Source organism: Bos taurus, chromosome 28 (genome assembly GCF_002263795.3).
Source record: "Bos taurus isolate L1 Dominette 01449 registration number 42190680 breed Hereford chromosome 28, ARS-UCD2.0, whole genome shotgun sequence".
In the NCBI taxonomy this organism is placed as follows: Eukaryota; Metazoa; Chordata; class Mammalia; order Artiodactyla; family Bovidae; genus Bos; species Bos taurus.
In genome coordinates, this window is record NC_037355.1 from 1353503 (window position 1) to 1468053 (window position 114551).

General features: G+C 42.6%; 2 protein-coding genes and 1 pseudogene across 2 annotated transcripts; 1 reads left to right on the forward strand and 2 right to left on the reverse strand.

Moving 5' to 3' along the window:
- Positions 1–46943: 46943 nt before the first annotated feature.
- Positions 46944–49700, reverse strand: ACTA1 (actin alpha 1, skeletal muscle). Its single transcript, NM_174225.1, is given in 7 exon segments — positions 46944–47333; positions 47420–47601; positions 47697–47888; positions 47990–48151; positions 48255–48579; positions 48685–48825; positions 49608–49700. Coding segments are annotated over 6 exon segments (1134 nt in total). The 5' UTR covers positions 48814–48825; positions 49608–49700; the 3' UTR covers positions 46944–47189.
- Positions 49701–56644: 6944 nt separating this feature from the next.
- Positions 56645–111291, reverse strand: NUP133 (nucleoporin 133). Its single transcript, NM_001076872.2, is given in 26 exon segments — positions 56645–57389; positions 64726–64814; positions 66473–66537; positions 68340–68420; positions 69835–69953; positions 72901–73036; positions 73654–73812; positions 76069–76202; positions 76850–77101; positions 77972–78071; positions 78683–78805; positions 83230–83454; positions 85775–85869; positions 87237–87400; positions 90545–90636; positions 92211–92368; positions 93224–93371; positions 95325–95472; positions 98671–98741; positions 99052–99207; positions 100836–101006; positions 101882–102016; positions 103009–103116; positions 104248–104351; positions 108911–109029; positions 111034–111291. Coding segments are annotated over 26 exon segments (3471 nt in total). The 5' UTR covers positions 111216–111291; the 3' UTR covers positions 56645–57252.
- On the forward strand, positions 106761–107892 carry LOC100140514 (sodium/potassium-transporting ATPase subunit beta-3-like; annotated as a pseudogene).
- Positions 111292–114551: the final 3260 nt, after the last annotated feature.

The following is a 114551-nucleotide window of genomic DNA, read 5'->3' on the forward strand; positions in this document are numbered from 1 at the left end:
TATATATATATAGTAAAATTCAGAATAATCTAACATTGTAAATGTGGTGGATTAATCACTTACAAAGCCAGCTGCTGCTGCTGCTAAGTCGCTTCAGTCGTGTCCGACTCTGTGCGACCCCGTAGACGGCAGCCCACCAGGCTCTCCCCTCCCTGGGATTCTCCAGGCAAGAACACTGGAGTGGGTTGCCATTTCCTTCTCCAATGCATGAAAGTGAGAAGTGAAAGTGAAGTCGGTCAGTCGTGTCTGACTCTTCGCGACCCCATGGACTGCAGTCTACCAGACTCCTCCATCCATGGGATTTTCCAGGCAAGAGTACTGGAGTGGGGTGCCATCGCCTTCTCCGTACAAAGCTAGCTGGAAGGTTAAAAGATAAAAGTAGAAAAATAACTATAATTACAATGATTTGTTAAAGGATACATAAGCTAAAAATATGCAAATTGTGACATCAAAAATACATAACATGGTGGGAAAGTAAAAATGTATATCTATAGAATGAATTCAAGCTTAATTATTATCAACTTAAACTATTATAAATATAAATTGTTTTATGTAAGTCTCATGGTAATCATAAAGCAAAAAACCTATAGTAGATAAAAAAGATAAAGAGAAAGGAATCTAAGCATACTGCTACTGAAAATCATCAAATCACAAATGAAGAGCAAGAGAAGGAACAAAGGGATTACAAAATATCCAGAAAACAAGTAACAAAATGGCAGCAAGTAAATGCCCATCAATAATTACTTTAAATGTTAATGGACTAAATTCTCAAATTGGAGTGACTGAATGGAAAAAAAACCCTATATGCTCCCTTCAAGAGACTCACTTCAGATGTAAACACATACAGAAGGAACGTGAAAAGATAGGGAAAGATATCCCATGGAAAAGGAAATCAAAAGAAAGCTGGGTTAGCTACACTTTTATCAGACAAAATAGAGTTTAAGACAAAGACTGCAATAAGCAACAAAGAATGGGATTATATAATGATGAAGGTTTCAATCCAACTAAAGGATATAACATTTGCAAATATTTATGCACCCAATATAGGGGAGCCTATTTACATAAAGCAAATGTTAACAGACCTAAGGGAGAAACAGAAATGCAGTAATGAGGAGACTTTAATATTCTAGTTTCATCAGTGACTAGATCATCCAGATGTACAATCAATAAGGAAATATTGGCCTTAAACAACATGTTAGACCAGACGGACTTTGTCATTCAGTTGCTCAGTCGTGTCCGACTCTTGGCGACCCCATGGACTGCAGCATACCAGGCTTCCCTGTCCTTCACCATCTCTCAGAGCTTACTCAAACTCATGTCCATTGAGTTGATGGTGCCATCCAACCATCTTGTCCTCTGTCATCCCCTTTTCCTCCTGTCTTCAATCTTTCCCACCATCAGGGTCTTTTCTAATGTCACTTCTTCACATCAGGTGGCCAAATTATTGGAGCTTCAGCTTCAGTATCAGTCCTTCCAATGAATATTCAGGACTGATTTCCTTTAGGATGGACTGGTTGGATCTCCTTGCAGCCCAAGGGACTCTCAAGAGTCTTCTCCAACATCACAGTTCAAAAGCATCAATCCTTTGATGCTCAGCTTTCTTTATGGTCCAACTCTCACATCCATACATGACAACTGGAAAAACCATAGCTTTGACTAGACGGACTTTGTCAGCAAAGTAATATCTCTACTTTTTAATAATGTCTAGGTTTGTCATAGCTTTTCTTCCAAGAAGCAAGCATATTTTAATTTCATGGCTGCAGTTACCAACTGCAGTGATTTTGGAGCCCAAGAAAATAAAGTCTGTCTTTCCATTGTTTCCCCATCTATTTGCCATGAAGTAATGGGACCAGATGCCATGATCTTAATTTTTTGAATGTTGAGTTTTAAGTCAGCTTTTTCATTCTCCTCTTTCACCTTCATCAAGAGGGTCTTTAGCTCCTCTTTGCTTTCTGCCATAGGAGTTGTAGCATGTGTTACAACTCCTGATGTTATTGATATTTCTCCCTGCAATCTTGATTCCAGCCTGTGCTTCATCCAGCCTGGCATTTCAAATGATGTACTCTTCATATAAGTTAAATAATCAAGGTGACAATATACAGCCTTGAGGTACTCTTTCCCAGTATTGAACCAGTCAATTTCTCCATGTCTGGTTCCATACCCATGAACAGCATGAAAAGGCAAAAAGATATGACACTGAAAGATGAACTCCTCAGGTCGATAGGTGCCCCATATGCAACTGGAAAAGAGTGGAGAAATAGTTCCTGAAGGAATGAAGAGGCTGAGCCAAAGTGAAAACAATGCCCAGTTGTGGACGTGACTGGTGATGGAAGTAAAGTCTGATGCTGTAAAGAACAATATTGCAAAGGAACCTGGAATGTTAGGTCCATGAATCAAGGTAATTTGGAAGTGGTCAAACAGGAGATGGCAAGAGTGAACATCAACATTTTAGGAATCAGTGAACTAAAATGGACCGGAATGGTTGAATTTAATACAGATGACCATTATATCTACTACTGTGGACAAGAATCCCTTAGAAGAAATGGAGTAGCCCTCATAGTCAACAAAAGTGTCTGAAATGCAGTACTTGGGGGCAATCTCAAAAACGACAGAATAATCTATGTTCGTTTCCAAGGCAAACCATTCACTATCACAGTAATCCAAGTCTATGCCCCAACCACTAATGCCGAAGACAGATTTAGCAGACATTTATAAAATATTCCCTCCAAAAGAAACAGATTACAGATTATTCTCAACTGCACATGGAACATTCTCCACAACAGATCCTATGTTAGGCCATGAAACAAGTCTTAATAGTTTAAGGAGATTTAAATCATATAAAGCATCTTTTTAGACCACAGTGATATAAAACTACAATAATGGTATAAAGCTGTGTATAACTACAATTACACTAAGAAAAAGCTGAGAAAATCGAAATATGTGGAGAGTAAACACATGCTACTGAACAATCAATAGATCAAGGAAGAAATTTAAATGTTCCATGAGATAAATGAAAATTTACAAGATGCAGCAAAGGCAGTTCTAAGAGAGAAGCTCATAGTGGAAAATGCTTACATCAAGAAGCAAGAAAAATCTCAAACAAACAATCTAATATTAAAATTCAAGGAAGTAGAAAAAGAAGGAAAAATGAATTACAATAGCAGAAGAAAGGAAAAAAAAAAAAAGATCAGAGTAGAAATAAGTAAAATAAAGACTAAAAAGGAAATAGAAAAGATCAAGGAAACTAATAGTTGTGGTTTTTTTCTTTTTATGATTAAATGTGACAAATCTTTAGATCACAAAGAAAAAAATTAAAATAAATTTAGAAAGGAAAGACACTACAACAGATCACAAAACACTACTTATGAACAATCACACACCAACAAATTAGATAACTTAGAATAAACTGATAAATTCCTAGAAACAAACTACCAAGACTGAGTCATGAAGTAATAGAAAATCTAAACAGACTGATTACTAATAAGAAGACTGAATCAGTAAACAAAGCCTCCCAAAAAACAAAAGTCTAGTACCACATGGCTTCACTGATGAATTGTTCCAAATATTCAAAGAAGAATTAATACCAATCTGTCTCAAACTCTTCCAAAAAACAAAAGAGGAGAGAATTCTTCCAAACTCATTTTGTTAGGCCAGCATCACCATGCTACCAAAACCAGACAAGGATACTACAAGAAAAGAAAACTATAGGCAAGTATCCCTGATGCAAAAATCCTCAGCAAAATATTAGCAAACCAAATCCAACAATACATTTAAAAGAACAAAAACTGTTAGTAAAGTAGAACGTATTCCAGAAAGGCAAGGATGGCTCAATATCCACAAGTCAATCGATGTAAGGACTAAAAACCATATGAGCATCTGAATAGATGCAGAAAAAATTCACTTGACAAAATTCAGCATCTATTTATGATTTAGAAAACAAATTTTCAACAATATGATATACAAGGAGTGTACATCAGCGTAGTAAAGACCATATATATGACATCCCCACCACTAACATAACACTTAACAATGAGAGGCTGAAAGCATTTCCTTTAAGATCAGGAACAAACATGTAGAGAGTAAACACATGCTAGGATGCCCATTCTCACTACTTTATTCAACATATTGGGTTGGCCAAAACTATTTTTTGCATTTTTTTTGACCAACCCAATAGTCTTGGGAGTCCTAACCACAGTAATTAGACAAGAAGAAGAAACAGAAAGCATTCAAGTTAGAAAGAAAGAAGTAAAACTGTTACTATTTGCAGATGACATGACACTACTTATAGAAAACCCAAGAGACTCCACCAAAAAAAAAAAAAAAAAAGGTTGGTCTATAAACAAATTCAGTAAAATTCCAGGAAATATTATTTCTATACATATGAAATAATAAGGAATATTCATATATACTGTTCTTTGTCCCCATTTTCCAGCACAGAACTCCTAAAACCCTTATAAATTCCTAAGTGATAAGGAATCATCTAGGATCATCTCTTATTCCAATATTTCTCTTAGACTTCATCCCTGACACAGGGCCACAAATCTGTAAATTTCTGAGTGGTAAGAGCCCCAGGAGCATGTTTTGTTCTACTGAGATGACTCTGGGTGGACTCTTGCATGGGACCTGTGTGGGGGCTGGTAACCACAGAAAGATCAAACAATGATCAGAAGTTTGCAGCTTTCTGCCCCACTCTATTTTCCAGAGAACGGAGAGGGTCTAGAGACAGAGTTAATAATCGATCATGTCTATGTGAAGAAGCTTCCATAATATCCCAATATTATGAGGTTTAGAAAGCTTCCAGATTGGCAACACATCCACAATGGGAGAGTTATGCACCCCGACTTCATGAGGTCAGAAGCTCCTGCACTTAAGACATTGAGCAGTTAATACCCAAAATATATAAAGAAGTCAGGATAGTAAATATTTTGTAATAACCTACAATGGAAAATAATATCAAAAATAATATATGTGTCTATGTATGACTGAATCACCTTGTTGTGTACCTGAAACATTGTAAATCAACTATACTTCAGTGAAATACATAAAAAAGAAAAAAACAAGTCAGAGACTTCCTTGGTTGTCCAGTGGCTAAGACTTTGCACTTCCAGTGCATAGGGCCTGGGTTGAGACCTTGGTCAGGGAACTAGATCCCACATGCTGCAACAAAGAGTCTGCATGCTGCAACTAAAGATGCCCCATGTCAGGACTAAGACCTGAAGCAGCCAAATAAATAAGTATTTTTAAAACAACCCGCAGGAGGCTGTCCTAAGATGGCAGAGGAATAGGACAGGGAGACCACTTTCTCCCCCACAAATTCATCAAAAGAACATTTGAGCGCCAAGCAAATTCCACAGAACAACTTCTGAATGCTGGCAGAGGACATCAGGCACCCAGAAAAGCAGCCCATTGTCTTCGAAAGGAGGTAGGACAAAATATAAAAGATAAAAAGAGAGGCAAAAGAGGTAGGGATGGAGACTCCCTGGAAGGGAGTCTTTAAAAATAGAGATGTTTCCAAACACCAGGAAACAATCTCTCCCGCGGGTCTGTGGCGAGCCTTGGAATCTCAGAGGGCAAAATAACCTTGAGGAAAAATAAATAAATAATTAAAACCCACAGATTACGTGCCTAACAGCAACTCCCAGCGGTGCAACAGCCCAGACGCTCCCATCCCCCACTAGCAAGCGGGGGAGGGACAGGGAGGAGAGGGCGGCATTGCTTAGGATAAGGACTGGGCCTGAATGCCCTGAGGGCAATCTGAGGAAACTAGCTTGAGATAGCAACCCAGACTGTGGGATTAGCGATCACGCCGAAAAGCCCTAACTACCACCAGGCACACCCACAGAACAAACGACTGAGCAGAGCTAGCTGGCTGTGGACCAGCCCATTCCCCGCTGGAGACAGGCAGGTGAGGGCAGCTAGAGCCAGAAGTGGGCAATCGCAGCCCCAGACAGGCATCCTATACCAAACTGCAAGCAGACTTCGTTGCTAACCAAGATTTCTTGGGATTCTGGATGGTCGACATTCAATGGGAGGGTCGCAGCCAGAGATCAGCTTCCCAGAAGAGACACAGGGCACACCTGAGAAGGCATGCCCATTGTACACCCAGAAAACCGAGCGGCTGGGATGGGGGAGGGGATAAGTCGCAGCTTTCAACTGGGCGACTATGCACGCCAAGGACCTGGTCTCCTGAGCTGCTCGGACCTGGGACGGGTGCAAAACGCAGGCCCAACCAAGTCAGGTACCTGAGTACCTGAACCTGAGCGGCTTAGACCTGGGAAGTGTATGCAAACCAGCGCCTGCATCAGACTGTTCTTGGCAGAGCAACCTAAAGTCTGAGCAGTATAGACTGGGAAAGCACACACGCCGTGAGCGGGGGCAAACCCAGTGTGGCTGAATCATTGTGAACACACGCCAGTGATATTTGTTTGCAGTGTTCCTCCCTCTCCAAAGCACGACTGAACAAGCGAGCCTTAAAAAAAGTGACCACCACCGCGCCCCTTGTGTCGGGGCAGAAATCAGACACTGAAGAGACCAGCAAACAGAAGAAGCTAAAATAAAGAGGGAACTGCTTTGAAAGTGATAGGTGCAATAGATTAAAACCCTGTAGTTAGCACCGACTATATAGGAAGGGGCCTATAGACCGTGAGAAGTACAAGCTGGACCAAGGAACTATCTGAAAATTAACTGACCCCACACTGTCTGCAACAGCTCCAGAGAAAATCTTAGATATATTTTTACTATTATAATTTTTTCAATTAAAAAATTATTTTATTTTGTTATTTTTAAGTCCCCATTACTCCTTTAATTTTCATTTTTATAACCTATTACCTTGCAAAAAAAAAAAAAAAGACCCTATTTTTAAAGCAAACTTCATATATATATATATATATTTATAATTTCTGTGACTTTGTGTGTTTTGTTTTGTGCTTTTTTTGTTGTTGGTTTTTTTGGGTTTTTTTAATATTGTATTTTTGAGAATCTAACCTCTACTCAAGATTTTTAATCTTTGCTTTTTGGTATTTGTTATCAACTTTGTACCTTTAAGAACCCAATCTTCAGTACCCATTTTTACTTGGGAGTGAGATCACTGGCCTGATTGCTCTCTCCCCCTTTTGACTCTCCTTTCTCTCCACCATGTTGCCTCTATCTCCCCTCTCCCCCTTTTCTTCTCTACCCACTAGGTGAATCTCTTTGTGTGTTCCGGGCTGTGGAGAACACTTAGGGAACTGATTGCTGGCTGGATCTGTCACTCTATTTTTGATTCCCTCTTTTATCCTCCTGGCCACCTCTGTCTCCTTCCTCCCTCTTCTCTTCTCTGTGTAACTCCATGAACATCTCTAAGAGATCCAAACTGTGGAGAGCACATGCTCTCTCCCCTTTTGACTCCCCCTCTTCTCCTCCTGGTCACCTCTATCTCCCTCCTCCCTCTTCTCTTCTCCATGTAACTCTGTGTACCTCTCTGGGTGTCCCTCACTGTGGAGAAACTTCATCATTAACCTAGATGTTTTATCATTGGTGCTGTATAGATGGAGAAGTCTTGAGGCTACTGTAACAATAAGACTGAAAACCAGAGGCAGGAGGCTTAAGTCCAAAAAGAACTTAAGTTCTCTGAGAACACCAGAGAATTCCTAAATCCAGGCAACATTAATCAATAGGAGCTCATCAAACACCTCCATACATACACTGAAACCAAGCACCACCCAAGGGCCAATAAGCTCCAGAGCAAGACATACCATGCAAATTCACCAGAAACACAGGAACATAACCCTGAGCCTCAATATACAGGCTGACCAAAGTCACACCAAACCCACTGACATCTCAAAAATATTACTGGACACTTTGTTGCACTCCAGAAAGAAGAAATCCAGCTCTACCCACCAAAATACCAACACTAGCTTCCCTAACCAGAAAACCTTGACAAGCCACCCATCCAACCCCACCCACAGCGAGGAACCTCCACAATAAAGAGGAACCACCAACCGCCAGAATACAGAAAGGCCACCCCAAACACAGGAATATGAACAGATGAAAAGGCAGAGAAATACCCAGCAGGTAAAGGAACAGGATAAATGCCCACCAAACCAAACAAAAGAGGAGGAGATAGGGAATCTACCTGGTAAAGAATTCTGAATAATGATAGTGAAAATGATCCAAAATCTTGAAAACAAAATGGAGTTACAGATAAACAGCCTGGAGACAAGGATCGAGAAGATGCAAGAAATGTTTAACAAGGACCTAGAAGAAATAAAAAAAGAGTCAATATATAATGAGTAATGCAATAAATGAGATCAAAAACACTCTGGAGGAAACCAACAGTAGAATAACAGAGGCAGAAGATAGGATAAGTGAGGTAGAAGATAGAATGGTAGAAATAAATGAAACAGAGAGGAAAAAAGAAAAACAAATTAAAAGAAATGAGGACAATCTCAGAGACCTCTGGGACAATGTTAAACGCCCCGACATTCGAATCATAGGAGTCGCAGAAGAAGAAGACAAAAAGAAAGGCCATGAGAAAATACTTGAGAAGATAATAGTTGAAAACTTCCTTAAAATGGGGAAAGAAATAATCACCCAAGTCTGAGAAACCCAGAGAGTCCCAAACAGGATAAACCCAAGGCAAAACATCCCAAGACACATATTAATCAAATTAACAAAGGTCAAACACAAAGACCAAATATTAAAAGCAGCAAGGGAAAAACAACAAATAAACATACAAGGGGATTCCCATAAGGATAACAGCTGATCTTTCTTTTTTTTTTCTTTTTCATAGCATTTCTTTATGTTTTATTTATTTATTTATTTTAATTAGAGGCTAATTATGTTACAATATTGTATTGGTTTTGCCATACATTGGCATGAATCTGCCATGGATGTACATGTGTTCCCCATCTTGAAGCCCCCTCCCATCTCCCTCCCCACATCATCCATCTGGGTCATCCTAGTGCACCAGCCCCGAGCACCCTGTATCATGCATCAAACCTGGACTGGCAATTCATTTCACATATGATATTTTACATGTTTCAGTGCCATTTTCCCAAATCATCCCCACCTCGCCCTCTCCTGCAGAGTCCAAAAGACTGTTCTATACATTTGTGTCTCTTTTGCTGCCTGGCATACAGGGTTATCGTTACCATCTTTCTAAATTCCATATATGTGCGTTAGTATACTGTATTGGTGTTTTTCTTTCTGGCTTACTTCACTCTGTATAATAGGCTCCAGTTTCATCTACCTCATTAGAACTGATTCAAATGTATCCTTTTTAATGGCTGAGTAATACTCCATTGTGTGTATGTACCACTGCTTTCTTATCCATTCATCTCCTGTTGGACATCTAGGCTGCTTCCATGTCCTGGCTATTATAAACAGTGCTGCAATGAACATGTGTCTCTTTCATTTCTGGTTTCCTCAGTGTGTATGCCCAGAAGTGGGATTGCTAAGTCATAAGGCAGTTCTATTTCCAGTTTTTTAAGGAATCTCCACACTGTTCTCCATAGTGGCTGTACTAGTTTGCATTCCCACCAACAATGTAAGAGGGTTCCCTTTTCTCCACACCCTCTCCAGCATTTATTGCTTGTAGACTTTTGGATACCAGCCATTCTGACTGGCCTGAAATGGTACCTCATTGTGGTTTTGATTTGCATTTCTCTGATAATGAGTGATGTTGAGCATCTTTTCATGTGTTTGTTAGCCATCTGTATGTCTTCTTTGGAGAAATGTCTATTTAGTTCTTTGACCCACTTTTTGATTGGGTCGTTATTTTTCTGGAATTGAGCTGCAGGAGTTGCTTGTATGTTTTTGAGATTAATCCTTTGTCAGTTACTTCACTTGCTATTATTTTCTCCCATTCTGAAGGCTGTCTTTTCACCTTGCTTATAGTTTCCTTTGTCGTGCAGAAGCTTTCATTTTAATTAGGTCCCATTTGTTTATTTTTGCTTTTATTTCCAGTATTCTGGGAGGTGGGGCATATAGGATCCTGCCGTGATGTATGTCAGAGGGTGTTTTGCCTATGTTCTCCTCTAGCAGTTTTATAGTTTCTGGTCTTACGTTTAGATCTTTAATCCATTTTGAGTTTATTTTTGTGTATGGTGTCAGAAAGTGTTCTAGTTTCATTCTTTTACAAGTGGTTGACCAGTTTTCCCAGCACCACTTGTTAAAGAGATTGTCTTTTCTCCATTGTATATTCTTGCCTCCTTTGTCAAAGATAAGGTGTCCATAGGTGCGTGGATTTATCTCTGGGCTTTCTATTTTGTTCCATTGATCCATGTTTCTGTCTTTGTGCCAGTACCATACTGTCTTGATGACTGTGGCTTTGTAGTAGAGCCTGCAGTCAGGCAGGTTGATTCCTCCAGTTCCATTCTTCTTTCTCAAGATTGCTTTGGCTATTCAACATTTTTTGTATTTCCATACAAATTGTGAAGTTATTTGTTCTAGCTCTGTGAAAAATACCGTTGGTAGCTTGATAGGGATTGCATTGAATCTATAGATTGCTTTGGGTAGTATACACATTTTCACTATATTGATTCTTCGATCCATGAACACGGTGTATTTCTCCATCTATTAGTGTCCTCTTTGATATCTTTCACCAGTGTTTTATAGTTTTCTATATATAGGTCTTTAGTTTCTTTAGGTAGATATATTCCTAAGTATTTTCTTCTTTTCGTTGCAATGGTGAATGGAATTGTTTCCTTAATTTCTCTTTCTATTTTCTCATTATTAGTGTATAGGAATGCAAGGGATTTCTGTGTGTTGATTTTATATCCTGCAAGTTTATTGTATTCATTGATTAGCTCTAGTAATTTTCTGGTGGAGTCTTTAGGGTTTTCTATGTAGAGGATCCTGTCATCTGCAAACAGTGAGTGTTTTACTTCTTCTTTTCCAATTTGGATTCCTTTTATTTCTTTTTCTGCTCTAATTGCTGTGGCCAAAACTTCCAAAACTATGTTGAATAGTAGTGGTGAGAGTGGGCACCCTTGCCTTGTTCCTGACTTTAGGGGAAATGCTTTCAATTTTTCACCATTGAGGATAATGTTTGCTGTGGGCTTGTCATGTAATAGCTTTTATTATGTTGAGGTATGTTCCTTCTATTCCTGCTTTCTGGAGGGTTTTTATCATAATTGGATGTTGAATTTTGTCAAAAGTTTTCTCTGCATCTATTGAAATAATCATATGGCTTTTATTTTTCAAATTGTTAATGTGGTGTATCACATTGATTGATTTGTGGATATTGAAGAATCCTTGCATCCCTGGGATAGAGCCCACTTGGTCATGATGTATGATCTTTTTAATGTGATGTTGGATTCTGGTTGCTAGAATTTTGTTAAGGATTTTTGTATCTATGTTCATCAGTGACATTGGCCTGTAGTTTTCTTTCTTTCTTTCTTTCTTTTTTTTGTGGCATCTTTGTCAGGTTTTGGTATTAGGGTGATGGTGGCCTCATAGAATGAGTTTGGAAGTTTACCTCCCTCTGCAATTTTCTGGAAGAGTTTGAGTAGGATAGGTGTTAGCTCTTCTCTAAATTTTCGGTAGAATTCAGCTGTGAAGCCGTCTGGACCTGGGCTTTTGTTTGCTGGAAGATTTCTGATTACAGTTTTAATTTCCGTGCTTGTGATGGGTCTGATAAGATTTTCTGTTTCCTCCTGGTTCAATTTTGGAAAGTTGTACTTTTGTAAGAATTTGGCTATTTCTTCCAAGTTGTCCATTTTATTGGCATATAATTGCCGATGGTAGCCTCTTATGATCCTTTGTATTTCTGTGTTGTCTGTTGTGATCTCTCCATTTTCATTTCTAATTTTGTTGATCTGATTTTTCTCCCTTTGTATCTTGATGAACCTGGCTAGTGGTTTGTCAATTTTATGTATCCTCTCAAAGAACCAGCTTTTGGCTTTGTTTATGTTTGCTATGGTCTCTTTTGTTCCTTTGCATTTATTTCTGCTCTAATTTTTAAGATTTCTTTCCTTCTACTAACCCTGGGGTTCTTCATTTCTTCCTTTTCTAGTTGCCTCACGTGTTGAGTTCACTTTGGTTCACTCACTCAGTTGTGTCTGACTCTATGCGACCCCATGAATTGCAGCACGCCAGGCGTCCCTGTTCATCACCAACTCCCAGAGTTCACCCAAAATCATGTCCATCGAGTCGTGATGCCATCCAGCCATCTCATCTTCTGGCCTCCCCTTCTCCTCCTGCCCCCAATCCCTCCAAGCATCAGAGTCTTTTCCAATGAGTCAACTCTTCGCATGAGGTGGCCAAAGTACTGGAGTTTCAGCTTTAGCATCAGTCCTTCCAAAGAACACTCAGGACTGATCTCCTTCAGAATGGACTGGTTGGATCTCCTTGCAGTCCAAGAGACTCTCAAGAGTCTTCTCCAACACCACAGTTCAAAAATATCAATTCTTTGGCACTCAGCTTTCTTCACAGTCCAATTTTCACATGCATCGGACCTTGCTTCTATCACCAGTCACATCCACAACTGGGTATTGTTTTTGCTTTGGCTCCTTCCCTTCATTCTTTCTGGAGTTATTCCTCCACTGATCTCCAGTAGCATATTGGGCACCTATCGACCTAGGGAGTTCCTCTTTCAGTATCCTATCATTTTGCCTTTTCATACTGTTCATGGGGTTCTCAAGGCAGTAACACTGAAGTGCCTTGCCATTCCCTTCTCCAGTGGACCACATTTTCTCAGACCTCTCCACCATGACCCGCCTGTCTTGGGTGGCCCCAGACGGCATAGCTTACTTTCATTGAGTTAGACAAGGCTGTGGTCCATGTGATCAGATTGACTAGATTATGGTTTCAGTGTGTCTCCCTCTGATGCCCTCTAGCAACACCTACAGTCTTACTAGGGTTTCTTTTACCTTGGACGAGGGGTATCTCCTCATGGCCACCCCTCCTGACCTTGAACATGGAGTAGCTCCTCTTGGCCCTCCTGGGCCTGTGCAGCTGCCGCTCCCTGGACATGGGGTTACTCCACTCGGCTGCCACCCCTGACCTCAGGCATGGGGTAGCTCCTCTCGGCTGCCACCCCTGACCTCGGAAGTGCTTAAGGTGTAGAGTTAGGGTATTTATTTGACTTTTTTCTTGTTTCTTGAGGTAAGCCTGTATTGCTTTGAACTTTCCCCTTAGCACTGCTTTTACAGTGTCCCATAGGTTTTGGGTTGTTCTGTTTTAATTTTCATTCGTTTCTATGCATATTTTTATTTCTTTTTTTATTTCTTCTATGATTTGTTGGTTATTCAGCAGCGTGTTGTTCAGCCTCCATATATTGAAATTTTTAATAGGTTTTCTCCTGTAATTGACATCTAATCTTACTGCATTGTGGTCAGAAAAGACACTTGGAATGATTTCAATTTTTTTGAATTTACCAAGGCTAGATTTATGGCCAAGGATGTGATCTATCCTGGAGAAGGTTCTGTGTGCGCTTGAGAAAAAGGTGAAATTTATTTTTTGGGGGTGAAATGTCCTATAGATATCAATTAGGTCTAACTGGTCTATTGTATCATTTAAAGTTTGTGTTTCCTTGTTAATTTTCTGTTTAGTTGATCTATCCATAGATGTGAGTGGGGTATTAAAATCTCCTACTATTATTGTATTATTGTTAATTTCCCCTTTCATGCTTGTTAGCATTTGTCTTACATATTGTGGTGCTCCTTTGTTGGGTGCATATATATTTATGATTCTTATATCTTCTTCTTGGATTGATGGTTTGATCATTATGTAGTGTCCTTCTTTGTCTTTTTTCACAGCTTTTGTTTTAAAGTCTATTTTATCTGATATGAGTATTGCTACTCCTGTTTTCTTTTGGTCTCTATTTGTGTGCAATATCTTTTTCCAGCCCTTCACTTTCAGTCTGTATGTGTCCCTTGTTTCAAGGTGGGTCTCTTGTAGACAACATATATAGGGGTCTTGTTTTTGTATCCATTCAGCCAGTCTTTGTCTTTTGGTTGGCGCCTTCAACCCATTTACATTTAAGGTAATTATTGATAAGTATGATCCCTTTGCCATTTACTGTATTGTTTTGGGTTCGAGTTTATACATCCTTTCTGTGTTTCCTGTCTAGAGAAGATCCTTTAGCATTTGTTGGAGAGCCGGTTTGGTGGTGCTGCATTCTCTCAGGTTTTGCTTGTCTGTAAAGCTTGTGATTTCTCCTTCACATTTGAATGAGATCCTTGCTGGGTACAGTAATCTGGGCTGTAGGTTATTTTCTTTCATCACTTTAAGTATGTCCTGTCATTCCCTCCTGGCCTGAAGAGTTTCTATTGAAAGATCAGCTGTTATCCTTATGAGAATCCCCTTGTGTGTTATTTGTTGTTTTCCCCTTGCTGCTTTTAATATTTGTTCTTTGTGTTTGATCTTTGTTAATTTGATTAATATGTGTACTTTGACCAACTCATGCGAAGAGTTGACTCATTGGAAAAGACTGATGCTGGGAGGCACTGGGGGCAGGAGGAGAAGGGGACGAAAGAGGATGAGATGGCTGGATGGCATCACTGACTCAATGGTCGTGAGTCTGAGTGAACTCCAAGAGTTTGTGATGGACAGGGAGGGTTGGCATGCTGCGATTCATGGGGTTGCAAAGATTTGGACACGACTGAGCGACTGAACTGAACTGAACTGGAGTATTTTGCCTTCGGTTTATCCTATTTGGGACTCTCTGGGTTCCTTGGACTTGAGTGATTATTTCCTTCCATTTTAGGGAAGTTTTCAACTATTATCTCCTCAAGTATTTTCTCATGGCCTTTCTTTTTGTCTTCTTCTTCTGTGACTCCTATGATTCGAATGTCGGGGCGTTTAACATTGTCCCAGAGGTCTCTGAGATTGTCCTCATTTCTTTTAATTCATTTTTCTTTTTTCCTCTCTGTTTCATTTATTTCTACCATTCTATCTTCTACCTCACTTATCCTATCTTCTGCCTCTGTTATTCTACTGTTGGTTCCCTCCAGAGTGTTTTTGATCTCATTTATTGCATTATTCATTATATATTGACTCTTTTTTATTTCTTCTAGGTCCTTGTTAAACATTTCTTGAATCTTCTCGATCCTTGTCTCCAGGCTATTTATTTGTAACTCCATTTTGTTTTCAAGATTTTGGATCATTTTCAGTATCATTATTCGGAATTCTTTTTCAGATAGACTCCCTATCTCCTCCTCTTTTGTTTGGTTTGGTGGGCATTTATCCTGTTCCTTTACCTGCTGGGTATTTCTCTGCCTATTCCTCTTGTTTATATTGCTGTGTTTAGGGTGGCCTTTCCGTATTCTGGCAGTCTGTGGAGTTCTTTTTATTGTGGAGTTTCGTCACTGTGGGTGGGGTTGGACGGGTGGCTTGTCAAGGTTTTATGATTAGGGAAGCTTGTGTCAGTGTTCTGGTGGGTGGAGCTGGATTTCTTCTCTCTGTAGTGCAATGAAGTGTCCAATAATGAGTTATGAGATGTCATTGGGTTTGGAGTGACTTTGGGCAGCCTGTATATTGAAGCTCACGGCTATGTTCCTGTCTTGCTGGAGAATTTGCGTCGTATGTCTTGCTATGGAGCTTATTGGCCCTTGGGTGGTGCTTGGTTTCAGTGTAGGTATGGAGGCATTTAATGAGTTCCAGGGATTAATATTCCCTGGAGTCAGGAGTTCTCTGGTGTTCTCAGGATTTGGACTTAAGCCTCCTGCCTCTGGTTTTTAGTCTTATTCTTACAGTAGCCTCAAGGCTTCTCCATCTGTCACTTCCAAGGCAGTTCCCCCTGTTTTAGCTTCTTCTGTTTGCTGGTCTCTTCAGTGTCTAATTTCCACCCTGACACAAGGGGGCGGTGGTGGACACTCTTTTAGGCTCACTTGTTCAGTCGTGCTATGGGGAGGGAGGAACGCTGCAAACAAATAACACTGGTGTCTGTGGGGAGTGCTCACAGTGTCTCAGCCACGGCCACACTGGGTTTGCCCCTACTCCTGGTGTGTGTGCTTTCCCAGCCTACACTGCTCAGGCTCTAGGTTGCTCTGCCGGGAACTGTCTGAGGCTGTCCCTGGGTTGTATGCACTTCCCAGGTCTAAGCTGCTCAGGTTCAGGTACTAGGGTACTCCACAAAGGCACAGACTTGGTTGGGCCTGTGTTTTGTGCCCTTCCCAGGTCCGAGCAGCTCAGGTGACCAGGTGTTTGGTGAGCACTGTTGCTGCGACTTATCACCTCCCCCGTCCCTGCCGCTCGGTTTTCTGGGTGTACAACCGGCACACCTTCTCAGGAGGATGTCGACCATCCAGAATCCCAAAAAGTCTTGGTTAGCAATGAAGCCTGCTTGCAGTTTGGTAAATGATGCCTCTCTGGTGCCGCGATTGCCCTCTTCCAGCTCTGGCTGCCCTTGCCTGCCTGACTCTGGCGGGGATGGGCTGGTCCACAGTCGGCTAGCTCTAGTCAGTCCTTTGTTCTGTGAGCGGGTCTGTGGTGTCTTAGGTTAAGGCTTTTCGCCTTTTCATGGGGGAGCTATCCCAAAGTCTGCTTTCCTATCTCACGTTAGTTCCCTCAGATTGCCTTCAGGGCATTCAGGCCTGGTCCGTACTCTAAGCAATGCAGCCCGCGCCTCCCTGCCCAGACCCGCCTTGCTAGTGGGGGATGGGGGTGGCTGCACTGCTTTCCCACTGGGAGTTACCCTGGGGCACAAATTTGTGGGTTTTAATTACTTACTTATTTTTCCTCCATGTTATGTAGAAGATATTAAGAACAGGTGGCAAGAATACACAGAAGACTGTACAAAAAAGATCTTCACGACCAAGATAATCACGATGGTGTGATCACTCACCTAGAGCCAGACATCCTGGAATGTGAAGTCAAGTGGGCCTTAGGAAGCATCACTATGAACAAAGCTAGTGGAGGTAACGGGTTGAGCTATTTCAAATCCTCAAAGATGATACTGTGAAAGTGCTACACTCAATATGCCAGCAAATTTGGAAAACTCAGCAGTGGCCACAGGACTGGAAAAGGTCAGTTTTCATTCCAATCGCAAAGAAAGGCAATGTCAAAGAATGCTCAAACTACTGCACAATTGCACTCATTTCATATGCTTGTAAAGTCATGCTCAAAATTCTCCAAGCCAGGCTTCAGCAATACATGAACTTCCAGATGTTCAAGCTGGTTTTAGAAAAGGCAGAGGAACCAGAGATCAAATTGCCAACATCTGCTGGATCATGGAAAAAGCAAGAGAGTTCCAGAAAAACATCTATCTCTGCTTTATTGACTATGCCAAAGCCTTTGACTGTATGGATCACAATAAACTGTGGAAAATTCTGAAAGAGAAGGGAATTCCAGACCACCTGACCTGCCTCTTGAGAAACCTATATGCAGGTCAGGAAGCAACAGTTAGAACTGGACATGGAACAACAGACTGGTTCCAAATAGGAAAAGGAGTACATCAAGGCTGTATATTGTCACCCTGCTTATTTAACTTATATGCAGAGTACATCATGAGGAACGCTGGGCTGGAAGAAGCACGAGCTGGAATCAAGATTGCCGGGAGAAATATCAATAACCTCAGCTATGCAGATGACACCACCCTTATGGCAAAAAGTGAAGAGATACTAAAAAGCCTCTTGATGAAAGTGAAAGAGGAGAGTGAAAAAGTTGGCTTAAAGCTCAATATGCAGAAAACAAAGATCATGGCATCTGGTCCCATCACTTCATGGGAAATAAATGGGGAAACAGTGGAAATTGGGGGGCTCCAAAATCACTGCAGATGGTGATTGCAGCCATGAAATTAAAAGACACTTGCTCCTTGGAAGGAAAATTATGACCAACCTAGACAACATATTCAGAAGCAGAGACATTACTTTGCCAACAAAAGTCTGTCTAGTCAAGGTTATGGTTTTTCCAGTGGTCATGCATGGATGTGAAAGTTGGACTGCGAAGAAGGCTGAGCACCAAAGAATTGATGCTTTTGAACTGTGGTGTTGGAGAAGATTCTTGAGAGTCCCTTGGACTGCAAGGAGATCCAACCAGTCCATCCTAAAGGAGATCAGTCCTGAGTGTTCTTTGGAAGGACTGGTGCTAAAGCTGAAACCCCAGTACTTTGGCCACCTCATGTGAAAAGTTGACTGTTGGAAAAGGCTCTGATGCTGGGAGGGATTGGGGGCAGGAGAAGGGGATGACAGAGGATGAGATGGCTGGATGGCATCACCGACTCAATGGACATGAGTTTGGGTGAACTCTGGGAGTTGGTGATGGACAGGGAGGCCTGGCATGCTGCGATTCATGGAGTCGCAAAGAGTCGGACACAACTGAGCGACTGAACTGACCTAAACTGATATTGCCCTCTGATATTACAAGGCTCGCCACAGATTCACCAGTGAGAGTGTTTCTTGGTGTTTGGAAACTTCTCTTTTTTAAGCCTCCCTTCCTGGGACGGATCTCCGTTCCTACCTCTTTTGTCTCTCTTTTTATCTTTTATATTTTTTCCTACCTACTTTCGAAGACAATGGGCTGCTTTTCTGGGTGCCTGATGTCCTCTGCCAGCATTCAGAAGATGTTTTGTGGAATTTACTCAGCGTTCAAATGTTCTTTTGATGAATTTGTGGGGGAGAAAGTGGTCTCCCCATCCTATTCCTCTGCCATCTTAAGACCACCCCCTGATCGTTCAGTAGAAACTCTGCAGGCCAGGAGGGAATGGCAGGACATACTTAAAGTGATGAAAGAAAATAACCTACAGCCCAGATTACTGTACCCAGCAAGGATCTAATTCAAATATGAAGGAGAAATCACAAGCTTTACAGACAAGCAAAACCTGAGAGAATGCAGCACCACCAAACCGGCTCTCCAACAAATGCTAAAGGATCTTCTCTAGACAGGAAACACAGAAAGGATGTATAAACTCGAACCCAAAACAATACAGTAAATGGCAAAGGGATCATACTTATCAGTAATTACCTTAAATGTAAATGGGTTGAAGGCGCCAACCAAAAGACAAAGACTGGCTGAATGGATACAAAAACAAGACCCCTATATATGTTGTCTACAAGAGACCCACCTTGAAACAAGGGACACATACAGACTGAAAGTGAAGGGCTGGAAAAAGATATTGCACACAAATAGAGACTAAAAGAAAGAAGGAATAGCAATACTTATATCAGATAAAATAGACTTTAAAACAAAGGCTGTGAAAAGAGACAAAGAAGGACACTACATAATGATCAAATGATCAGTCCAAGAAGAAGATATAAGAATCATAAATATATATGCACCCAACAAAGGAGCACCACAATATGTAAGACAAATGCTAACAAGCATGAAAGGGGAAAATAAAAATAACACAATAATAGTGGGAGACTTTAATACCCCACTCACACCTATGGATAGATCAACTAAACAGAAAATTAACAAGGAAACACAAACTTTAAATGATACAATAGACCAGTTAGACTTAATTGATATCTATAGGATATTCACCCCAAAGCAATGAATTCCAACTTTTTCTCAAGCACACCGAACCTTCTCCAGGATAGATCACATCCTTGGCCATAAATCTAGCCTTGGTAAATTCAAAAAAATTGAAATCATTCCAAGTGTCTTTTCTGACCACAATGCAGTAAGATTTGATGTCAATTACAGGAGAAAACTTATTAAAAATTCCACCATATGGAGGCTGAACAACACGCTGCTGAATAACCAACAAATCATAGAAGAAATTTAAAAAAGAAATAAAAATATGCATAGAAACGAATGAAAATGAAAACACAACAACCCAAAACCTATGGGACACTGTAAAAGCAGTGCTAAGGGGAAGGTTCAAAGCAATACAGGCTTACCTCAAGAAACAAGAAAAAAGTCAAATAAATACCCTAACTCTACACCTAAAGCAACCTGAAAAGGAAGAAATGCAGAACCCCAGGGTTAGTAGAAGGAAAGAAATCTTAAAATAGGGCAGAACTAAATGCAAAAGAAACAAAAGAGACTATAGCAAAAATCAACAAAACCAAAAGCTGGTTCTTTGAAAAAATAAATAAAATTGACAAACCATTAGCCAGACTCATCAAGAAACAAAGGGAGAAAATCAAATCAATAAAATTAGAAATGAAAATGGAGAGATCACAACAGACAACACAGAAATACAAAGGATCATAAGAGACTATTATCAGCAACTATATGCAAATAAAATGGACAACTTGGAAGAAATAGCCAAATTCTTACAAAAGTACAACTTTCCAAAATTGAACCAGGAGGAAACAGAAAATCTTATCAGACCCATCACAAGCATGGAAATTGAAACTGTAATCAGAAATGTTCCAACAAACAAAAGCCCAGGACCAGATGGCTTCACAGCTGAATTCTACCAAAAATTTAGAGAAGAGCTAACACCTATCCTACTCAAACTCTTCCAGAAAATTGCAGAGGGAGGTAAACTTCCAAACTCATTCTATGACGCCACCATCACCTTAATACCAAAACCTGACAAAGATGCCACAAAAAAAGAAAACTACAGGCCAATATCACTGATGAACATAGATACAAAAATCCTTAACAAAATTCTAGCAACCAGAATCCAACATCACATTAAAAAGATCATACATCATGACCAAGTGGGCTTTATCCCAGGGATGCAAGGATTCTTCAATATCCACAAATCAATCAATGTGATACACCACATTAACAATTTGAAAAATAAAAGCCATATGATTATTTCAATAGATGCAGAGAAAACTTTTGACAAAATTCAATATCCAATTATGATAAAAACCCTCCAGAAAGCAGGAATAGAAGGAACATACCTCAACATAATAAAAGCTATATATGACAAACCCTCAGCAAACATTATCCTCAATGGTGAAAAATTGAAAGCATTTCCCCTAAAGTCAGGAACAAGGCAAGGGTGCCCACTCTCACCACTACTATTCAACATAGTTTTGGAAGTTTTGGCCACAGCAATTAGAGCAGAAAAAGAAATAAAAGGAATCCAAATTGGAAAAGAAGAAGTAAAATGCTCACTGTTTGCAGATGACAGGATCCTCTACATAGAAAACCCTAAAGACTCCACCAGAAAATTACTAGAGCTAATCAATGAATACAATAAACTTGCAGGATATAAAATCAACACACAGAAATCCCTTGCATTCCTATACACTAATAATGAGAAAATAGAAAGAGAAATTAAGGAAACAATTCCATTCACCATTGCAACGAAAAGAAGAAAATACTTAGGAATATATCTACCTAAAGAAACTAAAGACCTATATATAGAAAACTATAAAACACTGGTGAAAGATATCAAAGAGGACACTAATAGATGGAGAAATACACCGTGTTCATGGATCGAAGAATCAATATAGTGAAAATGTGTATACTACCCAAAGCAATCTATAGATTCAATGCAATCCCTATCAAGCTACCAACGGTATTTTTCACAGAGCTAGAACAAATAACTTCACAATTTGTATGGAAATACAAAAAATGTTGAATAGCCAAAGCAATCTTGAGAAAGAAGAATGGAACTGGAGGAATCAACCTGCCTGACTGCAGGCTCTACTACAAAGCCACAGTCATCAAGACAGTATGGTACTGGCACAAAGACAGAAACATGGATCAATGGAACAAAATAGAAAGCCCAGAGATAAATCCACGCACCTATGGACACCTTATCTTTGACAAAGGAGGCAAGAATATACAATGGAGAAAAGACAATCTCTTTAACAAGTGGTGCTGGGAAAACTGGTCAACCACTTGTAAAAGAATGAAACTAGAACACTTTCTGACACCATACACAAAAATAAACTCAAAATGGATTAAAGATCTAAACGTAAGACCAGAAACTATAAAACTGCTAGAGGAGAACATAGGCAAAACACCCTCTGACATACATCACGGCAGGATCCTATATGCCCCACCTCCCAGAATACTGGAAATAAAAGCAAAAATAAACAAATGGGACCTAATTAAAATGAAAGCTTCTGCACGACAAAGGAAACTATAAGCAAGGTGAAAAGACAGCCTTCAGAATGGGAGAAAATAATAGCAAGTGAAGTAACTGACAAAGGATTAATCTCAAAAACATACAAGCAACTCCTGCAGCTCAATTCCAGAAAAATAACGACCCAATCAAAAAGTGGGTCAAAGAACTAAATAGACATTTCTCCAAAGAAGACATACAGATGGCTAACAAACACATGAAAAGATGCTCAACATCACTCATTATCAGAGAAATGCAAATCAAAACCTCAGTGAGGTACCATTTCATGCCAGTCAGAATGGCTGCTATCCAAAAGTCTGCAAGCAATAAATGCTGGAGAGGGTGTGGAGAAAAGGGAGCCCTCTTACACTGTTGGTGGGAATGCAAACTAGTACAGCCATTATGGAGAACAGTGTGGAGTTTCCTTAAAAAACTGGAAATAGTACTGCCGTATGACCCAGCAATCCCACTTCTGGGCATACACACTGAGGAAACCAGAATCAAAAGAAACATGTGTACCCCAATGTTCATCGCAGCACTGTTTATAATAGCCAGGACATGGAAGCAACCTAGATGTCCATCAGCAGATGAATGGATAAGAAAGCTGTGGTGCATATACACAATGGAATATTACTCAGCCATTAAAAAGAATACACTTGAATCAGTTCTAATGAGGTGGATGAAACTGGAGCCTATTATACAGAGTGAAGTTAGCCAGAAAGAAAAACACCAATACAGTATACTAATGCATATATATGGAATTTAGAAAGATGGTAACAATAACCATGTATGCGAGACAGCAAAAGAGACACAGATGTATAGAACAGTCTTTTGGACTCTGTGGGAGAGGGTGAGGGCGGGATGATATGGGAGAATGGCATTGAAACATGTAAAATATCATATGTGAAATGAATTGCCAGTCCAGGTTTGATGTATGATACAGGGTGCTCGGGGCTGGTGCACTGGGATGACCCAGAGGGATGGGATGGGGAGGGAGGTGGGAGGGGGGTTCAGGATGGGGAACACATGTACACTCATGGTGGATTCAAGTCAATGTATCGAAAAACCAATACAATATTGTAAAGTAAAATAAATTAATTAAATAATTAAAAATAAATAAATAAAAATAAATAAAATGACATGCAAAACTCAATAGCAAACAAAATGGACAATCCAGTTTGAAAGATGGGCAGAGGATCTGAATAGACATGTTTCCAAAGAAAACATGTAAGTACATTAAAAGGCCAACAGGTACTTGAAAAGATGCTCAACATCACTAATCACCAGTAAAATGCAATTAAAACCACAATGAGATATCACCTCACACCTTTTGGAATGTTTATTATTCAAAAGACAAGAAAGAGATCCCTCGTGCACTGTTGATGGGAATATAAATTTTTGCAGCTACCATAGCAAATAGTATGGAGTTTCTTCAAAAAATTAAAAATAGAATTGCCATATGATCCAGCAACTCCTATTCTAGGTGTTTTTCCAAAAGGAAACAAAAACAGTAACTCAAAAAGATATATGGACCCCCATGTGCACTGCAACATTATTTACGGTAGGTAGCATGAAAGCCACCTAAGAGTCCATCAGTGGATAAAGAGAATGTGACTATTACAAAATTATGGAATACTATTCAGCCATAAGAATAGTCAATCCTGCCATTTATGACAACATAGATGATCTTTTGAGGGTATTGTGCTAAATAAAATAAGTCAGACAGAGAAATACAGATACTGTGTGACCTCACTTAAATGCGGAATGTAAAAAAAAAAATACAAAATAAAATCGAACTCATAGATACAGAGTACAGATTAGTGGTTGCCAGAGGCAGGGGTTGAGGGGTGAAAGGTGAAATGGATGAAGGTAGTCAAACAGTACAAACTTCTAGTTGTAAAATAAATAAGTCCTAGTGATGTAATGTACAGATGGTCATTATAGTTAATAATGCTCTATTGTATGTTGGCTAAGAAAGTAGATCTTAAAAGGTCTTGTTATAAGAAAAAAATTGTAAATATATGTAAGTCTATGTCCATTATATCTCAGTTAAAGAAAAAAGAAGACACAGAACTTGGAAAAAAGTTTTTCACTTTGATGAAGTCCAATTTACCTATTTCTTTTGTGGCTTGTGCCTTTGGTGTCATATCTAAGAATCCATCACCTATTCCATCACACAAAGATCTATTGCCATGTTTCTTTTAAAATTTTTATAATTTTAGCTTTTGCATTTAGATTTATGTCTGATTTTGTGTTGGTGTAAGGTAGGGGTCCAACTTTATTCTCTTGCATGCAGTAGTCTTGCAATTTTGTTGAAAATTAATGGAGCATCCCTCAGTCAAAAAGGATACAAGACACAGGTAATCCAGATTGAGTTATAGGCTCCAGGGTGAGGTGAGTGAGGCATCTGACAACCACCTGGCTTTCTACCAGAAACCTGCCTCACCACCACCTTAGACAAGGAGCCCAGTGCAGTCCCTGCCATATCTCTCAGAGATGAAGAAGCGGCTCTCAGTTGTGAACTGAGAATAGGTTTAAGATGCTGTATGATGTGCAGGGCTGCTGTCTGAGCACCATCATGAACGGCAGGCCATGGGGCATAGGCTCTGCTGGCTTCCTCACGGCACGTCCATGACATGCCCAGGGACCTCCATCTGTGGAAGGTTCTGCCTGCAGGGAGCCCTCCCCAAAGGGACGTAGCATAGTCCTCGTTAAGTGTGACATCAGCTAGAGTGCACAGAGAGTAGCGGGTTTGTTGTTTCAAGGCTTCCTCAAATCTCGTGGAAAATTCAGTCCACCTATTTCTGGAAAGGCAAGAGCATATGACACCCACACCCTCACATACACGTGCACACAGAAATGTCACCATTCTGCATGCCCGGCTCCACCGAGCTGCTTCTCCCTCAAGACACTTTGTTATTGAGAAGGGAAAAGCAATGTGTGAAAATAAACCCTCAGGCAGCAGAGGGTCTGCCTGCGGGGTATTGTTGTCATCCTGATATGCAGGAAATGAAGAGGCTCTAAATAGCAAAGGCAGATAATTACTACCTTCAAAAAGAGAACAGAAAGCAAGTCTGCTTCCATCTGAGTAAAGTGGATGTACATTATCAATGTGCTTTTGATGTGGAGGTGGTGGGAGCCCAGTGTCAATCCCTCACACAGACCCCAAAGAAATCAGTCCACTTCACAACACGGTTTCCATCATTTCTGTACAACCTGTGGTCTAGGCTGAGAAGGAAGTCAGCCCTAGAAAGGATCATTTTTCATAAAGCACTTGTGTTAGTTTCCTATCACCATTTGGCATTTCTGGAGGCCAGAAGTCTGAGAAGGCTGTTAGCAGGGCTGTGCTCCTCCTGGTGGGAGTGGCCGTTTCCTTGGAGGCTGCCTGTCTTCCTTGGGTCCTGGTCCCCTGCTGGAATTGCATCACTCCCATGATCACTTGTCTGACTCTGAATCCCTGCCTCCCTCCCATAAGGACTCCTATGACTACACTGGGCCCAGTCAGATAATCCAGGATAACTTTCCCTTCTCAAGGCCCTTTCCTTAGTCAAAACTGTGGTCTCCTTGGACATATATGGTACCAGCATCACAGGTCCTGGGGATTAGCACATGGACATCTTTGGGGACAATTGGTCCTCAGTGTCACCCCACTGTAGACTTTTCTGCTTCCAAGGGAACAGGTAAGGAGTCCCATTTGCCTGGCCTGCTGCTGTTTGAGGCAAAAGCAGAAGGGCCCAGCACAGGGCATGTGCTCCTCCCTTCATACCTCTTTGAAGATTCCCTGGGAGCTTGCAATAGGAGTGGCAGGCAGGGGACTTTGGACTCGGTCTCCAGGAGGTGGGCCCATGGAGGTATCCCTGGCCAGCACCCCTACTAACAGGGTGGTTTCCCATGCCTCTTTCTTTCAGAAACAGTGGGCTCCTTGGGCAGGAAGGATGTCTCTTCTTCCTTTGCCGTCTCCCCACTTGGTCACAGGATAGGTACACAGTGGGTACCCAATAAGTGTCTGCTACCTTGCCTTGCCTGCTTCTGATTCACATTCTGTTTCCCTCCCTGGGAGCACTGCTCCCTCTGGGATCAGCACTGATGCAGCCCCAGCCTGGAGTGCCCTCCACCAGCCCGACCTGCACCAGGTCTGAACAGAAGGGAGTTATAATTCATTTTTACAATAGTCACGTCTCTTGCTCTCCCTTCAGTCTTGAGGCTTCCAAGATCTCTGAGTCCCACGTATTGTTCAGATGTGCCTTCTGTCCCAACTTGCAGAGGGGGCCTCAGGCCCAGGCGGTGCAGCCCTTCTATGCCCATGCAGGGGCGGCGGGGGGGGGGGGGGGGCTGGCAGCAGACTGGCCATGTGGCTGGTGACTGGTCATTCCAATGTCCCGAGAGGTGAAGGCAAAGCTCCGCTACGACGGCAGAGATGGACAGGACTGTGCTGGGCGAGAGCCTGGGCTAGGCTTCTCCTACAGAAGTGAAGACCACATTTTTTAGGATCCTGGGGTCAAGACAGCACCTTGTGGGCCCCTCCCTGTGGGCTCTAATGACCCAGCCTCCTGGGCTTTATGAAAACTTCATCATAAGTCATGTGTGTGTGTGCTAAGTCGCTTCAGTCATGGCCGACTCTTTCTGACCCTGTGGACTATAGCCCACCAGGCTCCTCAGCCCATGGGATTCTCCAGGCAAGAACACTGGAGCAGGCTGCCATTTCTGATGGGTCATCAACTCCACTTTCAGCTCTTCTCAATGGGGGATGGGGCTGACAATTCCGGGATTCTCATCCTGCCTGGATCTTGCTGGTGACCCGGCCTTACTCAGAAGCACCCCTCAAAGTCACCTCACTAGGACAGAAGACACTCCTATCACTCAGGAGATCACAAGGATCTTAGGAGCTCTGTGCCAGGAACCTGTGGCAGGGACCAAAAATACATGTATTTCCTACTATCTTATCCAACCTGAAAGAGTTTCTATTGCCAAATCCAGAAGGATGTGAACACCAGAATAAATAATATAGTATTGGATAATAACGCAAAGTACAAAATAACTATATATACATAGTTTTATATATATACATATATAAAATCCATACTAATGAAAATCATGATTGAATAAGTATGTAAATGGGTGAGAAGGGGCCGCTGCTCTTTACAAAGGGTTTCTGACAGTATATGGATACAACGCCCACTCCAGGGGGCTGGCGCTTCACCCCCTTCCTTTACGCCTGGGAGCCAAAGAATATTGTGGGGACAGTGGGAATAGTCCCCCGGGGTGGAAAACACTGTTGGGCAGCCCTCAGCCATGTGCCATGCTCTTTCCAAAACCCATAACCCAAGCCTGATTGTGAGGAAAACACCGGCATAACCCAAACTGAAGCACCTTCTACCAAGTACTTGACCACAACTCCTCAAAACTGTTGCGGTCACAAGAAACAAGACTGAGAAACTGTCACAGACCAGAGGAAATGAATGTGACAACTCTGTGCAATGCACTGTCCGTCCTGGAGCAAAAAGAGGGCAGACCAGAGGAAATAAATGTGATAACCCTGTGCGATGTACTGTCCATCCTGGAGCAAAATGAGGGCAGCAAAGGGAGAACCGGAGAAAGCCAGAGAAAGCCTGGAGTGGGTGATAGCATCGCACTAAGGCTGGTTGCCAAGAATGACAAATGTTCCAGGAAACAGAAGCGTAACCGGAGGGAGGGGGAGACATGATGCACGGGAGTCTATGTCCTCCCAGGGAAACTTTCCTTCAAAGTCAAACTTTTTCCAAAATAGAAGTTCCTTTCTGAAAAACCTCTAATTGAAGTTTTTAATAATAAATCCCTAATGCATTCAACACCCATGTATGTTGCACTCACCCCCTCCAGGATGCTTTTCTCAGGGCGGCCCAAACATCACCTCTCCCTCTGACACGCTGGTGACCGTGGTGGCCCACGCTGGTAGGCAGAGGACAGAGGACACAAAAAAGCCCCTGGCCCTGGTGCTGTGAGCAGGGAGGAGGCAGATCTCCTCCCTAAGGGTGGAGGGTCCACCAGGACTGCCATAGTCGAGAGGGCCTTCAGGAGCCCACCAAATCCTGAGCTTGGAGTCGAAGGGCAGGCAGGATTTCAGGGCTGGGGCTGAGAGGCCCTGGGGAGTGACCACAGTGCCCCACATGCCCCTTCAGCCTCTCAGCTGAAGATAAGACTCAGGGGCACAAAGTCAGGAGGGACTGTCCCCAGGAGCAAGGGGAAGAGCCCACATGTGTGCCCAGTGCCCTCTGGGGCCAGTGCCCACATCTGCAGTAGAGGGTGCTTGGAGGAGGTGGGGCCTCCGGTGCCATGAGAGCCCAGGGGAGACTGGCCTCTGGGCTGCCTGCTGTGGGTGAGGTGCCCTCTGAAGAAAGGCTGCAGTTCTCACCCCGAGCCACCCCCTGGGAAGGGGTCTCACCACGGGCTCAGGCAAGGGATGAGCGTGAGGTGTACACCCTGAGGGCTGGTTCCTCCTGCAGCTCCCGCCTGAAGCCCGGCCTCCCCGGACCAGGTTCTCACCTGTGCTCAAACCCAGGTGAGGAGTGAAGATAAGGATCAGATCTCCTGGAGAATTCCAAGAGCCAATCAAACTGAACTGAGTCAACATCAGAAGGTGACAAAACCTGAGGATGTAACTGGGAGCTGCCATTCTGTTATGGCTGCTTTTAAAACTTTTGTTCATGAATCTGATAAAATCTAGATCTCCAGTAGTTTTAAGTGCAAGCCTCCTGGACACTGCAGTTCTTTTCACCCTTTGCTTAAACAATTCAGTCTCCACAGCTCACTAAGCTGAAGAAGCCTGGGAATAAACCTTGAAACAAATGTTAATGAAGTTATTTGCCTGTAAACAAAAGAATAATAATAATAATGATAATCAAATCAAACTAAACTTGCCCACTAGGCCTGGCCTTGGCTCTGACCCCCCAAGGCAGCAGGCAGTGAGCTTTCCTTGTTGAAGGCAGAGAGTGAAGGGCCTGTCACTCCATCCCCTTGATGGCAAAGCTGCTCAGCTTCTCCCCTCTCATAGTCATTGTGGAATAGTGTCCAGGCATCTGTCCCTTCCCAGGACTCAGCAGCCAGGCCAGGCCTGGGCACCGGGGTGCCTCTGTGCCCACCAGGGCAGTGCAGTCCCAATTTCAAAAACTAACTCTCCTTGTAGAGTCATGGCATTAATTGCCCCAGTAAACATAAACATGCCCTAGTGTTACCAGGGAAAGAAAGCAGTGAAGCCTCCATCAGCCATGAACTAGTTTATAGAACAGAAACCAGCTCCTGGGAGGCAGTGGGTGCGGGTGGGGATGGCTGAGCATCTGGAGCTCAGAGACAGGTGGCAGAACAGCAAGAAAAGGCGCTGATAGCTCCCGAGGCCCCTTCTCAATCTGCCAGCAGGAGCTGGTCAGCCTGTCCTCTCAAGTGGGCTGGAGGACCCCCGACAAAGTGCAAGTTCCGGGACACGTTCCCTTCACAGACAGGCTGGGCCCCACCCTCCGAGGATCGCCCAGGACTGCAGGAGTCCTGAGACCTAATAATACACACAAATCAGAACACGGGCTGCGGGCCCTGGCCATGCAAGGACAGAGGGAAAGCTGACGCCCAGCCTGGCCTGCTGGCCTTGCCCTAAAGCAGCAGGGCACCCGGCCTTGGAACCAGGCCCCCGGCTGTGCCAGCAGCCCCTATATCGAGAGAATGAGCCTGCTGGGGGGAATGGCAGGCATGCGGCCCAGCTGTCACTGAGGCGGCCCAGAAAGCCAGCTCCCCCCACACCCTCCTTCCTGTCCCCAAGCTGCAGCCCAGACTGAACGGTAATGAACTTGTGAAATGGCAAAGCAGGAGCACAGAGTGCAGAGAGGCCACTTAGAAGAGGGGAAAACAGCAAACCCATTAAAGGAAATGGTAGTTTTGTCCTCAAAGCCGACTCTGACTGAGGGGACGCAGGAGGGTCATGCCCCTTTAATCCTTCCTCATAAGGACCCTGACTGTTTCCAGGGCTGTCCCAGGCTTGTGCACCATCCTCACCACCACATTCCCCCATGCATCCCAGGAAAAATAACCAGCTTCTATACACAACAGCAGCCTGAGACTGTATCATCACCTCTCAACCTTGACTTTCCAATCTGCAAAATGGAAAACTTCTAGCTTTCCTCTGGGGCTGGCAGCTCCTTGACACAGGGGCAGGGGGCAGGGAAGACCTCCCAACCACAGGTCACTATGGGAAGCGACCCAGCGCTGGGCCAGCGGCCCCCAAGAGCCAGCCCCCTAGGAGGAGTGGCAGGGCTCTGGGGGCTCGGCCCCGACTCCCGTGGAGTGCCTGAGATTAACGAGACCGTGGCCAGGCACCTGAAGCCAAGGACAGCCTCCAAGGAGCTCAAGACCCGACTGCCTCTCCCTGGGGGCCATGCCTTGCCCACTGACTGGGGCCATGGGCAGAACAAGCTTTCCAGATGCCCAACAGGAAGGGGAGGACACACAGTGTCCAAGGAGAAAGGGGAAAAACTGGCCACTTGTCGCTGTCCCTCTGCTTCCTTCTAGGGTCAGGTGGAGTGTGTGAAGGGGAGGACAGCTGCCTGCCCCGGAGTCCCCAAAAGGAGAGGCTGTGCCAGTGGCCAGGTGCCTGCTCTGTGGCTGTGACCCTTAGGGCTTTGCGCTGCTCCGGGTCAGGGTCAGCCTGGCTAGCCCCAGCCTTAGGGTACAAGCAGGCCCAGGGCCTGGGCCACCAGGTTTGCGCTTGGAACATCAGAGGGGAGATCCGAGACTCATGGCTGTTCACCAGGCCTGGAAGCTTGGGAGCTGGTGGGGCTGGCGCCCAGACCACAGAGCATGCGAGAGGGAGCATTGTTCCCAGCCTACCCCTTCGCTGCCAATGAAAGTCAACCCTGACTCCGTCTTCCAAGGGCCTCTAGACCCCAGGCTAGCAATATTCATGCTTTGATTTGATGCAAACACCTAACTTCAGGAGCCAGGGACGAGTAGCAGCCTCTGACTGGATGCACCAAATAAACAAGAGATTGAAAGTACAGGACCTCAGAGAAGCTATGACCTCTAAGAGATGATCTTGTTCTACCTGAGTGCAGGCTGAACCCCTGCTGCTGCTGCTGCTAAGTCACTTCAGTCGTGTCCGACTCTGTGCAACCCCATAGACGGCAGCCCACCAGGCTCCCCCGTCCCTGGGATTCTCCAGGCAAGAACACTGGAGTGGGTTGCCATTTCCTTCTCCAATGCATGAAAGTGAAAAGTGAAAGTGAAGTTTCTCAGTTATGTCCAACTCTTAGCGACTCCATGGACTGCAGCCCACCAGGGACCTCCATCCATGGGATTTTCCAGGCAAGAGTACTGGAGCGGGGTTCCATTGCCTTCTCCGAGGCTGAGCCCCAGAGGGGCCCAAAGGGACATGGCAGAGCACCTCTAGCCCTTGACCCCTGCCAGTGACCTCAGGCTCTTGTACCCGTCACAGAGCTAGGCTAGTGCGCAGAGCTCTTCTCAAGACACAGGGAAGAGGAAGAACTAGTGATTTGCTGAGATCCTCCCACCCTGCAGGGCTGGGTTCGCTGCTCCCTCGCACAGACCAGAAGGGGGCTCACAGACGCCACGGGTTTGCAGGAGGTGGCACTGCCCAGCGGAGGGAGGCTCCTCGGGCATCTGACTGCCAACCCCAGGCTCCTGCCTGAGTTTCTGAGGGTTTCTTAGAGTCTGTTATCCACCACTGTTCACTGAGGCCGTCACGCCGCCGGGCGGCACAATTTCCACCCAGCCCCCCTGCAGCTGCCACCGTGCTGGATTCGTTCGCTGCCAAATCCAAGCTGGTGTCCGGGCTGACTCTCTGTTCTGTCCCCACAGCTCTGACGGCCTGGCAGGGGCACCGCAGACCAGGGAAAAGATGAATATCTTGCAAGAGAGAGGGATGGCTTCATAATTCCCCTCCACCACTGGGAGGCTGATTCAACCCACTAGATATGAACAAGCACTGATATAAAAATAGAGGCAGGTGGTGGGGGCTGACTCCTTGCGGCCGGCGGGCAGGACAGACAGCTGCCGTCCCTCCCCTCCCCCTCCTTCCCTCCTCCACCCCGCCCCCCAGGCCCCTCTGAACAAACCCTGGATAAAGCAGTGCTATTTGAGGCAGGTTTCTCCGAGGCTCATTTATCATTTACGGTTTCCTTGCTTCAGTGCCTGGAGACGGGAGGAAAACAGCACATATCCTCATTTTCCTGTGGTTTTTCTGAATTTTCTATAGAGAACGTTTCAGAATGGAATGAGAGAAAGTGAGAGGCTGCAGCCCATAGCACACTCCCGCCTCAGGACTCAGACTGTATACCCCCTTCTCAAGGTCCAGGCTGCAACCCCATCCTGGGACCTAGCGTGTACCCCTGTCTCAAGGCCAGGGCTGCACCTCCCCTCAGGGTCTAGGCTGCATCCCCTCAAGGCCAGGACCCCTCCTGCCTGGGACCACCAATCTACCTGGCTCCCACATGAGCCACAGCTCACAAACTCCAGGAGCCATTGCTTCAGTGGGCATCCACGGGTAAGTCAGAGGCCCAAGAGGCATCCTGGAACCCCTTTCTGCCCCAGCAATGCAGCTTCCCCGTCTCTCTCTGCTTGAAACAGTTTCATGGTTTTCCATCACTCTTAGAATAAAGAGAAAATATACACTCAGAGGTGGTGGATCTTCAGGCTGTGTCCACCTCCCTCTGCATCCTTGCTGCCCACCACTCTTCCCACCCCCACACCCAGCCACACCCACCTCTCTGCTGGTGGAGAACCTCCAGCCTCCCCAGTTCACCTGCTGGCTCCTCCTCATCTTCAAAGTACCTCAAAGATGCTTGCTCAGAAACCCATCCCCCTTGGCTTCTATATTGTCACCTGCCACGCCTCTTGTAGCCTGTGCCAAATGGACAGACTTACATCCATTTGTATCATAGTCTGATGAATTCTGACCTGGGAAATCAACCCTGAATATTCATTGGAAGGACTGATGCTGAAGCTGAAATTCCAATACTTTGGCCCCCTGATGCGAAGAGCCAACTCACTGGAAAAGACTCTGATGCTGGGAAAGATTGAAGGCAGGAGAAGGAAGCGACAGAGGATGAAATGGTTGGATGGCATCACCGACTCTATGGACATGAGTTTGAGCAAGCTCCAGAAGATATTAAAGGACAGGGAAGCCTGGTGTGCTGCAGTCCATGGGGTCGAAAAGAGTCAGACATGACTGAGCGACTGAACAACAACTGATAAATTTGGTCTCCTACACGACTCCCTGAAGCTAAGACCAAGACTGTCCAGTTGGCCTCCTTGTCTCCCAGCACAGTGCTTGCACATAGTAGAAGTTCAGTAAATGTTTACTGAGTAAATCAGCAAATTGATTGATAGCTGCAGGGTGTGCCAGAGTGGAGTGACAGAGTTCTGGGTGCTTTTGGAAAATGAGCTAAAGAATAATCAAGACTTGATGTTAGATGCCTTGGCTCCTCCAGCTGAGGGACCAACGGCCCCACGCCTTTGTCCTTGGGTAACCAGGAAGACAAGTGGAGAAAAAGGACACTTCCTTGGCTGTGAACGAATCATGACCCTGTGCTCTCTTGCGGCCGGGAACAAATCTGTTTGCCTCACGGTGCCTGGATTGCCCTTTGGAAAAAATAAGACCACCCAGTGCAGGTCTGGGACTAGGGAGCAGCCAGGGAGGTGCTGGGGAGGGGGCACAGAGACTTGAGGAGGCTCGGCTGTGAGGGCACCTCCAAGCCCCGCTGGAACACTGTGTATCTTCCCATGGAAGCGAGATATGCCCTATGGCTGCTACATCCCCAGCTTTTGAATTCCTGGCCTCCACAGCCAGGGCAGTATAGGAAGAAATAAATAGTTTCTCTGAAAGGAGGCAAGTTCTGGGTGCCCCTGGTGATCCCAGCACATGGGCTGCCTGGGGTCTAGCTTTCCACCTGCCTGCCCTGCACCCACACTAGAGGCCAGAAACAAAGCTCAGAGGAAAACCTAGACTACAGAGAACCTTTAAGAGCTGGGAAGCATCTAAGGCATCCTTTTAAAGCATTTACTGGAGAAGTTCAAGTGCAATGTACTTACCCCACACAGTACCTCTCAGTGCCTCAATAAAAGAGACATTCAATAAATATGTGTGGATGAATGGAGATAAGAGAGCAGAATTACGAGTGCTCTGGCTTAAGAAGGGCAAAGTGCAAATGGAGACTTTTCAGAACTTAATAGAGAACTTGGAGGTGGAGAAACTCTTTAGAGCACTGGAGTCTCATCTTCTTGGTTCATCCCCTTCTCCTTCATCCTGAGGGCTTCAGAACAGCCTTCCCTTCCTATCCTGGGGTCCCAGGCAGGAGGAGTTAGAGGGGAGCAGGATTGCAGGCTATCAGAGGAATGGGGACCACCTTGAGCAGAGCTCCCCACTGCTGTTACCCATGGAAACCAAAGTCAACCACTGAGCCAGGGCTGGAACTCAGAGATGCTTTTCCCAGTGCTATCTGCCCAGCTCACTCAGGAGCTCAGACTGAAGAAATGGAAGAAACAGGCTTAGTCCCTTTAGCAGAGGCTGCCTTGGGATCATGCTGGACACAGCCATCCTCTGACTGCTGGCCCAGCCCAAAGTCCTAAGCTCCTCTGTCGGGCTCAGTTTCCCTGCTTCCCACCACTCCTTTGGCTGCAAATGGATCTGCCCAAACCCATATCTGCTGCTGGAAATACCATTCAGGGCTGTGAGTATAGAAGGGGCTTTTCTCTACTAATTTTTTTTTTCATTTTTCACTTAAGTATTTTTAATATTAACATAGCACATGTATCTTGAAAAAAAGTTAAAAAAAATAATGAAGTATAAAAAGCCGAAAAAAATCACCTGTCATCCCCTCTACAGAAAGCATCATGGTGATTTATCACTTTGAGCAAGTTGCTTTGATCCTTTGCCCTTCATTTTCCCCCGGTCCAGTGGGTCCCTGCTGACACATGGCACATTAGTGCTGGGCTTCAGGGCTCCAGGCAGCTCTGCCTCCCAGTTGGTGCCCTGTCATCCTTGGCAGTTTTCATACCCAGTGCATTTTTAGGCCCTGGGGGAAAAAAATAACAGCTTTAAAATAAGGCAACAGAATTTGGGGCAGAATTTCTTAAGCCTGTGTGTGAGATTTGAGCTGCATTTCAGGGGTGGCCAAAGCCAGGCTTGTGCAGTGAGAGATGTTGAATTCTATTTTTAGGGAATATGACAGGCTGAGTTCTTGGAACAACACTCCTGTGGAAAACAACTAAAAAGTCAGATCAAGTATTTTGAACATCTTACAGGCACTGAAGAGCTGACAAGGAAGTAAAAAATTAGTCCAGAATCTGATGGGAGCCAGCAAGGCCAGTGATTCTAGAAAGAGCTCTTGCCCCAAGAATGTTTGCTTATCTCATTTACTTTGCATTTGAGGGCTAAAAGTTTTGCAAAACTTGGTCCCTCCCTCATAAAGCTGGGACCCTGAAGCCTACACCATGGGTAAGAATGATGGAGTAAGCCAGGAGTAAACCCTGCCCATATCGAACTCAAGGATCTGAAAAGCCAGGGGCCTTAGCGCTAAGTGCCTGCTAGTTGCATGGGGGTGCAGATTCCTGGGAAACTGTAAAATCAGGCTGAGCTGTCTCATATATTTGCAGCCCATGTCATCTACGGGGGCCAAGAGACCTATGGATTTAGTTTAACATCATCTCAGATTAGTAGTATCCTAGGCGATCCCTGGCAGAAGCAAACACAATCCTTTCCGAAGACAATCACCTTTGTTCTGGGTTTCTTCAGAGACATTGAACACAGCGCTGTCAAGTACACACAGGAAAGGGTAGTAAGAGTAAGAACCAAAACGGTAGGTAACAGACCCAGACTCCAAGACTTCAGCCACTAGGACTGGTAGATTCACACGCTTGCTCTGTTAAAGAAGTAAGAGGCAAGGTAACAAATATCCACAGGAAGCAGAAAACTATAAACATATGACTTAGTGAATTTGAAAAGTAGTAAAATAATTTTTAAAATTTTCTAAAAGTTCTATGGCTGATTCATGATGACGTATGGCAGAAGCCGACACAATATTATAAAGCAAGTGTCACTTAATCAAAAATATATACATTTAAAAATTTTTTTCTAAAAGTTAAAAATTCAATACTAGAAATTTAAAACTGAACAAAAGGATTTAACAATAGATTAAGTAAGTGAGAAGCAGATTGAAAGATCAATTAGAGGAAATTATCCTATGTAACTCAGATGTAATTCAGATATACATCCTAAAAAGAAAAATGCAAAAAAAAATTAATATAGAAAGTATCAGAATTTCTGACATTCTATATTTTGCTTGCAATTGTTCCTTTTGATTAAAATATACATAAAATGAAATGGACAGATCTTAGTCATACAGTCACTGTATTTGACCTTTGTAATCCCAACCTGTATCAAGATATAGAACATTTCCATTATTCCAAAAAATCCCCTCATACCACTTTTCAATGTCCATGCCACTCCCAGAGGCAACCATTGCTCTGATATTTTGCTAAACCATAGACTAGCTTTACCTATTCTAGAATATTATATGAATGGAATATCACTGTATATATTTGTTGTGCAGTTGCTAAGTTATGTTCAACAGTACATATGTTTCTGTGTAAATTTCTTTTGCACTTAGGGAAAAGAAACCCATTCATGTTGTTACATGCATCTATAGTCTGTTCCTCTTTATTGCCAAATAATATTCCATGATACAGCTGTACATGATTGTTTATCCATATGTCTATTGATGGACACCTGGTCTATTTCCAGATTGTATTACTATGAATAAGTTGCTATTAGCATTCTTGTGTAAGTCCTTTGGTGACTATATTTTTAATCTTACTGGGTAAATTCTTAGGAGTAGCACTATCAGGTATTAGAGCAGGTGTATGTTTAGTACTCTTGCCTGGCAAATCCCATGGACAGAGGAGCCTGGTGGGTCCATGGTGTCGCTGAGGGTCGGGCACAACTGAGCGACTTCACTTTCACTTTTCACTTTCATGTATTGGAGAAGGAAATAGCAACCCACTCCAGTGCTCTTGCCTGGAGAATCCCAGGGACAGGGAGCCTGGTGGGCTGCCGTCTATGGGGCTGCACAGAGTCGGACACAACTGACGTGACTTAGCAGCAGCAGCAGCAGCAGTATGTTTAGTTTTATAGGAAACTACCAAATGTTCCCCAAAATGGCTGCACCAGTTTACAATTCCCAGAGTATGAATTCCAGTTGCTCCACATACTTGACAAAATTTTAGTGCCAATCTTTTTCATTTTAACCACATGATGAGTATATAGTAGTATCTGATTGTTCTTTTATTTTGCATCTATCCGATGACTAAAAACATTGGGCACTTTTTCATATGCTTATCATTTTTTTCAATTGTGGTAAAAACATATAACATTAAATTTAGCATTTTAAATGTCTGTAAGTGTACAGTTCTGCACATTATGTACATTCACATTGTTGTCTAACCATCACCACCATCCATCCACAGAAACTTTTCATCTCCCCAAGCTGAAATTCTGTTTTTAAATGATAAATTCTATTAAATGATAATTCTCCATTCCCCTCTCCCCAGAACCTGACAGTCACCATTCTACAGTCTATGAGTTTGACTCCTCTAGGGGCATCCTATAAGCAGAATAGTACAATATTTGTTCTTTTGTGACTGGCTTACTTCTCTTAGCATAATGTCTTCAGGCTCATCCATGCTGTAGGGTCAGAATCTCCTTCCCTTTTAAGAGTAAATAATATTCCATTGTACATATACACCGCACTTCGTTCACCTAACCCTCTGTTAACGGACACGGGCCACTTCTACCTTTTGCCTATTGGGAATAATGCTGCAATGAATATGGGTGTGTGAATAGCTCTGAATCCCTGACTTTTATTTCTTTGGAGTATATATTCAGAAGTAGAATTGCCATGTCTGATGGTAATTCTAACATTAATTTTTTTAGAAATTGCCATAACATTTCCCATAGTGGCCATACCATTTTACATTATCATTAGCAATGCATGAGAATTCTAATTTCTCCATATTCTTGCCAGTACTTGTTATTTTGTTCTATTTGTTACAATAGCCATTGTAATGAGCATGATTATATGCTTATTTTATCCATTTATGTTCTCTTGTGAAGTGTCTGTTAAAAATATTTTGCCCACTTTATTGCATTTTAGTCTTTGTTATTGAATTTTAGATTTTTATATAGCCTGGACACCAATCCTTTGTCAGATACATGTTTTGCCAGTGTGTGGTTTGAATGTTTATTTTCTTAGTGGTGTTATTTGATGAATAACTATTTTAATTTTGGTGAAGCCCAATCTGTCAATTCTTCAGAATGAGAGGAGAGAAAAAATGGAATTGAGGCAATATTTGAAGAAACACAGGCTGATAATTTCCCAAACCTGTTGAAAGACAGGAATCCACATATTCAAAAGCTCAAGATAAGTAAAAAGAAACCTACCTTTAGGTACAACATAGAGAAACTGCAGAATATAAAAGACAAAGAGAAAAAAAAAATTAAGCTGGAATGTGGGGCAAGGGAAATGCAGATTCCCTCAAAGAAGGTCTAGACTAACTGCTGACTTTTCACCAAAATGATGGCACTTGGAGGGCAGAGAAATGTCATCTTCATTACAACAAAGAAACAACCATTATCCTGAAATTCTATATTAGGGAAAAAGTGTCTTTTAAAAATGAGGGAGAAATAAGAACATAAGTAAACAAGCAAACAAAAACTGAAAGATTTTGCAACCAACACTTTATCATGAAAGGAAATTCCAAAGCCTGTGCTTCAGTCATAAGCGAAATAATCTCCCTTGGGAGGGACCCATAGGAAGAAGAAATGAGTAGAAAAAATTAATGATATACAAGGGAACCTCAACTCTGTAAAACAATCGCAGTCTTTGAGAAGGTTAAAACCATGACTGATGTGTGATAAATAATCATACCTAGGGGTTTATAAAGATAGAATACAATGTGTGACAAATCGGAAGGAAAGCAAACAGATGAACTATCAGCCCTCAAAGTGTCCCTGTGTGGCTTCCCTGGTAGCTCAGCTGGTAAAGAATCCACCTTCAATCAAGGAGACTCTGGTTCGATTCCTAAGTTAGGAAGATCCCCTGGAAAAGGGATAGGCTATCCACTCCAGTATTCTTGGGCTTCCCTGGTGGCTCAGCTGGGAAAGAATCTGCCTGCAATACGGGACATCTTGGTCCAATCCCCAGGTTGGGAAGATCTGCTGGAGAAGGGAATGGCTACTCACTCCAGAATTCTGTCCTAGAAAATTCCATGGACTATTCCATGGGGTTGCAAAGAGTCATACATGACTGAGCAACTTTCCCACCATCACAAAGAGGGTAAAAATATTGATTAATTTTAGATTTTTAACAGGGCGGGCTAATGTAAAATGATAGCTTTAATCCTAAATATGCCAGTAATCACATTAAATAAAATGAACAAAGTGTCTCAATTAAAAGACAAAATTGTCAGGCTAGAAACACTATTCAACCTTATGCTATTTACAAGAAATATATACAAAATATAAGGGTAATAAAATAAAATATAAGGGTACATCAAAATTGAAAATGAATAGTTTAAAAAAAGAAAATAATAAAGTCAGAAGTTACTTTGACTAATCTATAAACTTAATTTATAAACTGTTTATAAACTTGGGCAAGTCACTGAGTCTTGAGACCTTACTGTTATCATTTATAAAAGCAGAATAATAATCCCTATCCTAGCTACCTTAAAAGATAAAATGAGCTAATGTGTTTTAAAGTTCTTCATGCAGCACCAGATACAATATTAACATAAGTGATGCATAGACTAATAGGATGAAATGTTAATGGTAACCTCTTCTATAGTGGGTTAAATTGTTGCCCTTATTGTGGGCTGAACTGTGTCATCACCACCCCAAATTCATATGCTGAAGTCCTAACTCCCAGGATCTCAGAATGTGACTGTATTTGGAGAAAGGGTATTTTATTTTTTTCAGAATGTTATATTATGAGGAAGTATGGACACCCCCATGGCGAGAGGGAAGAGGCTTCTGGAAGCCAAGGAGAGAGACCTCAAAAGGAGAAAACTCAGCTTAGATTTGGGGTTCTAGCACTCAGAACTCTGGGGAAAACATAATAATTCCTATTGTTTTAAGCCACCTAGTTTGTGGTAACTTGTTACAGGAACTTAGTACAGGTCTTGTAAAGGAAATTAGGAAGGATGGGGTGGACAAGGATCCAGGGGGTACTGTGGCCCCCTTGACTCATGATGTAGAGTGAAGACTACTCCCGAGGCCAGCTCCTTTGGTTCAGTGACCAGAACTCTCTACATGGGAATAATGCTTAGGAAACCCCAGTGACTGTCATGTGAAAGGCAATCCTGGTTCCACAGGCACCTCTGAGAACTACAACATCACTTTTGCACATTTCACAGTCTTTCTTTCATGTGGTCACCACCCCCAGAAACTGTTTAGTATCGGTGCTACTGAACTGCAGTCTGATGCTCATCATCGAAAGCTAATATTTCAGAGGCAAGTGTTAGTAGAAAGAAAAGCTTGCTTTATTCTGGAGGCCTGCGACCTGCAGAGAAAGCACACTCATATCCAAAGGCCAATCCCCCCGCCAATCAGATGGCAAGAGCTTTGAAAGGGAGCTTCAGGGATGCACAGGCAGAGGGAGAGGTTATTAGGTTGGTGCAAAAGCAATTGCAGCTTTGGACCTTGAAGTTTAAATCATTACAACTAGGCTCAAACACATCTTTATTAATGAAAACCATTATAATCAGCACATTTTTTCCAACAAGAAACGTTTGTTTATTCCTGTAGCATAAAAACCTGAGCCTTGGGATCCGATGCACTCTTGGAAAGCATTTTCTGCCTCCTTCTGGTTGTGGAAGTGTTTGCCCTGCAAAAAGGTTCTGAGCTGCTTGAAGACATAGTAGTTGGCTGGCGAGAAGTCAAGTGAATATGGCAGATGAGGCAGAACTTCGTAGCCCAATTTGTTCAACGTTTGAAGCATTGATTGTGGAATGTATGGTTGGGTGTTATTGTGGAAAAGAATTGGGCCCTTTCTGTTGAACAATGCTGGCTGCAGGCATTGCGGTTTTCAGTGCAGCTCATTGATTTCCTGAGCAAACTTCTCAGGTGTGATGGTTTCACCGGAATTCAGAAAGCTGTAGTGGGTCAGATCAGCAGTAGTGGGCCAGCTGATCCACCACGGATACTGGTCTGCTGATCCAGTGTCACAGTGGGTCAGCTCTAGTGGATCAGCAGATAACCGAATAGTGATTATGATTGCTTTTATGGTGCTAAAAGGGTCTGGCTTTGGGAAGTGCTTTGAAGCTTCTTCTCGGTCCAATCACTGAGCTAGTCATTGCCGGTTGTCATATAAAATCCACTTTTCATTGCACGTCACAATCCAATTGAGGAATGGTTCATTGTTGTTGTGCGGGATAAGAGAAGATGACACTTCAAAATGATGATTTTTTTGATTTATAGTCAGCTCATGAGGCATCCACTTATTGAACTTTTTCACCTTTCCAATTTGCTTCAAATGCCAAATGACCAAATGGTCAACATTGAGTTCTTCGGCACCTCCTCATGTAGTTGTAAGAGGATCAGCTTCAACAATGGCTCTCAACTGTTGTTTGTCAACTTCCAATGGCTGGCCATTGTGCTCATCTGCAAGGCTCTCATCTCCTTTGCAAAACTTCTTGAACCACCAATGCACTGTACATTTGTTAGCAGTTCCTGGGCCAAACACACTGCTGATGTTGCAAGTGGTCTCTCCTGCTTTATGATCCATTTTGAACTCAAATAAGAAAATCACTCAAATTTTTCTTTTTGTCTAACATCATTTCCATAGTCTAAAATACATATAAAATAAAAGAAAGTAGTAAGTCATTAGCAAAAAACATAGAGCAAGAAATGCACATTAAAATGGTATGTAACATAACTACATTTATTTAAGGATGTATTCCAATATTAGATAGCAAATTTCAACAATGCCAAACTGCAATTATTTTTGCACCAATCTAATACATGCAGAAACAGCACAACAGGGTCTGATGGTCATCTTGAAATCAGTCATGCAGTGGTCTGATCAATGTCATCTTGATTGTTTTCAGTACAGTTCATCTTTGGTTCCCGGGTCAATTTGTACCCATTACTTGGAATTGTGGCAGCTATGCCATGGCCACAGTCTGGTCATCATGTAGTTAACTTCTTCCACCTGCTGGGAGTTTCAGTATCTATAAGACAGCTCACAGAACATGGCTCAGACTATTACCTATAATCCTTAAGGAGGATCTAAAGTCTTTGACTTTGTTTAATGATTCCAGACAAACATCTATTTCTGCTTTATTGACTAAAGCCTTTGACTGTGAGGATCACAATAAACTGTGGAAAATTCTGAAAGAGATGAGAATACCAGACCACCTGATCTGCCTCTTGAGAAACCTATATGCAGGTCAGGAAGCAACAGTTCGAACTGGACATGGAACAACAGACTGGTTCCAAATAGGGAAAGGAGTATGTCAAGGCTGTATATTGTAACCCTGCTTATTTAACTTATATGCAGAGTACATCATGAGGAACGCTGGGCTGGAAGAAGCACAAGCTGGAATCAAGATTGCTGGGAGAAATATCAATAACCTCAGATATGCAGATGACACCACCCTTATGGGCACAAAGTGAAGAGGAACTAAGAAGCCTCTTGATGAAAGTGAAAGAGGAGAGTGAAAAAGTTGGCTTAAAGCTTAACATGCAGAAAACTGAGATCATGGCATCTGGTCCCATCACTTCATGGGAACTAGATGGGGAAACAGTGGAAACAGTGTCAGACTTTATTTTGGGGGGCTCCAAAATCACTGCAGATGGTGATTGCAGCTATGAAATTAAAAGACGCTTACTCCTTGGAAGGAAAGTTATGACCAACCTAGATAGCATATTCAAAAGCAGAGACATTACTTTGCCAACAAAGGTCCACCTAGTCAGGCTATGGTTTTTCCAGTGATCATATACGGATGTGAGAGTTGGACTGTGAAGAAAGCTGAGTGCTGAAGAACTGATGCTTTTGAACTGTGCTGTTGGATAAAACTCTTGAGAGTCCCTTGGACTGCAAGGAGATCCAACCAGTCCATTCTAAAGGAGATCAGTCCTGGGTGTTCTTTGGAAGGAACGATGCTAAAGGTGAAACTCCAGTACTTTGGCCACCTCATGCAAAGCGTTGACTCATTGGAAAAGACTCTGATGCTAGGAGAGATTGGGGGCAGGAGAAGAAAGGGATGACAGTGGATGAGATGGCTGGATGGCATCACTGACTCAATGGACATGAATTTGAATGAACTCCGGGAGTTGGTGATGGACAGGGAGGCCTGGCGTCCTGCAATTCATGGGGTCGCAAAGAGTCAGACATGACTGAGCGATTGAACTGAACTGAATGATTATCATTATACCATCCTGTTTGACTACCTTTTTGCTTCTGCAATTTCTCACTTCTCTTATTAAATTTGTTCTTTGGCTGAAGTTTTTTCTACAGACAAGAGGCAGGCAGATAACATGTGGTGGAGAGAGCGGTGTCTGTTCTAGGAAGACTCCATAGGGTCCTGCTGTGTTTCATCAGGATAAGCCATTAAGAAACTTACAAGCAGAGGCAGGGTCAAGCAAGAGGCTCAGGACTCTGCACCCAGCAACAGAGCCACCCTTAATGACGGGCCGTTGCTGCTCATCCATGTTGGCTAACCTCCAGCTGCTTTTGCCACCCTATGCCAATTCCAGAAGTTGCAGCCCTGGGTCTGCTTGGAGGAGTGGCTCTGATTGTAGGTGACAAGGATGCAAGTGGACCCAGAGCCCTGGGAATCACCATGCTGCCCACCTCACCAGAGTGCCAGCAAAGCAAATCTTTTCAGCTCCTCTCTGAGCTGCAGCCCAGACACAGAGCTTGTGGAAACTCCCCAAATGAACTGTGGCATATCAACAGTGCTAAAGGGGTTAACTTCCAAGGACAGTACCAGGCAGAGAGAAAGTAGAAATGACAAATGAGGCAAGACAGAAAAGGAGAAAAGCATGCAGGTGGGCTAGCCACATGAGTGCCCTCAGAGGCAGGGCTGGTCTATGGCCTGAGCCCTCTCTGCCTTCTGTCCTCAGGGCAGAGGTACTGCTGGATGAGAGGTGGCCGTACTCTATGTCCTTCTCCAGTACAATGAGGGATGTTTTCCCACAAGAATCTATATTTGGAACCATCCAGCCTGTCAGAGGACAATGCTGTGTGGGAGGGAAGCCAGCCTGGTGGTGGTGAGAGCAAAGCAGTCAGAAGTCCACAGCATCCAGTGGTCATGCTCCAGGGTAGCCTCCCTGTTTCCTGCCAGCTCCTCCAACAAGTCTTATGGTGATCCAAGTCAAGGCATCGGTGCCCGGTGATGGCGGGGTAGTGACAGCAAACTCCCAGGAGGGAATCACATCTTAGCAGGAGGGAACCACACCTTGCACATAGTAGATGGTCAATAAAATATTTCATGAATCCCCTTATGGGTTCTGTCATATCTGAGAACAATTCAGGAATTAATGCATCTAGGAGGTACCCTGACAGCCCATGGTCTACTTATATTAATAACTTCCAATGGTTTAAGTTATAAAGCCTAGGTGTACTCCAATCCCAGATTCTTCTATTTTTTCCCACTCAGTCTAATCCTTCTTTTTCAATCCTGACATATCCTCTCTTCTCATTTTCTTCTTTGTCTCTTGTTTGTTCAACTGAGCACCAGTAAACTAGATTTGGTGTGAATAAAAATTGTGGCAATTTATTTTGATAGAGGAAAATAACTGCAGTTAGATCCCTGATAAGACTTACCAAGTCTAAGGAGACACACCATAAGTGATCATCAGAAAGTTTTTTTGTTGTTTTCAATTCTCTCACAGGTCCAAAAATTGGAGCTCTGAGATGGCTTCTCAGTGGGAAATCAGCCATAACACTATTCCCTCTGGTGTGAGTACACTGTTGCCACACAGCGGCTTCTCACTTCTTCCTTCTGCAAACACACTTAGTGCTGCTGGAAATAGTTATTTCTCTCCTCTCCCAGCACAGAGATGTGTATGTGTTCTATACACAGTAGGCATGTGTATTTTATATGTATAGTGTTATACATATATATAGATGTTTAGTGGATAAGTTGTGTCTGACTCTTTCTGGGGCCCCACGGGACTGTAGCCTGCCAGCTGACTCTGTCCATAAGATTTTCCAGGCAAGAATATTGGAGTGGGTTATCATTTCCTTCTCCAGGGGATCTTTTTCTTGACCCAGGACTCTAACCTTTGCCTCCTGAATTACAGGCAAATTCTTTACTCCTGAGCCACAAGGGAAGCCTATTCCACCCAGGGAATATATATAAAGTATTTACTACACCACACCAAAAATCTTCTCTCAGGTCTAATATAAGTAACACAATTTACCGAATAACTACAATCACAAACTACTTGAGAGAAGGAAAGATACAGAACACTAATGAAATATGTGATGCTTATTTCTTTTTAAAGACGTCCCAGAAAAGGAAAGGTCATTTGGCACACTTCCAGTGAAACCACACAATTTCTAAATTTTGTACATGCTTTTAGGAGAAGAAAACTGTCAAAGATGAGGCAGGAGGAAAACTTCTGTCAGTCGCTTGATGATTATGATCACAGGAGAAATGTGTCATTACTGCCTTAAATTTCTTAGTAAAATTCTAATTAAGAGACCTGGGTTTTGGCTTTAAAAAAAAGACGTAAACTGCCAGTTAGCTTACTCATGTAATTCTGATATTTTTCAGTAACAGTTGGGTTCCTCTGAAAGACTAGAATTTAGACCATTTTTTTTAACCTTTGTCCACCCGGGGTAGACAGATAGTTTTCAATGGATTTGGTATCATATACTTGTTTTATTAAAATCCTAAGTTCTACTGAATGACTGGTTCTTTTGATATCTGGGTTTGGCAGTATTCCTACCTTAGAAGCTTCAGTGATTCCTGAAGCTTCTCAATGGGCCATAAAAGGAGAGAATGTGGCAAGGTGGCGTATCATATAGCTGTATTGTTGATTCTTATAAACATTTCTGAATGAGTGTATTACCTTCTTTGAGTCAGAATCTATTTCATTTAGGAAACACTTTTCCCAGGAATTTTGACTGCAGCCTACCAGGATCCTCCGTCCATGGGATTTTCCAGGGAAGAGTACTGGAGTGGGTTGCCATTGCCTTCTCCCAGAAAACATTAGACTACTTTAAAATGTATAGATGTCCTGCTCTCTCAGAAATACAAACTGTTCCTTTGTGTTGTGCCTTTCGGACTTTGCAGGAGTGGAGTAGGGTTGCTTCCTCTTCGTTGCTGACCCCTGCTCAGCACTGTCTCCGCTTCCTTCCCTGAAGGCATTTCCTCGCTGGCCCGCCCCCCGCGCCTGTCCCCGCTGAGGCCGCGCTGTCCTTTTGGAGCCTTCACTTGGTCCTTTCTCGCCTCCTCCCACCTCTGGGCGCGGCTCCTTCTCCTCCCCACTCTGGAAAGGGCGCTTCGTCACCCAGACGAAGCAAAGGCCTTCCCGAGAAGGGGTTATCTTCACTTAACAAAGGAGAACTGGTTCCTCAAATGCAGAACGCACACTTTTCAGTTTAGATCTCAGATTGAGGAGGGAACCGGGCTTCAGTAAGGCCACGCCCCCGCGGGTGGAGCGGGAGCGCGCTTTGCTCTCGGGACCCCAGGCCAGCACCACGGTCAGCGCCCTGCCCGAGGCGCGCCCTGGCCACCCGAGCGCCGCCCCGGCGCCTCCGGCAGATAGCCCTGCACAGGGGACACGCCAGAGGTCAAGTCGGGCCACGGCGCAGGTGCCAGTCTGAGGAATAGATCTGAGCCAGAGGCGAGGGCCGTGAGCTGCGGAAGACCTAACTCACGGCCTTGTAAGGCCTGCACTCATTTAGAGTATTGTGAAAAGTGACGGAGGAAGACGGAGTCCCTTTTACTCCCCTATCCGCACAGCTCCCCGCCCCCGCAAAGAAACACAGCAGACAACTTTACGCAGCAAAACAGAACGGCTGAGTTTAATGCTTCAAGTTTTCCATTTCCTTCCACAGGGCTTCGTTTTAAAAATAACAAAATGAGGTAAACAATGTATGTACACATTATAAACAGTGTGTCAGTTTGCGGCAGCGGCAACGCTGATGGTTGGAGAGCAGCTGCTGCGCGGTGGCTCGAGGTCAGCCGCCTGCGCCGCGAGCAGATTCGTCGTCCTGGGGAGAAGTCGCGGCTGTCGGAGAGGCGTCTAGAAGCATTTGCGGTGGACGATGGAGGGGCCGGCCTCGTCGTACTCCTGCTTGGTGATCCACATCTGCTGGAAGGTGGACAGCGAAGCCAGGATGGAGCCACCGATCCACACGGAATACTTGCGCTCAGGTGGGGCGATGATCTGTAAGACAGTAGGGACCTGTCAGGTGCGCGGTCGCGGCCGGGGAGCCCCTCACAGGAAGGGGCTTGGGGGAGGGCGCCACCCACCTTGATCTTCATGGTGCTGGGGGCCAGGGCGGTGATCTCCTTCTGCATGCGGTCGGCGATGCCCGGGTACATGGTGGTGCCCCCAGACATGACGTTGTTGGCGTACAGGTCCTTCCTGATGTCGATGTCGCACTTCATGATGCTGTTGTAGGTGGTCTCATGGATTCCCGCCGATTCCATGCCTGGGGGCCACGGAGGGGAGCGTGAGACAGAGGGCGGGAGGCCCGGGGGGCCCACGGGGCTGGCACGGGCCGGATGGCGGGTGCCCGGGGCTCACCGATGAACGAGGGCTGGAAGAGCGTCTCCGGGCAGCGGAAGCGCTCGTTGCCGATGGTGATGACCTGACCGTCGGGCAACTCGTAGCTCTTCTCCAGGGAGGAGGAGGAGGCGGCGGTGGCCATTTCGTTCTCAAAGTCCAAGGCCACGTAGCACAGCTTCTCTTTGATGTCGCGCACGATCTCGCGCTCGGCTGCGGGGAGCGGGGCGGGAGAGGAGCCCTCAGCGCGGGGTCCCGGGGACAGCGCACAGTCTGCCGGCCCGCCCGCCTGGGGAGCCCGGGGCGCCGCGCACCTGTGGTCACGAAGGAGTAGCCACGCTCGGTGAGGATCTTCATCAGGTAGTCGGTGAGATCGCGGCCAGCCAGGTCCAGACGCATGATGGCGTGTGGCAGCGCGTAGCCCTCATAGATGGGCACATTGTGGGTGACGCCGTCGCCGGAGTCGAGCACAATACCTGCGCGAGGGTAGGGTCGGGGATGAGCGGCTGGGCTCTGCTAGGCGCTCGGGGAAGGGGCAAGGCTCTCCGGAAGAGGGGGCGGGGGCTTCTGGGCTCTCACCGGTGGTACGGCCGGAGGCGTAGAGGGACAGCACGGCCTGGATGGCCACGTACATGGCCGGAACGTTGAAGGTCTCAAACATGATCTGGGTCATCTTCTCGCGGTTAGCCTTGGGGTTGAGGGGGGCCTCGGTGAGCAGGGTGGGGTGCTCCTCGGGGGCCACGCGGAGCTCGTTGTAGAAGGTGTGGTGCCAGATCTTCTCCATGTCGTCCCAGTTGGTGATGATGCCGTGCTCAATGGGGTACTTGAGAGTCAGGATACCCCTCTTGCTCTGCGCCTCGTCGCCCACGTAGGAATCTTTCTGCCCCATGCCCACCATGACGCCCTGCGGAGCGGATATACCAAGCTCTCATTACCGAGGTTCCCAGTGGAGCGGGGCTAGGCCGCGTAGGGACCCGGCCCGGCTCCCTCCGGGAACTGGCAGCCTGACCTGGTGACGAGGGCGGCCCACGATGGACGGGAACACGGCCCTAGGGGCGTCGTCGCCGGCGAAGCCGGCTTTCACCAGGCCAGAGCCATTGTCGCACACGAGGGCGGTGGTCTCGTCTTCGTCACACATGGTATCTGGTTTCTGCAAGGACAGGAATGCCATGGAGACGCTCAGTGTTTCACGCAAGAGGCCCCGCTGGCTGGAGCGCCCTCCCTCCCCGGGGACCTATGGACACCTCCAGCCTCCAGCCCGCAGCCCGGCGCCATCCTGCGGGGGAAGCAATCAAAGCCGCGCGGGCGGAGCTTCGCTGCTGCGAGCTCTACTGCGAGGAGACCACAGAGAGCGTTTCTCCATCTGGGAACTCAGGACACACAGACCCGAGAGTTGTCTGCCTTCGCTGCAGGCACCGCCCTCTCCGCCCCTCCCTGGCATCGCATGGGGGTCAAGGTCCGCGAACCCTGATTTCTGGGCCACTGTGAGGGTGGAAGGAGACGCCGTGGAAAGGGCTTGGGCACTCCACCAGGACACGAATGGCTTATTTTGGACCTCCATGGCACTTCAGACTCAGCCGAAGCGCCCTTGGAAGTGATGGCGAGCCAGGGGAAATTGTCCCTTCTACTGTCCTTTGGTTCTGCTGGGAAGGAACTGCCCTGGGGAGGACTAAAGCAAAACCTTTCATCTACCTCGGCACGCACGAAGTGTCAAGGAGAGCTGCCCCAAAGGGCTGGGAATAAATTTGGAGATCTTTCCAAAGGACCCGGCTTCCTGTCTCTTCTTTAAAGCACACGTGACTCTGGGGCCAGAGGCGCGGCTCACAGGACGCGGGGCTGGGGCTGATGCAGTGAGGGGCCGCGCTCTACCTGGAGTTCTCCAGGCTGCCGCGGTGGGACACGTCCTTCTGTCCCCACCCCGCCCCTGCCTACCTGGGCGGGTGGCTACACCTGCGGCTCTCCGGCTCCGGTCCCGGTCACCGTGGGAAGGAAGCGAGACTTCTCTCGGCGCTGTCCGCTGCGGTGGCCGCTCGTCCCCCTGCTCAGGTTTTATATAGCCCTCGGGCGCTCCCCTCGCGCCGCCCCGCAGGAATGTCGCTCCCCTTCTCGAGCCATATTTGGGTGTTGGGCACTAGAGCCCCCTCCCCCGACCAGTTCAAGGCCTGGGTCCCCGCCCGGGTCCCCTGCGCTGACCAAAGAAGGAGAGGCCTGGCCTGAGCCCAGGTAACACGGGCCGGGCCGTATATGGAGTGTCTGCCCGCTGGTCGGCCCCTCCCGACCCCGCCCGGTTGCCTGGCGGAGGGGCTGGGGTGCGGCGAGGGTCACCGAGTGTTCGGGGTGCACCAGTGAGCCTGCGCCCGGGCTGCACCTGTCCGCAGCCGCCCCGCCCCCGGCCATTCGGTGTTCTCCGAGCCTCGGGAAGGTGCGCCCACATTTCACCTCTTCTTCGGGTTCTTTACCCCTACCCCCCACCTCCAACTCCTTAAGTGTGACTCCACCGAGGAGGACTCTATATCCTAGTGGTGGGGCCAAGAGGACCGGAGATGGAGTCACTCCCGGAGTCCCGGGCAGGGAGGCAGGCGATCCCTCCCCCCAGACTCCCAGCGAACTCGGTCTCTCCCCCAACCCCGAGCTCCCCAATCCAGAGGGCTGACACCGTCGGCCCCCACCCCCACCGGAGAGGGTCACCGGCGGCCGGCGGGCGCGCAGCTGTCGCGAGGACAACTGTGGAGAGTCCGGGGAGGAGGCGCTGGGCTCCCGGCACAGGCCCCGCAGCGGCTCTCGCAGCCTCTGGCACTGAGCCAGGACACCCAGAGCTGCCCGTCTCGGGGACGTGTTGTGGGCTCGGGAGCTCATGAAGGGAGTGAAGTTGAGTGACTAACTGGCCGGCTCTGGAGTATGGCAGGCCGAGCTGAGCACCCTACTCCCGCATCCTTGGCGGGGCTCACCGACTTCCCAGTCCTGGGGAGGAAAGGCAAGTGTCATAGCCCTAGGGTGGGAACTGAGAGGTGCTCTTACTAGATGAAGCCTCAACCGTCTCTCCTCCCTGTAAGGAGGACAAGGGCATCGCGCTCTAGGATGGGCAAAACCTTTCCCTTCTGCAAAGGCTGAACAAACTCATCGTTATATTTAGAGGGTGATGCCCAGCCAAGGCCAGCTGATTCCCAATCCACCTTGGAGAGTCACCGTCCACCAGAGTCTGCAGAGCGGTTCTATTTATACCGCTGATACATGGGGATCTGTCTTTCTGATTTTCTAGAAGGATTTGGATCTACTTATGGTAAAGGTGGAGTAGGGGTCAGAGGAGGTTATTAAGTTGGTGCTTCTCACTGTTTTTTCCCCTGAGGGGAACAGTTCTAACCTTGCTGTGGAAGGTACAAGGAGGAACAATTTTCTGCAATGAACTCAGGGACATGCTTTAAGGGGTGCATCAGTGATGTGATGTGAGCCAGAATGGAACCACTCATTTTTCTGATGTGCTCAAGTGTTCCCAGAATAGGAACTCGGTGGTGGAACTCAGCAACTGGGACAGGTGTGGGTCCTCGAAGAGGGATATAAAAGCACATACGAAACCCTCCTCCCCAGCTGCACACTACTGCTGCTGCTGCTGCTGCCAAGTCGCTTCAGTCGTGTCCGACTCTATGCGACCCCATAGACCGCAGCCCACCAGGCTCTCCTGTCCCTGGGATTCTCCAGGCAAGAACACTGGAGTGGGTTGCTATTTCCTTCTCCAATGCATGAAAGTGAAAAGTGAAAGTGAAGTCGCTCAGTCGTGTCCAACTCTTAGCAACCCCATGGACTGCAGCCCACCAGGCTCCTCTGTCCATGGGATTCTCCAGGCAAGAGTACTGGAGCAGGTTGCCATTGCCTTCTCCGGCACACTACTGCAGACCTTCCTAAAAAATGACCAAAGTCAATTACAAACTAGGGAGTTAGTATGGGGCCTCTCTAATGTGTATAAAGCCACTGTGCCTTCATATTCAGCTTTTTAAATTAGAGAATGAATGAATACTGGACAGAACTACATTTCAACACCTTGTGTTCTGCTGTGGCAGTGTGACATGGAGACACTAGGGGAAAACAATGTGGCGAATGCACTCTGTATACAGTGTAAGGGGAATAGCTTCAATTTTGGTCTTGAAGGTAGACCAAATGTCATTTACTGAATACCTAAGAACTTGTTGACATCTTAAAGGGGGAGGAGGTTGTATTTTTCAAAACTCTTGCTCAGTGCAACTCTTCTCAGTGCAAGTTTTTGTAAGCTCAGGATCTATTAGATTCAAACACACATGCAAAGCTATGAATCAGGCTTTTGTAAGCTCAGGGTCTGTTAGATTTGAACACACATGAAAAGCTATGAATCAAGCACTCACAAGCTAGCAGAGACCTGATGGTACAGCAAACCCTGGGGAGGTGGGCCCTAAGAACACCAGTTGGCATGTCTGTTCTCTGCCCCGGGTCAGGCTGGTTGAAATAGTCCTGGAGGGCCACTCTGGGGTGGTTGAACTCTCATTGGCTCAGGAATGGTCCGAGGAGCAGGTGGAAGGCAGTCTCCATACATGTATGCTCTGGGGATCAACCCAGTGCCTTGCGTCTGAGTAAGCGGGTCACTGACTGCACAGCCTTTTGAGAGTGACCCTGGAAAGGTCAGCCATGCAAGCTATGCTCAGAGGAGAACTCCTGCTTCCAGGTTTGCAGGGGCAGCTGCAGCTCGATCATCTGACAGGCCCATCTGCCACAGCTCAGCCCATGTGCTCCCTCCCATCCCCTCAGCCACATCCCTCACCTCCTCCCGTCTGTGGATCCCAGCCTTGTGCTGTCGGTTTCTGACCTATTTAGACATGAACTTTTAAAATGCTTATGTTTCCATATTGTTCCGTTAATCCTGTTACTATCTGGAGGTACGTGAGACATGTACTAGTTACACTAGCTTTAAACATAAGAAAACCAAGGTCCAAAGAGCCAGACATGTCCTGGGTACCATACTGCTTGGGACACACAGGGGCTTGGAAGACTCTCCCTTCCCTAGGAGTGGTTGGGCTACCTTCTGTCTCCCTCTAAACTTGTCCAACACTTGGTATGTTCTGGAACTTAACAGATCCTCAAGGGATCTTCTCCAATGAAGGGCCAAAGACATCTTGAAGTCATGGCTTCACATGCGGCCATCCTCTGTCATCTCAAAAAAAAAAAAAAAAATAGTGAGGGCGGGCTGCCTGGCAACACAAAGTCAGAAACAGTCCAGTGACCAAGTGGGTAAAGGAAAAAACCCAAATTCGCTGTCCTCCTAAGCCACACATCTAAAAATGTGCAGTCAACTGTGGCAATCAGGAAGAGAGGACTTCGATCTTCTACTGGTTTTCTCAGCCTGAGACTTGCTCTGCTTTGTCATCTCTAAGGGACTAAAGACTCCACTGGAGCCATTCCTCCCCCTTCCCTCTACTGCATCTCCCCTTGCCATTTCCACACATCAGCTGTAGTAAATCAGTTAAAAGATTGCCCTTCAGTAAAGCTCATTTGAGTGTACCTGTCCCTCTGATAGGCTATGTGACCTGGGGCAGGTGGCTTCCAGAGGCAATCAGCCTTCTTAACTGAGGATGCCACCTACTCTTTAAGACTGAAGGTTGAAACTAGGTAAGTGCATGGAATACACACAAAAACAATGGTACACTATCTTCTAAAAGGGTTTGGAGGTGGTGAGAGGGATGAGGTGGTAAGGGTGAGCAAAAGACACTAACAACTATTACAACTGCTCACTGAGCACTTAGACAGGAAAAGTCAATGTGTTTTATGCACAAAGATTTTTGTAGAGATTTATTCCAGTATTTATTTAATGTGGTAAAAAATAAATAAACCAACCCAACCCAAGACTGATAACCCAAGTGTTTTAAGACTGTTGAGAAGAGAGACAGAATCTGTTAAATAAATTAATACAGCCATATGGTAAAGTGTCAGGCAGTCATTTAAAAAACACGTATCTTGAGGAATATTGAAGACATCCATTCTTGAAGGGGGAAAGGTTAGTTCTTAGGAGGTTAAAAGAATCTCAGACATTACAGTGATTTGTGGCTCCACAGGCTGTGGTCCATAAATAAGATACACAATATACTTGTGGCATGAGTTTTCATGGAGGTGGGGGCGAAGGGAACAGTGACTGAAGAAAATTGTCCTAAAAAGTCTCCTAAGGAGGAATGATAATGAAAAAGAAGGTTGAGAAATACTGGACTAAAGATACATACAAGTGCTCATAGTCAGTCAGTTTAGTCACTCAGTGTCTAAAAAGTGTCTGACTCTTTGCAACCCCATGGACCAAAGCACACCAGGCCTCCCTGTCCATCACCAACTCCCGGAGTTTACTCAAACTCATCTCCATGGAGTCGGTGATGGCATCCAACCATCTCATCCTCTGTCACCCCTTTCTTCTCCCGCCTTCAGTCTTTCCCAGCATCAGGGTCTTTCCAAATGAGTCAGCTCTTCGCAGGTGGCCAAAGTATTGGAGTTTCAGCTTCAGCATCAGTCCTTCCAGTGAATATTTAGGACTGATTTCCTTTAGGATGGACTGGTTGGATCTCCTTGCAGTCCAAGGGACTCTCAAGAGTTTTCTCCAGTACCACAGTTCAAAGGTATCAATTCTTTGGCGCTCTGCTTTCTTTACAGTCCAACTCTCACATCCATACATGACTACTGGAAAAACCATAGCCTTGATGAGATGGACCTTTGTTGGCAAAGTAATGTTTCTGCTTTTTAATATGCTGTCTAGGTTGCTCATAATACCTCACATCAAAATACATAGGTTATAAGATGTAATACATGCACAATTTAGGCTATATTTCAAAATGGTAACTGAAGTTATTTCTGGCTAGTGGGATTACAGGGGTTTATTTTCCTCCATATATTTTTGAGAGGTTTCACATTTCCTACAGTATTTTTTGACTTATAGAATTATATAAGATTCTGTGTGAAAAATACACTTTGGTATTCAATGAGTTAAGTTTACATAGGAATATAGACAGTTGTTTTCTCTAGGATTCCTTGAATAAACTGTCCAGGAAAAGGTAGGTGGACTGCACTGATACTTCTGTAGTTATCAAATATGCCCACGCATGGCGAGAGGCTAAGGTCATCAAGTGTGGCTCTCCTCCAGGTCTAGTTACGTGGAGGACTGTGCCACACACCCTGACTCCCCCAGAGAGTCCCCCAGTACTTGGGGGGTGATGGACGCTTCAAGAAAAGTAGGATTCAGACCTCAAAGATAAAAAGAAGCAAAATTCAATTTCTAAAAAGTTTTCTTCAAAAACAAGATGCCAAAACAAAGGGCATCAGTATCAGTCGCCTTCTACCTCACCAAGAATTCCAGCATGTCTCTTGCTGTGATTCTCAAATTCTGTCTTAATCCTTGACACATTCACAAATCCCTAAAACAGGAGAATACACAAGGCCCACTCCTCACAATCAAATCCACCACCTTATTGTTTGACTGGGGCCAAAAGCTGTGACTTTCTGAGTAGTGTTCAAAGACAGGAGCAAAGAAAACCTTTCCCAAGTCAGAACTGTTTCTGTCTCCTTAATAAACATGCTCACCTTTATAGTACCTTTATAATTTATCAACTACTCAGTTTGTAAAAGAATCAGTTATTTTTTGATGAAGACTATGTTGTGGAAATTTTTTAAATTTAGAAGAAAAGAAGTACTCAAAATCTTTAGGCTTTAATTATGCTATTATTGTTAAAATGTTCTTTTTTAAAAGCCCCAACCATCTTAGAGCTATGGCCATCCTTAACAGAGGTAGCAGAGCCTTTTTCTGTCAAAATGAGACAGTCAGCCATCACGCTGTGAGAGCAGCACTATACCCACTGTGGTCAGCGGGCCAGGGTCACCGTCACTGCCTCTCCTCACATGGGGTAACTGGGTTTGTAGCACTTAAGGAGGTGGCACGGTCCTGTGTCCCCAGAGCACAGTGTCACATGACAGGATCTTATGGATAAGAACTGCTGCTGCTGCTAAGTCGCTTCAGTCGTGTCCGACTCTGTGCCACCCCACAGACAGCAGCCCACTAGGCTCGCCCGTCCCTGGGATTCTCCAGGCAAGAACAATGGAGCGGGTTGCCATTTCCTTCTCCAGTGCATGAAAGTGAAAGGTCAAAGTGAAGTCGCTCAGTCATGTCCGACTCTTAGCGACCCCATGGACTGCGGCCTATCAGGCTCCTCCGTCCACGGGATTTTCCAGGCAAGAGTGCTGGAGTGGGGTGCCATTGCCTTCTCCAATGGATAAGAACTAAGTCCCTCTAAAACCAACATCCTTTAACACAAGAATCCAACCATTTCTTATGCCATCTGACAACTCTCTCTCCCTAACTCCCCTAGAGGCGTTAGGACACTCCTCACCCTGCTCCACCATGGCAATGCAGACAGAGGCCAGAGGCCGGGCTGCCCCTTCCTGCCCTCTGGTTACCACTGCGAGCAGCTCAGAGGCAGCATCTACAGCCTGCAGTGGAGCCGGCAGAAGGGCTGAGCTCTGTGAAGCCAGGAACCGGACTCTTCACCACATTTAACTCCTGACCTTTTCGGCTGCTGGAAGCAAGTTGTTTAGCGAGTATTCAACTGGGCCAAAGCCTGAATATGCCAGCAACTCCGTCTTTATTTAAAGACAGATAAAAACTGCACGATGACATTGGCCAGGACAAAGAAGCTTTGAGAACAACTACTTTTCAGTTAAATCAGTTGCCATACTAAGAAAATCCATAAAGGTTTCTATAAAGGTTTCACTCCTTACATTAGGTAGACAGACTGAGGAGAAGCTGGAATTCAGTGTAAATCGTTCTGAAATGCATGAAGCTGACTGAATAGGTTGTGGTGGTGGTGGTTTCATTGCTAAGCCATGTCAGACGCTTTGTGACCTTATGGACTGTAGCCCGCCAGGCTCCTCTGTCCATGGGATTTCCCAGGTAAGAATACTAGAAGGCCACATAAATATGCTTTATTCACCAAAATATTTTTATTAATATTCTATTATTTATGTAGAGAAATTTGACATTTTTCCCAATGAAGTAAACAGTTATCAAGCTCACACTGAATTGCCCCACTTTGTTGTGTCTATTTCATAAGTTAGCAAATTGTGACACTTATCCCACTAGATATTCTGCTCCCAGCCCTAATCAAAATCAAAACAAATATTCCAGACACTTTGCAGTACATAACATCTAAGAGTCACAGCAATTTCAGAGACAACTTAGTGTAACCTTGCTGTTTTTAGAGTTATAGAAGCTAAAGCCTAGAAGTGGTCTTTGCATACAAGAAGCTGGAACCAGGACCCTGGATGGAGTGAGATAAAAAGGAATGGTAGTAGGTATGAAAACAACTGACAAACTTCGACGGAAAAGAGGAAGAAAAAACAATATCATGTAACTGAAAACCAAAACTACAGTCATACAACTATTTTGTAGTAGCTTACAAATAAAGTATAAAAAACTCAGAAATATATGTTATAAAACTGTACAAACTTCTAGATGTTTAAGGTCTAAAGTTTTTATAAGGACACACTTATACAAATTTTCAGGAAAAACAACCATTTTTAGAAAAAGTCACATTTGTCCCTGGACATAGTATTCATAATTGGCTTTCAAAACAAACTCAAAGTAAGGGTTGGACTTCAAACTTCCCAGCTGGTCGGCCTGCAGCAGCTCCTTCACCTCGGGCAGGTACTCACTGAGCTGAATGCCTAAAAATACAAACACAGAAAGTTTTTTTTTTTTTTTTAATTTTCACATAATTCTCAAATGAATTAAGATGACGGATGATAGAAACACCTGTGCTTCTATTTAAAATATAACCTCACTGCTATTGGAAAATACTCTGTTCTAAATTCCTTCCATCTGCCAAGCATACTCACAGGCCTGACAATATGACATTCTTCACTTGGTAGGGGCTACATGACTGTTCTATATATTTGGGCTACATGTTTGACTCTAGTGGTCGAAAGAGCCATCAAAACAATCTGCAATATTTTCATTTTTCTCCACAGCTTAAGCCATTCCTTCAGTGTGGAAGTTTTAAGTTAATAATCACTTGAAAACAAGTATTTCAAGACCAAGCAAACAGCATTCCAAGTAGCTATACAGTAAAAGAAGCAGAAGGTATCGGTGAAAGATTGCTTATAAACCAGCTGTAAAATTTGTTAAGACAGGAATCCTGAGTTATCAAGGAAGACAAAGTTATACTATATCTTCTTAAAAGACTTTCAGACATTTATCTGTCCCCCAGATCAAAGACCCATTGTTTCACCTGGATGGGTGGTCTCCCCACACTCCAGAAATGCCTGACTGCAGAGGTGCTTATTTGAGAACTGGTTTTTAATGCTTTTTCCTAGGGTGACTGGTTCGCTTAATTTTTTTAAAATTAATTTCCAGAGTCAACTTTGGTAATATATATTTTCCTTGATTTTGATCAACTTTCTTTTGTATTTCAAGTTTATTTTTGAAAAGACATATAAAATTATTCAAAAATTAAAAAAAAAAAGAAAACAAGTATTTCCAACAATTCTATATTCTCCTATTCAGGAAATACTTTAGAACACTGCCATGAAAGCTATCTGCAGTATGTAACATACTGGCAGTTTCTCTCTGAGACCAGGAGGAGGGAAACCACGCCTTTGTCAGTCCTTTATGGACCTGGAAAGCCAATACGCATCTGTGTAGTTACAGAACAGCATATACAATTTTCTCATTTGATAATTTTAAATTAATAAGGTAATATTTTATAACCTGTCACATTACCACATGCTTCTCAAAATCAAATACTGTTTATTTTTAACATCATCTAAGTGATGATGTTAAAAATTTATTTTAACATCATCATCTAATAACTAAGCACCATTTTTGGTACTTGTTATTATACAATAAAAATCTTATAATAAATGTTATGGGACTTAATCTGCAATATTTACACATCATTCATTACAATCAACACACTTTCAATAAAGACTTTTTATCTCTGAAACAGTATTACACTTGTGAAAATATCAATTTCCTAAAGATCAATTTTCTTAAAAACTTACGACCCCATTCTAAGTGGGAAATATTCATTGGCTCTAGGTGATGGCCACCAGGTTAATATTTCAGTCTAGTGCAGCAAATCTTTCGATTTTTAAGAGAAGTCAGAAAACATTTTTTTTAATTTATTTATTTTAATTGGAGGTTAATTGGACTGTGAAGAAAGCTGAGCGCCAAAGAACTGATGCTTCTGAACTGTGGTGTAGGAGAAGACTCTTGAGAGTCTCCTGGACTGCAAGTAGATCTAACCAGTCCATTCTGAAGGAGATTAGCCCTGGGATTTATTTGGAAGGAATGATGCTAAAGCTGAAACTCCAGTACTTTGGCCACCTCATGCGAAGAGTTGACTCATTGGAAAAGACTCTGATGCTGGGAGGGATTGGGGGCAGGAGGAGAAGGGGACAACAGAGGATGAGATGGCTGGATGGCATCACTGACTCGATGGACGTGAGTTTGAGTGAACTCCGGGAGTTGGTGATGGACAGGGAGGCCTGGCGTGCTGCGATTCATGGGGTCGCAAAGAGTAGGACACGACTGAGCGACTGAACTGAACTGAATTACTTTACAATATTGTAGTGGTTTTTGCCATACATTGACATGAATCAGCCATGGGTGTACATGTGTATCCCCATCCTGAACCTCCCTCCCCATCCTATCCCTCAGGGTCATCCCAGTGCACCAGCCCTGAGCACCTTGTCTCATGCATCGAACTGGACTGGCGATCTATTTCACATATGATAATATACATGTTTCAATGTTATTCTCTCAAATCATCCCACCCTCACCTTCTCCCACAGAGTCCAAAACTCTGCTCTTTACATCTGTGTCTTTTTTGGCTGTCTTGCAATAGGGTCACTATTACCATCTCTCTAAATTCCATATATATGCATTAATACACCGTATTGGTGTTTTTCTTTCTGGCTTACTTCACTCTGTATAATAGGCTCCAGTTTCATCCACCTCATTTGAACTGATTCAAATGTATTCTTTTTAATGGCTGAGTAATACTCCATCGTGTATATGTACCACAGCTTTCTTATCCATTCGTCTGCTGATGAACATCTAGGTTGCTTCCATGTCCTGGCTATTATAAACAGTGCTGCAATGAACATTGGGGTACACATGTCTCTTTCAATTCTGGTTTCCTCGGTGTGTATGCCCAGCAGTGGGATTGCTGGGCTGTATGGCAGTTCTATTTCCAGTTTTTTAAGGAATTTCCACACTGTTCTCCATAGTGGCTGTACTAGTTTGCATTCCCACCAACAGTGTAAGAGGGTTCCCTTTTCTCCACACCCTTTCCAGCATTTATTGCTTGCAGACTTTTGGATAGCAGCCATTCTGACTGGCGTGAAATGGTACCTCATTGTGGTTTTGATTTGCATTTCTCTAATAATGAGTGATGTTGAGCATCTTTTCATGTGTTTGTTAAACATGTCTTTGGAGAAATGTCTGTGTAGTTCTTTGGCTCATTTTTTGATTGGGTCATTTATTTTTCTGGTATTGAGCTGCAGGAGTTGCTTGTATATTTTTGAGATTAATTCTTAGTCAGTTGCTTCATTTGCTACTATTTTCTCCCATTCTGAAGGCTGTCTTTTCACCTTGCTTATAGTTTTCTTCATTGTGCAGAAGCTTTTAATTTTAATTAGGTCCCATTTGTTTATTTTTGCTTTTATTTCCATTCCTCTGGGAGGTGGAACATAGAGGATCCTGCTGTGATTTATGTCAGATAGTGTTTTGCCTATGTTCTCCTCTAGGAGTTTTACAGTTTCTGGTCTTACATTTAGATCTTTAATCCATTTAGAGTTTATTTTTGTGTATGGTGTTAGAAAGTGTTCTAGTTTCATTCTTTTACAAGTGGTTGATCAGTTTTCCCAGCACCACTTGTTAAAGAGATTGTCTTTTCTCCATTGTATATTCTTGCCTCCTTTGTCAAAGATAAAGTGTCCAGAGGTGCATGGTTTTATCTCTGGGCTTTCTATTTTGTTCCATTGATCTATGTTTCTGTCTTTGTGTCAGTACCATACTGTCTTGATGACTGTGGCTTTGTAGTATAGCCTGCAGTCAGGCAGGTTGATTCCTCCAGTTCCACTCCTCTTTCTCAAGATTGCTTTGGCTATTCAAGGTTTTTTTGTATTTCTATACAAATTGTGAAATTATTTATTCCAGTTCTCTGAAAAATACTGTTGGTAGCTTGATAGGGATTGCATTGAATGTATAGATTGCTTTGGGTAGTATACTCACTTTTACTATATTGATTCTTCTAATCCATGAAATGGTATATTTCTCCATCTATTTGTATCATCTTTGATTTCTTTCATCAGTGTTTTATAGTTTTCTATATATAGGTCTTTTGTTTCTTTAAGTAGATTTATTCTTAAGTGTTTTATTCTTTTCGTTGCAATGATGAATGGAATTGTTTCCTTAATTTCTCTTTCTGTTCTCTCATAGAAAATAAGACTTTTATAAGAGCTCTTCTCAATATTAAATGCCAGAGACTAATTAGGAAAAATGTTAAATTCCATGCAATGACACATTTTTTTTCTCCTCTATGGCAACCTACTCCAGTACTCTTGCCTGGAAAATCCCATGGATGGAGCAGCCTGGCAGGGTCCATGGGGTGGTAAAGAGTCAGACATGACTGAGTGACTTCACTCATTATAATATACTTTAAAACTGAAAAGCATATTAAGGAAGCATATAAATATTAAAAACAAAACATAAAAACTGAAAAGCTCCAGGTGGGTAACTTAAATATATCTACAGGCTAAATTTATCCCATAAGCTGAAGTAATTGTTAGGTTGCCCAAGTCTACAAAATACAATGGAAGCTATCTATATTTACCTCCAGAATCTGCCCTTTAAAAACATTTACTCTTGTAAATGTAAATAATATGGAAGTCATATTATTAAAAAGATTCCAAAGATAAATGCCTTCAGCTTGGTATTGTTTTATATATATATATACCATTATAAATATATATTACTTATATTATATCATTATATAATAAATATAGTAGCTTCCACTTGTTTTTGTCCTTCGGTCAAAACTTAATAATCCTTTTTGTAAAATTATAGGTTTCTATTTGTTTTCCATCTACAATATATAATCTAAAGATAGCAAAAACTGCCAGGTGAACTTTAAATAGTATCATATACTTAATTAGCCACAATTCAGTTCAGCGGCACCTTTACAAGAACTAACTTCATGGAAAACATCAGATGTGGACCCAAATGAATCTCTTCAACAGCACAAAGAAATCAACCATATCCAGTTATTTCTTCAATTCCAAATATAGAAAAGAGAAAGCCTAGGAGATATATTTTAACTGTCTGAATTTCAAGTATTTTTAAGCAAAAGATATTTTCTTTTGTTATCTCCATTATTTAATTTAAAATTTTTATTTTTTGACAATGAAATGGCTTAACTGCCTTTGTGTTCTTTATTCATCTTTGAAAATAAAAGTGTTCATTAAACCTACTGTCAATGTGGGGTAGTCAATAGTCTATTTTTCATAAACAAACCTCCAGGTCAGTACTGAGGTCAACAGTTCTATCCAGAGTGAAACTTGTGGCATGTAAGCACCAAGAGGTCGCTGCTCTTTCACCTCACTCACATGTTGGCTGGTGTGGTGAGCTCCATGGTTCTCCTCTGAGGCCCTCGTCATTTCAGTTAAACCAGGGAGTCTCAAGCAGAGGACTGCAGAGTGCAATCTACTACAGAAGAACTATGAATGTGAATCTGTAAAATAATTCTAGCCTTTTAAAGAAAAAAAGTTTAATGAGTGACTACTATCTACCAGGCACTGGGCTGGGCATGTCTTATACAGATCAAATAATGTGTCCTGCAGACGTAGGTATGGAACATTTGCATAACATGTATGCAAATGTCAGCATCGTGAATAAAATTCATATCCATCTAGAAGGGCTGCTGAGTTTACAACAGTTTCTGTCATTGTGTACTTTATTCCAGGTGGTTTTAAACAGAGTGTCCTTGTATCTTAAAAGATTGGTAAATACAGGTTAGCCTATTTTGCACATTGCCTGGATTTAACATCATCTTTTTGATTTAATAATTCTATAATAAATGAGTTATACTTGTCTTCGTGTATTCAGTTCAGTTCAGTCACTCGGTCGTGTCCGACTCTTTGTGACCCCATGAACTGCAGCACGCCAGGCCTCCCTGTCCATCACCAACTCCTGGAGTCCACCCAAACCCATGTCCATTGAGTCAGTGATGCCATTTAACCATCTCATCCTCTGTCGTCCCCTTCTCCTCCTGCCCTCAATCTTTCCCAGCATCAGGGTCTTTTCAAATGAGTCAGCTCTAAGCATCAGGTGGCCAAAGTATTGGAGTTTCAGCTTCAGCATAAGTCCCTCCAATGAACACCCAGGACTGATCTCCTTTAGGATGGACTGGTTGGATCTCCTTGCAGTCCAAGGGACTCTCAAGAGTCTTCTCCAACACCACAGTTCAAAAGCATCAATTCTTCTGTATTCAGCTTTCTTTACAGTCCAACTCTCACATCCATACATGACTACTGGAAAAACCATAGCCTTGACTAGACAGACCTTTCTTGACAAAGTAATGTCTCTACTTTTTAATATACTGTAAGGTTGGTCATAATTTTCCTTCCAAGGCGCAAGCATCTTTTAATTTCATGGCTGCAATCACCATCTGCAGTGATTTTGGAGCCCCCCAAAAATAAAGTCTGACACTGTTTCCACTGTTTCCCCATCTATTTGCTATGAAGTGATGGGACCGGATGCCATGATCTTAGTTTTCTGAATGTTGAGCTTTAAGCCAACTTTTTCACTCCCCTCTTTCACTTTCATCAAGAGGCTCTTAGTTCTTCTTCACTTTCTGCCATAAGGGTGGTGTCATCTGCGTATCTGAGGTTATTGATATTTCTCCCAACCATCTTGATTCCAGCTTGTGCTTCTTCCAGCCCAGCATTTCTCATGATGTACTCTGCATAGAAGTTAAATAAACGGGGTGACAATACACAGCCTTGATGTACTCCTTTTCCTATTTGAAACCAGTCTGTCGTTCCATGTCCAGTTCTAACTGTTGCTTCCTCACCTGTATACAGGTTTCTCAAGAGGCAGGTCAGGTGGTCTGGTTATTGCTGAAGCCTAGCTTGGAGAATTTTGAGCATTACTTTACTAGCGTGTGAGATGAGTGCAACTGTGCAGTAGTGTGAACAATCTTTGGCATTATCTTTCTTTGGGATTGGAATGAAAACTGACCTTTTCTAGTCTTATGTCCACTGCTGAGTTTGCCAAATTTGCTGACATATTGAGTGCAGCACTTTCACAGCATCATCTTTTAGGATATGAAATAGCTCAACTGGAATTCCATCACCTCCACTAGCTTTGTTTGTAGTGATGCTTCCTAAGGCCCACCTGACTTCACATTCCAGGATGTCCAACTCTAGGTGAGTGTGAGTGATTACACCTTCGTGTATAAAATGCACAAAATCTCTCATCTCTAGTCTAACATTCTCCATATATTAGTTATATGAAAGGAAGTAAAAGTTAAGTGTCCTCTACCTCATCTCCCTTCATAACAAACATTTAACTATAAAAGCCTCTTTACTTATTTGGATCTTGATCAGGAAATAGAAGTTTGTTCTCTGTCTCAGGAACAAAACATACACAAAACATACTCCCTTGTTTCCTTTTATTTTGTCCTTAAAACTAATTTTAATATCCAAAATGAACTGGTAGAATATTTTGTGGTTTGTTCTCAAGCATGGTATGGCCAGTTTAGTATAGGACACACCACAAAAATTGCATTTCAGATTTTCAACCTTCACAAGAGTTAACTGGCCAAGCAGATGGCAACTCCGCCATGACACAGCTCCCTCTCTTTATTTTAAACAAATCTAAGTACAATACCATTTAATTTTAACCTTCTGGTATTTGATACCTAGGCAAATCTCCATTATTCTAAGAGTTCAAACCAAGGAGTGACACTGTAATTTCCAATATTAACCAATCACTTACCATCTTTTAAAAGTTTCTGTAAGATTTTCACAAATATACTGTCTTTAGATACTTCAATTGGATCATCTTTACCATCCGAACTGGACCAGCTAAAAAACAAAACCACTGTGAGGAGAAAATGAAACCATGGCCATAATCTGAAATAAATGACTTGTTTTCTGTTGTGGATTTGTTTTGGTATTTGTAGTGGGCTTCCCTGGTGGCTTAGAGGTAAAGAATCTGCCTCTAGTGCAGGATACTTTGGTTCAGTCCCTGGGTTGATAAGATGCCGTGGAGAAGGAGATGGCTACCCACTCTAGTATTCTTGCCTGGGAAATCCCATGGACAGAGGAGCTTGGTGAGCTACAGTTCATGGGGTTGCAAAAGAGTCAGACACAACTTAGTGACTAAACAACAGCAGCAACAACAGGGGGTAAAGAATCTTGAATTTTGTGACACTATTAAAAATTGCTTAAATAAAGGAGCTTCAAATCAGATATACCCAGAGTCTCTAGATATACCCAGAGTCTCTATATTAGATATAAGATGCTACAGCCAGGTAGTATGCATTTAATGTTCAAACCAAGTAGTAAGGTATTTTTCCCAAGAAAATTTTGTAAGTAAGTAACAAACCTAGTAATGACCCCAAAGTATGACCTTTCAGAGCACAGGCAATAGTTTAAACGTAGTTTAAATATATTATAATATATTCTGTTTTTCATAAAATGGCAACCAGTGTCTGATGTAACCAAATTTTCTTTATCTGGTTGAGATTATCTGCTACTGAAATACAAACCCACAGAACCATGCTCTGTAGTAATCAGTGGCCACATCCCTCATACTCTGAAGCCAAGACAAGGAATTCCAGTCAAATGACATAGTATGCTTCTTACAACTGGGAAGCAGAACCCAACAGGCAGAGCTAGATGCTTCAGAGAATGACCTCCAAGACCATATCTGACAACAATTTAAACTATCTATGAGTGATCACCGGAAGAAATGCTTTAGTAAAAATAGTCCCACTGCAACTTCTCAAAGCCACGTTAAGGAAAATTGAGTAGAGAAGGCCTTTAGCACTCAAGTCATGCTCTCTTTAAAACTATTTTCTGGCCCCCAATTTTTTTTTTTAAAAAAGTATGGACTTCCCCTGGCGGTCCAATAGTTAAAATTCCGCACTTTCACTGCAGGGAGCGTGGGTTCACGTCCTGCTTGGGGAACTAACATGCTGTATCCTATGCAGTGTGGCCAAAATTTTTTAAGAAATTCTTTCCCTGGGAAAAATCCATCTCTACAACTGATATTCTCAGACTCTCTTTGCCAATGAATCTTAACACCACCATTCCAGTGGACAGAAATCCTTCTCTGCAAGGAGATTACAGTTAAAAAGAGATCTCAGTAACTTAGGAGACAATAATGATTCTCAACCTGTACTAATCTCTTATTAAAAAAAAAAAGTAGCCTCAAGTCTTCCTATGAAGAACTAGCCCAACTTCTGAGAAAATAAGGAACATATATATTTCTGTGCAAATTGACAATGCAAAATTTAAAATCAAAAGTAGAGAATCATTACTCCAGTGGTCCTAAATCCTTAAGCAATTCCTTAATTACTGAATAAAAAAAATTAGGATTGCTAATGAAACTATTAATATTTTCATAATACATATTACAATACAATTAGGTTATAAAATGAATTGATGCATGATCTCATAATCTTCCTAAAGAGTCCTATCCCAAAATCATGTCTTAGATTCACACTATGGGAACTTACTTATCTCTCTGAAGAGCTTTGCAAAGGATTTCCAGTTTTAGATCATTTATATTTACATCTTCCTCCTTCACAGCAAAACAAAAAAAAATCTTCATTAAGTCCTGATTTTAAAAAATATATGTTTAAATTTTAGTTATGTCAGCTCGTAATACTATATAAATATTGTTAAGCTTTACTTTATAATTTTAAGAGTTTCCCTGGTAGATCAGCTGGTAAAGAATTGCCTGCAATTCAGGAGACCCCAGTTCGATTCCTGGGTCAGGAAGATCCCTGGGAGAAGGGAACGGCTACTCACTCCACTATTCTTGCCTGAAGAATTCCATTGACAGAGGAGCCTGGCAAATTTCCCTTTCTGTAAGATGTTAAAGTTGACTCAGGAGAGTAAGACTATCAATAACTTTATGTGAAATTGTATCCGATTATTCCAAGATAACCTGATTTTATCAGGAAGCACGAGAGAGTCAAGATTTTAAACAGAGAAACGCTGGGCTGGAAGAAGCACAAGCTGGAATCAAGATTGCCAGGAGAAATATCAATAACCTCAGATATGCAGATGACACCACCCTTATGGCAGAAAGTGAAGAGGAACTAAAAAGCCTCTTGATGAAAGTGAAAAAGGGGAGTGAAAAAGTTGGCTTAAAGTTCAACATGCAGAAAGCTAAGATCATGGCATCTGGTCCCATCACTTCATGGCAAATGGATGGGGGAACAGTGGAAACAGTGGCAGACTTTATTTTTTTGGGCTCCAAAATCACAGGCGGTGATTGCAGTCATGAAATTAAAAGACGCTTACTCCTTGGAAGAAAAGTTATGACCAACCTAGATAGCATATTCAAAAGCAGAGATGTTACTTTGCCAACAAAGGTCCATCTAGTCAAGGCTATGGTTTTTCCAGTGGTCATGTATGGATGTGAGAGTTGGACTGTGAAGAAAGCTGAGCACCGAAGAATTGATGCTTTTGAACTGTGGTGTTGGAGAAGACTCTTGAGAGTCCCGTGGACTGCAAGGAGATCCAACCAGTCCATTCTGAAGGAGATCAACCCTTGGTGTTCTTTGGAAAGACTGATGCTAAAGCTGAAACTCTAATACTCTGGCCACCTCATGCGAAGAGTTGACTCATTGGAAAAGACTAATGCTGGGAGGGATTGGGGGCAGGAGGAGAAGGGGACGACAGAGGATGAGATGGCTGGATGGCATCGCCAACTTGATGGACATGAGTTTGGGTGAACTCCGGGAGTTGGTGATGGACAGGGAGGCCTGGCATGGTGCAATTCATGGGGTTGCGAAGAGTCGGACACGACTGAGTGACTGAACTGAACTGAACATAAAAACCAACATATTATGTCTTTATAATCTACCAAACTACTCTCAGTTGCAGGGTTGACTATTTGCCCTACAAAATTATCATTACAATCTTTTTTTTCAAAGCAGGCTGAGAAACAGCTTCTCTTGGGGTGAGTACTATGAAGAATAAATTGACAAAGCAGCCTATCAGTTTGAGAAACTAACAATGACTCATTAAATAAAAGAGAAAAACTATGTCAGGACCTTTAAAAGCAATTTTTATTTTTGCAGAGAAAAAGATACTTGGAAATGTGTGAGAATTATCAGGAGGTGAGCTTTTCTAAAGACTTTTATGTACTCCAAGAGTTACAGGTTGTAAAGTAATCAGCCTCTAATTAAAATAAATAAATTAAAAAAAAAAAAAAAGCAAGAGAGTTCCAGGAAAAAAAAAAAAAAAAGAGTTACTGGTAGCTGAACCAGGTAGTCTTTTAAAATTAAGACATTTTCAAGATGTACTCAGTTCTTCAGAAAACTATACACAAATTGTGATCCTTACCTGAGATTATTAAGTGACTTTACATACCTCATCAATATATTCCAGCAAGTCCAAAGCCTTCTTGAAATCATACTCATTAGCTCTTCTGTTTTCTTCACAGATATACAGCTGTAGCAAGTTAAAACAACAGGAGAATTATTCTAAGTCATCCTATAAACAAGACTAGAGAGATTTACAGAGAAGTTACCACATTTACAGGTATCTTTATAGCAAAGAACAGTGGCACATTTGGAAATTAAACTCCATCTACCTCACAACAAACTGTCTTTTAAAATACACCTATGTTCATTTAGTAATTAACTTGTATAAGTTGGTGTATATATAGCTTTAGAATATCAGTAAATTGCTCTTGCATTTTTAAAGTTGGCTATAATGCTTTTGAAATGCTTTCATTCAATAGTTTTTTAAACATTGAGACTGATGAGAAAGCATGCAGTTGGTCTACAGTTTACTTGAAAGACAAGAAAACACACCAGTATGTTACCAACGGTTATCCCTGGTTGGTTAGATCACAGCTAACTATATAATCATAAATGTCCTGTAACACGTCATAAATGTCCTATTAATAACACTGCTTTTTAAAATACTGCATAAAATCCTTTAACAGCAAAGACAATATTCAAACCATTTCAGAAAAAAAGCTATCCACTTGTTGTCATTGTGTTACAACATTTGAAAACAATATTTTATTTGTTTCTGAACCTCCTTTCTTCCCCAATGTCAACATATTTGAAATTGGAATGCAGTATTAAAATTGATAATGTATCAGAGTAAAGTTGGTAAAACTTTTTCCATCTTACCAGTATATAAAACAATGGTCTTACAGGCAACAGTTCCTCAGGTTTTTAAATTAGATATGCTCTATTAGGAGAAGCTGCTGTGAGCTCAATGTGAGCTCAATAGGAAATCTGTTATTAATACTAATAATGGCTAAAATACCAAAGTTTTTGAATTGCTTGCTTTCTTAGTAACATAATTAGGGTAAATTCAAGGTGACTGTAAGACATTGCTCTTACATTTGCAATACTTTCTTGAAAGGAAAAGAGAGAAGCAGAATTAAGGGTGTAACTGTACACAATAAAACTGCCTTATTCTGGGCTGCAGCTCCTAATCTAGCTATGTCCTCAGGAACCTGCTATGTTGCAGAGGAATGATGAGGATGGCACTTACAGGCTGTGCAAATCCAGTTCCTAAAACCATCTTTCTTTTTAAAGAACCTGAACTATATCTCTTCATACATATCTGTCTTGTACTAGAAAAGCACAATGGAAGTAATTTCTTCTGGCCACCTGGATAAGCATCTTGAGGAACAGACAGAGAGCTACTAGGGGCAGAGGCTGATCCTCCGCTTTCTGCTAACTGGCATCCTGCTCCTAAGCAGCTCTGATACCTGACTCCCGAGGACCGTGACCAGGAAAACAGGAAAAGGAAAGATGTCTACTCTGAGAAACTGTACTAAGGGGCCAAGGAAACACAGGTTGTTCTGAGACTAAGACGGCATAGGGATGTGAAAAGCACATACGCCAATGAGTTGCGATGCGGTCAGTACAGGCATGGCACTGAGACTCAGCCGTTTCTCAGCTAGCAGCTGTTCAGGCAGGGTCTCCTGGTGCAGCAGAAAGCGCTCTTGCTCAGCCATTTCTAGAAGACAACACAGGGGGCAGTGTGAACATTCACTTTTACTCTGTCATCAACAAATATAAATTTAAAAAGAAAAAGGAACAGCTCTGAAGGTAATCCCATCACTATTCAGTGATCTGAGAATGTTATTAATTCTGCTTATTCTTGATTCCTAACTATGTTACAAATACTCATGGTCTTATCCAGGTCATATGGACTGTCCCAGCAACCAGAAATATCAAAGAGAGAAGAGCCAAGAAAACAAACCTGATGGAAGTGACTGAAGAGCAGATGGCAATTTCAGAGACAGAAGTCCCCCAAATCTGAAGTGTCTCAGTCTGTTTTAAGGTTACTCTGTAAAGTACTTCTTTTTACCTTATGGGAGTGTCTCGTATAATCTTGTTCACTAAAGGACATGATGGGAACTTTCCAGGAGAACAACACCCAGAGGACTGTGCACCAATCCTATTACCTAGCAATGGTTATTTATCTCCATATGATGAGCTGACAGAGGCTCTGGGTCTGCATAAACCATCATGACCTGGCTTCACCCATGAGAACAAGCTGGGTTGCAGGGGAAAAGGGCTGAGAACTGTTTGCTAACAGCAGTTACAGCAAAATGGAATGACTAAAGCACAGATATGCTCATTTAAATACTGGCATCATTCCACATGATCCCAATCTTGTAAAAACTAAATGGAATTGTTTTGTGCAATTTCCATACCTAAGAAAACACACTGGAAGGATAGAGAAAAAAGTAACAGTAGTCATCTCTAGTACTCTTGGCCTGGAAAAATCCCATGGATGCAGGAGCCTGGTAGGCTGCAGTCCATGGGGTCACTAAGAGTCGGACATGACTGAGCAACTTCCCTTTCACTTTTCACTTTCATGCATTGGAGAAAGAAATGGCAACCCACTCCAGTGTTCTTGCCTGGAGAATCCCAGGGACGGGGGAGCCTGGTGGGCTTCCGTCTATGGGGTCGCACAGTCGGACACGACTGAAGTGACTTGGCAGCAGCAGCAGCAGCAGTCACCTTAGGGTAGTGGGATTATATTATTATATTATTTTCTTGTTGTTATTTTTTTATACTTTACAAATTTCCACAAGGAAATTTTTATATAAGCAATATAAAGTTACCTTTTAAATATCTATTCCCTTCAATTAGACATAATGTGGTAATAGTCTGCAGGAAATTACTGAGGCCTGAAAATATTCTCATTGTACTAAGAAAGCGAAAGCTAAGAAGAAGTGATCGAATGCAAAACAATAACCAGATGTAAGGGGGAAAACCAGAAGCAAAACCTCTTGTTAAAATGTTTTGACTGGGGACTTCCCTGCGTCCAAGGGTTGGGAGTCCACCTGTTAATGCAGGGGACATGGGTTTGGTCCTTGGTCCAGGATTCCACATGCTGCAGGGCAGCTGGGCCCGTGCACCATGACTGCTAGAACCTGCATACCCTAGAGTCTGTGCTCCACAACAAAAGAAGCTTCCATAATGAAGAGCCTGGGCACCGCAATTAGAGAGTAGCTCCCACTCACTGCAACTAGAGGAAGCTTGCATGCAGCAACAAAGACCCAGCACAGCCAAAAATAATAAAAATAAATTAAAAAAAATTTTTAATAGTTTTATTAATATGCTCTCTCTCTGATGGCCAGGTTAAAACACGGCTCCCCCTGCGGACTACCAACCAGCCTTGCAAAACATATATACACTTCTCTAGAACAACAGGCACCATTAGCATTTAAAAATAAAAGACAGTGAAAAATAATTTCTTCCCACAGTGAAAAATAATTTCAATAATAAAAGTTAAATACTAATCCTATGATTTCAGTACTCAATTTTACAAAAAGTAAAACATTTTTCTCAAGGAACACCCACTGTCTCTGACTGTTAGAACTACGCATTTTGTAGTGTACCCTGGGTCACTACTATAGCTCAGTTGGTAAAGAATCTGCCTGCAATGCGGGAGACCTGGCTTCAATCCCTGGGTTGGGAAGATCCCCTGGAGAAGGGGACAGCTACCCACTCCAGTATTCTGGCCTGGTGAATTCCATGCACTGTATAGTCCATGGGGTTGCAAAGAGTCGACACAACTGAGCAACTTTCACTTTCACTTTCTTTCTGGGTCACAAAGCTAGTCAGCTGGAAAAAACATGTGAAACAAGTGTGGTCTAATTTCTGTCCAGATTCCTTCCGCTACATCTACTCCTTGGAGGAAGAAAGTGACAGCAGTGGAATGTGAATCTAGACCCCAGACAGACCACTGCTGCCGCCAGTACCCTATTTACATACACTTCACCCTGAGCCACAGGGTGAGACACCTCCCCAAAGCATGGGATTAGGTATACTCATGCTATCAGGGGTGATACTGCTCTTAGGACTTTTCAGGAAGACAGCCAAGAAATACATTTAAGAAAACAACCATGATTCCATGTGATACACGCAATTCAAATGCAATAATATAGGGTTATTTCTCACCTTCCTTCTATATTTATACCTCCATTCCCTTTGGTTCTCAAAAATAATATTCTCAATCATTTTCTCAGTCTACAATACACAGAATGTGAAACAGAATAGTTTCACTACTATGACATCAACAATTTTTGAATTCTGAAATCAAGAGCTTCAGAATTACCACCACCTACCGCAAACCCACTGAATAAACGTCATGTTTCTTGGCATGGCAGTTTGTTCTTAGCGTATGATTTGCTAAGGGTGTAATCAGAGTACTCTGTCCAAATCATTTGAATTTATTCTTTAGGAATTCTTATTTAAAGCACAAATTACTTTTCTATAAAAAGAGAACCCTAATTATGTAACTGAGTAATTGTCTAAGAACACTGACTAGAAAGGGGATGGCTCCTGTCTCTAAAGGATCCCATTAACTGGTAACAGGAATGCATTCTAAGGTCACACTGACAGCATGACTGACTTGTACATCTTCTTGTTCAAATATGGCCTTTTACCTTCAATTTTTTCTTGCAGTGTATCTTCTGAAAAGTCTGATGCTAATGCAGCCAATTTACTCAAGCCAAGAAGGGTTTTCTTCTTTGCAAAGTAACGAGTTTCCCTATTTGCCAAACCCAGAAGTGTTGCATGAGCCTACAATAACAAAATATGAAAACTGTGGTAAAATTCTCAGTATTAAGTCAAGTTAAAATAATGATTATGAAAAACCCAAACTTGGTTTCCCCACCTCAAACTATATCAGTGAAAGATCAAGTCACTATTAGGAAAACTTAAAACAGATCAGCAGCATACTTTGAGAGTAATCACACAATAAAATATCAGCCACTCACACTGGTCACTGGGAAAAGAGACATGTATAAAACGTTTGCTCTATAATAATTATATATTCACTACAACACCTTGTCAAGGAGAAACGTGAATTTATTTAATGTTTTTACTGATAATTTGAACATTTCTATTATAAGAAAATACTCATTACAAAAAATGGCCAATGACTGCTATTTATCTGTTGAAGTTTTTGTGCTTTATTTTATTGTAAATACAGTCAAATTACAATAGGCTTCATTTCTTTTAACTGAGATATAACAAGTAATGGCAATACCATTATAAATGAAAAATACTTTTATCAAATTATGTGAGAGAAAGATAGACATTTTTTAAAAATCTGTAATATTTAACTATAAAAAATAAACTAGCTAAAAACTAAATTAAAAATTACCTAAATCTGATCCATATAGCTGAAACCTTACCTTTTCTAATTCTTGGCTGTTAATTTCATGTAACCAGCTGAGATGTTCATGAGCTTGTAAAAAATTCGCCAACTGTCCATGCTGAGAAATGGGCTGAGATAATAATTTGCCTCGCTTTCCTTTCTCCAGATACCAACGGAAGAGAAAGTCTGAAAAATTCTGTAAAGAACAAAGCAAGAATCCAATAATATTTAGTAATACAGTTTCAAAAAATACATTTCTGATGAAAAAGTTTTTTCCCCAAAGGTCTTAGACTTCAGCATGGAAATCCTGTTTTTAAACACCACGTTCCTAATTGTAGGGTCCTCAAATGACTTCATTTGACAAAGGAGGACATCAGATTCAGAATGGGGATCTTGCTCAACGTTACCCAGAATCTAGATGTGCTCTGTCCAATACGGTAGTCACTGCTCACATGTAGCTGTTTAAACTTAATCTAAAATGTAAAAATCAATTCCTCAAAGACATCAATCACATTTCAAGTACTCAAAAGGCCATCTGTGGCCGGAGACTCCCATTCTGGACAGCACATATGAGCAAGATCTCATTACAGGAAGGTCTACTGGACACTACTGGGACTCCATCCTTCCAGGGTGAAAGATTCCAGGGTGGAACCGTGTGCCACGCATTCATGTGGCTGGCATGATAAATCAGAATTTAGCGAGGCTCCAAATGCCCAGGACATTTGCTGGATCCTGCAGTAGAGTAAGAGGTTGGGCTGGAAAGGAAGACAAGTGTCCTGCAGGCTCACACATTACTTATGAGATGTTTCCACAAAATGGGGAATTCTGCAAGGAATCACAGTCCCATTAGATATTTGAAACCAATTAATTCATTGGAATGAATGAATGTAACAGAAGCAGCAATCAAGCCCTGGCCTACCTCTATTCTTGATGAATTGAGTGATCTGCCTTTCATTTTATCTGCCTTCCAGGGGAGAAAAACCACTGCTGATTTCCATCTTTATGGTTAACACACATAAAGACCAAAATACAACTTAGGAAGCAGAAAACTATGAATATGTAGATAACAGAAGCAGACTTAAGAACAATCATTTTGGAATTAGCACAAAAGAATTTTAACTAGTAAACAAATTTTTTTTTTTTTTAAAAGTAAAAGAAACAAAGTAGAATGCATGGAAAATGTCAACAGAGAATAAGAATCCTTAAAAAGAATAAAAATTACAATAAGCACAAAGTACTTACTTTAGCACTATTATGAAATACAAGATAAGCCAGGTCCAGAAATCAGGTACTGATCAAATAAGCTATATCCAGTCCATGAAATACCATAACACCATTAAAAATGTGGTTGTGTGATATTCAATGATATGGACAAATGTCTGTTATGTATTAAGTGAAATAAGCAGTTAATAAAACATGCTTCATAGATTAAAAAGACTAAACCAAATGTTTAAAAAAGAGTTCTCTCTGGTGGTAGAATTATGAATGATTTTTTATCTTCTTTTTTCTTTATGGTGGTTTCCTGAATTTTATACAATGTTATGTTTTATAAACATAAACATTTTGATTTTTTATAAAATTTGATTTTTTATAAACATCTTGATTTTTTATAAAAATCAGATTTTATATAAAGATCAACTGGCTAAATAAAATGGCTTTAAGGAACAACTTAAATTTACATAGATAGTGTCATAATGGGAACTTAAAAAAAAAATTAGGTATTAAAAAAAAAAGGAAGCATGATGTCAAAGAAGGAAAACAAGAGTCTTAGGTAAATGGGAATCTGAGCTTTCTTAACATTAGCATTCTATGCTCCCAAGATCTTCCATTCAAACTGTGGAACTCTACCAATATTACTAACCTAAGTACTTTGAAAATACAAAAATAGAAATAAAAAGTCTTGACATATTTTTCAAACATCAAAGAATCCTTCTGTAATATTTATATATAAAAAACTGTCTGACAATTTACAAAGAAACATAATGTACAAATTAGTATCCAGTAAACTGCAAAAAGACTGCATCGTCTTCCAAAAACTCCAATTAAGAACTTCCCTGGTGGTTCTATGGATGAGAATCTGCCTGTCAATGCAGGGGATATGGGTTCGATCCATCATTTGTGAGGATTCCACGTGCCATGAATCAACTAAGCCCAAGCATCACAACTGAGCCTGTGCTCTAGGGCCCAAACCTGCAACTCCTGAAGCCCACGTGCCTAGGCTCTGTGCTCTGCAACAAGAGAAGCCACTGCAAGGAGACACCACAGGCTGCAACCAAGAGTAGCTCCCACTCACCGCAGCTGGAGAAAGCCTGCGTGCAGCAATGAAGACCCAGTGCAACCAAAAATAAATAAAATGACACACATTAAAAAAAAAAAAAACCACAACCTAAATAAGACGTAAATGGTAGCGCCTTCTTACAGGATCCACCGCCTGCACCGCTGTGTTCGTTACCTGATCAGCAAACTGGGTCATGTAGCGCTGTAGCCTGGTCTGGTTGTCAGTCTGCTCACACATTTGTACCAAGATATCAAAGTCACAGTATTTTTCTGCCAATGAAGCAGCCCATGGGTACTGGCCTAGTGTGACTGTGGGAATGAGAACAGATGGGAAGAAAATCCTGTTAGTGAAAACTTAATATGTAATAAAAAATAATATTCCTTGAAATTTTGCCTTTATTCCTATTACTTACTAAAAGTACTTAATGGAAACCTTTCTAGTTACTGGCAGTTAGTTTCATAATCCATATAAACTCATTAAAGATGTATATTCAGCCCTTCCTTCATCACTGCCCACCTAAGATGCTACTCCCCTCCTTCACATAGCAAGGCAAGCTCGTCCTCGGAATCTTGGCTGTGACAGTCTGGCTATGTCCTCTGCTGCAGTCTCATCACCCATCCACACCCTCTAATGGCCCTTATCTGCTCTGCCCTATGGTCTAGCCATTCCTATGAAGGTCTCAGACGGTAACAAGTTCTTTGAGAGCCGTCTCCACACGCTGATAATTTATTCCTTTGTAAATCATCTTCAGCATTGTCTAGGAAACCAGGTAAGTAATGACAATAAGGCCGAACAGATGAACACAGAAAGACATACATACGAAGTGTTGCTTAAGTTCTCAGCTACAACTGGGTTAACAATGTTGTACTGAATACCACTGCCTGAATGATCTGACTCCTCCATTTGTTCTGTAGACTCAAAGACCCACAGCCCTCACTATTAAATATGCACTTACGAAGTGGAGATAAGAGATCTGATCTTTTCTGTAGGTATTCCATTTCCAGACTGCTATATCTTTCTTGATCACTGGATTTGTCCACAGACTTGAGCTGAGAAACATAACCATCCAAGAAGCCATCAATCAGTGCTACTAACTGCTCTGTTAGAACGTTTCGGAGGTTGCTGTCTGCCTGAGGATAAACCATCTTCAGGACAGTCCTATGCTGGCGCATTATTGCTGTTCGGATGCCAGCAGGACCGCTGGTTGCTGTGAAATCACACAAAATAATAGGACAAGTAAGGGTTCCATAATGGCTACAGGGAAGACCAACTGCCTAAAAATTACATCCTGTCACCTTTGATGGAAAAAGAAATCAAACAGGGGGTCAGTAGACACTTGTCTATGTACTGCTCAAAACCATCTTCTCTATGGAGATGGCCTCAGCAGAATCAAGTAAACCGGACTCTTCTTCCTTCTAAATTCCTTTAATGCTACTCCACTTACTTCTGTGTGTTAAATCAACATAAAATATAGTCACTACTTTCAGGGCCTGCTTCTATGAATAACTATACATACTAAAACCTAGTAGATGCACAAGTATCAGTTAAAAAATTAAGCTATAGAGACAGCTGCAAATTATTTCAAGGGAATAAAGTGATTTTTCATAAGATCTGCTCATTTTGGAGATGTCACTTATGTTATTTTTTATTTCATTTACAAACTTGTACTAGGAGAATAATATGACTTCCAAAAATAACTGACCATTAGAAATATATTTTGGGACATCCTAGTGGTTAAGAATTCACCTGCTAATGGAGGGACACAGGTTCAATCCCTGGTCTAGGAAGATTCCACATGCCACAGAGCGACAGCCCATGTACCACAACTACTAAGCCCACATGCTGCACCTACAGAAGCTTGTGTGCCTAGAGCCTGTGCTCCACGACAAGAGAAGCCACTGCAACGAGCAGCCAGTAAATGGCAACGGAGAGTGGCCCCTGCAGCCACAACCAGAGAAAAGCCCGTGTGTCCTTGTGTGCAACAAAGAACCGGCACAACCCCCAAAAAAGAAAAAAATATATAATTTGAGCAACTGCTAATGAATCTGAAAATTGGGATCAATGCTTGCAATCTCACCTGTCCATGGAATATACTCAGGTTCTTTTCCTCCTGACTCTTCTCTTCTATACAAGGAGTTTCTATTTTGTCGATAGTGACTAGCAGCTTGGAGCATGTCCTGGAAAACGAAATGTGTTATCACATGCCGGAAATGAGGGATCCCAGGATCCCTGAGATTATCTGAAACATCAAGTTCTATTATTACAAAAAATTACTCAGCACAGGCCTGTAGGATTACTTTTTGATTCTTTCTGCATTTGAAATTTGTTTTACTCCATAATCTAACTTCAATTTTAGAAAATTATGGTAACCGAAGTAGGAAAATCATCACTATAATATCCATGAGGTAAAATTAAGTGGAATGTTTTAACTGAGCTTTTGAGTAATTAAAAAAGAGAAACTTATTTGTTGTTTCTCAGTTGCTAAGTGGTGTCTGACAATTGTTTAGAAAATTACAATAAAATTAATACATTTACAATGATATATATGTCCTTCTCCAAAATAAAAGGTTTATTCTACCAAACAGAAACTTTTAATATGCATAAGGCACACACTCAAAATGTCTGCTAATTGACTGATAAAATTACTGATGTTTTCCTAACTTTTTGGAATTAACAAATGGCTAACCCATTATGGATTGCTGGTGATGCACAGTAGGAATATGGAAACCACTTTCTCCTCTGTCCACGGTCTGGGCTTTGATTTGCTAGAATCTTCATGTGTTTGTACCTTGAGAATACTGTTCACATTGATCACCACCTCCGCCCATTCAACTGATTCCATGGACGTGTCCTTCAAGACTTGTTCCTCGTGCTCCAGTAAACACTCACAGATGGTATCTACCTGGGACGCCTGCGGAGGACAGAGACAGCACCCACTAGTAAGAGGAACCATGCTGACAGTTGACCATCACAACTGCCTAGACTCGACCCAGCAGGCTTTTCTCACTAAGTTACATCCTCTGCTTAGTAGTCAGAGGGATGGTCAGTGACAAAAACAAATTTAAAAACCAAGGAAAGCTAGAATCTCCTAACTTTTAAAAGGCAGCGAGCCCAAATAACAGTCTGCTAAATAAGCAAATTCTGAACTGTTAGCAGGTAGACTTTTTATTTAAATATCAAGTCACTGAAATATTTATTAGAGTTATGAAGGCTCAATGCCACCTTTAAATAGTATTAGGTTACAAATAATGTCACATTACACTGTAAGACCCTAAACTAATGAATTAAACAAATGAACCAATGGATAAAAATAGTGATTCAACTGGCTAATGAACAGGCTAATTTCTTTCTTTGAAGAATTTATTTTCTTTAGACATAATAGAAATGTTTATAGAATAGTAGTAGCCACATTGGAGAGGGTGGTGGCACCCCACTCCAGTACTCTTGCCTGGAAAATCCCATGAACAGAGGAGCCTGGTGGGCTGCAGTCCATGGGGTCGCTAAGAGTCGGACATGAGTGAGCAAATTCCCTTTCACTCTTCACTTTCCTGCATTGGAGAAGGACATGGCAACCCACTCCAGTGTTCTTGCCTGGAGAATCCCAGGGACGGGGGAGCCTGGTGGGCTGCCGTCTCTGGGGTCGCACAGAGTCAGACACGACTGAAGCGACTTAGCAGCAGCAGCAATAGATACATAGAAACTAAATATATAACTTATAACTGTTCTTTTCTTTTTTATCATTAATTATTAACACATAAAGGTAACTGAGGAAAAATGTTAAGCACTGAAACATTTGCTTCCAGTTTTAGCTCACAGTTAAGCTTTCACCCTCCTTTATTTATCAAGTGGATATTTACTTGGTAGTTAGCATTGGGCACGCAAAGATAAGAAGAAATGGAAATCAGATTTGTTGCCCTCAAGGAGTTTACAAACCAGGTGAAGGAACAAGACATAAACACATGCACAATGCAGCCCAAATAAAATCACTGTCTTGCAAATCTTGTTCTTCCTTTAGTATTTCTGATGTCACTCAAAGTCATCCTAACAGCCCGAGCAATAAACCTCTGGCACAGTGAATTTGTAAGAGTTTTTTACACTGTTAATGTGAAAAAGATAATGAAAGTAAATGTGACATAGAGGCAGAAAATAACATAAAAGCAAATAAAATGCCAAAACATTTGCTAAATACCCTTATCACATATGTTACGTGTTCAGTGGTTTCAAACATTGCTCATAAGCTGTACCAACACAGTTGGAAGCCCTGTTCTGAAGCTGTGAACTCGCTTTTTAAAGCCCCAGGAGGTGTGGGGCTGCTTCCCAGACTGGAGGCAAGGTGGAGGCTGCACCTTCAAGCAGAGTCTGATCTTTTACCTGGACTGCAAGATCACCTTGCCCACCAATCAGAGCCTAACGTGGGTTAACCAGTTCATCTCTTAAAATGCTAACACCTGTCTGTAATGTAATTTACCACTTCCAAGTGGATGGACAGGTAAAAAGAAAAAAAATTGATACATATTAAACTTATGTGTTCCTTCTTCAGTTCTCTTGAATTCTCTTTTTTCTTGAATTCTCTGTTTTTATTATGATTATGCCATGTGGAAGGACCTTTAGAACTTTACCCAAAGACCAGTAAATGTAAAGAGAAGTGAAGATAAATGGTGATGTAAACAATCTTAAACATTATCATTTTCTATATGGAGTATTCTTTTGAGGACCCAATCATATTTAAAATTTTTTTCTCCTGTCATATCCTACGGTACTACTCATCAATTATGTATCCATCTAACTGATAAGTTTCAGACTCTTCTTTTTTTCCCCAGTTAACTGGAAAATGTACACATACTCGATTAACCAGTATGCTTAGTACTTTGATCTAAAAGTTGAAAAAGGAATCAGGCTCTTGCTCAATTCAATCTGTCATTAATAATTAAAAAAAAAAAAACCTTTATCATGTAAAATTATGTATGAATAAAGACAAAAAGGTGGAGAAGGAAATGGCAACCCACTCCAGTATTCTTGCCTGGAGAATCCCATGGACAGAGGAACCTGGTGGGCTACAGTGGGTGGGTCGGACATGACTGAAGCAACCTAACACGTAGCACATCCTAGATGCTAGCACTGATTACCAAAACTTAATTTCCATTTTCCATAGCTCAAAATCTTAAAATCCAGGGGATGAGCAATTAAATTATTTTGCTTCTGTTTACTTTCTCTGGTGACAATTCCATCATGCCTTCAATAGGAAAATGTCCAATTCTGGCTAATTTAGCACTGTTATGCTTATCTTATCCAAGTCCACCTAAGTAGTGCTGTCCCTTCAGAATATTATGAACATAAGTGATTTGATAATTTGTTAAATTACTGAGTGCACCTTCCCAATAAAAAAGAAACTGGTCAGGAGCACTGTTTCTGACTGACCTGAACTGAACTGTGCTCACGAGCCACTCTCCCTCCACTACAACTGAAGATCTGTGCAAATGCACCAACCCTGCCATGTGGCTGAGGCAGGAAAGGACAATTAAGACATTGTATCTGGAGGACAAATCAACCTTCTCCTGTCCCATCCTCAGTGGGGCATGAAGAACAGTTACGGGACATGTGATGTCCTGTGATGCCACAGGACCTGGAACTACCCTTCTCTTTACGGTGACTGTAATTTAAAAAATGACCCTGTTTTGTGTATTTTTTTCTACAACATATTTTTAGTGCATCTTTTTCCTTATTAAATCCAATATTCAAATAAAAAGGTGAACATGGGGGAAAAAAGACAAAAAGGGAAACAAAAAATGACAGTAGTTTGGTTAGATAATAAAATCTGAGGTGAATTGTCTTGGTTTGTTTTAATTCAGATTTCAGGCATACTTCCTTGATTAAAAAACAAAACAAAACAGAAAAGTGTTTTGCCTTACATTCCCTAGAAAACAAGCCCAAACGTATAAAAATGATGTCTTCTTCAAACTAGATACATTTATGGAGTCAACAGATCTGAACATAGTTCAGTGTCAAATTATTTTCAGGTTACAGTACATCAAATATTCAGAATAAAAAAGACTCTTGGCAGAGGCTACTAGTTGCTAGATTATAGCTAAATTGTAGGAGGAAGGAAACAAAATTAGAGGCACCAAACAGAGAAGTTTCCCAAAAGCAAAAAACAATTCCACATTCCATAGAGTTGGGGGAAGGCTAGCACTGTCTCTAAACTCAGATAATGCCACAAAGGTAGGAGGGAGTTCCAGGAAGGACTATGAAGTCCAGAAGCAGCCTATCAGCATGCCCAAAACATTGCTGCAGGTGGCGCAGAGCAGGGCCTGTGGTCCCCACTGAGACAGCCGGCCCCGGGCCGTGGTATCAGTGTTCACTCATGGAGACGGGAGGCAGCCCTGTCCTTCACAAGGCTGGGAGCGCTCACTCAGGTACCAGAGCTGTGGGCTGACTTCCAGCACCTTCATCTCTTCTCCCTCCCAAGTTTACAGGAGGTTTTCTTTTTCTCTGAAAATAAATCTGAACCTCCAATTAAAATAAATAAATTTATATTAAAAAAAAATAAAAATGAAGTGGAGGGACTTCCCAGGTGGCCCAGTGGTTAAGAATTCGCCTGCCAATGGAAGAGACAAAGTGGATCCCTGGTCCGGAAGGATTCCACATACCACAGGGCAACTACTGAAGCCCTCGCATCCAGCGCCTGTGCTCCACAACAAGAAAAGCTCACACACAGCAATGAAGACTCAGCACAGTCAAAAAAAAGATGCAGAGCAGGATCCTAGCAGGCGGCTGAGAAGAGTTTAGAGAAGGGACTATCTACAAAGCAATGGGCAGGAGTAAGGCCACCCAGACAGGACAGCCACGACTCGCTCCAGGCCTGAAGGGGCACTGGGATGGAGCAGTTGCTGGACACACACAGAGGGCAGTCAAAGAGGAGGCTGGTCCAACAGCAGGCACAACAAACAGGCAGAAGCAGCAAGGAAGGAAGGTGGGGACGGTGCTCCAGGCTCTGACCCGACGGTGCTGCCGCTCCATCAGAGCCAACAGGAATGGAGGGGCAGGGGAGCCCACTGTGGAGACGCCCTCCAGGGCAGAGTCAAGAGGGGTGTGGAGAAGCACAAAGACAACATCAGACATGACAGAGAGGACTTTGTCATCAGCTTCCCAAGCTCTCATTTACAGGGAAAGTGATCAATGAGTGATGCTTCTGAGTGATAATTTAACCAGAAAACATGGAGTTCAATTCAAAACTCCACGAGATCTTCTGTCCTCAACCCTCTCCTTGCTGGGGGTCCATTCAGTAAATGGCAGTGCTCCAGAGTCACGCTAAGGGGAGGAGGGGGCTCATCTCACCTCTCTAAAGAAGACATCTGCAGGGGTCAGGTTGGACGGGACGTCACAGTCCCTCTTGTTCAAAGCCATCAGGATCACTGTGTTCATGAGGTCAGGAAGCCTCGAGTGGTGGTTCTTGAGGATGATGGCGGCAGCCAGCTTCTCGGCATGCTCACAGAGCAGTAGCCGCGTGGCCATCGGCATCCCTCTCACTGGAAAAGTGCTGAGACGTCTAAAGAGGCCGACCTTGTGGAAAGACGAACATGTGTTCTCAGAGAGCATTCAAAGTAAAACAGAGGAGGATGCAGTCGTATTTCCACCAGAAGCACAGTGGGCACAGAGAGGCTGGCCCCAGTCTCCCCCAGAAAAATCTCCTGCTGTCTGTCTTTGGGGCTGTTACACACACACACACACACGCACACGCACACACACGCAACCAGCCAGGGCAATTTACACCTATAAGAAAGTACAGGTGTTTCTTTTCTAAGATTACAGTGACCCCAGAGATTCTGTCAACTACTGTTGTCTCTGCCTACCTTACTCCTCAAATGATTGCTTATGGTTATCAAAGAATTATAAAATTGTTCTTTTCTACCTACATTAATCAACTCCCCTCAACTCCAGACCTTTGGAACTAGAAACTCAGCAGTCTTCATGTTCCAGAACCCTAAAGCCAGGGGGAGGATGGGGTCTCTAACCCTCTGCATCCGCTGTCTCTTTACTTGATGCCTATTTCTGCCTCAAGAAGGAGAGTTTATATTTAAAACTATTTCCGTAGACACAAGTATGTAGTTGTACATTTTCCCTGATTATTAATGCAAATCTTTCAATGAAATAAGCTCTCAATATTTAAGGAAATATAAAGGCGTAGGCAGAGTGGGATTTTTAGATCTGGACAGACATTCCTTTGCAACAGACACTACTGCCAGCAGCTGTGCGACTCCACAAGGGTCTGAGCCCAGGGAGGCTGTGACAAGGGCGGCCGCACCAGCTCCAGCTCCACTGTCCCCGCCCTCCAAGAACTAGGCGCTCCCTTAGTGTAGCGTGTTAGGGCCACGGACTCCTCCCATGCCAACAAGCCCACTCTTCGGCAACATGACCTTGCCACTTCTCCCATCTACAAGCAGAATCAATTTCCCAATCCCTTTCATCTGGCCTAGCTTTGTGACTTATTTTGACCAATGACACTTTGGTGGAAACGACAATATGTGATGCCTGAAGCCTTAAGTTCACCTCCTCAGAGTGCTCCCTGAAGGAGAGCACTGGCATAGGAGGCCAGTCCAGCCTAGAGGAGGATGAGACTAGGTAGGAGGGAACCAAGAGGCCCCAGCAGATTGAACAGCACTGCCTGCCAGTCAGGCAAGACACCTGGGGACGTGCCAGATCAGTCAACCCCAAATGTGGTTCAAGGAAGGGGCCCATGGAAGTCAGCAGGACTACCTGTCAAACCCACTGAGTTGTTTCAACTTAGTACATCCTGGGGTGTTTGTTATGTATTAATAGTTAACTGATATACTTGACAATTACATCAGGAGAAAACGTTTTTTTTCCCATTGATCTGTAGCCCACCTAAAATACTAAGAAAAGGAAGAACTCAATGACTAAATAAAGTTGTCTTGTCACGACAGTAAGAGCAGACAGGAGCCAAACCGTGCATTAAAAGTGAAGCGGTATGCAGGATTAGAAACAACCAAGACATTTCTGGAATCCTCTAGAACCACACTGTCCAATAAGGTAGCCATTATTCAACCATTATTCAGTCAAAGTGGTGACTGAAATGTTAGTCAATTAAAAAAAACCTTCAGTTCCTCAGCTGCAGCAGCAATTTCAATTACTCAGCAGTTGCTGGGGACTGAGGCTGCCACCACTACAGAGTGCTCTGTTACGGAGCTGACTGCAGTCTTTTTAGCAGAGGCGTTTCTAATGTGGGAGAAAAACACAGAAAAATGGGAATAATCTAACTTTTCTGGATTATGCCTTGGAGACACAATTGATCAACAAGGCAAGGATGGGTGATTTTATGTAACAACTCTGTCTAGCAACAAAAACATTGTCTAATTTTGGGCACAATATAAATGGGAATTTCCCTCTCCCTTAAAAAAGAGGAATACTTTAAATGAGTACTTGATGCTAATGGCACCTCGAAATTAAACATCTACATATTAGAAAAACCTGTCATCGCCTTCAGATTCTTCACTAACGATACAAAATCAACTCAGGAAAACCTAAACTTTACATAAAAGTACACAGTACAACTGAAGGAAAAGCAGGGTGTCATAAAATGTAATAAGAAAAGTTAAAATAACATTTTTGCTGAAGTATACTATTTTTCTCCTTTTCATCTTATTTCAATGCAGCTTTGATTCTTGCAGTAACAGGTCCCTACCAGCCCTGGAATTATTTACTTAAGTCAGCAAAGAAAATGGACAACAGCAGTCATGTCCCACCCAATGAAACACCTCAGAATTAGCAAGAAAGGGTCTCCTGCTGTCATGAGAGAGCCACAGAAGGCACAGCAAAGTCAGGAGTCCAGCCATTCAGGGTTCACAGCAACTGGGATGCTTACTTGGTGGATGAAGTCCATAAGGAAAGAGTGGGCTTTCATCTTGTCTTCTAGCTGGTGGAGAATAATCAAGGATGTGTTGCTAAACCCAGGTGCTTCTGGTGAAACAATAACAAGACAAACACGTGACACAACGTGGCTTGACACAAGTGGCTTGACAACAACTACTGCTACTAAAAGTGAGAAAAATCTGTACAAAAGGAAAGAACTGACCTTTCAATGCGATTATTAATTACATTACCCAAGAGGTTCAAAATCTATAGGAAACCTTTGGGGCTTTGATAAAATTCATACCACAGTTATTCAAAAAGAAATATATTACTATTGGCTTCATCACTTTGTATTATTCTAAGCCTGACAGTTCAAAACAGTCAAAGAAGGTAAGCACTGCTGTTTCCTTCCCAAGTCTCCAAGGAGCCTATTGCTACTTACTAGGTAGGAAATTAGGGAGAGAAAGGATTCTTGAGACAGTTCCATGGTCCTTGGGAACCAACGGGTAGCCCAATGCTGCCTGGAGGGTAAGAGGAACAATCTGGAGAAGACCCAGGGCAGAACATTGCCCATTTCTACAGGCCAAGGTTTGATCACTGCTGCTGTTAGAAAAACATATAATTTCTATTGGCCAAATTCAGGAGTTACACTAAAATTATCATTTAATTTGGGGCTGCTGCTGCTGCTGCTAAGTCGCTTCAGTCGTGTCTGACCCTGTGCAACCCCATAGACGGCAGCCCAACAGGCTCCCCCATCCCTGGGATTCTCCAGGCAAGAATACTGGAGTGGGCTGCCATCTCCTTCTCCAATGCATGAAAGTGGAAAGTGAAAGTGAAGTCGCTCAGTCGTGTCCGACTTAGCGACCCCATGGACTGCAGCCTACCAGGCCCCTCCATCCATCGGATTTTCCAGGCAACAGTACTTGAGTGGGGTGCCATTGCCTTCTCCGGTAACTGCCAAATGTTTACCTATGCCACCAATTTCCTTTTAGAAATAAAATGCTGACAAAGCTAAGTAGAGCTAATTAATCTACTTCAGACAACATGTAGGATTTGCTCCAATGTTTCCTCCGTTTCTGTTCTACTATGCAGATCTGTTCTGAGCCCTTTCTGTGTGTATGTGTGTGTTTATGTAAGTAAAATAGATGAGGTAGGGTTTTTGTTGTTGCTGTTCCTTATTTTGGGTGTGCTGCATGGCTGGCAGGATCTCAGTTCCCTTACCAGGGACTGAATGAGGCCATGGCAGTGAACACTCTTGAATCCTAACCACTAGACCACCAGGGAACTACCTGCACTGAGTCCTTTTTAAAATCTGCTATAAGTAAAGTTACAACCTTTTACAAAATACTGAATTAATACTAAATTGTTTCATAAAATAAAAAAAAAATATGCACCAAGAAATGCCTGAACAAAAAAAGCAGAATATTCTTCTCGAAACAAACCTCCCTGCAACATTACACTTCAGATGCTCCTACCCTCAGGCACAGACTCAGCCCATCGCGGATCGGAAGCTGGGTAGTCATCCAGCAGGTCCACGCTGATTTGGGTGACAGCTTTGTCTAGCTCACAATCGGAGTCCAAATCAGAGTGAGAGCAAAACAGCTCATCAACTATCATTTGTGCATGACCTAAATCTTTTCTGAAATAAAATTAGGAAACAAAAGTATTACAACTCAAAGTACTAAATTCACCATGAAAGTTAATTGTGAAGTTAAAATCCCATATGTTAGCCCAAAGTTTATCACTTTTAGTAACATTTATTTAAAAGGGAGACAACAATTATCCATTCCTTAATTCAACAAATATATGCTGAACATTTACAATATGCAGGCTCCGGAGACAGAACAATAAACAAAACATCAGAATACCATCCCAAGACTTCACAAAGTCTACAGTGGCAGGAGGAGTAAGACAAGCAGGCAGTGACACACACATAGTCGGAAACTAACAGAGGGCCACAGAGCACACGGAGGAGAAACACAAACCACCGAGGGGCAGGGAGCCTTCTTGCAGGAGAAGGTGCAGGAAGGCTGGGGTGACTGCAGGAGGGAGACACAGCGGCAGAGACAGGACCCGGCACGCCTGCGTCAAGAGAAGTGAAGGCCTGGGGAATGGCAATCACCCAGAGAGGAGAGAGGGAAGAAGGGTCCAGCGCAGACCTCTCAGGAACACCAGTAACTGAAGGACAGTGTACAGGTCTCAGAAAACATGTGACAGAGTGTGAGCTTAGAAGGAAATGTGATTTGTTCCAGTTTTAAAAGATCATTCTAACTATGCTATGGAGATGGGAGATCAGACATGAGGGATAAAAATACAGTGAGGAAGTTACTGCAGAAATTTATCCAGGCAAGAGAGGACAGTAGTTTCCACTAGCCATAGCTGCAGCAGAGAAGGAGGTAGACAGCTAGACAGCTTTGAGAAAGAGATACAAGAGGGAAATTCTGGCCACTGGTTAGATCTGATATGTAAAGATGAGTCTAAACAACTGAATGTGGCTGGAACATAGGCTAGGAAAGAAAGAGTAATATTTGGAGAAGACATGGAAATAATCCTGGTTGTCAGACTGGGGGGAAAGCATGCTACCAGCATCAAAAGGGAAGAGGCCAGAGATGCTGCTAAACACTCTACAATTCACAGGACAGCCCCACAACAAAAATTATCTGGCCTCAAAGGTCAATAGTGAGAAGACTGAGAAATGCTGCTTTAAAGGTATCATAATTTCATTTGTGAAAAGTCTTAATTTTTTAAAGACTATTGGCTGATACCATCCCAGAAATGATTACTTGTTAACCTCATGGTACTTCATGCTAAACAGTGTAAGTAGAAGGCACAGTTGTGTTAGAAGCCCAATAACACCAGTCCTAAGGTTACTACACTTATCAGCACTTCAGGTCAGGGACCCCTTTGTACTTAATCATCTTCTCCAGTAAAACATTTAGAAATGACTATGCTGGGTTGAATGGTGTTTCCCCAAATCCAAGTACACTCAGAAACTCAGCATGTAACCTTATTGGATACGAGGTTTCTGAAGATATGATCAGCTGAGTTACGATGAGGTCATCCTGGATTGGGGTGGCCCTAAATCCAATGACTGGTGTCATTACCAGGACGCGTGAGGACAGGTGCTCAGGGAAGACAGCCACGGGTGACAGTGGAGACAAGTGAGGGGTGCAGACGTGGCCCAGAGAGCCAGTGGCCAGCAGCCCCGAGGAGCCAGGGAAGGGCAAACAATGGTCCTGGCCCAGAGTCTCAGAGGGAGCTGGCCCTGCTGGTACCTTCATCTTGGACACCAGGCCTCCAAACCTGTGACAGAATAAATTTCTATTGCTTTAAGCCACCCAGTTTGTGCCAATTTATTACAGCAGGCACAGGAAACTAGTACAATGACTCTATTACCATATACATGTTGAGATGAGACAAGACTGTCAGAGCTGTTAATTAAAGGATAAAATTATACAAGATAAAATCATAGTATTATCCAAATCTTGGTAGTCAGATTGAACACTATGCAATAAAACAAGATTAAAAGAATATTATATAAAAACAGAAATCAAAAACTGACCTAATGGTGCCCTCCTCTGGACAAGAAACTAAGCTTAGCAGACCGTCACTACAACGGCCCAGATCTTTCCAGACATGAGCGCACCGCCCCTTTCAAGCTGACGCCCCTGTGTGAGAGGGCGCCTCCGTGCATCAGACACCACTAGGAGTGGAGTTACGGGACCATGAGCTGAGAGTGAGGGGAATGGAGGCAGTACAGTATGAATGTCTCTTAAAAACAAAGATTTGCTGAACCATAATCCCAGAAACGATAAGCGGTCTGTCCAGTCTCACACAGCTAACTAGGGGCAGAGCAACGGCTGGATCACAATTTTCCTGAGTGTTACTTCCAACATAAATGGAATGCACAACATTTAAGGAAGGTACCAGACACATACTATGCAGAATGTGTGTGGGGGACAAGCAGAGATGACTGTACCCAGTCAGCAAGTGTGACGGAGCGAGTGCAGTTGTCTGCTCTACCCTGTGCATACCCTCTTGTGAGCGCCCTCCCCTGGGGGGCTCCCCCGGACCTCGCCAGGGCCCCTGGGATATTAGTAAACATGACCAGATAGAGACCTGAGGAGCACTTATGTAGCAATGCTTGCTCCCTCCTGCTCCCGGAACCCTGAGGCTTGAGAGAGGCCAGGGCAGCCTGCTAGATGAAGAGACACCATGTGAGGCAGATGGAGCTGACCAGTCAGGGCCCCCAAAATGTGGGCAAGTGTAGCCAGACAGCTGGCTACTGACCTCAGACCATGCATGAGCTCAGGCAGGACCAAGAAAACTGCCACCCGCAGCGTAACCCCGAACAGCCGAACTGCAGGACCAGAAGCTATATTAAGTAAGCCAGAGAGTTCTGTGGTGATTGCAACAGTACAAAACTCGACCACCAGGCCAACACTTCACAACAGCTAGGATGACCTTTTGTATGAAACTTCACTGCCTTCACATCCTACATAAAAGACGCTCACAAGCTACCTTTGCAACTCCCACTTCTGGTGCTACACTGCTGCAACACGCGCGAGGGCTGTGTTACGTCACGCTCTTCCCAGCCGGGCTGGAACCCTCCCCTGGCTACCAAAATCAGAGCCAGAGGTTGTTCAAGCACCAAGCTCAGAAAAACATCTAGGTGACGGCATCATTCCTTCAACTCACTCCCACTAGTCAACAAGTAAGTAGCAAATGTCAGTAAAGTGTCCTTGGACATCAAAAGAGCCATAATTTTAAAAACTTGTTATACCTGCAGAATTGCAGAAAAGCAGCTTTGAGCAATTTGGTTTTATCTTCCTGGGCAATAGTTTCATTCTTGGTAGAAGTATCAAAAACCACACTCTGTAAAATAATAAACTATAGTTTAGAGTTGAAGGTATAAGAATATTCTTAGTTACTACAAAAAAAATTAGACCAAGCTATGAGGAAAACAACACAGACACACAAGCTGTTTGCCACACTCTCTGTATCAATGACTTATATACTTAAGACATTTATGGGAACATCAAATGATTAATTAAAGTCCTACAGAAAATGTACATATAATTCAGGAATTATATTGTGAGTAAAATTATTTGAGGATTTCATCACAACACAACCTTTGGATAGGCTTACCCTTACATCACAGAGTATATTTGTAATCATAATGGTTGATTTCAAGCTTAAAGAAAAACTTACAGAAATTTAAAAGAAATGGAATACTGTTAAGATAGCTTCAGAACATATCGCAGGATTGTGAAAACTACATGATTACAAAATAATGAAAGTTTTTCAAAAAGTTACTTTCTGTGGAAACTGTTACTAAATCATTTTCATTTTGAATTACACAAAAAGTCTATATACTTTATGTATTCTTCAAACAGAAATTACTCAAAACGGTATTAATGCTTAAAAGAAGGATAAAAATCTCACAGATTATGAGCTTCAAGATGACAGCGAAAAAAATGACAGTTTTTACCCCACCCTCCCCTCAAAAATCATCCCAGAATACCAAGAAGAAAAACCCCCCATACATCTGTGGTTCCAGCTACACAAAGATGGAAAGCAGAGGGAAGAGCCCCAAGTGAGAGTGGGGAGGAGACCAGGCAAACTCGAGCGGTGTGGCAACAGATCCCAAGGACAAGTAACAGACAGCAGGCACAGGGTTTCTACATGTGACTGGGCAAAGCTAGAGAGAAAGACATCTACAGAGCTGCTGGAACATGCTGGGAGATTAAACCTGATACCAGGCAAAAGTAAGCAAATATACAATTAGTCCACTCTAAGCATCACATGAAGTTGTACACTAAATAAATATAATCAGCATACTACACTCTGGACTGTAAAACAACATTCACACTGCCATTAGAATGGAACAAATGTATACTGGAATGATAAAGGCAAGGCAGAGGAGTGTAAGTTACCCCAAGTCCTCATCTTCAATAACAGGAGGTCTACAGATGATGAAAAATAATGAATGAGAGACAGTGATATACACATATTACTTAGAAATATGGAGGAAAACATCAAAAAAATTAAAACACCTAAGAGACTTAAAAGTAGTTGCTTCTGAATAAGAGGACAAAGGAAATGAGAGAGAGAAAAGAACTAACGTCTTCATCATAACTCTTAAAACTGTATGACTTTCAAACATTTGTGGGAAATAGTCCAATAAAAATGTTTAAATCCTTTGTAACAGGCTTCCTTGGTAGCTCAGTGGTAAAGTGAGAGACGTGGGTTTGATCCCTGGGTGGAGAAGATCCTCTGGAGAAGGAAATGGCAACCCACTCCAGTATTCTTGCCTAGGAAATCCCATGGACAGAGGAGCCTGGAAGGTTACAGTTCATAGGGTCCCCAAGAGTCTGACATGACTTAGCAACTACACAACTACAGCAAAATCAACTATATTTAAAAAAAAAATTATGAAACCATGTTACCTCATTGCCTGGTCCAGCAACTGAAGATGCTAGGGAATCTTCAAGATCTTCTGCTAATATGGACACATTTTCCCTTGAAGTAATAGACACCAATCCACTGTTTCTAGAAAAAAGGATAGGTATACCCCCGCAGGAACCAGCTCCTAAAATACTGTCTCCTAAGAGAAAGGAAAATACGCAATCAAATACATATTACCAAACAATACCCTCCTAAATCTACTTCCCTAAGCAGAAGATCCTGCTGACAGCCCTTTACTGTGTTACTCCTACTCTGAACCCAGTTATAACCCTGCATCAAGTCAAGGCTCCTCGCTATCTGCAGAGGCAGGCTGAGTCCTCCATGGTGCTGTGCAAAAGCAGTGAGTACAGTGAGCCAAACAAGAAAATCGTCCCGTCTGCAAGACACAGAGCAACAGCTCGTCAGTCCTACTCTGACTTACTGAGTAAGCCAACAGCGGGGCAAGGAAAAGGTCTAAGTTTGCCTGCAGCCTTAACAGCATCCCACCCAACCAGTCAAGGCTCTGGGGCTGGGACCAGACAATCAAGGTGCCATGCTGCTGCTCACCTGGATTTTGTCCTTTGGCCCTTCAGATAAATACTATCTGCTTGTTTTTCCTACTCCTGGTTGGCTTCCCCCAACACCTCCCTCCCCCGCCACCCACCACAGCCCCCTTGCATGAGTCCAGTGCCTGGGACTCTTCTCACCCAGGGGTCTGAACAAACTTGTTTAAAGAATATCAACTCAGAATAAGTCACTCTTACTGACCAGGAACAACCAATTACTTCTCTGAGCATAAGTTCTTTCCTTCTTGGCCTCTTCTGGGGAAAATGTTACTATTTTCTGTCTATAGTAAAACTGGGCTCTACCACCCTGCCAGTTTCTCAGCTACTATAGGTATGCTACTGAATCATCACAGGTATCACGCTTGAAGCAAAGCTTATGCGAAGAGAACAAAAACTTCTCAGAATGACTAATGAGTTCCTAATCCTACTTTCTAAAACTGATTACCCACCTTGTGTATTAAAAACAATTTTCTCCTGAGGAAGAGAAAACTTCCCAGTTCCTGTGGAGCACATGTAGACAGCATTTTCAGTATATAGACAGGCAGTCTGGTTTGAAAAGTTTGGGACCATCAACCGACATATAGTCAAGTCTTCAGACTGAAAATTAAAGATTGTATTTAATAAGAATTGAAACAAAAAATACTTTTGTATGACTTCATAATTCATACTTTTGTACACTATCTCATAAAAATGATAAAATAATTCACTGATTTTCCTTGTTAAAATTACCTGAGATGATTTACAAAACATGACAGAAATAAGTTTATAAACATCAATCAGAGAAATCATTTGCTGAGTTGCAAATAACTAGCAAAGTTTGAAAATGTTTCCATGGTGGTAAGATTTCAACTAAAAAGCCTATTAACAAACATGAGAAAAAATAAAATTAGTTCATTATTTTAGAATTTAGAGATACTTTTAAAACAATCCCTGATAAATACTGTTTCTTTCTTCACTGTCCAGATATCAAGCACAAGAAAACTGAGATAATTTGTTCATATATGAAATTAGAGAAATAGAAATAAGACTTAGTAAGTCATAAAATTAGCAAAAGCTCAAAAGGATACTTTGTTTATTAAAAGAATTTTACAAACATAAAAGTGGAATCCCATGATGTTTTAATTCTCAAACTGTCTTCTTTATCCCTTTCGCATTGTCTGTGAAAAATTTTAACACTGAGTGTGTTTTTGTTGTATAATCAGAACACATAAGATTTATTTCTATTTGAAATAAAAGATCAAATTAAGATTTCCTTACAGTAGTCAGTTATGCAAATTGTATTAAGAATAAGTTCAATAGAATTAGATGCTACACAAGGTTAAATGAAGTTAACCTTGTGTAGGCCTCTCCTAAATAACAGCAGTTATTAAACAATGTTAAATTGCCATCAAGAAGCTTAAAATTAGACAGCTTGTCTTTTTAAAAAATTTACTTATTTTTAATTGGAGGATAAATGCTTTACAATATTGTATCGGATTCTGCCATATATCATCATGAATCAGCCACAGGTATACATATGCCCCCTCCCTCCTGAACCTCCCTTCCACCTCTCAGCCAATCCCACCCCTCTAGGCTGTCTCAAGCATTTGTATTTTCTGTGTCATACAGCAAATTCCCACTGACTACCTGATTTTACATATGGTAATGTATATGCTTTAATGGTATTCTTTCAATTCGTTACTGCCCCCCGCCCGCCCCATCCCCTCATGTCCACAACTCTTTCCTTTTAACTATTCACATGAATTTTAATAAATATATAATGCAGTTACCTACAAATATGATCCTATATGAGCAAAAAGAGGATTTTTCTGTAATATACAGCACATAAAACCAAAGTCCAATTCCCATCAAGTTTCTTCCTATTTTTCACTCTGCAGTTCATCATCAATGTTTTCTTTCTACTCAGTAATACAGAAATGAAAATCCCTTCAGAGCTACAGCAGGAGAAACATGCTGCTGCTGCTCACTGTCAAGGGCTCCCACTCTCACTTCTCTTTAGCTAAGGCTGAACAGAGGATGAGTACGAGATGGTAAACAGAATGCACTGCCTAAACACTAGTTGTTTAAAACGTATTTCTGGGAATTCCCTGGTGGCCCAGTGTGGACTAGGACTCTGCTTTAACTGCTGAGGGCCCAAGTTCAATCTATGGTCAGGGGACTAAAACCCTGCAAGCTGCACGGCGTGGCTAATAACAATAAATAAACAAAGGGATTTTACTTTAAAAAATGTATTTACATTTGACTGCACCAGGTTTTAGTTGGGGCGTGTGGGATCATTTATTACAGCATGCAAACTCTTAGTTGTGGGATGAGGGATCTAGTTCCCTGACCAGGGATTGAACCTGGGTCCCCTGCATTGGGAGCACAGAGTCTTAGCCACTGAACCACCAGGAAAGTCCCCCAATAAAGAGATTTTTAAAAATTAAATTAAACATATTTCTAAGCCCTACAGGTGAATATCTCAAAGAATCTGACCTTGCAACAGTTAGGGAGAAAAAACTCAGCAAGTTACTGTCACTTGGTCATTTAGCTTGTAAACAGAAATCTTACCTGAAAAGGTGGGTTATACTGAGTGACTTCCACAGTCACTGCATCTGACATTTGGTAGCCATTATCTTCTACTGTTATCAGAGAGTAATAGACAAGGCAGGGGCTGTCTGCCAGGTGCCATGCTGCTGCCAAAATTAGGAGCCCATCGCTAATCAATGAAAAAGAAAGATATACTGTCTCTTTGGAAAACAGTTTGGCAATTTCTTAAAGAGAAAAACATGCATTTCTATATGACCTAGCAAGCCCAGTCCTAGATATTTACCTAAGAGAAATAAAAACTTATCTTCACACAAAAACCTGTGTACAAATGTTTATAGTGATTTTACTCATAACTGCCTAAAAATGGAAACAACTCAATATCCTTCAACTGCTGAATAAACAAATCCTGGTAAAGCTACTCAGCAGTAAAAAGGAAGGAACCACTGAATGAATATCAAATTCATTATGCTAAGTGAAAGAAACCAGACTCCATAGGCTTTATACTGTATGATGCCATCTACACTATAGGGACAGAAAAGATGTCAATGGTTGCCAGGAGCTGGAAGTGAAGGAAGGGGTTGAAAAAGGAGTGTGTGCGTGCATACTCACTCCTGTTTGACTCTGTGACTCTACAGACAATAGCCCATCAGGTTTCTCTGTTCATGGGATTTTCCAGGCAAGAATACTGCAGTGGGTTGCCATTTCCTCCTCTAGGGGATCTTCCCAACTCAGGGATTAAACTCGTGCCTCCTGCATCTCCTGCACTGGCAGGCAGATTTTTTTTTAACCCCTAAGCCACCCAGAAAGCCCCTGACAAAGGAGTTCAAAGTAATTTTTGGAGTGATAGAATTGTTCTGTATCTTGATTGTGGTTGTAGTTAACTGACTATGCACTCATCAAAACTCACCAAATTATACACTAAAAAGGGTACAAAATATTTACCCTATGTAAAATATAACTCAATAAATCTGACGTAAAAAGACCAACAAATCATCAAACACAGGGATTAGCAAAGTGCAGCTCTCAGGTCAAATTGGCCACAGATGAGTTTCTGTAAATAAATCTGTCCTGCAAGACGGCCATGCCCCCTTGTCTGTGTGCTGTCTATGGATGCTTTAATACTACCACTGGTAGAGTAAAATAGCTAAAACGAAGACCACATGGTCCCTAAAGCCTAAAAATATAGTTTTGGACCCTTTATAGAAAAGGTTGCTAACCCCTGATCTAATCTGCTTTTTAAAGTTTACTTTTGTACAGAAGAAAAACATTTTGGTTTTACCTTTAATAACCATAGAACTGCTACTGTATATTCAAGCTGCTGTATAGGTGAAAACAAACTTTTTTCCATCTTAAAAATGTATGTGGTCCTCTTAAGTCTATCAAAGTTGTTGCCCCGAACATAAAAAAAAATTAAATGGTCTCTAATCTCAACTCCTGAAATATTTAGTAGCATTTTTAACAACTTTCATTCAAGTTTCAGAAAAATTAACAGGATGGCAAGCACTCTCTACCGACAACTAAAAATAATAAAGCAAGCTACTGAATAGATGACATGCACTTCACATCAAGCAGTCCTGATACAGCTCTCATTTTCCTTCTCCACTGTTTCCTTTTCCCAGCTCCCCAACTCTTACCATTTCTACCTGAATTTCCTCGAAAACTTCAAGGACACTGGTCCAAATTGGAACATACTGGCAGTGACCTAAACAGCTCGCGGATGACAGCTAAGAGGGCAGTGAGCAAAGCCACAGAGAACTCAGTCCTGAGAGCCCTCCTCTGCACTAGGTAGGGAGGTAGAGATGGTCATGCTGTTGTGAGTCAACTGAAGTTACTCCACAGACTGGATTGCTGTGCGGTAAGAGGTGCCAATGAGGCCCAGAGACATAGCTAATAAAGAATTCCTCAGGAAGGGCTGCTTAGATCAGCTTCATTTGACATCTCTATCAACAAAAAAACTTCATGATTAAAATAACATGAAGCTATTTTGGGTAGTAAAGATGATAGAAAGATAATTAATTTGCAAATCAGTAAAAATTTCAACAATTGATCAAGGAAGAGCAAAAAGCATGAGGGAGACACATGCTTCTTAAACAGAAGACACCTGTCCAGACGTGGAACAGTCTACAAGGGTCAGTGGAACTTGAGGATACGGAGAGTGATGACTGGATCATTGGGAGCAATGGTGGCAGGGGGCCAAGAAGGCGAATGAGAACTGCATCTCACAGGCCCCACAAGAATCAAGTCATGCTGGCACGACAGCATTCTGTGTCTGCCTCAGCACAGCAAGTCCTATGCATGCTTCTCTGTGCTCAACCTATGTCTCCATTCCGAAAATTACATGTGAAAAATGTCCACATCCTCTTCCCCACAGTTGGCTGCATCCTGGCACCAGTTCTAAACTTATGATGGAGGTCCAGTAAAGATAAATTAAAACAAGATAAACTGTATTTAATTAAAATATTTTTGGAAATTAAGCATATACATTATTTTTACTTCTTTGATAGTTTACATAGAAGTTTTTCAGAAATTACAAAGAAGGATCCTGACAAGTCTCAACAGCCCACGACAGAAAAATTAAACAGCAGAACTGTAAGCCAAGAAACAAGTAGAATTTGTTCCACTAAACTAAATTACTCTAAAACACATAAAAATTATCCTTAAAAAAAAAAAAAATTATCCTAACTTCCAGTAAGCTGTGTTTTAAAGAATTACAAATCATATGTTGGCATTCATTATAAACGATATCACAGAAGCTGTATTATAAATGGCTTTTCAGTTCTATATGACCATAATATTAAAGCTAAACAATAACATGGGATTAAGTAGCTTTATCAGACTAACTTGAGATCTTAAGCACCACTAAGAGCATTGGTTCTAAGAGGAAATTCACTCTGAGTGACTCAGTCATAAACAATGACTGAGTTCTAACTTGTACCGCCAGGACAAAACCTCATCCATCCTTCCTTTATTCAATACAGCCACAAACTCAGGCTAAAGCTTCAGCAACAAAAAAAGGACTGGAGAAGAGCCCCCAGAATCTCCACTGAGTCAGCAAAGACGACAGCATGGAACACACCCAGCAGCGGGGCAAGCAGCTCTCAGAAGCTCCAGCTATGCGAGCAGAACAGATGATCCCTAATAAGGGCAGACAGCTAATGGGACACTCAGTGGAAGGCCGAAAACTGCCGACACTTGTGAAATGCATTAGCACTGCCAGACAAAGTGATTCGATAAGGCAGAATAATATAAGATTAGGGTTAGACACATCAGAAGAAGAGATAGCAAGGGTGCTTATTATTCTATAACAAACATCAATCTGTTTTTCCAAACGACTACCTATGTTCTGCATGACAAATGAATTGCTTACCAGTTTTGCTTCAAATCCAAATATCGAATGTTGACCCCTTCTTTAATAGCTTCATAGTTACTTTCAGATCCCTACATGAAAATATCAACAATGTAAGCTCCTTCAGTATAAGAATCATTTCTTTTCACCTTTATATCCCCAGCACCTACGAAACTGCCTCATCCACAGTAAGTCAAACTTATTGAATGAGTAATGTATGCATTTTAAAAATTAAGTAAACCAGTGAGTCCCAATACTTCTAAAGATTGAATACTCCATCTCAGCTTATCTGATGACTAAAACTTGGTGTATTACACTGAAATGTGTTCTAATAAATACAACTAAAGAACTAGCAATCTTATATAAATAAAAATGACAGAGATGAATGTTACTGTTCCTTACCCAGATAGCATCAATAATGTTTTCCTTCAGGACTCTATTTATATCCCAACTGTGTGCTTGTTTTTCTGAAGAATCATCTAATTCCCATTTACTGATGTTTGAACTTGTCAGGCTATAAAAGCTCGCTCGCTCTCTATCCCAAAGGACACTTGAAAGCTGTATGGAGAGGAGAAAAAAAGTTTATAGATTATTAAATTCTAATGTCGATGATTTTCCTGAAATTAAAAAATTGTATATTTTATAGCTATTTGATTAGTAATCCTAGCAGAATTCTCCATTTAGGATTCAAGGGAAGAAGTGATCCTGAAATAGACCTTGAGAGTAAGGAGGATTTTCACAGGCAGAAGGCCCAGGAAGAGCCTGGGAGAGTAGGGAGGCAGGAAAGTCAGAGACTCTTTAAAGAACAAAACACAGTCCTGCTAAACTGGAATGTGGATTATAGCTAGGAAAGAAGCAAAACTAAGGTTCACACACAGCACAGTCTTGAATGTCAGTTTGTAAACCAAGTAAGCTAAGGAGATAATACCCATAGCTTGTGAGCACGAGAGCTGTGTTACAGGAGAAGGAATCTGGAGGGGTGTGTGTAGTTCCACATGGTTATATCACTTCATTTTCCTTGCTTCTGAAGAACACATCTACCCCAACTTAGAAATTGCGTATACATGACTGCTGAACTAAAACCCTAATTGCCTCCACACACACACACACCGCCCACCTCCCCCCCTCCCCACCAGGATTTCATACCTGGGTCTCTGAAAAAAGGTGACAGTGCCATTAGAAATAGGTCAAAAGAAAAATGAGTTTTGTAAGTCAATAGGAGAGAAGAGAACATGAGCAATTTTTTTCTAGATATGTTAAGGCTTAGGTTCAAAGACCATTTAAAGAAGCAGATAATGATAGCAATCTGAAATCAGAGGGAAAAGCACAGTTTAATAAAGGATGTGGTACCACAGTATTTAACAGGGCTAATGCAAAGGGACCTGCTGCATAGCACAGGGAACTCTGCTCAGTGTTACGTGGCAGCCTGGTTGCAGGGGGAGTCTAGGGGAGAACGGATACATGTGTATGTATGGCTGAGTCCCTTTACTGTCCACCTGAAATTGCCATAGCACTGTTACTCAGCTATACTCCTATAAAATAAAATGTTTAAAAAAAGCTGGGGTCAGGGGAATGTGCTCTTAGTTCACACAGATGTGTGGGCATGCATCTGTCGCTGAGCAGCTTTGAACTTTGGGCAATTTTGGTAACCTCACTGAGGCCATTTCCTCAATTATTTAACACAAATGCGACATGAAGCTCTATACATTACAGATCACAATAATTACAGGAGATCACACACACAGGGCACCTGGCAGAGCAGATGCCCCCACATGTTAGTTCCCAGCATCGTCACTCACTACTCCAGAGTCTGAGGCAGAGCCCAGCAGACATCATCCACACACACAGCTGGAGGCTCGGGGGTGGAAACACACTTTTGGTTACGTCTAGAAAGCAAAACTAATCCTTAAACACATGCATAACTTTACATCATAGTTTTAATTCAAAAAATGAACTTATGAGATAATCTATAAAACTTAAGAATAATTAATGTTACAGAGGATGCAAGAGGGTCAGTATGAACTGATCTAATCATCATAATAAGAATGCTTCACTGAAAGATCAAAGTTTTCATCTCACGGACACCACTGCTCATACAGTGGCAACGCTAACTTCATAGGAGACTGCCAACTTACTGATTTCACTAAGAAACAAGCTAGTAAAACAAGGTTATTTTATCAACTTACAATGAGATCACTACTAGGAGATAAAATTCCCAGAAGAGAAGAAACCTTCCGACCAATTCCTGAAAGCACACCTTGTCCTTGAGGCAGGATATGCTGATGAATTTTTCCTATACTTTCGGGTATCAGGCGGATTAGTTGGCCCCCCGATGAGGATAAAATAAAACTTCCTCCCTGTGAACAAATGTGAAATTAGTTCAGTTAAGCATTTAAGACTAAGAAAAGAAAATGAACACAAATCACTTTGATATGCTTTGAGGGAAATCATCGGTACCTCCACATAAATCTAAAAGAATAAAAAAAGAACAGTGCAATCCTAAAAAAATCATTTATTTATGAATCCATTCACTTAATACTGCACAGAAAAACTTCATAGCCATTTTTTTAATTGCATTTTTTTTTAATTCTGATTTTTAAGTTATAGGTTCACATTATGTAGGTTCAACAAATCAAGAATCAGATTTTACTTCTTTGGTAAACTAGCAGAATATGTATTAGCAAACCATTCTTCCTCTAAGAGTTTCTGAATCACTCTCTAAAGATGGTTCTGACAGAAACGAATACCACTGGCTACTATGCTCCACTGATAGGTCAGAGTCCTATAAGAAGGGCTTCCCTCGGTTTAAGTGCTCAAATCCTGCTGCTGCTGCTGCTGCTAAGTCGCTTCAGTCGTGTCCGACTCTGTGAGACCCCATAGACGGCAGCCCACCAGGCTCCCCCGTCCCTGGGATTCTCCAGGCAAGAACACTGGAGTGGGTTGCCATTTCCTTCTCCAATGCATGAAAGTGAGAAGTGAAAGTGAAGTCGCTCAGTCGTGTCCGACTCTTAGCGACCCCATGGACTGCAGCCCACCAGGCTCCTCCATCCATGGGATTCTCCAGGCAAGAGTACTGGAGTGGGGTGCCATTCTTTCCTTGCCTCTTTTTTGATCTCCTCCCACCCCTACCTGTATGATCTGCTCAAAATCACAAATTTTTAAGTCATCCAAACCTGATTTCCAAGCCAAATGACAGTTTCCCAATAAATATAAAAGAATATCCATCGTATACCTGTACTGCTGTTAGGAAACTGTAGGTCTTATCACCTCCCAGATCTATGAACGTCTCTGTGTAGGTGTCTTCACTCGCAAGGCTTGGCCAATAGCGGATGGATCCTTCTCTGGTGGCAACCATGACAGTAACAGCCTGAAACAAGATCATAACACTCAACAAACACAAGATAAGGAGCCCAAAGCGGTAGTCTGATGACACTGACATAAAGAAACCAGGGCAATGCACTACTAATGAACAGAAATCAGGGGAAAAAATTCTTTTTTTCCATATTTAAAAAATTATCATACAGTAAAATTGACATTTTCTCCTGTTTTATAATTCTATGAATTTTTATACCCTGGTTTCTCTTCAGATCATACAAAATGTTTCACTTTTTACAGTCCTATGAATTTTAAAACACATGGTGGGTCAGATGGTAAAGGATCTACCTGCAGTGTGGGAGACCCAAGTTCAATCCCTGGGTTGGGAAGATCCTCTGGAGAAGGGAATGGCAACCCACTGCAGTATTCTTGCTTGGAGAATTCCATGGACAGAGGAGCCTGGTGGCTACAGTCCATGGGGTCGCAAAGAGTCAGACATGACTAAGTAACTAAAACTTTCACTTTTAGACTCCTGTAAGTCCATTGCTGGACTCCGAAACCCCATGGACTGCAGCCCCCCAGGCTCCTCGGTCCATGGAATTTTCCAGGCAAGAAAACTGGAGTGGGTTGCCATTTCCTTCTCCAGGGGATCATCCTGACCCAGGGATTGAACCCAGGTCTCCTGCATTGTAGGCAGACGCTTTACCGTCTGAGCCACCAGGGAAGTCCATGAGGTTCAGGAGGAATTTTTTCTTCTTCCTAAAGATGGTCGATGGTTCCAACACCCTTTAATGAGAAGACCATCCCCACGTCACTGAATTTCTTCTGCACCCCTGTCAAAGACCAGTGCACCGTCTCTGCGTGGGTCTGTATGTCTACACTGTTCTGTTCCAGTGCCCCGTGTGTCTACCTCTGTCACAACCATTCTGTCTTGATTTCTGCAGCTTTACAGCTATGTTTCAAAACCCAACTGGGTGATCCCCCCAACTTTACAACTCCCTTATCTTAAAAAAATGTACTTCAGTAAGCGTTTAAGTCACCCACCTGGGTAGAATGTGCTTCGCCTGAGGTAGCAGAGTAAGAGAGAGCCACCAAGTCAGCACTCCAGTGGAAATCACTAGGTGGCAGCTGAAGTTCTTTGCAAACAGATAACTATAAAACAAATCCAAACAAAAAATTTTTCATTTCAAATCCAATTTTTGAACATGCACCTGACTTCACTTTCTCTGCATACTTTAGATTCTAATTCACTGCTAGAAATACTATTCTAGAAATACTTTCTTCTCACAACTTTTTGATCAGGCTTCCATCGTCATTTTCACTAATTTTAAAAACAAAATATTTTAAGAGATACAGAATCAGGAAAACTTAACAGCTAGACCAGACCCTTAACAGAAACTACTCCAATCTCTTCCCAGACGAAAAAAAAGTCCATTGTTGAAAGAACTGTGTGGAATTCCTATGGAATTTTCCCAGTCTAATCTTGATTTGTTGAGTTGACATTTAAAATTGGCATGACTAGAGTAAGTATTCAAAGTCGCCTAGAAAATATTTCCGAGACTCGGCCAGTACCAGGCTTCCTCTGCTAACTCAGGATGCCACTGCAGGACCTCTCCTTCACCTACGCCCCTAACTACAGACGTGGTTTTCCAGACAGCAGGTGTACAGAGACCAGTACACTCGAAGAGTTTAGGTAAGGTGGAGCCTGAGTCCCAGTGGAACAAAGGCCCAGCGAGCATGAGTACTGCAAGAGAGTATGCCTGATCTGGAGTGCACAGAAAGAGGCTGCTGAGAGCACAGCAGTGAACACACAAATGAAAGCCCCCGTGTGAAAAGCTGACAATGAAGAGTTCAGTTAGCATTCTAAAAATTGGTATAATTCTTTCCTATTTTCTTACACATGATTCAGTAGATTCAGTGCAACACATTCCTATCCTCTTCAAAACTCAGTTCATTAGTTTATGTGGATGGCATTTAGTCTTAGACTTCACTGCACAGAGTGACTAGCATGACATTCATTAAAAATGTCAATGTCTTTAACTTTATTAAATGTAAATAAAATATATCTTGTTTAAAATCATGATAAGGAGAGAAACTTTTTTCCCAATACACAAAAGTGTATGCATGCTTGGTATTTCATATTACTATAAAAATGCAAATCTATAATGCTTGAGTCGATTCAAATTACAGATTTCCAACAACTCTAAAAAGTTAGGGTAAAAATTCAGAGCCAATTAGGAATTTTCTCCTCTCTCTCCCTCCAGCTCTTTAAAGAATCATTACCTTAGTGATAGGTGACAGAGCAATCTTCCAAATAATGAGTTTCTCTTTGCAGACCAGACAAGCCCATCCACCTTCATCTATGTGAACAGTCAGCTGATCATCAACTAAAAAAAAACAAGGTACGTAATTAATCTTACAGTATGAATTAAAACTGCGAAAATTTCTCACACCAAAATCTTCCTTACTGCCATACTCTTCACCCAAAAAAGTAACCACCACACACACAAGATTAACTCACAACAAAAATACTCTTGAATAATTCAAGAGTTATTAATATCCAAAATAAGAGATCCATTTAACTTTGACAACCACTCATAACTATATTGAAAGGTAAAAACTATGTTCTGGTCTTAGGTTTAATATTTCTTATTTTTTGTTACAAATTTATCTCACTTTTTATAATATTTAGTAAAATTCATGATTTTATTTTGATAAAGCAACACAAATAATAAACCCCTCATTAAATACATAAAACATTTCAAGGAAAAATCATGTTCCTGCAAAAGAACAGGATTTTCAAAATAAGAGCTCTTTGAATGTATGATAGATTATTACATGCTAACCTAAAGGGGTTAGATTTCCTCGGTTTCACCTGTTGTTTCAGTTATTTGCAGTCAACTGGGGCCTGAGATATTAAATAGAAAATTCTAGAAATAACACTTTAGTGACGAAATCTGGCAGTGTCCCGCTGTCCTGACGGGGACGTGACTCACTCCTTTGTCCAGTGTATGGACGCTGTGCCCGCCACCCAGCCATGAGCCACTCAGCAGCAGTCTAAGTTATCAGAGTCACCGTCTTAGTGCTGCAGGTGTATGGACGCTGTGCCCGCCACCCAGCCATGAGCCACTCGGTCTAAGTTATCAGAGTCACCGTCTTAGTGCTGCAGCCCTTGTGTTCAAGTAACTTTGTTTTACTAAAACGTGGCCACAAAGCACAGAGAAGTGATGTGGCAATGTGGATATTCTCTTACTGTGCCTAATTGATACACTAAACTTAACCATAGGCATGTATATATAGGAAAAACAGTATATACAGGGTTCAGTGCTATTCTCTTTCAGGCAACCCCTGGGGGTCTTGGAACTTATGCCTGTGGCTAAGGGAAGACTATTCTATTGCTGCTGTAAGTTTTGGTGCTAAACCTGTGTAAATGCATTAACAGTCCTAGAAATTTAATCAATATGAGCTTTGCTCTTCATTTGAAGACAGGATAGAGGGGCAAAATAAAAGGCACCAATAAGGCACAAGCTAAAATATAAATATCAAATCATACCTAGGTTGAGTGTGGGCTTTTTGCTGAAATGGAATACCTGATTGGTGTTTTCTTTCCCTAAAAGCACCGTGGCAGCTCCAAATCCTCCACTGGTGAACACTTGAGGACCTTGACTCAGTACACCAACTGACTAGGGCTTGGAAATTTCCATGTGAGGATGAGATCTTCTCAAGTTTACATAGTCTTCAGTTTTCACATCCTGATTTCTAGAAACTCTCTCCTCTGAGCCTGTGTACTATTTGTTATTAACATGATCTGATGGCATGAACCAGGAGTGTGTCAAAGGCTTAAATGCAATTTAAGCTTAAATGTTTAGAAGGGAAAAGAAAATATATATTTAAACCAGGAACAATGCATGACAGAGGTTAGAAGTTCAGCTGTCTGAAAATAATTGTACCTGAAGCTCCCATGGACTCATTGGTAAGATGTGCTAGTTCAAGTTGATAAGAAATGTTCCCTTTTATGGAATGGAGTACTTTAAACTGTTTTGACTGTCATTCCAAGTATGAAATACATTTCACAGCACGATGTAGTCATACACAATTTAAATAAAACGAGATACACTCTGACACTGTGCAATCTACTTTACTTCATTTTTTAAAAAAATGTTGGTCATGAGCCACTAAAGTGATTTCAGTCACTACCTGCAGTTTGAAAAACACTGTTCCAGGAAATCAAAGGATGCTCTGAACTTTGCTCTTAGAGTCACCCCAACTTCTCAGCCTTAAGAGCATCTTTCTGAAGCTCGTGCTGACCACATCTTCCACACTTCCACTCTAATTCTCTACCAGTCGGGTGTCCCTGGTGGTCCACTGGTTAAGAAACCGCCTTGCAATGCAAGGACACAGGTTCCACCCCTGGTTCTGCTGCAGGGTAACTGAGCCCATGGGTCACCTCTTTGGCTGCACTCTGGAGCCCATACCCCACAACTACTGAAGCTAGCGTGCCCTAGAGCTTGTGCTGTGCAATGAGAGAGGCCACTGCAATGAGAAGCCCACGCACTTCAACTAGAGAGTAGCCTCTGCTCGCTGCTAAAGCAAGCCTGGGAGCAGCAATGAAGACCCAGCACAGCCAAAAATAAACAAATATTTAAAAATAAATAAAAATAATAATTTTCTGCCAAGAGAATCTTCTAATGGTGCACAAAACTGATAACATGAATTTGGCCAGAGCAGCAGCCCAGCCTGGCATGGTGCAGAGCAGTCGGCTTGCGTGCTCACCACAGCGAGGAGGGTCCCTTGGACATACTGCCTTCTGCTGCTGCTCAAACCAGGACAAGCCTCTGCCCTTCTCGCCTGTTCTACCACCGTGCCACCACTCCCCGTGCGGTCAGCACACACCATGACAAAGAAAGACAAGAAGTCCTTCAAACAGAGCCTGGCCAAGTGGAAGCTCTTCATCTAAAACCTGACCATGCGAGTTCCTGGGGTGCATTGCTAAGACCTGGGGTTTGATCTTGCTCTTCCACCTACTCTTTTATGGGAGCCTGGCTGCACTCTTTTCATGCACAATGTGGGCTATACTTCACTCTGAACAATGAGATTCCAAAATATCATGACCAGGTTCCAAGTTCAGGACTTACATGGTTTTTCCAAAACTAGTGATGGTACTGGATTTTTCATCTGGCATGCCTAATCCAGAGTCCTCTAGAAGGTACACTATGAGCTTAAGAAATTTCTAAAGCCATATGGCTTAGAAGAACAGAATCTCACAGAATATAACAATGGAAACTCTTCTGAGCAGAAAGGTCCAGATTATACTGCATGTCAGTTTCCTCTTGCCTTCCTTGAAGCATGCAGAGGTGTGGATGATGCCAAGCTTGGCTACAACACAGGAAACCTTTGTATTCTTGTGAAAATGAACAGAATGATTGGATTAAAGCCTCAATGAGAACCAAGGATAGACTGTATTGCAAAGAATGAAAGCCCAGCAGTTCTACCAACTTATCTTCCCAGGGGAAAGATAGATTTAAAATATTTTTCATGTTACAGGAAAAAACTGGATGGGAGCTATCTACAGCCACTAGGTGAGCTATCTTTGGCAATAAGGATGACATAAAAGAAGTTAACAGTTGAGTGCAAGACTGATGGATCACCCAACCTAAAAACCTAAAAACAAGATTTCAAGACGAGTTGCATTCAAGATCACCATACATGCATAGTAGGAGGATATCTCCACAGGGTAAGTGTTGTGTTGTCATCTTTATCCTGTATCAGCCAGACCTGCCATTTCAGAATTATCGAGACCACCTTTGGAGAAAGGTGGAGCGGTACATGACACTGGAGTAACAACATAACGTTCTTCCGGATCATAGTATTCCATGTCCTTCAAAGTAACTTGCCTGTTGCCTCTGCTGCCTTTTGAATCATGTAAAATCACCAGATAGGGACTGTACCAGATAGGGGCTGTGAACACCTGATTCTGAACACGTAGGACAAGGGTCTTGTCCAATTTTTATGTGGTTTAATTGCCCAGTGTCTAATGCTTCAAGTTCTGTGCTATATAAATATTTTATAGATTTAACACTGGTTAACTGTCATATTTTGATGCCACCAAAGTTTTAGGAGATAAAATGGTACCTGATCAACATCAAATGACTTTACAGCTAAAAGAAAATTGGTGGGTGGAAAAGTTCTTATGTGAGAAGGAAAAAGGAAAATAAAAGTGAGCATGAAAGGTAAAAAGAAAATTATGCATACAGCTTCTGGGGTACTACACAGATCCAAAATAGAGGTAAGACTTTATTCTATTGCATTATTAAACCCAATAATGTGAGGCAGTAGGGCAGTAGTTTTTGGATTTTTTAAAAAACCTAAACTTCATATACTCAAACAACTTTTGAAATTGGACTGAGTTTTGCATACACAGTATGTACAATCATAAATACTTATTTTGATTGTGCTAAAATGAGCTCATTCTGCTTCCCAAATTTGTTATATTTCTCAAACACAATGAAAAACCAAATAAGTCAACTATTTCTCCCCAAGGAAGTGAAGGTACACCAGTGAAGTAAAGTGAAAGTCGCTCAGTCATGTCTGAATCTTCGCGACCCCATAGACTATACAGTGCATGGAATTCTCCAGGCCAGAATACTGGAGAGGGCAGCCGTTCATTTCTCCAGGGAATCTTTCCAACCCAGGGATTGAACCCATGTTTGCTGCATTGCAGGCAGATTCTTTACCAGCAAAGCCACAAGGGAAGCCCAAGAATACTGGAGTGGGTAGCCTATCCCTTCTCCAGTAGATATTCCCAACTCAGGAATCGAACCAGGGTCTCCTGCATTGCAGATGGATTCTTTACCAGGTGACTAGAGAAAACACAAATTTCTATCTTCATGCCAGACCTAGGCTTCATTTGAATTGCTAATAGAGACAAATGGAAAATGACACCCACCTTCAGTCAATGTTAAGGCTTCAATGACTTTAACAGGGAGAGAAGATCCAAATGTTTTCACATCATAGTTCACAGACTCAGTTATGGAGTGGTGTGGGAATATTCGTGTAGGTGTTCCTCTAAAGAAATGAGACCATATTATTTTACTCATAACTTAAAATTTTTCCATTATTCATTATAACGTTATGTATATATTTTCACAATGGAGAGAAAATCTTTGATAAACAAGAAGAAAAATGAAATAGTGAAAAACTATTTTAATAGTGAAAACTTCTGGTTCATGTATACTGTGTAAATGTATTTTTCATTAAAAAAAAAAAAAACTAACAGAATCTGGCTTCAATTCTCATGCTTCAGTAATTAGATCTATGATCTAGTCACTTAAACGCTTTATAATTCTGCTTCTTTAACTGTGAAATAAGAAGGTTGGACTAAATCAGTATTTTTCAAATTATAGGTCATTTTGAGGGTTTCATTCAACATTTTTGAAAAACAAAATAGAATATAGAGTCCAGTTTATTATACTCTGTGGTCAAAAAAGTTTTACAAACATTGGGTTACATCATCTTTAAGCTCTCATCAAATCTAGAAATATAAGATTTTACTAGATATACCATCAAAATCAAGAAATTAAGTAGGGTCATGAGTATCTGCTGTTACCTCTTCTTCAATAACAGATACAGCAGTAGAGATTATATTTCCTTCTTACCTTCTTCTTAACATTCAGAAAAAGTATAAATATATCAATACAAAAGTTATTCTCTTATCATAGGATTCTCTTATCATTAAATGAGTGCACATACAGAGTGGTTGACAGCATTATTTCTGACTGAATATAACAAAGGTTTTTCTTTGACTTGATCACCGAAAGTTAAGAAGAAATTAAAATAAAAAGATGAAAACAAAGTGTAACTTTCATTCACTGACTTTTGTCAAAAGGAGTAGAAAACAATCACAAGATTAGCATTTGAAGAGCACTTTACAAATGTCAAGGAATACAAGGTATTCTTTAAAAATCACTTATCCTTTAAAATATTGCAATTTTCTATACATAAATTTTAAATATGAGTTCAAGACTCAATATTCCCATTTTCTTACAGAGGCAAATTCATTTTTGATAGACGAATTCAAAGGGAACCACTCAAGAAACATATGTGCTTCGAGATTAACTATGAAAGGGGAGATGCAGAGCATGGTCTCACAAGTGACGTGCACTGGTGTGCCACACTTTTATTTGGTAACATAACAACTATTCTTATTTCGTTGCTTATGGAAAGTCTTTCCCCTATTAATTTAGCTTCAGGGTTAACTTCTGTAACTAAAATCCCTTTATCAATCAGCAGATGTTAACAGGGAGTTAGTATGTTAGGCAAATATGATTCTACAGGGTTTGAGGCTTTCATTGCCACCATCACTTTAATCTGCATCGTGGCATTTTATTTTGACTCCTTGGGCAGGCTCAGATTAGGTTCATTACTGCCATTTCGCAGATGAGGAGACCATGTGTGACCTACACTAGATTACAGGGGTAATAAGAACAAGGCAGGTAACCACCTGATTCTAATCACCAGATTCTAATTCAACATCTCTGTTGCTGTTTAGTTGCTAAGTCCTGCTGGACTCCGCAACCCCATGGACTGCAGCCCCCCAGGCTCCTCGGTCCATGGAATTTTCCAGGCAAGAAAACTGGAGTGGGTTGCCATTTCCTTCTCCAGGGGATCTTCCTGACTCAGGGATCGAACTCGTGTCTCCTGCTTATCAGGCAGACTCTCTACCACTGAGCCACCTGGGAAGCCCCTGTCCATCTCTCAGTCGTACCCGACTCTTTGCCACCCCCATGGACTGCAGCACGCCAGGCTTCCCTGACTATCACCAACTCTCGGAGCTTACTCCACCTCTGCTGCTGCTGCCTCTACACAAAGGTAAATCCATGCAAAGTGTGTGAAGCAAAGACTCAATTGATGAATTAATCAAAGCGAGGCTGAAATAATCACTCAAGGGTGCAAGGGTGACGGATGTCTATTTTCCCAACACTCTGGCGTCCCTCGCCGTCCCTGGTTTCGTGGCTTCTGGAGGCCCGTGAGCCTGTGAGTCGACGAACCCAACCCAGGATGACCACTCACCGCGAGCTCAGGGAGCTCCGACGGCCGGCCGGAGAGAAGAGCACGGGGGAGCTGAGAGAAGACCCCAGAGTCAGACCCTTCCTGCTGGTCGCCCGGGGCGTGGAGCCCGGCCCGACTCCGCCCAGGGGGCCTCTTCGAGTTCCGGTCCCCGGGGTCCGCGGAGAGGAGACTGCCGGGAACATGATCCAAAGGACAGGCAACAGACAAGGCACGTTCAAGCCGTGGGGCTAAAGCGCAGCCCGCGCGCGGAGACCGAACACCTGATGGGCGGGAGGGCGCGCGATTAAGACGTCAAAGAGCAGCGCCAGGCTGTGTGGTGCGCTGTGATGACGTCCAAGCTCTGCGCGAGCCTCAGGGCGCGGTCGAGACCCCAGCAAAAATTGAGAGGTAGGGTGCGCTGTGGCGACATGGAGATGCAGCGCTGAGTATCGAGGCTTGGCCGGGCCAGCAGGAGAAACCGGAATGGGGCGCGCTTTGATGATGTAAAGGAGAACGCCGAGCCGTGGGGCGTTGTGAAAGCTGCGGACCCTCGAAGTTGACGGGGAGCCTGAGCGAGAGGCCCTGGAGCGGAACAGTGGAGGAGATAGAGTCCAGAGTTTCCAGGGAAGCGAAACTGGAAAAGCACGGGCTCTTCTCCGGTCTGGAGGGTGGGGCTGCCCCTCCAGCAGCTGAAACGCAAAGCCCCGGCACTCTGGTCCTTCTTGAACCTCTTGGGAAATGAAAAGACTTCATTCCCTGGTCCAAAATAAGGGAGGAAAACTGTAAAAGCTGACACTGGTTTCACATTTAGTGTTATAGATGTTATTCCCTAGATTTGTCATTTCTCCTTCATGCTAGTGACATAACAAGTCTGTATCTCTAGCAGGCCCTGATAAAAAACCATAGGCTTCTGACAGCTCTGCTGCTGCTAAGTCGCTTCAGTCGTGCCCGACTCTGTGCGACCCCATAGACGGCAGCCCACCAGGCTCCTCCGTCCCTGGGATTCTCCAGGCAAGAACACTGGAGTGGGTTGCCATTTCCCTCTCCAATGCATGAAAGTGAAAAGTGAAAGTGAAGTCACTCAGTCGTATCCGACTCTTAGCGACCCCATGGACTGCAGCCTACCAGGCTCCTCTGTCCATGGGATTTTCCAGGCAAGAGTACTGGAGTGGGGTGCCAATGCCTTCTCCGTCTGACAGCCCTAGTGGACCGCTTTCACCTGGATATCCTGCGCATGCCTCACAATCTACTCATTAAAAGCTGAATTCAGGTTTTCTTTAGGACCCCTGTTTCACTACCACCTCTGCCCCGTTGGATAAAATTGGTTAGTTGACCAGTGCAAAAAGAAGAGCTCTATTCTAGACTAATCCTTCACACTTTCCTCCACTGTAGCACCTGGGACACTGTACTCCTGAGCATCTCTAGTAGAAACCACATCTGCATTGCCTTTGCCCTGGTTAAAGTGCTCACACTTCCCTCTTTTTTATCCTTTTGCCTTTTTTGGGGTCTTCTCGCCTCTGGATGGTCTTCAACACTGTCCTTCCAGATAAGTGGAATATTGCCTGCCATATAAGTAAACAAAGGATGTCATAGTCATCAGTGATTGCTGCCACCATGTAAGCTGGTGAGCCCTGAGGAAACTCAGGCTATGAAAACACAGGATACTGACCCCTAGCTAGCTGAGGTGAGTACTGAATGATAATTTCAGTAAGCCCAGCCTTTTGCATTGTCCCATACTATGTGACTTGACATGGAGTCCAGATGTATGACTGTTGGAGGATGGTGAACAGACAGTCATTCATTCATTCTTATTGACTACCTTCCATGTGCCAACCTGTATGCTAAGTGCTAAGTTTCTAACTGTAAGCAAAGCAGACATGGGCCCTGCCCTCGTGGAGATCACAGGCCAATGAGAAAGACAGGTCCTGAACAAATGAACACAAATTTATTTACACAACCACGAGTTGATATGTGTACAATGGAAGAAAAGAGGAGGGTGTCTGATAGAGAATGACTGGGTATCTGACTTTGGAGGAAGATCTACAAAGGCCTCTGAGAGATGTCCTTTTCTCTCAGCCCTCAGCCAGGCAAAAAAAGAGGAAGAGTATTTGAAGCAGTGGATCCTCTGGCAAAGGACCAGAAGCAGCAAAGAGCCTGGTAGATTCCAGGGTTTTTAGACAAACCAACCAATGACAAGTGACTAAAAGTGGAGGAATCTGGAGAAATGAGGGCCCGGGAAGGGCCTTGTAGACTATCAAACAAGATCCTAAAGGAAACAGATAGCACTCTCGAGCTGGGTAGAGAGTTTAATAAAGGTAACGGAGAAGGCAATGGCAACCCACTCCAGTACTCTTGCCTGGAAAATCCCATGGATGGAGGAGCCTGGTAGGCTGCAGTCCATGGGGTCGCTAAGAGTCAGACACGACTGAGCGACTTCACTTTGACCTTTCACTTTCATGCATTGGAGAAGGAAATGGCAACCCGCTCCATTGTTCTTGCCTGGAGAATCCCAGGGACGGGGGAGCCTAGTGGGCTGCTGTCTGTGGGGTCGCACAGAGTCGGACACGACTGAAATGACTTAGCAGCAGCAGAGATTGTATAGAGCCCTGAGGCTGCTAAGAACAAGTGGGCCAAGAAAAGAAGGGGTCACCAGGCCATGGCTGTGGATCAGGAGACACAACCAACTCAAGGCCACCCAGAAGGAGGGAACAGCTGGAAATGGAAGTGCCCTGACCTCAGTGTGAGGAGGCCAGAATGTGAAGGAGGAGAATACTAGGACAGTCCTCTTGGTGGGAGGGCCCACCTCCTGGAGGAAATAGTGGAGAAGGCGAGTAGAACAGAAGATGTGCAGCACATATACCTGGGGCAGCCAGCCAGGTACTTGTTTATCCCTCCCTAGTGCTGCCATTTCCCTATTTATCTTTTCACCTCATTTTATCTAGTGTAGCCACTTTAGACGGAGAAGGCAATGGCATCCCACTGCAGTACTCTTGCCTGGAAAATCCCATGGACAGAGGAGCCTGGTAGGCTGCAGTCCATGGGATTGCTAGGCACAACTGAGCAACTTCCCTTTCACTTTTCACTTTAATGCATTGGAGAAGGAAATGGCAACACATCCAGTGTTCTTGCCTGGAGAATCCCAGGGACGGGGGAGCCTGGTGGGCTGCCGTCTATGGGGTCGCACAGAGTCGGACACGACTGAAGCGACTTAGCAGTAGCAGTAGCAACAGCCACTTTAGAAGTCCAGAAGAAAGAATAGTGTAGTGCAAAGGCCTCTCCAGCCTAAGCACCACCTGGAAGGCTGGTTAAGCTGGACCGATAAGCCCCACCTCGGTGTCTGACTCATTGGGCTGAGGGCTAAGAATCTGCATTTCTAAATTTGCATTCCCAGGTGTTATGGAGACGTCTGTCTTGGGACTTTTTTTTTTTTTTTTTTGTCTTAGGACATTTGGGTAACTCAGTTCAGTTCAGTCACTCAGTCATGTCCGACTCTTTGTGACCCCATGAATTGCACCACGCCAGGCCTCCCTGTCCATCAC